This window comes from Falco rusticolus, chromosome 4, assembly GCF_015220075.1.
Source record: "Falco rusticolus isolate bFalRus1 chromosome 4, bFalRus1.pri, whole genome shotgun sequence".
NCBI classification, from domain to species: Eukaryota; Metazoa; Chordata; class Aves; order Falconiformes; family Falconidae; genus Falco; species Falco rusticolus.
In genome coordinates this window covers 2,717,909-2,862,087 of record NC_051190.1, presented here as the reverse complement: position 1 = coordinate 2,862,087, position 144,179 = coordinate 2,717,909, and the positions used below count along the sequence as shown (strand labels likewise).

Genomic DNA, 144,179 nt, shown 5'->3' with positions numbered 1-144,179 from the left:
TTATATCACAGCTGCATAGTGAGGATTTACTTATGTTACAAATAATCTGAAACTAGTGATCTGTAAATACCAAACACAGTCTGTATGACTGTACACATGGAAAAATCTGAAGGGAGGATTCTGTGAAAATTTTATATTTCTTTGACCACCTTCTTAGTTGTACTGCTACGTGTTGAACATCAGCTTGGCTGAAGCCTGTATTTGCTCCTGATCTTGACCAGTGGTGTGGGAACAAAATTTTGTTTCCTTTATATATAAAATCAGAAGCATTGACTAAGGATATTTGGAAAATTGGTGTGAATGTAACAATCTATTTCAAAAAATCCCACCATTAATTATAGAATGAACAAATTAAAAGCCTTCTTTAAGAGGTGAAGACACAGCAATGCAAAAGGGCATTTCAATAAAAGTTTTGCCACCCTAAAAATAGATTCTTTAACTGTAAAAGTGGTTGCAACTCATGATACATTGTTCATTATCAAATGCTATTGTTTGTATCATTCACACCACATCAAGTGTTTATTTCTGATACATATTTTCAAAATTATTCCACTATGTGAACTTATTTTATGGAGATGGGAGAATTCGTCTTGGGAACAGCTAAATGAAGCAAATTCCCAAGAGCAACCAAAGCATTGTGTCTAATAATGAGCCTGACACAGAAAAGTACTGGCGATGTAATTTGACTATCAATCACTGTCATCTCTGGAGCGTGTGAAGCTTATGGCAGCTGCAAGAACAGCTGTAACCCAGGTCTATTGTACTTGTGACCATCCCATGTATTTCTGAAGCCTATTAATGGCATTTTTAGGGCTTGAAAACTGGATGGTAGTAATATAAATCTGAATATTCTAAATGACACTGGCTCATTAGGCAGTGCTTTCTACAATAATATCTAATTTCTGAGAGTTCACTTGGCAAAAGAAAAGACATTTGAAATGGTACAAGTGTTACAGCTTTACAAATGCAAGCAGCATTTTCCCATTTAGCACAAAGAGAGAGGAAAACACTCAACAGATGTATCTAATTGCTCCTTCTACTCCGTGTACTTTATTCCTTCCAAATGCCTGAGGGAAGACTTTGCCTTTACGTGCGGGTAAGGCACATAGAATCCTGCCTGGCACAGAGATCAAGGCCTGAGCGGATCCAGATGGGCCAGTATATTCCAGCAAGATAAGGAAGGTGTATAATTTTCTGACTACTTACCTGCTTCCACTAGTAGCCATATGCGATGAACAAGATCTCTGTTGTATAGGTTAGTCTTGCAGCCCTAGAGTTTCTGAATTTAGGATCCACTTTCTTCTTGGTTGAGTTTTGCTGTTTACTAATTATTTTTTTTTTTAAACAGTTTTGTACCTTGTCAATTTTGAAGTCTTCAGAAAAAGAATTAGGCTTTTCCAAGGGACATGAAAACTAGACTAGTGGCTATGTTGCATATGGATTTTTTGTTTAATAAAAAAGTTAAAATAAATAAATAAAGAAAAGGGTGTTGGAGACTTTTGAAAAGGAAGGTTCATGGGAAAAAAACATTTTCAGTTCCTGGGTTACTAACTCTTCTAATATAAGCTTCATAGTTTCAGGAGGCTTTGCCCTGGTTTGCTTCCTTGCTCTTGGTTAGGTGAAGAGATTTAATATATTTTACCATCTTTTCTTTCATGTGTAAGCAACTGCTAAAGCTTCTGTAGGGTTTTTTGTGCTGCATATTGAGCATAAAATTTCATAGGCAATATTCATTTTCCAAGGTTCTAGTCATTTTGGTTGAAAATTTATAGTGGTTTTGACGAATATATTTTGCTTGTCAGTTGTAGGAATATTGAGCCATATGGAGCTCTGCTGAAAGCTGAGGCAAGCTGAAGACTTGTAGTGCTATTTAAAAAAAATAATAAAAAAATCTAACACAGCTTCTATTTCTACTAGGGAACTGGAGGGAATCCTCTAACTAGTTTCATGTATGCCACTGAACCCCAAAGATATGTGACAGTTGTGGTGGAGAACTGTATTTAAAAATATGATGGAGCACTCCATTACTGGTTCCTCTGGTCAAAGATTGCTCCAGCTCTTGCTGTAATTGCATGCAAGGTTTGGTGTTGTAATTCAAGCACTGACAGAATTATTTGCTTTTTTATTTTATATATATGTATTATTACAATTATACAATGTGGAGAGCATTAGTTAACTGCTTTTTGTAAATCTATTTCCTCCTTCCTTTTTTTTTTTTTCCAAAAAATTAAAGATTTCTGGCTCTGAAAAATTTGAGAACCTGCCGAATATCAAAGGTTCATTACTAGCATGTAGCTCCTTTTACATTTATCTGTTCCACCACACAGTTCTTACACACGCAAAATGCTTTCTTATAAAATAATATACCGTTTGGTTGTAACTGAGGTAAAGTAAAAAACCCAAGTGATGCCTTGGGATTTCCTGTCATTAACTTTTTGCTGTCTCCTGCTGCATAATTTTCTTTGGTAGAATCTTTCTGTAAACTGAGCAGAGATGAATGGCATATCTGACTGATTTATATAATCAAATCATGAGAAAATTATGGTTATTTAGGGCTTGCATCTACTGAAAGACACAAGTAAGCCAGTCATATTCAGGTAAGCTCACCTATGTGATGAAGTTATTTATATGATTCCAGTACAAGACTCCTGTTGTGTAATGTTTGAGTTGTATTTTATAGATAGATCAAAACAACAATTGTCATGTGTCCTCTAATGCTATGGATATTAAAATGCAACATAATATTTTTGGTCTTCCACAGTGATTCTAGCCTATGAAATGAAGTAATTACAACTAGGATTCAGAGTTACGGGTTATTACTTAGTCTCCTAAATGCAGTATTTCATTTTGAGCAGGAAAATGAATTTTTAAGTAGGCTAGCTTTCAAAACTAAGATATTCAACTTCACGTGATAGCAACCAAGTAACTCTAGTAAAGATCTACTAAAATCTGAAAATAAATTTATGTGTATATCTAGTAAGAGAGACGTAGGATATACATGATACAGCCCAGCTGAGCACTAGTCTAGACAAAGGTAATCCTAAAGGTGACATGAGGGTAGCTACAGTTGGGTTTAGTATTTCAGAGGATGGTTAGTCCTCTAAGGCATGGCATATGGAGCAGTTGACATATATACTGCAATCATTGAATAGTAGTGGAACAGGGGTATAAGTGGATTATTGTGTAAGGTATTTCCATCTATCATAATTATTATAAATTGTGAGAAGAGAATTCATGAGGCAATACATAAAAGGCTATAAAGGTGTTCCAGGACTGGAAGAGTTAAGGTGAAGTCATCTGAGAGTCCTGGCAAATCTCCAAATTCTTGAAGGAACTCATAAAACCATAAAGAGGACCTAATTCCAACATACGTATATATATTTTAATGTTTGGACATGTTAGGCCTTAAGTAATAGGGAACTGTTAGTGTTACCAGACACCTGTGAGAGGGAGGGAATATATAAGAATGTGTATAGGCACAGGCTGTGTGGGTAATTCTGCTGATGAAGCAATATCTGTAATGCTTATATGACTTTCATATTGTAAGTGACAATGAAAATGGCTGGGCTGCAGGAGAGCTGGTTTCTATTTTTATCTCTGTTGTAATGCTTGTCTCAGTTTTCTTATTTATAAACAAAAGGAACGACATTTGGCTGTCTTGTGGACTGCTTGAACATGGACATCTGAAGAATATTACAGAAGATAAACACTTCCCCCTCACTTATTTTCAGTCGTATGTATGCCTTCTGCTGCATGGCATTCTGTACCTCCCTTCTTCCTCATCCCTAAAAGCTTGCATTCCTTTTTTTTTTTTTTTTTTTTTCCCTTTTTTTCTTACGACAGAAAGTGTTGAACAAAGTCCAAATGGTCTGCAGTATATAGCAGTATAGAGTGGTGCTCTTTTTTTCCTATTTAACTGGGGGTTTTTTTGTAATTATTTTCCTCCACATGCAATGTTTTAAAAATGAGCACTGTGAGAGGCACCTACACGGGCTCACTCTTTCCTTCCCCTGCGCCCCACCGCCTCTGCTGCTCTATCCTATGAGCCACCGTTCAGATCTGGCCCAATGCTCCGTTGCAAGCTCTGTTTTCACCCATCACAACAGCTCTACAGTCCCTGGGGCTGCAGCTGGCGTGATGCCATGGTGCTGAGCACACTGCTGTGGTGCTGAGCGTGCCACCAGAGCCGCTGCTCGGGGCAGCTGAAGTTGGCTCTGCGGCACTGCCGAGCTGCATGCGGGCTTGTTGGCTCGCCCTGTAGATGGCCACGGGTGTTGACTGCAGCTCTTGACCAAGGCCTTCTGGCATATCTCAAAGGCTGTCTAGAGCGCTGACTCTGGAATTAAGTAATTTTTGTGAGTTTCCTGAAAGGAGGATGGCCGAGGACAATGTAATCCTTTGGCTCCACTGTAGGAAGCTGTTATCTATGAACAGATGAAATGTTCACATTGGCTTGTGCTTCATCGTTTCTGCTTGGACTTGTGCTGAATTTGAGTGTGCAGTACAGAACTGTCTTTATGTGGGCAAAAGCACAATGTCAAATGTGCGTTTTCTTTCGATGAAACTGTTCCGATCCAAAGGTCTGAACTATCCCCGTGCGTTATCGTGGTACGACCACAGTGTTGTCTAGAAATGGTGTATAATCAAGCTGATTGTCACCTACCTTTCAGTTTAATTTCACCCTGAATTTGAGATTAAGAGAGATTATACACATTAATTATACACATTAAAGTAATAAACATTAGTACTTCTTAATTAAGTTATCATAAGTAGAATCATAAAAATATCCAGTCTATATTTACCAGACTGCTTTACCTAGAATAAAGCCTTTATTTACCAAAAATCCTCTAAAACCCACAAGTTCATGCTGAAAGACACCCAACAATTAGATTAATTTACTTTCATGAAATAGATTTACTTCTAAATCCACTGCTATTGCTTAATTTTCAGATCTACTTCTTGGTCACTTAATTCTTCTTGATTAAAATATATCCTGATTAATTCTGAACTGAAGGGCTTTGGCTGTGCAAGAACTGACATCACAAATAATCTCTCAACTTCCAAAATTGCCTGGAGGCGATCTGCTCCTTCAGATTTTTATTTTTTATTTCCTGTGGTAGCTTGATTGTAATATCCAAACGTCCACATCTTTCCTCATGCACATGCTTTCTTGCTCACTTAAAAAAAAAAAAAATAGAGCAATTTATTCAGCAAGACGCAAAACCCAGAAATTTTTACATTTCATGCAAGATCATGGAAAATGTATGTTCTGCTTCTATCACTAAAGAATTCCACGGCTCTGACCCCACCAAAATCTGTGTACCTTGTATTACAAACTCAGCTTTGCCTGTTGAAGCAGCCAGGATCACCTGGAGTGCCTTAACTTGAAGCATGCATGTAGAATAACAGCCCCCCCCCCCAACATCTGGATTTCAGTGCTAATCCTGTAATTTACACTGACATCAAACGCTGCACAGCAAGGAATTTACAATGGTGTCAAGGAGACAATATTAGGACTCTTTACTGAAGAAATGTGTAAGTCAGTGGATAGAAACTGAACCCAGATAAATATAATTAGTTATCAGGTATGCAAATTACAGGGTTCTACATGGATATAACTGGTTAATGTGTATAGCCTTTGCTACACTGGAGGTCAGGCAAGGTCCTAAACTGTGTGTGTCTTTCATAGAATAAGTGAATAAATCATGTCTATTTAACAGAAGATGTTTGGGAATGTTTCTCTTGGCAATCATGCTCTGTGTTGCAAACCAATATGTTAAAATATCTGGCATATCTTCCTGTTTTAGGGGAAGGATTTTAATTTTTCTTGGTTGATTACTTCCTTTAAAAAAAGTAAATTATGCTAATATCACAACAATATTATTAAGACCAATTAGATTTACAACATTTCCAATTATTGAACTTTACGGGATGAGTAAAGCAGCAGGAAATTTTATTCCAGTAACTGGCCTCTAACAGTTTTGCATTAGAACTTAATTAACCGATCCTCTTTCTGAACCTGCTCTGTGTGCTTCAGAGGAGGCTAATGTTGAATCAAAACTGAGTTCCACCAGCAGTTCCTGCCTCCTCCTGGTTTTTTTGAGGGGGCTTTGATCTTGAAAGTATTTGGGGAAGGTCATTATTGTTGAGAAAGGGACATAACTTTATGGACTTAGTGGAGCTCTGTTAGAATATGTGGCCTGAGAATCTGCACTTTTATATTTAAATATGATAGTGATGTTTAAATCTGTTTGAACAGCAAGGCTTTTGCTTATCTTAAAGAAGGTTTGCTTCACTCTGCTTTTATTGTCACTTACTGCGAAACCAGTAACGTGCCACCTCCCATGGGAGGAAAACTTGGGCTGTTAGTTATGAGCGGGCAGAGCGGTGTGGCTGATTGCGGCTTTGGAACAGTGACCCTGCCGATGCTGAGAGTCGCAGTGAGTTTATATCCTTCCTTTGTCTCGTGCTAAATGGAGACTTTCCCAACTTTCAGCTGGCAGTATAGTCCTACTTGTAGGCCCACTTGGAAGGGAAGGGGATAATATCGTGGGAATTCTGCAGCCCTGGGTCAAAATCTCTGGTGGCTGGCTGGTGGGATGAATGACGAGATGCTGCAAAGGGGTTTATGAAGGGTGCCTTGATGTGATGGTACACGTTCTGTGCAACATAAATCACATGTTGAATGAACTTCTGGGGTATCCATTTTGGTGGAAGAGAGAGGTGTCAGTGCTACTTCACTAATTGTGTTGTGGCTGCCTGTTCCAAGCTATTGTTCCGTGCAATGTGGCACTTGGCAGCCAAGCCGGTGGTAGGAGGCAGTTACTTTGATTGCTGTCCCCTATGCTGCTCACAGTGCTGTTGACATAGCTGTTTGTAAGGTTGGCTTACGAGGGATATGATTGCCATTAAAGAGCAAATAACTGAGTTATCTGATTAGGTTTGTTATTTTGGGGTTTTGGGTTTTGTTTTGTAGGGTGGGTTTTTTGTTTCTTTTGTTTTTAATTGCCTGGTTAATAATTTCCCCAAGGAAACCTGAATTTGAACTGCAATTGAATCATATCTGGGTGTCGCAGTTTGCAAAGGCAAGTCTCTTATCTTTCCTTCCAGATTCCTGAAATTTTGTTTGGCTGCGGAGTATGTGAGGGGGGAGCGGTATGAGAAGGAGGAAGAAACAGGGATTTTGTACACCTACCTCATTGTTATAAATTATGTGATCTTGAGTTATATTACCTCACGTGCCTCTTCTGCAAGTTAATAGTGGTAACTCAGAACAAAATGTGACCTTCTGTATCCAAGAACTGAAAAAGTGTTTTAATGGAAAGTTTCAGCAGTTAAATTTGGCTGTGGTGGCATCGTCTGAGCTGTTTCTGGAACTTGCCACTAATTTATTCACAAAATTACCCCATTATCAGTCAAACTGATACCTCTTAGCAGGTGCAGAAGTACTTCTAAAAATTGGAAGCATACATGAAGATACATGAAATATATCTTCCAGATTACTGGGTTTGTTTAATAAACTGGAATAAAAAGACATCAGTTTCATGCAGTCTGTCTAGTGGGTGATATCGCTAGGGAATGATACTGATGTCTAAGGATAAGTAAGTGCCTACGTTTAAAGAAACGTACTCTTACTGAAAAATAAGAATTATTTTTAAAAGTTTTAAGAAAATTAATGATTGGAAAATAAGGTCTAATGTCGAGACTTTCTATTTGCTGGATAGCAAAAGGTTAGCAATACAAGTAATATATTAGTATGACCTTACCATATGCATGTAGTCCTGACGGTCTGATTGTGCTGTTTCATATGGCCCCGTGTGCAAATAGTGGTGTAAATGCTGTTACTTAATTGCATTCTCAGTGGGATCATCATTTGTTACACCACACGTGTATGTGAGTCCTAGCTGATAACCCAATGTTAGCATCTAGCAAAGAAGTGATCGTTAGCTTGCTTGACTATATATATACATATACACACACACCAGAACTTATGATGTTTCAATTAATCTATGTTCCTTTCAAATTAATGAGTGTTTTTGAAGACCTGACATTAATGTGTGTGCAGGTTACTCTTCTTTGCATCTCAATGTGAGGGTGAAGTGTATTTTGGTCGCCAATCTTTTAGTCCCTTTCTCCTCCCCAGCCCCCCTATCAACCGAGGAGTGTTATCCTTAGGGTTGACAACTGCTGCACAACCTTGCCGTAAAACATCTCTGATGTTCTGAAAAATCACTTAATTCTCTCTTGTTCACTGGGAGAAAGATGAAGAGACCTTGTCTTCCCTGGGTTGCTTTGGAGCAGCATGAAGTGTCCTGTAGGCAGTACTGCAGAAGGTGCCGAGTGATGCACTTAATGCTGTTCTAAACAGGGAAGCCTGCTCTCCTCCCAGGGCTGTCCTGCAGAAACCTGGGTTCTGCCATTGCCTCTCCCATTTCAAAATGGAGCAAATATTTCATTAGCTTTTTTAAATACAAAATTTCCTGCAGAGGGAGTATCAAATGCTGCTGCTGTGACTTGCCTGTAGCTTATAGTCTTGCCCGATAGCCGTGCCTGCTGGCAGCTGGGGCTGGGGCAGGGTGCTGGGACAGCACTGTGCGTCTCGCCGCCTCTGCCCTGCCCCACAAAGCCACCAGCGGGGAGATGGGGCAGAGCCCGACCCCTAGCACACCGCCAGCCCCTCTGTTAGCAGGGGGCTTGGTGGCGGCTTGAAGTGCCTTTCTTCTGTTTATGTAAGTCACTTTATAAAGCTATCTAAGGGCCAAAGAAAGGTAGGCCTATTGTTGGTATAGTCCATCCCCATGGGGTGATTCCTGCCTTTAAATTAATGCTTTTATGAGTTAACATGTCATCTGGGAATGCTTTGGTGTTGCATACTCTGGGCTGAGTGCAATTCCAACTTACCAGCAGTGTTGGCCGTCAGCTATAAGCATAGTGTGTGAATAGTTGATGATTTTAATATATATATATATATTTGTCAGTTCAGGGCTGAACTGAAAATATTGGGGGGGGAGGAAGTTGATTCCTTAAAAAATGAAACACTCAAATGAACGTTTCTGTTTAAATCTGAGGAGGAATACAGAAAGGAAATGGACAAGGCAGATTTCAGTATAATTTACAGAACTGAGTAGCAGCTCTCCATCTCTGATTCTTTTTCCTTATTTTTGGACTAATCTGGCTCTTGACTCTTCTTTCCTGTAATATGGAGACCTCAGTTCAGCTCTTACTTCTGTCTGAGGGACGTGTTGTGGTTTAACCCCAGCAGGCAACCAAGCCCTATGCAGCCACTCGCCCCCCTCTGGTGGGATAGGGGCGAGAATGGGCTTATCCACGGAAACACGGGCTTATCCATGGAAACACGGGCTTATCCACGGAAACATGGGCTTATCCACGGAAACACGGGCTTATCCACGGAAACATGGGCTTATCCATGGAAACATGGGCTTATCCACGGAAACATGGGCTTATCCACGGAAACATGGGCTTATCCATGGAAACATGGGCTTATCCACGGAAACATGGGCTTATCCATGGAAACACGGGCTTATCCACGGAAACATGGGCTTATCCACGGAAACACGGGCTTATCCACGGAAACATGGGCTTATCCATGGAAACATGGGCTTATCCACGGAAACATGGGCTTATCCACGGGAACACGGGCTTATCCACGGAAACATGGGCTTATCCACGGAAACACGGGCTTATCCACGGAAACATGGGCTTATCCATGGAAACATGGGCTTATCCACGGAAACATGGGCTTATCCACGGAAACATGGGCTTATCCATGGAAACATGGGCTTATCCACGGAAACATGGGCTTATCCATGGAAACACGGGCTTATCCACGGAAACATGGGCTTATCCACGGAAACACGGGCTTATCCACGGAAACATGGGCTTATCCATGGAAACATGGGCTTATCCACGGAAACACGGGCTTATCCACGGGAACACGGGCTTATCCACGGAAACATGGGCTTATCCACGGAAACATGGGCTTATCCATGGAAACATGGGCTTATCCACGGAAACACGGGCTTATCCACGGAAACACGGGCTTATCCACGGAAACATGGGCTTATCCATGGAAACATGGGCTTATCCACGGAAACACGGGCTTATCCACGGAAACATGGGCTTATCCACGGAAACACGGGCTTATCCACGGAAACATGGGCTTATCCACGGAAACATGGGCTTATCCACGGAAACATGGGCTTATCCATGGAAACACGGGCTTATCCACGGAAACATGGGCTTATCCATGGAAACACAGGCTTATCCAAGGCCACACGCTTTGAGGTGCTCTGGTGTGACCTCATGCACAGCCACTGATGCTTCCAGCTGTACCTTCTCCAGCATGGACTTATCCTTGGGCCATGATGCCTTCAGAGGTGTACCTGCTGTGGCACAGAGTAAACACGGCCACAGATGCTTCAAGATGTACTTGCTCTGGTGTGGCTTACCCACAGCCCCAGGGGCTTTGGGGTGCCCTGCTTCCACGTGGACTCACCCACGGGTCACAGTCCCTTCGACTCGAGCTCACCCTGGAGTCCCAGCCTGCCCAGTGCAGCAGCACAGACACAGTAGCGATGCCCTGGCCACCTGCCAGCCCTGGCACATCGCCATTGCTGTTACTAGAATGTTCCCAGGCACAGCAGAGTCAGATGATCAGCAGCGAAAGCAGAAAGCAGCCACTAACGAGCACTAGACTCCAATATACAGTAGGGCAAGCGAGCCCCATGGCAAGCACAGCAGCCTGGCAATTAATAGCTAAACAGCAATAACAGCTATAAATTCGATCTGGCACTTCCCAATCAAAAATGTTGTTATCTCAAACCCTTTAAGCCCCATGTTGGGTGCCAAAAAGGACTGCCACGGTGTAAACCCAGCTGGTGGCTCAGCCCCGCACAGCCGCTCGCTCACTGCCCTGCCGTGGGATGGGGGAGAGGATCAGAAGGCTAAAAGTGAGAAAACTCACGGGTGGAGATCAAGGCAGTCTAATCAGTAAAGCAAAAGCCACACATAAGCAAAGCAAATCAAGGAATGCATTCAACACTCCCACGGGCAGGCAGGTGTGCAGCCACCTCCAGGAAAACAGGGCTCCGCCACACGTAACGGTGACTTGGGAAGACAAATGCCATCACCCCAAGCATCCCCCCTTCCTCCCCCAGCTTTATATGCTGAGCATGATGTCCTATGGTATGGAATGTCCTTTGGGTCAGTTGGGGTCAGCTGTCCCGCCTGTGCCCCCCCCCCCCCCCAGCTTCATGTGCCCCCCAGCCTGCTCGCTGGTGGCGTGGCGTGGCGTGAGCAGCAAAGACCTTGGCTGTGTGTAAGCACTGCTCAGCAGTAACTAAATCATCCCTGAATTAACACTGTTTTCAGCACAGATCCAAAACACAGCCCCATACTAGATACTATGAAGAATATTAACTGTACTCCAGCCCAAACCAGCACAACATGTCAATGAGTATCTCTTAACCTTCCAAGGAGATGCCTTAGCTGACAGACTGTTCTTTTGTTAACACTGTTCCGCTTTGTATAAACTATATAACCATTAATCACAGAGACCCTTGGGGCTAGGATACTCCTTTGGCAGACTGTGGCTTCAGGGATTTGATTTTGATCATCTTGGTGTTGAAAAGTGCCTTTGCAGAGGTGTGGGGGGAAGGTGCTGGCATTTCATTTTCCTCTTCCTTCCTTGTGCTTGACTTCCTGAGTCTGTCTCAGTAAGTGCTACTGAAGCCCTTACTTCATAGGCAAAGGTGGGTACTGGGTTTGATCAGATAATTGTAGAACCCATCAGCCGCACATAACTTGACTGAATTTTGCCTGAATTTTAGCTGTGATGGGCTTGCTTTTTTTCTGTGGGGATGGATGCTTCGCAAGGAGCAGCTGATAGGCTCTACTTGAGAATCAAGTCTAGTGGCGAACAGTAATTGGCTGGAGGAGCTGCCTGCTGCTTGGTTGGGTAAGCATTGCTTTCACCGTCTGGAGGGGACTAGGACTGAAAGTAGCAATTAAATAATAATTATGAAACATTACCTTTTTCAATGGTGTCTGCATGGCATGCTTCCAAAAATACGTGGTTCCTGTAGGTACATTCGCTGTGTACGGTGTGATCCTTTGGGGACTATGGATCCAAATAAAACTGGGGCATACAAACATAAAAATGGGCAAAAGAGTGAATGCTAGTCCAAAAATAATTTTGAAGTGAGTTCCAAGTCCCTGTAGGACAGTGCATAAGCATTTGGGAACTGATTTGTCAACAGTACCTGAAATTCATGGATATTTTGTGTTTGCTCTGAAGGAGCCACTAGCTGGTGTACAACAGCAGAACAAGAAGCCCCTGCTCCCTAGAAGCTGGACCCCAAGTTAGAAAGGGCTTTATTTTCCAGAGGCCTCGGTTCCCAATCAGAAGATACCTGCTGAAGGGGCAGAGATTCCCAAAGCACTTGGTACCTAATAGTGTCTTGCCAATTTGTTTTGGTACCCAGGGTGCAGTCTTGTCTTGGAGTCCCTGCTGGGATCTTCCCTCCAGCCTCCCCCATCGCTGCCTTCATTATCATTCACTGCTGCTTCCAGCTGCAGAGCTAAAATCCCTTATAAGAAGCAACAGCAGCAGCACCTGAGCTTGAGCACCTTCCTTAATGCATCTACACTTTCTTTCGCTGCCTTTGCTAGGGCGACCCTCAAAAACAAAAGAACAGCCAAACACCTTTGAAAATCAATGCCCTGTTATTTGTACTGAAGAAAGTGCTGGGGGGACTCTGCTGTGGTTTTCACATTGCTCTTTTCATTTGTGAAGACTTGATGGTAAATGACTGCACAGCTTCCATCCATAAAACCTGGGCTTTTTTTCAAGTGTAATATTTCTCCAGCCCATTCATTTCTCTTTAACTGCACCACGGTGGATTACATTGCTCTTTGCAGGTAACTGCACAAACAGTGTGAGGCAGCTCTGCCAGTGTGGCTGAGTCCTGACCTACCAGGGGGACTTCCCTGAGTGGGAAATGCTTCCCCCACAGAGCAATTTTCTCTGGCACGTATCTGTTTAGCTTTCCACCGGGAACAACTGTACATACTGTTTCTGGAGACTTTTAACAGGGTGTATTTTTAAATGGGTTGAAAGCACAATCTGTGTTCACAAAGGATGACAAAACAATCCCTGCTTGGCTTTTTTTCAGGTGAGCCCTTGAGCCCCTGAGGGTTGAGACAGAGACAGCTTTTGGTTGCAGGGCACTTACTGCTGGTGGGAATGTAGACCTGAAAAAAACTCCCCCCCCCCCCCCCCCCGGTATCCGAATAAGCGTCGCACTTATGCATAACTACTTTTGAGCTCTGCAAGTCATGTATAGCTTTTTAAAATCTCATATCCTCTCAAATCTCAAAAATTGGTGCTGTTGGGCAAGAGTTGCTGTAGAGGAGGGGAGAAATGTGACCCAGAAAACAACCAGGAAAAAGACTTAAAGAAAGGATTATTCTTGCAACTAATTTTGTCCTTCAGATACATTTTTCTTAATTTTCATCTCCAATTAATAGTTACAAATAAAGACAGAATTTTCATTCTTGCATACTAACTTAAACCTTCATCTGGATAATACATTTTTAGCTTCCCTTTTTTTTTTTTTTTTTTTTTTTTTTTTCTGATGGAGATCCATGATTCGGTTGCTTTGAAGAATCTTGCTGTACTGTATATGCTCGGTTTATATGTTTTATGTTTGCAGAGTCTGCAATTTCCTTTGGATAACAGGTACCTGTTTCAATCCATCTGGGCAGTGAACATTTGATTCTGAAGAGAATCTGTTCCAGCAGACTCTGCACTAAGCCCACAGCATCATGCAGAAATCACGGGGCATTCTTTGGTGGGGTGTTCTAATTGTCAGGCACTAGAAATGTAGACATCATCCAGCACATCTGTGTCATATATTGTAGTTGTTCGGATGTCCTGTGGGGTCTTGAATGAGGCATAAACTAAACAACCTGTCTGTGATTTACCAGTCGCCAAACCCAAGTATACCTTCTCTGTTAATCAGCCTCTTCCAAAGTGCTTTATCTCAGTGTCTGACACAGCACTGACAGTCTGCTACCCTTTGTGGAGCTAATGGGCTCTGTTTAGACACTAATAACTTAAGTAATTAGCAAAGTTATTTACATAGATGTAAGCACTGCATAAATGATGACTTGAATTTTTAAAGACTAAGAAGTGGAATCAGGCAGAAAACCAAGAAGAAAATGACAAATATTTCTGTCTTTTTGCTTCCTGGAGCAACATGTTTCTTAATTGAGAGAAAGGAATAAGTTCCTCACTATTCCTGTCTTGCTGTTGCTTATGGACCAGAGCTAATGCAAATGTCATCCCTGCATCAGTACTCTCAGAAGGAGAGTTCCTGAAATGTAATTTCTAAGGGTTCATGTCAGAATTTGAAGTTCTTGGAAGACTGTTTTTCCTTAGGGCAAAGCTTTTGGGAATGACTCATCAAATCAAGGTATTTTTGGAATACATAAAGGCAGGTGCAGCTGAAGGCAAAGTCATATTTGCCTGGGCTTAGAGGTCTCCTATATTACAAATATGCTCTAGGGTTGTGTTCATTCAGCCCCACCTTTAAAACAGAAGAATCCCAGCCCCAGCACTTGCTACCCTATGTGCGATTTGCACATGATAGAAATTATAAGTCTAATTCAGAGGGCTCAAACTCTTGATAGGATCAGTTTTGATTTAGTTATGACACAACAGCCGCATGATGGATGGCTAAAGGAGCCACTAGAAAATGGCTTGTCCATTGTTGTTAATGTGAGCCATCTCCTTGATGTTCCTTCAATCTCTGACAGAATGTTGGATTTGAAACACATCTATGTTGGCCCTGCAGCTGTGTCCTGATTCAGTGCCTTTTTGGTACATTTCTTATTTGTGCAGATACTAAGCGTACAAAACCATGGCTGTGCAATGTGACATATTACATTAGTATGAGTTATGCATGCAAAAGAAAGAGCAGAGCTGGTGAAATGATGATAATAAATTGGGAAGGTATAGGACAATGATGGGTATACCACTCTAGGGAAATGTTCTGACTTGAATGTTGCAACAGATATGCTGTGCTGTATTTCAGAAAAAAAACCACCAGAGAATTCATGTCTTTGGTACTGCCTTAATTGGAAGAGGTAGAAGTCGTTGCAGAATTGCTGAAATGTGGAAAAGCATCTATACTAAAGTATTGGCTTAATGGTGTGTAGAAAAGAGTAGCAGCATTTTAGTTGGGACTTCAGTCAGCTCCTTTAGATGTAGGATGAGCAAGTGATTGCCTCAATCTAGCTACTTAGAAAATGTGCAGGAGCAAGGAGGAGAGTCACCAGCACAACAGTGATCAGTCTAAAGCTGTTAAGGTACTAGGTAACCTCTTCAGCCACTTGCTCTTTCTTTTCTGAGTATGTGAACCCTAGGGTGAGAGGAAGGCTCCGTATCCCACCAAGAAGCATTAAATAGGATAGTCTGTCTTAAATGTGAAATTCAGAAATACTGGAAACAAAACTGATGTCTTTGCTTGACAACCATCAACATCCATTGGTAGTCTGTTTAGCCATCATGGCAAAGCTCAACACCAAGAACGTCCTGGGTAGGTGCATTCATGACGCTGTGCACAGCAGAGTGCAGTTAATGGTGATACACCCAAGCCTTGAGTTTTTGCGTGGAATGAATCATAGAATCCTTCAGGTTAGAAGGGAGCCATAAGGATCCTTGCGTCCAACGCCCTGCTCCTTGCAGGACACCTAACGCTAAACCATATGACTAAGAGCATTGTCCAGACGCTCCTTGAGCTCTGACAGGCTTGGTGCCATGGCCACTTCCCTGGGGAGCCTGTTCCAGCGACTGACTTCTGTCTGATTCTTCTTCCAGTGAAGAATCTTTTCGTAATGTCCAGTCTGCACTTCCCCTGGCATTCCATTCCCTTGTGTCTGGTCACCAGAGAGAGCTCAGCACCTCCCTGTCCACTGCCCCCCTTGAGGGAGGTGTCGGCTGCAACGGGGTCACCCCTCAGCCCTCTCTTTCCCAAGGTGAACAACCAAGGGACCTCATCCACCTTGTCCTTGAGACCCTTCACCACCTTGGTCACCCTCCTCTGGACACAGTCTAACAGTCTGATGTCCTTCTTGTACTGAGGCGCCCAGAACCCAAGGTAGGGCCACACCAGCATGGTGTGGAGTGGGTCAGTCCCCTCCCTTGACCAGCTGGCTGTGCTGGATGAACCCCAGGGCACAGCTGGCCCTTTTGGCTGCCAGGGCACGCTGGTGACTCGTACCCAGCTTGCCATCAGCCCAGCCCCCCAGGTCTCTTTCCGCAGGGCTGCTCTCCAGCCTCTTGTGCATACAGCCAAGTTTGTCTGTGTAACCAGGGTGACCTCATCCCAGGGGGAGAATCTGGCACTTGCTCTTGTAAATTTCATACAGCTGGTGATTGCCCAGCTCGTCAGTCTGTCCAGATCTCTCTGTAAGGCCTCTTCGAGACCCCACAGCTCCTTCTATTTTAGTATCATTGACAAACTTAAGTACATTCTTACTAATGTGCTTTAGATTCCTGTGGCCAGATCATTTATAACAATGTTAAAGACCACTGGCCCTAAGACAGCCCTGGGGAGCCCCACTGGTGACTGGCTGCCAGCCTGATGTAACCTCCTTTACTACCACGCTTTGAGCCTGACCTGCCAGCCGGTTGCTCCCCCCAGTATGTTATCAACTTTTCTAGACATTCCTGGACGTTTTGTCCAGAAGGATACTGTGATGGAGCTTTGGTAAAACAAAATAAAAAAACCCAAAACACTACAAACCCCAAAACATCTATTGGCTTCCCTCAGTCAACTAGATGGCTGACGTTGGCATGAGAGGAGATTAAGCTGGTTAAGTGGTACTTTTTCCTTCTGGACCCATGCTGGCTATGACCAACGACTGCGATGTCTCTCAAGTGTTTTTCAATAACTCCCAGAATAATATGCTCCATAATTTTACCAGGCACCAAAGTGAGACTGACAGGTCTGTCATTACCAGAGTTCTCCTTCTAACGCTTCTTGAAAACTGGGACATTTCATGGCTTCCAGTCAGGTGGGACCTCTCCATATGAACCGTATGAAATAGTGCTGTGCTCTTGAACCGGTTTCCTTTGCGGGAGAGAGGCCATCTCAGGGGGATTTCTCCAACCTGTGTATTCCACTGCATGTAATTCCTTTATTGCCAGTTAGGGCAGTTTTTAATTACCTTGTGAGTCCTGAATAGGACAAAATGAGGTCCCTAACTGTCTAAATATTGGCATGAGAAGCCAGTTGCAAGGAAGGAGGAAGATGTTTTCCTTTGTATGAAGTTTTAACTCTAATTTCTATTGTACTCACCTAATATTTGGAGAGATAAAATATAAGCGTGCCAGCATGATGCCAAAAGGCACAACTGAAAGCTAAGAAAGAAGTTATTTTTTGTACTTGATAGTACAGGGGAAAAATAATCCAAAATTAAGAGCTGGGCTGTAGACAACAAGGGGAACAAGACAGCTTATCAGTAGCTGTCAGGAGTACTGATAAGAGAAATGTTAATTTCTTCAGTTGAATTCCTGATGAGGTTGTGGCTGCCATTCCTGTTCAAGGGCAGGCAACCAGGATGAGCAAGTTCTACTCTCTGACTATGACAGATGAGAGACATGCCAGCATGGAAAACATCACTGTTGGTAATCAGCAAAATGATGCAGAAAACTAGACCCCATTGCTAAAAAGAATAAAAAGTAATACCTATAGGATGCGTTATTTGCAATATAGAACGTGCAAAGCCTTTGGAATGCATCATGTTCCATCTGTTGCATCCAAATTCTTTGCTGGCATCCTGCGATGTCTGTGTGGCATCTCCTTTCTTATAACAAATACTTTAGTTGTGGGGAAAATTAATAGAGCACCTTACTAAGGACCTGCAGAGACAGGCTGTTTTAAGGTTTTCTTTCTCTCTTAAAAAGCCAGTAGTGGACAAACTGACTTAGACTTACAGGTTGTGGAACTTCTGTACATGAGGTAAGATTTTTTTTTTTTTTCTCATAGGATTAGTTTATGGTGGGTTCGTGTACTAGGGACACAGGCTACGGACTGATAATATTAATTTTATTCATGCATAGTTTATGCATTATTCATTACTAACCTAGTTGCTTCTGTGGCTTGTTAAAGTAGATGTGTCTTAGGACTCAGAAGAGCTGTATAGGACAGCAGCCTATCTGTTCTGAGTCATAGGCAAGCATTTTGACCACTGCTTATCTTCCCCTTAGACAGCTGGAGCTGTTTAAGCCCAACTCAAAAATCTGTAACGTCATGTTTTCAAAGCCCAGCACTTCCCACTGCAAAGCTGAGCCGTTGCACTATTGTAGGAAAAAAAAAAAAGGCAGCTAGCAGAGAATCTAAGAGTCCCTCTTCCCTACATCCTTTCCAAAATCTCTGACTGCCACAGAACAAGCCATGCCTTTTGTAGTTTTAAACATCTGAAGCGCTCCTTTTGCTGGTTCTTTAGGTAAAAGAGGATGGGTAGTGTTCCTTTCTTCTCATATAAAATGTCACAAGAGCTACAATAGTGTAAAAAGCAGGAAATCAAACATGCAACCTGGAAATAATTGGAACACACAATTATTTAAACTATAAATTGAAATCAAGTGGCTGCAAGCTGCAGTTGGTTATTTTTAGATTGCTTTGATGGTTTGATGATTTAAAGTCCCATCACTGCCTCCAGTATTTATCACAGCAATCTATTTTAAATTTGATCAGAGACTGTAGAATCCTCCAGAGTTTGTTCTTATTCTTATGTTATTTAGGAGTTGACTGGCGAGGCAAGAGACTGCCCATATTTTCAGTCTTGCAGCAGCAGTGTGTGTGCGGTGCCAGTAGTATTTTTGGATAAATTCCGCGCTGATACTGGTTTCTACCTGTTTCAATATGCGATGGATACTTGTGAGAGCAGAAAACCTTCCAGTGATGTGATAGGAAAAGCAGTAAGGCTGCTTCGTCTACATGCAAAATCTAAGGCTGCAAGATGTAATGAATAGGAAAAGGTAGGGGAGGAAAACAATCGGAGCATCAGAGAACTCATGAAGCTGTGAGAAGGTGTGCCAGACCTTCAGTGGTGAGGTCAGGTCTCGGCAGCAATAAGCACAGTGATGTAGAAGGTAATGGAGATGAATTGGTGAGAGAGCCACAGAACAGAGAGCAGTAAATCAGCAGTTAAGCAGGCAGCTCAGGTAGGCAGTGGAGTCGGGAACGAGGAGATGCCATCAGCAGGAGGCCAAGCCCAAGATCTACGCTGTCAGCATCCTTCGTTTTCCTGAGATTTATGAAGAGCCAGAACTGTTAGTATGAGCTAATTGCCCGAAGGTACAGTAGTTAACCATAAAAGTATTAGGTCTTTGAAAGGTGCTTTTCGGGGCTCATTCAGGTTTCCTTTCTGTAATGTTTTGAGCTAGACACCAGGGATATATTGTCGTGGTTTAACCCCGGCCGGCAACCCAGCCCCACGCAGCCGCTCGCTCACTGCCCCTCACCCAGAGGGATGGGGAGCAGGATCGGAAAGGAATGTAAAACTCAGGGGTTGAGATGAGAACAATTTAATAGGTAAAGCAAAAGCCACACACACAAGCAAAGCAAAGCTGGGAATTCATTCCCCAATCCCACGGGCAGGCGGGTGTTGGGCCATCCCCAGGGCAGCTGGGCTCCATCACGGAACGGGTACTCGGGAGGACAAACGCCGTGATGCCAGATGTCCCCTCCTTCCTCCTTCTTCCCCCAGTTTATATACTCGGCATGATGTCCTATGGAATGGAATAGTCCTTTGGCTAGTTTGGGTCACCTGTCCTGGCTGTGTCCCCTCCCAATTCCCCATGTCCCTCCAGCTCTCTCGCTGGCAAGGCCCAAGGAACTGAAAAGTCCCTGATTTGGTATAAACATACCCAGCAACCACTAAAACCATCAGTGCAGTTATCAACATTGTTCTCACACCAGAGCCAAAACACAGCACTGTACTAACTACTAAGAAAAAAATTAACTCTATCCCAGCTGAAACCAGGACATATATAAATTATTCCTTTATATTCATATGAATAGTATCTAGAAAATAGTTTCATAGTTTCCAACTCCAAGTTTTAATAACATGATCTGAGAACCAACCCTGAGATTCTTATTAGAATGATAATATTGTTTTACTTATTCCAGTGTTTAAGCCATCAAGATACGCTCAGATTAAATTTTCAAGCTTGTGCCACATCGCTGGCTTGAAGCTAAACTTTGTTTCAAGTTCGATTTGACTTCATTAAAATCCTAAGTTCAGAAGCCTGAACGTTCTGAAAACCAGCAGATACCACGTTAGCCACCACAGAACTGTTGGTATTGGCAACACTATCTGTTCCCCCTGAGAATAGGCTATGTACGGTCAAATTGCCTGTTGTGGGTTTTTTTCTCTGAAAACGTACTTCATTTTTTTTGGTGTGCAATCCCCTGTATTAGATCAGATTTTTTTTTTTTTTTAAGCTTTAAAAGAAATTGTTAAACAGGTACTTTTACAATAGGTTAAAGTGAAACATGCAAATGATGCATATTTGATATTATGACATTATGATAGTTTTATGTCTTCTGTTGGCATCGCACTTCATACTAAGGGCACTTCTTTGACAGAAGTTAGACAAGTTGGTGAAGATGGTCATGTGTTATCATGATGACTTAAAGTGGTATAAGAAACTTGAGGTTTCACTTTTGCAAGTTAAACTAACACATTGTACTCCAATTACATCATTCAAGAATGACATTCAGTCACATCTGAAGGAAACACAGCAATAACGTGGTATTTATTTCAGATGTGAAGCCAAAAGATGCGAGAAGCTGCCTTTAAATGAGATGAATGAGATTGTAATTTGCATTAACATCCTAATTCAGGGGTCCTCAAACTTTTTAACCAGGGGGCCAGCGCATGGATGAAGTGGCAGGCAGTCAGCTGCGGCTGCTTGGTTTCCCCCCACCCAACCCCCGGCGGGGGGGTGGGGGGGGTGGGGGGATTCTGTAAATACTGGGGGCCGTATTGAGGACCCTGGGGGGCTGTATCTGGCCCGCGGGCCGTAGTTTGAGGATCCCTGTCCTAATTCTTCCTGAAGGTATCCTAAAGGCTTTGTGCCCATGGGTGTTAAGAACCTTGGTCATAAGCCTCTTGGGTTCCACTCACCATGAGCATGAGAAGAGGAAACACTTGAAACAACGCCATCTGAGTGCAGCCACCAAAACTTTGTCTTTGTTAGGAACTCCTGATTTTCTCAGATTCTCTTTGGAACACAATAGTGGCTTTCATTGACTTTCAAAGAGTTCAAAGTTAAAGTATTGGGCTTTCTGATAGTCCTTGCTTCGCTCTTTAGAAGGGTGAGAGACATTTAGGGTTCTTTAGTCCCGAGTGGATATGTTATTGCAAATCAAAGCTTGCATTCATTGCAGCTTACTGTAAATAATTTCACAATTACTAGGTTTGGTTTTCTTATGCTGTGTGTTTCTTATTTCATGCAGTATAACCTTCTAAAAACATTGTCATGAGTGGCAAAGTTCCAGGGAGTGACTTCGATCTGATAAACTTATTTTAAAGGTGAAATAGCACACTGTTAAAGAGAAAACAAGCAAGTATTCCTGTTGTAGAGACCTTTGCGTTCCAGTTTGATCCCTCAAAGGTGTGAAGGGACAGGCTGTGGTGAATGGTGTTTCCTGCAGATGGTGAATCAGTGCACAGAACTTCCTTTTATTCAAGCCAACGTGAAGTAGCTTTTCAACTAAAAACTTAGGATTCATTATTAAGTTCTTCTATATATGTATAAAAAACAACTGAGCTGTATAAATTGTCCTGTTCATCAACAGGTTTTCTTTGGTTTGTTTTGGGTGCTTTTTTCCAAGTCTTATATTATGTTTGTTGCTCATGATTCCATTTTTCTCTGTTTATTTTTTTTATTTTTCATATTATTTGTTTTGGTATTTTGTAGGGACACAAGTTCTACAAAATGTTTTGTTGTTATAAATTAAACACATTGATCTCGGCGTGTTCATAGCACTTGCAGTACACCAGTGTGTTCAGCATTGTTGGTGCACCAGGGCTTGAGCTGGTTAGCCTTTAGAATTCAAGAAACTAACATTTCCCCAGTTTATCTTGCAGATGTACCCTGGAGAAATGGATGAAAATTTTCCTCTCCTTTGATGTGTAAGGGAAGATGAGGAGTGGGGTGTACCATCGCTATGGATCCCCTCTCTGCATGTCTGGCTGGAGGACCTTGCATTTCATGAAGGAGACAGGCTATGAAATTCTCTTGAAAGTTTGCATCTAACTTACTGTGTTCATAAATATAATTGAAGGGTAAAATTATAGCATATGAGAAATAAATGTTGCATGAGAAACAGAGAAAAGTAGACTTGATGCATAAGGAGGTAAACAGTTTATTATCTACCTTGTCCAAGCTTCCTTCTCAATAGAACTCTAATATCTGCCATGCAAATCTGAGTGAGTCATGGCCTAATTATTTCACTCCAGCTGCTGTTTCTTTCTTTGAGGTCATAATTTATTAGTTTAAGAAGATTATTCCTTTAATTACCATATGCATTCTTAGAGCTTGTCAGGAGGAAAACGTGCTCTTTGCCCATAAGTGGCATTAGAGCATCTACAGTGCATATTCAAGCTGGCATAAAATGGTGATGTTTTGTTTTGGTGGTGATTTTTTTTTTTTTTTTTAAATTTTCTGCCATACCAGATGATCTGTTTGCAGATCTCTGCATGAATGGTGTTGACTCTGATGCTAAGGTCACGATTTGTGTGACATCAGTGTAGTGTTGCTAAGCAACAGCAACTTACATCCCACATTTAGTTCCTTTGATTTTGTATTTCATATCTATCCTGACGTGTTCATGTTCAAAATCTGGGAATGCTGGTTAGTCGTTGTGCCTGTTTCTCACACGTGGACACCAGAAATAGTTGAACCTGTTGGGCCCAGCCCTCTGGAACATGGTGGACTTGAGCAAAGCTTGCTGAGCGGGTCAAGCAGATACACCAAGACAGACCGTGGGGAAAAGAAACAGAAAATGAAGTGGTATGGAAAGAGAAGATGGAGAAATAAAGTTATAAGAAAGAGTAGAGAGGGCAGCTGTATTCTCTTTTGGATATCGTGCCAGCTGGTCTCACAGATACCTGTTTTAAAAACTCCTATTTAACTAAAGCTACATGGTATTTGTCCTCTTCTACACAAATGGCAGGCTAAAAATGTACTTTAAATTGTACCACACATAAGGGGAAAATGAGATTCATGTCTATATGCTCTACATTTTACATTCAGCTGTGTTTTGAATTGTATGTTCTCCTCAATATTAGTTCTTCTGCTGTTTAATTCTACATGAATATTAGGCAGTAGTTTATAAATGTTAATTAAACTTTACTAGTCACCAGTGGGTAGGGATTATTCTTGTTTGATAGGCAGGGAACATGAAGGTAGGAATGGAGCAGTAAAACCTGTGTAGATGAGAGACCAGTGAACAGCATACAGTTGTCCTGATTTTTATTTTGTTTTGAATCACCCCTGGCAAGTCAAGGAGTGGTGGAGATCTGCTTCCCACAGCGCCCGCGCACTCCCTGAGCAGGAGCATGTCACGTTAACCCTGCAGAACAGCTCCAGTCAGGGCAACCTCCCTTTCCCAGCTGAAGCCCCAAATTACTAATTAATCTGCCCGGTGTTGATATGTTAATTTCAAGCACATACAGTGGTGGTTGTCTATCACTGATAAACGTGTCAGGCAACAATTTCTTCGCCACAGATATCCAATCTAAGAAAGCAATAGCATACTATTAGCTCTGTAGTGTGTGCTGCGACAAGATGCATCAGTGTTGTCAGATGTCAGCCAGGGTATTTTTTGTGTCTCCACAATACCTCAGGATCAGCATGAAGTCATCACTAACCAGATCTCATCTATCTTCTTCAGCTAAGCCATTCAAGCCTCAAGCCTCCTCTTGTTACGCCCCACAGGAGCAGTATCAGTTGAATTTTTCATGTATAAATACTGCAAAATACAGTTGTTTGAGAGAACTACCCATCGTGAAGTACTACTGGTTTGGTTTTCTTCTTACACTGTAGCCCCGCTGTGCGGTAGCTGGTTCACCAGTAAGGTAGGTGAACCTTTTTATTTTGCAAAGGAGCATTCTGCATGCATTTTTGTACTGATACAGTGCACAACAAACATTCCTTTTAGATACTAATTTGCTTTTTGTTCCCATTTGGAACCAAGAAGTATGCATTTAAGTGCAGTACAAGTATACTCAAAGTGGTTTCCTCCTCTGTTACCCAAAAGTAGGCACTGAATCAGTACTACTGCATCACTCCATAGCTCCTTTAGTTAGTGAAAAATAATACTGCGTCCTTTGGTAACTTCATTAATTTAGCAATTTTATTCCAAGAAACAGATGCGGCAGTGACAAGTTTTCCCTATCAAAGCAAATCAGGTTTTATCAGTCAGCTAGAACATAGTATTTTGTTCTTGGGTTACATGGAATGGTTCTGAGATGATGTTAAAATCTAGGAGGGCAATATCATCTTTCTTTTAGCCTTCTGATTATCCCTTTCTCATAGAAGTTTTCTCATTATTATTATATTCCATCTTTGCTTCAAGCAGATGTCTTGCTCTTTTCACATGTTCTGCGTTTTTAGTTGAAGTCTAAGTATTGCATTCTCTCTCTCTCCAAATGCCTCCATACTTTGTTGACAAGCACACATTCCTCTTATCCCAGGAGTGACCTGCACACAGCTTTAATTCTGTTGCTTCACAGAGTGTTAAGTTCAGTCTTTACAGCTAATGATATAAAAGAGGATGTAGGCAAAACAAAACTACCTAGGTTTCATAAAGTTAATGCATCCATTTGCACAAAGACCTGAAAGATCGCAGTACAGCTGTTGTCCAATGGTATTGAGTTTTTCCTACTAAAATAAGGGCTAGATAAAAAAAAATAATCCTGAGGACTTGGTAACTGCTAGTGTGAAGCTGATGGTTAGATTTTCAGAAGCTCAGGACTCAGGTATGCATGGCTTTTTTGAACTTCTGGCTGCTTACATTCTATGCCTAATTAGGAGCTTGGGGGCTTTTTGAAAATGAAGGCCATAGAGTTCAGTCTGCCTCCAAAGCAGAAAAAAAGAGCTGAAATAGGATGCTGAGAACAGACCTACCAGTTTTGATTGGATGCATCTTAAAAGCTACATATGTCTTAAAGGGCCGCACGAAAGGAGCAAGGTCAAGGGGGAACACCGAAGGAGAACAAAGTCTGCCTTTCGCTGGAAGAGAGACTGGGGCTGGGCTACCGGGAATGTTCTCTAAACAGAATCTGAAAATAATACAGGACTAAAAGGAGATTACCAGAGAAAATACGTTGATCAGAGCTCAAGCATGATTTACAGAAACCCTAGATGAGGAACAGGCTACCTCCATGCTGTTAACTGGGCAGTTGTTCACAATGCTTGTCCTGAAAGGCATATCGAGCTGGATTTCTTGAGAGAAAAGGCAGTTTTCAAAGATTTAATCTGAGTTTTCTTTTTCTCCTCCATCTTCCAAGAAAGAGATAAAACAGTAAAGAAAAAAAGTTCTTTCCTTCAGATGCTGGAGTGCTGAACTTGTGATCATCAGTGGGACTGAGGACCACAGAAGAGAAAAATTTGAGGAACCCAGTAGCTCTGGAAGCCTAAAATTGCATGTGGTGGTGGTTTGCCCATGCGAAATATCTGAATGTCTTCTTACTGGAGATCTGAAAACTGTTGTAATGTGCACAGAGATTTCTGGGGGAAGAATACATATACATGTAATTACGCAATGTTGTCATTTCTGTTTAAAGTCTAACAGGGCAGATCTACCTCAAGACCTTACCTCAAACTGACTCTTGTGTCTTAGCAGAGGAGGTATGTCCTCACTCCTGAGGTTTTCTTGGTGTGCAAGAAGGGTTGTCTACATATTCTGCTTTTAGTCATGGAATGGGCTTGGCAGAGTTTCCTGGGATTCTCTCCATTAGAACCTTTTGAGGATGAAGAGATTTCCTCTGGCACAGCAGGAGTGTAATTAAGAGTCATTGTTTTAAATAGGGAATTGAAAAATAATAAAGCTGAACGTAGCGCAGACATAATGCAAAAGTCAGTGGGCAAAGAAACTAGAGAAAGAGTATTCTTGTTTCTTGTACCTTAGAAAGAATAACAGGGAAGGTCAGAGCACGTCACAAGCTGTCGTATACTGTTTCAATTTACAAGCACTTTCAGTTTTTCACTTAAAACATCCTCCTCCTAGGTAGTTACTGGTAATTACCAGTTGAAAGATTGTTGGGTACATTGTAATGCAATTACAAATCAAGCAAATATTAGAGGCGTATAATTAGAAAAAAATAGTCAAACTTTGTCCAGAGTATTTTGCCCATTTGAAACTGAATGTATTCTATCCTTTGCATAGTTGTCAAATTAATTCTTCTCTTGCAGAGAAGAATTTGGTTTCGGTTTTAGTGAAGTGTTTCAATAATGATTGTTTTTTACATAAATATATTATGCTTTTGTTTTATAGTAAGAGTGGATTGGATTTGTGGTTGCTATAGGAGTGTGTAGGTATACATTTGCTGCTTTAACTCTGATAACTACATGTGCAGCCATAAGTATGAAGAAGTTTATGGAGCAGAGAGAACTATGAGCTGTAGATCCTCATAGGAGGATCATGTAGATCTGTGGCAGGAGTAAAAATAGACATCAGGTTTCCTGAACTCTGGTTTTGTACCGTTATCAAGAAATCATATGTCTCACCTACTTTCTTAGTCTTGTTTCAGGAATTTGTTGGTTGGAGATGCTGAACACCAAACACCTGCATAATCTCTGCAGGGAAATCTTTTGTTTGCTTGTTATCTGCAATTAAAAAGTTATTCTTGAATTAAGTTTATGTCACTTTGGGAATAGTATATATAAAATGTGTTATAAGCAAACCTACCTCTCAAATAAGTATCTGTATGAGAAAGTAAGATGATACCAGGTGAAGGTAAATGATAAATAATATGGTTTGGGGAGGGGAAATTTCATGCAGCAAAGTATATACTGTGATCTACTAATTGTATGGTAATCATTTAGTCTTACAAATTATTATGTATTTACTTCTTTGAGTGATTGAAAGTAATATAACAAATGTATTGCTTTTGTGTTTAATTGGGTAATTATGACTAGGTGATGTTTTGTAGTGTCTTGTCATTTGTCAAAAAAAGAATTGTGTACACCATGAAAACTGGCAGAGTGTGGTAGCTGGTAGCAGATGATAGGGAAGCCTTCAGTGGGGAGGGGAGGGGAAAAAAAGTCAGCCAGGCGAAACTAAGGGAACGAAACAGGCTGGGATTCAGTCCACAGTGTTTGTAGAACTTTTTTTTTTTTAAATTTTATTTTTCCCTTTTCAGAAGCAAAATCAAACCTTTATGAATGACAAAAGGAGTCTTCTCATTAACTTTGTAGACATCAAGGAGTTTTGACAATATCCCCTGCCATTAATTCTGGAACATTCTGATAGCGAATGACAACAAAATTGGTTTTCATGAGGGTTGTATATAAAGGGGCAGATTTCACAGTTAACACACATATTCGGTCTGTATTTATATTAGCACAGACATTGGTGTGAAACACCAGATACATTCTCTCACCTCTCTTGGCATCGACATTGCCTTAATTTTGTATATCCAGTCTATACTTCACACGACTCAGATGAGGCTTGCTAGGAGACAGATTTTTAGGACGAGATAGTTCTTAATGTCGCAGCTTAAACAACATACAGTGAGCAGCAGTATTATTTAACATTTGAGAAATTATAATCACTTGTGGGGGGAAAAAAAATCTGTTCAGAGCTCTAAAGCCTCAACTGTAGCAGTACTTTACAAAGTTCTTTACAGCATGGGAGGACAATCAATTAACAGAGTTCTGCTTGGCAGAAGCAGAAACTCAGGAGTAATGTATGCAATTCCCAAAACAATTCAGCAGCCAAATAGAATCTGGTCACTGAAAATCTGCAAGTTAAGGGCAGGCTCAACTTTATTGTTCCCTGACAGCAGCTCATATGTATTTCTACCTTAATAAGCTAAGAATTCACCAAAGAGCAGGCAGACATCTGAATGCCTTTGGAAGTAATTGCTTCAGGAAAACTTCCAATATTGCAGGAAATAAATTTATTATATACACTAGGACTTGTCAGAGTCCAAAGCTATCCAGAAAAAAAGATGAAAATAGTCTGAGACATGTTTAGAATGATGTGGAAGTTGGAAGAGCATGTAAAAGTAGTTGATTGAAAGAATCTATCCATTAAATATCACTAAGAGAAGAAAAACTCATTGAACTTGTACAGCGTACCTAGGACTGAGCAGCAGAGTGACATGGTGCAGACTTCAGCCCTTTAGGCTTCCAGAAGTGCAGTAGTTCCAGAAGAATTCACGTAAATGAGATTTGGTTTTCTTCCTAGCTTTCTGAAGAACAGTAGAGGAGAAACTTTCTTTGGTGGATCCTGGAAAAATTGATTATCATTTGTTTGAAGATCTAGCAGAGACCAACGAATAACCCCAACCCTCCTTCAGCAGCTGCATCACATGCACCTTACCTTCTTTTCAGTAGGAAAATAAGGGGGGTGTTTTATAAGAGTGAATTGTTTTGGCTGTTCAGCAAGCATTCTCAATTTGTATTTGATTTTGAAGACTTCTTCTATTCCAGTCTTAAAGAAGGCTTTAGATGTACAGAATGAGCATTTTTTCTTTATCCCTACTCTATTGGTCTAAAATCAAACAAAAAAGTATATTTAGTACCTCTCCCTAAAATCCTTGCTTCCCTTAGATGCTAAATCATCATGGGTTAAACAACTTTATTATATCAGCATTATGGGCTTTCTAAGAAGGAGATCACGTGCTATCAGTCTCATTTTGAGTAGTTGCGGTGTCTAAACCAAACCAAATCTTTATTTATTTAACTACTGGGGAGCTTTGCACTTTGGTTTTCCAGCGTCAAGGAAAACTTATTGACTGAGCATCATCTGAGAATGAAGTTGAGTTTTAAAGTTTTTTACCTGAACTACCAATTCTGGCATCAGCTAATACTTCCAAGTTTCTCTAAGTTAAAGATTTTACACTTTAGCGATCTGTACCTGTACATGAGCAGTCAAATAGATAATTATTTCCCAAAACTGATTTCCAGGCCATTTAGTGTCTTTTTCTTGTTTGACATGTCAGTTCAATCCATGCCTTTTGATATGTAGAGAGGGAGAGAGAGGGACACTAATTAATATGTAATTAGGGAACTTAGTTTGGCTAGTTACCCGGAAAAAACTGGGTCCAATTTTTATCTTGTTCTGACTCTCCATCTTACTAGGGTTTTCAGCCACTTAATTAGAACTGCCTTCCCCTATGGTTCAACAGTGGTTTCCCTTCTCTTCTTAGTATTCACACCAAGAGCTGATAACATGGTGGTAAGCAAGAAGCTGTCTGTGCGTGATAGAAAGAGGTCAACTGAGTATGTAAATTAAGTGTGGTCTGCCAAAAACATAATATAGGCATTAAGAGAAGATTAGGTTAATAAGACCATTAGTGCCTTTGTTGTTCAGAGTAAATTTAGAGAAAGAACAATTATGATGCTGCAATTACCTTTCACAGTTCATAAATCATTCCCCTGCTCCTGAGCGTAAATGGTGATTATCACGGCTATCGGGCTGTAGAAGCCTGTTGTATAGTAAAGCCAAGAGTGGTTTAGGATGCTGGTACTGCTCCAGCGCAGACATACATGTTACCCAGCGGGGGCTGCAGTGGCCCCTCCAGAAGGACAAGGGCGCGACGGTTGCGTGGTGGGTTGGTGTTTTGTGCAAACTGCGGCCAGCTCCAATGGCCCTGGAAGGACACTGCCTGTTTTCCCATAGCCATGCTGCCAGGAAAAACCCTATTGCAAGTAGCCGCTTACATCAGCCCCCAAACATTTTTATATCATGGGAGCAAGACAAATCAACCCAAGTTGTTCATTCAGAACAACAGTGTAGCCTGTGAGAGCAAAAGTCCATGTGACGTTAGAGGAAAACTGCTGTTGCCCATTCGAATAGCAAAAGTATTTGAGGCACGATCCTTATCAGTGTGCATAGCACTCAGTAATCAACGGTACTAATGATTAAATTCTTTTACATATGAGGAATGGACTTAATTATTGAAGTGTCTCCCCTGAGATCAAGAAGATCCAGTCTTGCAACGCTGGATCTATTACAGTGCTGCTTCTTAAGCTCAAAGGTTCCCAGTTGAGAAAATCTAAAAGGAGCTGTTGCGGTCCTGTAAGGGGACTCGAAATTCCTTTCTGTTAAACCCTGCAAAGGGAATTGAGCAGAGAGTCCTCTGGAGAACTAAACTTTCTGGAGATTCCTGTTCCTAGAACTCCTGCAATGCCCCCCCCCCTTAAAACTGCTCTTTCAGGATCTGTTCTGTAGGGTGCCCCCCTTGAAACCTTCTTAAAGTTTGCTGAATTGCCTGCAGGGAATTACTTGGTATGCTCTGCATAACGGTGATGTACTTCCTGCCCTCCCTTCCCACCGTTTAGCAAAGTGTAGAAGATGGTGCCTAAGTTATTGCTTCCACGTAATTAGCGAAGACTGTGTTAACTGCTTCATTCAGCATGTGCTGGTGGACTTGCTGTAGTGGAGAATGACTGGGCTGATAGAACATGCATCAGCAGGACCTGCCCCTGCTCCCCACAGCATCAGGATCAGTGTATGAAGGAACTGCATGTCCTGTTTGGTAGCCATGCAGCCTTCTCTGCCTGCCCTCCTGCCAGATGGGACCTGTCCCGCTAGCTTTGTGAAACCACATCTCGAAAGAATGGAGCAATGCCTGAACCCTCTGGTCCGTATTGTCTGGCACAACACTCCTGTAACTCCTGGAAGGCAGCGTTGATAGACATTAACTACCAGGATGGCTTTTATTCACTGGTTCAGAAACAAATCCACTGGTAAAATCACTTGATGTTGTTTTATTGTGGTGGGTTTTTTGTTTGTTTTTGTTTTGTTTGTTTTGTTGTGGGTTTTGTTTGTTTGTTTGTTTGTTTGTTTGTTTTTGAGAGGAACTGCTCCGTTATCAGCATTCAACAGTACCACTTGGAAGTGGCTGCTTTGTAGCTCAACCTCCTGCACACATGTTGGTGACATGTACCTCTAGGTTGCTTTTCTAGGGTCAAGGAAGGAGGTCATACCATCTATTTGAAGAAAAGAATTTAAACTTTCATAGTTTCTCTGAAAGAATTAAACCATCCCTTAGAAAAGTCAGGTTGAAATTGTATTTTAGAATGGATTAATTGTTAGTGAATATAACGCTCTGACCTGTAAAGTCTACTTTTCCATGGAGGAAGCTTAGGGAAGTAAAGTGATTTGTGAGGAGTAATGCTGACTTTAGCAGCTATCAAACTCGAGCAGCCCATCAAATTTTACTTCGGTCTGTTATCTGGTACTTCCCTTGCCCAAAGCCTTGTTTCTCATTGCAATAAACGGTCAGTTTCTAGCACTGAGCTGAGCCAGAGCAGTGCAGAAGAGAGTTCAAAGATGGGGTAACACACAAACCAGAAGAATCCAGACGAGCATTGATATTTAGAAGACATTTATTTTAAGTATAGATACATATAAAATCAATACATATGAGTAAATCTGTCCTAGCTTTTAAAATCATCTCCCTACAGCTTGCAACTGGCATGTCATTGTGGGGACATCAGTCAGCTTGAACGTCATGTGTATGTACCAGCATCAGACTGCGTCAGGTGTCAAAGATTTTCCTGAAACCTGAGAAACTGCAACAAAAATGATTTCTTAACCATGAGCTGAGGACCGTGGTGGTGGCAGCCTTTCGCAATGCACTGTACTCATGGGTCATGCAAACTGAAGCCTTTGTAAATGAGCACTGCTTCAAATGAAATAACTGAGACTGTAAAGAACACAGAGTTTGTGTTGTACAGGAAGATCGTGCAGCAGTTTATTTTGTAATGAAGACACTGATCAGGATTATTGTTACCAGGGAAGACTGAGCCTGAATGGAAGAAAAATTCAACTAAGCCTTCAGGGGAAGCTAGTGGAAGCTAGCGTAGCAATGGAAAATGTGCTTTATTTTTCACTGATACTGCATTAGCCTACTGCACAGCAAACGAAACAGCTGTGGCTGTAGTTTCTGGACGTGGCCAAACACAAGGGAAAATGCTTCTGTCACATTTACTTGATTTGCAAGTGATTTTCTGCCAAATGAAATTAGCGCTGTAATGTAGCAGATAGGGCTCGTTTTCACCTGTTGGTGCAGCTGCCACCTCACCGACAGAATGCCTTTCCAGAGCGGAATAGGCCATTTGTTTGCTTGTGTTTTTTTCCCTTTCAGTGCCTGGATAAGTGTCATTGCCAGGGGAGGGCAGAACAGAGAGGTCAGGAGAAATGAAGTGCTGTCAAGTCTCCCTTTCCTGAAGCTGCCGCGCTGCTTCTTGCCGTTTGCTGAATTCCCAGCCCTTCTGCCAGAGTCTCCCGTCACAGTGCCACATGCCACTTCCTTTATGTCTGGTTGAGCTGGTGTGGAACTGCAGAGCCCTTCTTTTGCTGCCTTGACGGGTTCAAACCAGGGCATATTTAGACCCAAAAAAATATCTGCTTATGAATTTTATTTTCCTAGGGAACGCTTAGCCTCAGCACACTGCTTTGTTTCTCTAGTGCTGAAGTTTCTCTAGTACAAAATGAAGTAACATACCACTTTATTTTTCTCAGTACCTAGTCTTTTGAAAAGTTCTAGAATTTCATGAGTACAATAAAACTTTTCAAAAGACTAGGTACTGAGAAAAATAAAGTGGTATGTTACTTCATTTTCTATGGGAATAGAAATGGTCACCTGCGTCATAAGAAACAATCCTTTACAGTGGGTTGCTTTTTCAACTCTAAATGTGTTTGCTACTTGATGAACTTGGCAATGTATGGAACAGTCCTGTTAGCCAAGCTTTCTAAGTAATTAGTAAGCTTAATGCTTGTTTGCTGTGTGTCTGTTTTAGTTTTGTAAACGGTAGTGGTCCTTAACTATTTCTGAAAGGGGTTCAGCAGTGATAAAAAGGCAGCTGATTCAGGCAGGACATGTGGGATGGAGATGACACCATTTCTGGGTGTCACTCTGAACAGGACAGTGGTGTCTGGATTCTTGGTTATGCACTGAAATGCCAGAGGTGGTGCAAGCCTACCCCAATTCATTGCTGCCCCTGAGGAGGGAAACCTGTCACAATTGCACTCCCTGCTGTTTTCTGTGTCGTCTTTGGATGCCTGCGCTGAGGGCTGGGGTAGGGGTGGAAAGCAAGCTTCGTAGTGATGCTTTGGGAGGTAGATATGGCTAGCTGTGCTAACGGGCAACTTTGCCATAAATCACCGTGGCAGCAGCCCTGCAGTGCCAATACATTTACCAACAGAAACGTATGAAGTAAACTGCAAATTAGCGCAATCAACACTTAGGTGCCTTATTTTGCTTTAGGGAGCTCTTAGTTTTCCAGTTGCTCTGTAAATATTAACCCCCACACACAACTTACTGGCTTTATTGTTTAATCCATTCGATGTACAAAATCATCTTTTCTTAGGGAGACCTCACCAGAGAGAAGCCAAGCGAGAAACTGAGGTTAGTTAATCAGTGAATGGGGATGAGCTGAGAAAAAAACACTGCTGTGGAGCTCACAGAAGAATATGGAAAGTATCAAAAGAGGTATTCATGATACTTACTGACAAATGAAATAACTAAAAATAAAAAACCCTTGGTGGATATTTATGTGCATGAAAGGGTTGAGTTGTATTTCTGTTCTACAGTTCTCTGATTTGCGTATTAAGATGTACTTGGTACTCATGATGGATTATGCTTTGTTAAAGGGTAATTTCAACCATTTTCTAGTATTTCAGGTTGTTGTTTGAAAGGCAGCATTCCACCGAGGGAACAAGACTAATGCAGTGGGGTTTTAAATGACCAGCTGAACTACACATAAACGAGGAGATGAAAAGAACACAGAGTACACAACCTTTTGTCTGGGAATTAGTCATCTAAACAATTTTTGGATCAATATAGCAAACAAAATCAGGAGCCATTCGACAACACTTTTCATAAGAAGAAACCATTGTAACCAGCAGTGCCAAGCAACACTCAGCCTGACCTTCATACACAGGTCATCTGGACCTGCTCTGGAAATACAAGATATGCTGTAGTTGCAAATGCCTATTTACCAGAAAAAGCAATGAAAGAAAGGAGAAAATGCTGTCAGAATACTCTCATCTGTGACTGAGTCCTGGCGGCCGGGTGCTCCTGGTGCCTCCATGCTGCTGTTGATTTCAGACATGCGAGACTGGGTACATCAGTCTGCCTGTACTTGGCAGAATGACGCTGCACTTGGAGCAAGCTGGCTGGAAGTAGTAGGATATTAGTGTTGCTTAAGGGTTGAGCCTGTCCTCATATATACAAGTTGCAGTAATGGAATCTGACCTTTTTATGACACCCTTGATAGAAAATGCCATCATGTATTAATAGCTGGTATTAAATAAAGTGTCATCAGTGAATGAAAGGGCAACCGTTGCCCATTAGGTACTACACCAGCATCGCCTTGACTGGGCTCTGACATCTCTTAGGCGGACAATGAAAGCTCTAATTTAAAATACTGTCTTGAGAGGAAAAGATATTAACGCTTGGAGCTTGCATTAATGTTACCCGATTCTGTTCCAAAGGTTTTTCTTCATTGTCTTTGTGCCTCAGTCAGTCCTGCCTGGTTGTAGGCCAAGACTGACATGCACATACTGAAAAGCTGCGTGGCAGCCTCCGCTACTTTTTAATTTTCTTTACACTGGAATGTGAGTACAGGGAAGGTATGAAGGTGAGAGCTAAAAAGTCTCAAAAACTCTGGCCAGGATGTCAAAGACCAGTGGGTATTTTGGCTGCTAATTTTCTTGGTCAGACTTCCAAGTCTTGATTATTTTTAAAGAATTTTCATCTTCCACGTTATATCTGGACATTATCTGTTAGCAACTTTTTTTGTGAGATTTTTGCTTTGTCTACATTCCTTGCTTGATAGTCCATAGGAGACTATATATGTCTTTTTCATACACACACACACTGCCATTCACTCTGTCCCTGTGTAGTACAGTAAATCCATTAATAGATACAACAGTATAATAGAATAAGATAAAGATTAAAGGCTTAAAGGAGCCAGAGGAGAACGCTCCCGAACTGAAATGTCCACTTGGTTTTGTGCAAGTCAATGGAACAGTTGCATGGGAGTACAGAATGCAGAGACCTTTACGTGATTTTCTTGATTATATAATACCAATAAGGTTATAGACATATATTTAGAGAGAGTTAGCCTCAAGTTTCTCGGTGATATAAAAGAAATAAAATACATCCCTACTACAGCTGCACTAAAACTGTCTGAGAATAATAATTATTTTAGCTCATTAAAGGCCTTAAACCTTCAGGTCCTGACAATTCTGATCTTAACGCCCAGTGTTCTTAGGTAATGGGCATTGCCTGACTGCATATTACGTATGGGTGCGGAGACGTGCTGCGTCCCAGGCAGGGTGTTTGGCGTGTCTGATGGCTGATGGGAGCTTGGCTTTGGAAGCAGAACTGGTTACAGCTAGGACAGGCTGGGAGGCTGGCACCCAAACCGCACCCAGATCTCTGCACACTGCGTGGTGAGCTTTGACCTGGTGCTGCTTTACTTCCCTGCTAAGAAAGCGGAGGTTTTTTAGATACCTTCTCTGTCTCTGGTCTTCTAGTGCTGCTTGCAAGTGCTGTAGCAACAGAAACGCTTGCTAATGAGAGGGTCAGTTGCTGCTGCTGCAAGCACACCTCCTTGCACCCCTGCATGCAGGAGTGCCTGCTGCGCCCCTGAAGACTCGCTGTTGTGTTCTCTGCTGCTGCTTACAGAAGGGAAAATGCAGGCGTGGGGGTTGGAAGCCTTGCTTGGTACTAGTTTTCTTCTGTTATTTTTTGGCTTACTGGCTTGTACCCAACAGCTATCGACTGTTGGGAACAAGGACTTTTGCCTTCAATGAAATATCACAGATTTCGAGCACAATAGATGCTTTATGGTTAAAATGGGCTGTGCCATAAAATTAAGGAGAAAGAAGGCAATTTCATAGGTAAGTGAAGGTGGCTTCCTTCAATGTTTTTTGGTATGCCATGCAAGATAGAAGATACCTTCTGGTTGACTTCTTTGGTATGTAAAATGACTGTCTTGTGATGTGGATGATGTCAGCAGACCTGCTTGTCTCCTTTTGGATAATTTGTTTCTGATATGGTTCTTACAAAACATGTACCCTTATACAAAAGTCTTGTAGAGTTCAGGTGCTGTAGGAGTGGCTTTACCTAAAGAATTGAGCAATGAGAAGTTGTTTTCCCTTCTAAGTTTTTTTTTCATTGCTAGTGAGGGGTCTGTGTGAGGAAGAGGTCTCAAAGAATTTGTAGAATACTTCAGAAAATTATCACTTTTTGTTATGCTCATACAGGTGATAGTTCTAAGATATACTTTTACCCCCTCAAAATCTGAATTTTGTATTTCACAGTTCCGTCAACCTAAACCTGCTAATCCTCTAATCACCTGAAATTAGCTCGAAAGGTCTTGTTTCTCTACCAAGCTCTTTTGATGCTTTTAAAGAGCACTGTTACAAGAGTACACAAAGCACTCCTATTTGAAAGACTGGGTGGGAAAACACATTTTCCCTACAAGCATCAATTTTAACCAGAAGACTGTCAGAACTGAACTGCCCTCTTAGGCAAGATTTATGTTAGTCTCTCACTGAACGAGCAGGTGAAACAGAATAGTGTTGTACTGAAGAACAACGACTATTATATAGCTAAATGTTTCCCTGGGCCTGCAGGCTGAGACCACTGTCTGGAGGTGAAAACAAAATATATTACTTTTATGACTGTGGGCAAAAAACCCTGAATTTTTTTCTGTTTCTGTTTTCCCCATTGTTCATAATACACAGAAAATCAAGTGTCTGCTATGATTCAGTCTCGTTTGTGCATTTTCTGCACATTATTTCCTGTTACTTAGATTTTTATATTTTTTTCAAATACTGTGAATCAACGCAAGGTTATATTTACTCTGTTTTGATGTGATGATGCCTCCATGTTACAAGATATGAACCTGTCTTGTCATAGAGAAATGGTTATGGACAGACTAGCTGAAGTCTCTTGGAGCACAGTGATAGCTAAAGGTCTTGTGAACTGTAAATCCATTTGTCTAGTAGGTAGTGCATGCAGAGCGTGGGATCAGATACCTGGATTTGGGGCTTCTTTTTGAGGAACTGAAGGCTCAAGGAACTGAAGGCTGAAGAAGACTGTGAGGCAGAGTGAATTGGGAAGAGGCGAGCTCCGGACAGCTTCAGCTGACAAGGGCTGTAGGATCCCTACTCACATCTCACTATGGTGGGTCCCAGGTCCCTGATGATTTTTTGCATTTTACAGAGAAGGTGTGTACTGATGACTACTGGAGAGACATCCTTTCCCTTCATAATCTTATTAGGGTCTTCCCTTACTTCAGGAATGGAGACATCTTACAACTAGTTGCAGGAAGAGAGAAGGGTGATAGGAAGTGTACCATGGTTATGCTAGGCCATAAGGAAGGGCTCAGCGTGTGGGATGTGTTTTGTTTTGAATTCTGCATTAGTAATTTTGTCTAATCGTGGTAGTATCACACCCATCCAGATGGTGAAACCACTGCGGTATCAGTATATCAACTGCCATTGCTGTGCTGTACCCTCTTCTACTCCTTCAGAAAGTAATTTACAGCCAAACAAAACGTTTCGTTCAGCCATGAAAGCCTCAGCCTTGAATTGTCAGAAGATCTGAAAATCTTTTTGTTTAATCAGAAAATTACAGATTGGATTAGATAAATCTGTTTTTGATGCTCTGTTTCAGAAGTATGCTTAGTTGGTTTCAATCTAAAATGTTGGGGTCTTTTGGATCTTGATTTGATCTGTTTGATAGATAGTTTGGATGGCAAATCTGTATTATCTGTCAGAAATGTAGCAGTCGTAGTAGCAAAATTCGTCCTCTGTGGTGAACACTGTGTATTTAAATAAATAAAGCAGGGAAGCAAAGGACTTCATCTGTTTTACTGATGGTAAACTGCAGCTCAGAACCAGACCCATGTTCCAATCTATTTCCAAACTGGGATTAGTTTACCACTGTTGGTCTACAAGGGAAGGAAAAGTGTTCTGCAGAACGGATCAGTACTGTACACTAAGGTACCAACTCCAGTACAGCACTATATTGCATTTTATGGAATATTTAATGAAAGGTTGACACCATGGTGGCTCACGGGAAATGCTGAGGGTTGAGTAAGCTGTAGCCCAAAAAGGATTGGAATCAGTATTGATAAAGGAAAGCAGAACATCGCAGCTGACCTGCCAGCGGGAAGGGCTTTGCTCTGAACAACATATCTCTACATACAAGGTTGTAAACTTACGTTTTTTTCAAAATGTAGTCCTGAGAGTCCTCTCAAGTAATTGGGTTGCATAGGAATAGTGTAGCATACAAATTTTTTTTATTATTTTTTTCAATTATTTTTCAAATTTGCTGAATAGCTTAAGTGAACCTTATTTTTATTATTTCTTTAAAATGTTCATGGTCTGTGTGGGTGGATAACAGAAGAAAAAAAATGAGTTCAGGCAGCACTGAGACCTTGCATTAGAAATAAATTGCAGCCTGGAGGAGTTATGCTTTATGGTCAAATTTTAAAGGCTTTGATAATAAGAAAAGTAAAGAAAATGGATTTTACGTTGCTGCAGAATACATAATGTTCTGTGTCTATAACCTGTCCTAGATTACTGTGGCATGTGCAGGATTTAAACATTTGTAACAGCAACAGTCCTCTGGGAGTCTTGCTATTTGTTCCGAGGAAATCTCAATACTTTTCATCAGAAAAGAATATGGTTCGTGAACTGATCTCCTTTCTTCTGCCTTTTTTTTCTTTTAATAGCCATCCTGGGAGTATGCTCCGGTTAACCCAGGATTGCGCTGCTTGCTTTAGTGGAGAACGGTGAGATGAGATTTAATGTAGTGTGAAAGACGTTGAGCATGGGAGAAAAGGGAGGGAGGAGAGGAAAAAGTTTATGCTCCCTACTTGTCAGCATAATTTTGCCCCTGCAGGATCTTTTTTTTCCCTTTTTTCCCTGCGCACTGGGATGTAGAGCATGTGAGACAAGCATGTTGCTTAGCAACTGGAGGTGAACAACCTGTGCAGAGAAATAACAGCAGGGGAAGAGGAGGGAGCATGAATATATATGGCCCTTATTTCGGTTGCTCATTTTAGAAATGAGACAGGAAATCTTTTGCTGAAGCTCTTTTCTTCTGCATTTCTTTCCCCAGACAACTGCCTTCTCTGCCTTTCTCACCAAGCAGGATGCACCTAGCTGAGGGGTTACTGTGGTAAAGGAGTTTGATCATCTGGGAATCATCAACATCTAGGATCCCCAGAGTGAATACAATACAAAAATACGCTGGAGGAAATTTTGGTTGCCGGAATGCAAAAGGTTAAGTTGCTCCGGCTGAACTCTGCAGGGTTCATGATGGGGGAAGGAGATCCCTCCCATGGCAAAGTGGGATGATGTACTTTGGGACAAGTCCTTTTAGTGGCGGCAGATGTTAGAGAAGATGGAGCTGTTAACGAAGTCCCATACTAAAAGTCTGGTCTCAGAATCTGGTTTTCATGAAATTATCTTTATCAATCTGTTCCTTTTTATGTTAAGAACCAAGAAGAGGGATGGTGTGTTACTCTGCCAGATTCTCTGGGCAGAGGAAAAAGATTTGGCTGACCCCTTACACGTTTTAGGAGGAAAGCCAGGGAAGACATCTCTTCCAGGCTTTTTATCATCAGGTAACTTTAACTGTAAAATCACATCTAAGACCATCCAAAACAGACTCAAACCAGCAGATTCCACCTAACTGCATTTTTTTTTTCTACAGGTGCAAGCAGAAATGCTAGATTTAAGTTGGCTTCTGATTTCACAGAATGCCACTGACTGTATGACAAACTCTACAGAAATAGCTGTAAAATGGATTCCTACCAACGGGCTATGTGGCCGCTGCAGCCCCTGAAGCACAGCCCCTGCAGTGCTCTTTGAAACTTCAAATGTCCATTTTTAAATGCATACCCTGAAATACGGGTCCTCTACCTCGATGTACAGAAATGGGAGATAGAAGAAGAGGCTGCAAATAGTATTTGTATGCAAAACACTTAGTGCCGGCAGAGCTCGTGATAGAGCACTGAGCAGATTAACAATTAGCTCTGGCTATGCATATCGTGGATGTAAAGCAAGATGACCTAATACCGAGATCAAAATACTTAACCAGCCCATGGCATTAGTCCCATTACTTTCTTGCCTGCTAGAAAATATCAGAATAAATGCTTGCCTGCTTCTAGTGAGTCTGGAAGATGTAACAAGTTTGAGCAATATGAGATGTCAGGTGTGCATGCTCCTGAGCTGAGGTATTCCAGCCTTGGCTCCCCAAAGTCCTTGCTGAACTCCACAAGCTCAGGTGGGATCTGGGGAGCTGCTGGTTCCTAAAGTAGATTCCTATGGTGGCTTTGTAAATCAGTTTTGAGGTGAACTGCCACCAAAACATTATATCAGATACAGAGCACAGTTGTAATTTGCTAGTGCCAGGAATTTTATTTTATCCAGGGATCACTGCCAAGTAAGCAGCCAGATGAATTTTTCTCCCACTGGATTCCTAAGATCTAGATCCACAAAAACAGGTAGATTCCCAATTCTCCTTGACTCCAGTAGAGATTGGGCACCTAGACCTAATTCTGGTGACCTGAGCCAAAGAACCTTCTGCTGCCAGCTCTGCAAAGGGCACGTGGAAACCTTGCCTTTGTTATTTGTCGCTGGGGGAATTTGGGGACTTTCGGTACTTTCAATGCCCAGTAGATAGTCTCACAGTTCCTTCTAAACCGTGCTCAGCGTGTGTGTTGTACGGCTGCCGGTGACTGTGGTTGAACAGGCTCTGCCATTCAGGAAGAGCTGAGAGTGCCTTTCACCCTGCATCATTAAAATATACAGTGTCATCTGTGTCTGCGGCCGCTGACTCGGAGGGGAATGGCCAGAACTACAGTTCCTGAGGGACTCTAGAAGCCAGTGAGTTTCTAATTCTCTCTCACTCTCGGAAGTGTTAGTCACCAGTGGGGCAGCGTAGCAGCACCTGGGTGCGCGTGAGCTAATGATGGCTGGTGGCAAGCTATGTGTATAAATACTGTATGAGTCTAGGTGTAACAAAGCCGTGTCCAATGCTAGGCAGAAAGACTGAATTCTCCTTATTTATTTTGGAGGAATAGTCCTGCAGTTATGAAGATGAGCTGCATATTATTTTAAAGTCATCTTTGTGTGTGGAAACTTTTGTGCTAGCTTTCATGAGAAGCTTAGAAAGGTTTCTGCACAGAGAGGCTACTGCCTGTGTTCTGGTGGATGACCCCAAAATGAGGCAAAATCCACACCAAAATATTTCAAAGAATATAATTTTGTACTAAGATCCATGCCCTGAGAAGACAACTACTGGAGCTGTTTGCATTATACTTTTTTGCAGGGGAGGGAGGGGAGAGGAATTCCAGACATTGTAAATAAAGTGTAACAACTATAGGGAAGGGAAGATGTGGATGATACTGTGCTAAACGCTAAATCTAGGCTTTATTGAGGCAGCTACCTCTGCTTTGGTGCTGGAAGGCTGGACAGGAAAACGGTGGGATAAAAGATGCTCCTTCCACTTGTAAAGCTTCCATCCTGGGAGAGCTGTGGCGGAGCGCTGGAACGGCCGCTCAGCCCCATGTCCGTACCGAGCCCGTTTGCCCTCTTCCCCTCCCCCTCTCTCCCCCTCTCTCTCCCCCTCTCTCTGTTTTTTCCTACAGACCGATTTTTGAAACCCTGTTGGCACCAGGAAATTTCTCGCTGGTGGGAACAGTTTGATTTGTTAGAGGGAAAATTCAAAGACCACGGTATTTATTTTTTGTTGTAGGATTTAAGGCATTTCTGTATAATTTCAGGACTTCAAAGGAGACTGCCGTGCTTGCACGTTTGCGCGTGAGGGATGGCGGAGGTGCGAGGGGCGGAAGGGGACCCGTGGGCACCAGCCATTTGATTTGCACCTTTGAGTCACTGTCTGCCTTGGAGCTCCCGGCTGAGGCAGCGTTAGAGCTTTGAAAAGCTGTAAGCAGTTTAACCACCGAGTGCAAGAACGGCTGTTTGTACCTGACTACCATTTCTCGAGAGATTACCTGAATATTTAGCTTTGTCGTTTGTGGGATTTGTTTGGGTTTTTTTAAAATCCTGTTATCTCGACACAAGACCACAAAGCAGCCCATGCATAAAAGCACAGAGTCATTGACTCTGGGCTATCGAAAAGCTGTGACGTGATATCAAATTTCATTAACATCTAATGTTGCAAATGTTTGTTGCCAAGATAATTTTTCCAGATTTACATTTAAACAATTTAGATTTAACTTCAACCGGTGTATTTTCAGAAATACTTTCAACATACCAGCTTAATCCCCAGTAAGTTCTGTTTAAAAAGATAGGGTTTTTTTTTAAGGTTGAAGCCGATGTTATTAAAAGATGTAGATGAATGATGTCATGCTGTGCTTTAACTAATCTGCTTTTTTAATTTTAAATAATTAGGTATCAAAATTTTTTTTCTCAGAGGGAATACTGCATCTGATAATATCCAGATATATTTTCTTTTTCTTCAGGTTTTAGAATTGTTTGTCTACAGTCACATTTTTTTAAAAGAGCGCATCTCACTGGTACTATTTTGTCAGGGTTTTTTCTTTCTTTTGACCTTGGTGTGTCCTTCAGCTTTGCTGGCAGTGCTGTTGAATTGCTGGAAGGCTAGTCTCAGCAAAGAACCCCATGTATGTACGATGTCAGCGCCCTGCCAGAAGGCTTGTAAGGTGAAGAACACTTACTGTATTTTGCTCTGAAAGACTTTCTGAAAAATGTTCATTTTGTGATAAGAAAAAAATCTGTTGCTGGGTTTTGGATTTTTTTGAGGTTTTTTTTAGAGAGGAAGGAGGAAATCAGTGGCAAAACGGGAACAGTGAGAGAAAAGATTGGTGAGGAAGGATTTGAAATTACTCTTCAATGTGTTTATGATTTTCTTAGCAGAAGAGGGTATAAAACACAAAAAGCTTGTGATTAAAAATAAAACAAAGATGAAAAGAGATGCAGTAAGAAGCTGCCAGCGTTATTATTTGAGATTAAGTTGACTGATCAAATGATGAGAGCTAAAAAGTGTGATCTGCTCTGTTCATAAACCTATCTTGGATTAATTAAATTTGTCATTTATTTAAATGTGTGTCATATTAATGTTTCTACCTAAAACAAAAGGGTTGTCAGGAAAGATAAAATAATTTGGTTTAAAATCAAAAGCATGAACATAAGCCGTAAGTCAGTAGGTTTTATAAATTCCACAAGAAGGCTGCCTGTGGTCTACACTCAGGTGCAATTTACTATCCCTTAGAGATCAACTATATGGGCAGTATCCTTCTTGCCCTTAACACTTTCTAGGATTTTTTTTAGGACATTTCATTGTAGTTTAGCTGAAGGTTGGGCTTATTAACGCTTGACTCCACAGTATCAGTTCTGCTGAGCTTCTACTAAAGAACCAAATTGCTTTCCTTTCAACATCCAGGTTCTGACATTGTGAAAACCTTAATTTGTGATGAACTGTGCGGAGTTACCTCTTCATGAGCAAGACCACAAATGACAGTGAGAAACAGTTCTTGTGTTGGAATTTTGCAGAGCTGGCAAGACCAGCAAACTGAACAGAAAACAAGTTTTTTTACAACATGCACTTTTTCTGCCCTGGATACCAGCGTAAGCAAATACGGTCTGTTTAATTGGTGTAATTCCAGGGCAGTTGCAAAAAGAAGGGATACTCGGGGCACAGTGTGCGTATTTACAGAGAAACTCAGAGCATGTATGATTTAAAGTCATCTTTATTATATATTGCTTGAACATGCTGCTCACGTGCAGAGCAATGATGCGATGCAGATCCCCCCAGTTCGGTGTGTTTGCTGTGAGAGTTGCAGCTGAAGCAGAAACCCATACAGCACGGGGAGGAAGGGAAGGGGCCTCTCAAACTGAGGCCCTGGGACCTGAGGTGTGGGTGCCAGATGATGCTTTGTGAAGTCATTTTCCATGAAATTAATTCTAAAGTCTAGTTTCCGCTGACTGCAATGGCAATGCACTTTGTAATGGGGAAAACCGGTTTTAAATGTATCGTGTAAATGGACCATATTCTGGTAAGATAGTGCCTCAGTCTGTGCTGCAAAATAGCTTTGGTGAGGACTGTGTAATTAGGAACACCAGACCAAAGTCCAAAAGCTTTAAATGAATAATGAAACATAAGATAAAACCTGTCCTGGTACATGCTTGAGAGCTCATCAGTCTTCACACTGCGAGTGGTAACCAGCACTGGAGCTGGCCATCCGCTGGTGTGACATCTCCATCCTGGGACATTTTTGAAACTGGCTAAGACTCCAGGTAACGATCTAACTAGTCAGCCCTGCCTTGAGAAGGTTGGACAAACTGTCCTTTAGAGGTCCTCTCCAGCTTAAATTTTTCTGTGATGCTGTGAGTTTTCTGAGTAGGCAGTGGTGTGCCATTATCCCTAGTGGACCTTAGAAAGGTGATGGGTCTTCCATGTTCTGAATTATGTGTCCGTTCACTTTATTCCTGTATTGGTGCACTGCAAGCATTTCTCTATAGGATAACACAGTGGGTAATTATTGTGATCTTAGTCATCTTTTCTGAAAGTATTGAGTTAATGTTTTAAAAGACATAGGAAAATATTGTTGAAATAAGTGAATGTTAACAAGTATCTCAAAACATTAGTAGAATTTGGACAATGTCTGAAGAGTCAGGTAGCTGCAGTACCCTTGTATCAGGTCACCATAAGCTGAGTTGCATAAAAATATGCTACCTGCTATGTGAAATAGCATGAGGGAGCCAGGGAGATCTTAGATTTCCCTTTTAGACTTGCTTGTTTTGTGTTTTGTTAAGAGTTTAAAATTTTCAGATTTTAATAGGGTTCATGACCTTTTCAAAGTAATCTGTGCTTTCCTGTATATGAATGCTAATTTCAAACCTGAATTTTATTTCCAATGGAGTGAAATTAATGAAGTTTTATGGATTCAGCATAAAACATAATGCCAAGTGGTTGTTTCTGCTTCCTCAGTGTCAAGCCTAGCAAGTAAAAATCACTGAAGAGAAGCAAAAAGAATTTCCAAGAGAAGTGGCATCCCAGGTCCTCGTGACCACGCTGTAGTGAGAAGAGGGAGGTGCTTTAAACAAGCAGTAAAGAAAATATTTCTCTAAAGCAAAATTAATTGCCGCTGCTTAGCTTTACTGATGGCCTCATTTCGTATTTGCTTTCAGAACCTCATACAAAACACCCATTCACACCGATGGAAATCTTGCTTGTACATCTAGATTTAAAAGTTGATCTTCAAGCATCTCTGTGGTTTTGACCTTTCTCAGAAAATTTGTTCTATGTTTCGTATTTGTATTGCCTATTGCTCAGCTTTATAAATATAAAATGCAATGCAACACAGCAAAGCACTGTTATCTATCTGGAAAACTGCAGCAGCACTAGGAAAAAAGACTACCTAATTTAGATGAAAAACATACGACAGCTTTTGATAGGGAGGAAGATAGAACCAAGGTAGTCAATGAGTAGATGTATTAGAGGTACTACAGCATCTTGTTTGAACACTGAGCAAGCTTCTGTTGTAGAAATCTGTAAAACAATTTCATCGCTTAACGTGAATTAGTTGCTACTACTAAAATACTGTTGAACAGATGCATAGGAAAAAGTGCTCAGTGTCATCTACAACAGGACTCCCACTCTGCTCTTTAAATAGATTATGACTTTTATCTTCTGCATCTGAGAAAGATTGCCACAAAATGTTATTGTGGAAAATACCTTCATATCTCTCAAATTCTGAAGTCCAGCTGTACTGCTGGAAGTGATTATAATACCTTACTCGGCAGGTATCTTAACTCCTGCCTCTCACCTTTGATCCAAGGCAGAAAGGACTGGGGGGAACCGTTACATGACTGACTGGGATTCCAGAAAATATCTGACGGTCAAAGCACAATTCTCTGTTCCCCTCAGGAACATGGGATGAATGCAACTGCGTATAGGAACCATCTGCAGCAGGCTGGGAGAAATTATGAGGACATGGAAATTCTTCACCCTTTGGACTTTTTTTAAACCCCAGGACAAAATTGATGGAGGCACATCCTCTAAGAAACCTTTGTAGTGTTTGGTTTTCAACTCCAGCTGGTTCCCGAGACCTCAGATTTGTTCCAGCTGCAAAGCTCATATGACATGGTTATTAGCTTGATTGGTAGGCAAAACAAGATGACTCTAAGACAGATTAATGAAGTAAATTATGATGTTGCAGGGGCTAGTTTAACATACTTTGTGGGAAATGGATTCACTCAGCATCTGGAGAGGACTGTGACATGAAAAGCTCTATACTTCCCTTAAATTCCTACTCCTCAACTCCCACCAGTCATTTGGGACTTTAACCCTATTGAAACCTCTGATACATTTTGAAATAACAAAATCCAGGCACCCTGCATTTTTCATGAGGAAGGGTGAACATGAAAAGGAATATCTTGTTCCTTTGTCTGCTCACTGCAGTTTGAGGAAAGGAATTTTTCATCCGTGTCCTTCAGGCGGTGTTGTGGTGGTGACCATGCTTTAGCGTGAACCGAGAAGGGGTCACAAAGCATCATGTGAAGCTCAGGGAAGTCAGCGCCTCTGAAATACTGGCCTTGGTTCACAGTTTTGCAGTGGTGAGAGGCAACTGTGGCACTGTCAATCTTGCTTACGGGCAAACAGGACACATACCTTCTATACAAGGCCACAAATGTGCTGTTAAGATAATTGAAATCTTAATGATCTAATTCAAGATTCACTAGTAGTCTAGACAGAGTTGATTGATCTTGATGATTTCTTCCTCATTCTAGGATTCATTTCTGGTCATTTTTTATATGTTTGCTGATATGCTTTTATGTTTCTGTTTTCTTTCTTTCTTTACTGGTCTGCAGTTCCCCATTACATCTGAATTTACTATGTATGGTGCCTTTCACATATTTTGAATTGTATTCTTTGTTCTTGGTTTCCCTTAAAACCAATTTTGTTCATCTCTAGGTCTGCATTTCTTTAACTTGCAATAGATGAGCTGTTTATAGCCTTGGGGTCTCTTGTGCCCCAAATATCACCATCCCATGTTTGTATTCCTGCATGCCTTGTCCTATGTCTCCAGTTTTCAAGGCCTCCACTGTTGTACCAAGCCTGTATTTCTCTACATTATATCATCACGTTTCAGTCATTAAAAATCCCATTTTATGTAGAATTACTGCATGCTACTGCTGCCTCTATAAAACTATAGTTATAGCATACAAAGATAACAAAAGTAAAACATTATCCATAGATAACGGGTCATTTAAAGAAATTGCTGTCACAGCTAAACCAAGTAAAACAGAGCTGTGAGTAGGTCAGGAGAAGCTCAGACGGAGCAGCCCTGCCAGACTGCAGCTCTGAGGTCTTGCAAACACTGTACAAAATGTACGGCCTGTTACTAGCACAGCTAACTACCCCAAAAACTTACTAGTACAAAAGTTACTAGCACAGCTAACTACCCCAAAACCCCTGTTCTTAAGCCCTCTTCCTTCTGGTGAAGCCGACAATTTACCCAGGCAAAACTGCCGGTGCGTTTTCACAAGTTCCTTTTAAATCGGGTCTAGAAGAGGCTTTTTGTACATATGCAGTCTGCATGCACACATTCCTCATATTCCTCGTATGCACATTGCAGCTGAACATATGTTTTAGGGTTGTTCAGCTTGAACAAGACGCAGCAAACGGGACAGTTTTCCTAATGGGAAATCCCTGGCTCCTAAAGATGCCTGACTTGGGATCACTAGGAGCATCTTAGTCAAGCCCTACACAAAAACCGTGCACCCTTGCCCTGACGACCGGCAGGACACACTGATACCTTGCAGCACTACGTTCCACTTTCTCAAACATTAAAATATGTTTGACCAGATGAGCCCTTGCCAAGGTGCCCATTTAGGACTCAGTTCAACCAGAGCTCAGTGATGTCACATGTGTGGTCTCACCATTAATGATCAAAATCGGGACATGGCTACTGCCTACGTATCTGAGCAAGCACCATCCTGCCATACGCCCAGAGGAGCGAGGGACTTCAAAGATGTAGTCGGTCAACATTGCTTCTGGTGTGAACTGAAACCAAACATAAACAAAACTGTTTCTTTCAAAATTTAGAGAAAAGATGGATCAAGGACAAAAATTCAAAGCCATTTTCTGTAATTAGATGCAATGCAACCTAAAGAAACCTGTAACAGTATTTATGGTCTCTAGGTACAAGATTGTTTAAATGAATGAATAACATTTCTTCAGTGTTATTGCTAGACAGGAGAATCCTTGAATAGATTTTCCACCTACTTCATCGCTTTCTTGTTTTCCAAGTGGCTTTTTAAGATATGATGCTCCCCTGTGTTTGTGTTTAGCTGTCATCACCTGCCCACACGACGGATTTTTTCCCCTAGCAGAGAAAAAACTCTTACCCCAAACGGGGTAATTTTTGGATGAGGGCCCATTTGAATTGCTTCTCCTTGCTCTACCCTCAGAAGCTCTGTATAGCACAGGTGAAAATTTCCACATTTCAGCTTTGTGAAGAGAAAAGTAGCTAAAAATTTCTAAACTAAGCCCTGTCTCTTCCTCTCCACTCCAAAACTGCATTGTTCCTATAACCTCTTTTCTTTGAACACCACGTTTTGTACCCTCAGAGGGATACAACGTTCTATTAGATAGTGCATGGAGTTAAGAATGCGCTTTTTAATTAACAGTTTCATAACGCTCCTAATTTCTAAGTGGAGAGGAAAATCCCACCACTCTATCACATCTGAAGACCACCAGACCTTTTTTGACCCCAACACACATTCACAGTCTAATAGAGATAAAAATACTCTTGCAATCAGCACTGATGCACTGGAGGGAAGGGGTGACACCCAGAGGGACCCTGGCAGGCTGGAGAGCTGGGCCTGTTCGAGCCTCATGGTGTTCAACAAGGCCAAGCACAAGGTCCTGCATGTGGGCCAGGGCAATCCCAAGCACAGGTATAGGCTGGGTAGAGAATGGATTGGAAGCAGCCCTGAGGAGGGCTGGGGGGTGTTGGTGGATGAGAAGCTCAACATGACCCACCAATGTGCCCTGGGTGGCACCAGAAGCAGCGTGGCCAGCAGGGTGGGGGAGGGGAACCTGCCTCTCTGCTCTGGGGTGATGAGACCCCACCTGGAGCACCGCATCCAGCTCAGGAGCCCCAGCATGAGAAGGGCATGGACCTGTTGGAGTGACTCAGTGAGTCCAGAGGAGGCCACAGAGGTGACCAGAGGGCTGGAGTACCCCTCCTATGAAGACAGCCTGAGAGAGTTGGGGTTGTCCAGGCTGGAGAAGAGGAGGCTCTGGGGAGACCTAAAGGGGCCAACAAGAAGGCTGGAGAGGGGCTTTTTACAAGGGCAGGTGGCGATAGGGTAAGGCTAATGGTGTTAAACTGGAAGAGGGCAGAATTAGGTGAGCTATTGGGAAGAAATCCTTCCCTGTGCGGGCTGCGCAGGGCAGCGGTGGGTGCCCCGTCCCTGGGGTGCTCAGGCCGGGCTGATGTGCTGCCCCACAGCCCCAGCTGGGAGCCAAGGTACCATCTAGGTCTGCGCCAGGGGGTGGTAGTAAACCCAACACCTACTAGAACATATTATACACTTGGAATAATTGTTTACAATTGTGTTTTCTCACACACACATGGGTAATTCCCATGGGTTCTTATGAGCCTTATCTCCATTTAAAGGTTCAGTATCCTTTTTTTTTCACCTGGCATCTTCTGTGGGGAGGGCATTTTGTTAGTAGGGGGCTTTCTTTGCTTGAGGGTAGACCTTTTATTATGCTGATTAGGATAGTTCATACATAATCCAAGTAAATTTCTGTTCGGTCTCATTAACCATTTTGCTCTCCTCAGTTTATCTTGTAAAGCCCCAGCCTGAGATATTTACGGTGTCTATTCCATCTCAAAGGCCACGCCTTGTTAACCAGCTGTAACATCCTCTGGTTTTCAAATTCTTGTTTTTAATAATAGATATTTACATACTTTGTCTAAGGCTCAGTTTTGATCTAATGCTGAGCCTGTGGAATACAGATGTGACTTTGAGCAGCCTGGGCTGGTGGGAGGTGTCCCAGCCCATGGCAGGGGGGTGCAACTGGGTGACCCTGAAGGACCCTTCCCACCCAGACCAGCCTGTGAGCCTATGGGGGGTGTGGGGGTGTGGTGGGGTGTGGTGGGGTGTGTGGGTGTGGGTGTGTCTGTCTGTCTGTGTGTCTGTGTGTGTGTCTGTGTCTGTGTGTCTGTGTGTGTCCGTGTGCGTGTGTGCATGTGCATGTGTGTGTGTGCACTCCACACTGCAAATGCCGCTGACTGCAGCTGGCTGACATGGAAGAGCCAAGCGCTTTGGCTCAGCTCACGACTGAGCGCTGGAAGACTACGCTCCATCAGCTCCTTGGAGGCGAGTGTGGTGGGAGGCTCTGCTGGGCTGCTGGCCACGGTGGTTGTGTCCGCTCCCCTGGCAGGAACGGCTGTGCCCATCAGAGCCATGGAGGTCGTGACAAGAACAGGCTGTGTCTTGTTGATGATGGGCTTTAATTTCTTTAAAAGCTGTAAACAAAAACATCCATCACTAGATCTGATGTGCGAGTGGTTCACGCTGTGCAGAGCAGAGATCCTTGCAAAGCGTTAGCAGGTTCTCAAAAAAATTTTAAAAAAATGCATAAAGTCCTAAATGGTTTTATTTTATTAAAGGAAAAGTGGCTTAACATTAACACCTACAGTCGCCTGAGAGCACAGTCTTTGCTCCTCTCACACACCTCTCAAAGAAGGGAAACAGCAAAGCCTGGTCGCAGGCCATTTCACGCTTGTGCGTTGAGCGGTCAGGCTGCCTTGTACCTGAGGTCGTTTTTAACTTTGCAATGAGTTCCAGTGGATCAAGAGCATGTTTTACTTGGGTTCTTCAAGAGAAAAGAAAATAAACTTTTTTAAACATGAATACATTTTAAGTATGTCATGTACAATAATTTATTCACAATATTTTCATTCTAAATGAGTTCTAAAGTGTTAGGAAATATTTGCGTAAGAAAATCTTTGTAGATTTGATCTCCTTAAAAATAAAATCACTCATTCATGATGTAATAATTAGTAAGAAGTACAAAGTGATCTAATACCCGTTCTTCTGTATCAAATTGGCTTTCATTTTTAATCATAAATGCTGCCATTCCTAGCACTTGAATAATTGCAGTTTACATCAAGCTGTCTAGGGGATGTACTCAGCCTTGGGAGAAGGAAAACAGACCACTACTTGGTTTTCTTTTCAAAGGCCAGACCAAAACTTTTGCACCCATAGCAGGAAAGGTGTTGAGAACCTCATCACAAAAATGCAGCAGTGCTTCTTCCTATGTCTTTGGCACTGCTGCTTTGCATCCTTCTGTGGCAAATGAAAGCTGTGGGCAAGTATTATGGGGTGCTCATTAACAGAAGAAATGAAGGGGATTTTTCAGCCTCCTTGCCAGACCACTGGCATGCAGGGCATGCAGGCAAATAAAGAAGTCAAACAGCATGTGGGCAGGAGCCAGAAACGCATGCAATGACTTCCGCGGTATTTGCCTTGCAAGATTTTCAAGGCGGGTGAAGTAGCAGTGTAGTTCAGCATCACTATTCCGCTCAGTCTAGTGAGGAAGGAGCACCAGCGGTTACTCGGAAGTTGATCTTAATCATCAAATTGTTACCAGTTTTAGTAGCACTAGGTTTTAGAACTAAGAGGTAAGTATGGTTAACAAGATGGAAAAAAGACAGGGGTTGGCCGTTTTCCTCTTGCCCTGAGTATGAAAGGCCACATACTTCAAAGTCCAGAAGTTGTCCCTGGTGTGTTCAGTTCTTCAGGTGAACATTATTCCTTAGGCAACAGGAACATGTGCTGTAAGTCTGTATTGTTAGCTACACAAATAGTAAATGCTTATTACTCTTAAAGATGCACGAGCTCGTTACGTTATCGTGTGTTCAGGAGGTGCGTACCGGTTGGACATCTCCACAGTTGATCTGCAGCTATTGCTGACAACACCCATCTGCTGGTGACCACACGCTAGAGAATACGTGTCTGCCAGAATAAGTTTATCTGCTGGTGATGTTTGAGAGCTGCGTTTCTTATCCATGACACCCAAACCCGTTCCACCCTGTTCTGCTCGTGAGCACTTACTGAGGCATGAGGCAAAAAGGAAAATGTGAAGGAAACAAGCGTTCCAAGTTCACCTTAATTACTTTTAGCTGCAAATGTAAACCATCATGTTAACGGTGCATACGCTTTTCCTGGAAAGGGCAGCTGAGCTTGTAACACAATTATAATTATTTTATTTTTTACTTTTTTTTCTTTAACTTTTAACGTGCTATTAACACCCTGTGAGAGGTGATGGTTCTGCACATCATAGATGTGGGAGCTACTATTTGGCTGGGTGAATTAGTCCTTGTGAGGCTTCACTTTTTCCAGCTTTAGTGTTTTCAGATAAGATCTTATCTGAAGAGAGCTTGGTGCCTATAAGTTGCAGATAAACAGGAAATCTGTACCTTACAATTTTTAACTTTTTTCAGGTTGTGAGCTGCACAGAGTCCATTTCTATAAAAATACTCCCTTCCAGACCTGCTCCAAACCTTACCTGCTGTTTAAAAAGTATGTCCTTTCATCAGTCCCATGTTCTTTTTAAAGGCTGTTCCGTACTTTGCTCCAGGGTTTGCAAGTGTTCTGTGTCCTTAGGAAATTGTTCATCCAGTTATGACCAGTTGTGGTGATACAGAGAGATATTGGGGTAGAGACAGTAAAAGACAGAACTGGAAGCCTCAGCCAGCAAAATTAAAAATATGTATTTTGTTGTGACTTAATAACCTTTCTACACTGAGCCATTTTCTGTTCATGTAGGCATTTTACATTTGAGTCTTATACCTCTCTAGAGGCTCACAAATGTTAGGGAGCATAACTGATGTTTGGAGATATACTATGTGATGTCTGCCTTTCTTCACTGACTGCTCTTTCAAGAGCTTCTTGTACATATGTGTCTTAGCTAATACAGATCTAAAGTCCCATGTGTCATGTGCCTTTACTGTTAGCTTCATATGGAAGTTTATACCAGCTGAATTTTGTGCCTCACACTTGTTGATTAAAAGCTGGCCAAGCACTTATTAAAAAAAAAAAATAAATTAAAAGTATCATGGCAAATCTGGCACTGACGGACAAGAGAAAAGCAATGGAGGAGCTCTAATTCCCAAACTAGGAGCTGTGCTACAGAAACGAAGGGCAGCTCTCCAGGGAAGACACAGCTCCTGAGGAAGGACGCACTGTTCGCTCAGGTACAGCTCCCGTTGAAGGGAAAACCCCTCCAGCAGTGCGGAGACATGCACTTACCGGTCTCGACAGAGCTGAGCTTTTGCTTTATGCCGTTCGATTCCATGCTGTCTCGCAGCCCTGAATCAGCTTTTTCTTGAATCAGAATCATGTCAAGTGGGCAACCGCTCGTGCATGGTGGCATCGCTCGTGGCTACAGCCACTTCAGCTCCCGTTGGGTGCGTTGCAGCTCAGCGGTGCAGGTGTCTGCTGGGGAAGCGCCCGCACAACTTACTGCCATGAGAGTCTCGCAAGACAAAAATCCTCACGTGCCTTCTGCATTGCAGTTGTGGTGGTTTTTCAGTGTGAATCAGTAGGTGGTTGTCTCATCAGCCTGTGGGCTACGGACAAAAACAGTTTAAGGGCCCGTCTGCCTCAGGTACCACCGAGCGTGGCCCAGTGAGGCACTGGTTAATGGCTGGGGCTCCCAGCGCTCTCGCAGGGCGCACAGAGCATCCAGGCTGAATTCCTTGTTTTCCTCATATTTTTACATAGGAAAATACTTCATAGTAACTTTGCTTTTGAAAAAAAAAACCAACAAATGTAATCTGAATAGATTATTTCTAATGTACTTTTACTGTTAAGCAGAGTTCCTCTCCAAATGCAAATGATCTTGGGCTCTGAGAAGGGAGCCCAGCTCTAGAAGGGCTGTCCTCAGCCCGTTAACTTTTGAGGTGACCACCTAACGCTTCTTTAAACATAATCTCTCTTGTGTCCCAAGGCAATCGTGCTTAATGTTCAGCAGCAAAGTAGATTTAACATGTTAAAATCATGGCCTAATCAGGTGTACCTGGCATGTGGCAGATGGGAGACAGGGCAAAACATACTAAAATTCTTAGTAGTGTTTTTAGCATGTAATAATACTTAGTGAGTTTTAGTTGGGTGTTTGATGGGAGAACAGTGTGCTCCTAAATTACTTATCGTAGGTTTGTTGATGATTTCTGGTATGGATTCTTTCTTTCCCTGTTTCTCAGCTTCTCCATAAACAAAGCTCGGTCTTAAAAATTAAGATGTCTTTGGATGCTACCAAACCTCTTCATGTTGTATTTTTCAGAGATGGAAAGAATGATTACACTAGGCTTTGATGTTGAGAGAAGTATTTTAGCTGTTATCGAATCAATAAGACCACTTACAAATCGTCTTTGCTGGAGGAGACTAACATTATTCAAACAGACATGCCATTTCCTTTAGCAGAATGCCTATTGCAGTTTCTAAAGCAAATTCTTTTTTTGTTTGTTTGTTTGTTTGGGGTTTTTGGGGCTTTTTGGGGTTTTTTTTTTGCATGTTGTGTGTAAAATAATAGGGCTGTAGAGTCCCTATTAATTGCTGAGTTTAGGGACCAGATGTTGGTACCTTTTTGGTAAATTCTGCTAGGCAGCCTTAGCGGATAAATAGCTGCTTTTGCAGAAGAAGCTGGTGCTCCTTTCAGAATGGTTGTAGGAAGGAAAAAGGAGCTGATTCAAGTTAAGTTGTCACGGGTGTACTTCAGAGATGTCCGCAGAAAGGACGTGTGGCCTTGAATGTTGGAGGTGTGCGGTGATACCGAGTGTTTACCGCATACGGCTGGCATAAAGCCTACGGGTTTTACAAGACCTATCAGGGGTGTGGGCCTGAAGATGATTCCTTGTCTGCTAATTGCAAGATGCAAAGTTATGGGGAAATTTCCTGTAACAACAGAACTGGAAGCTGGACCTGGTGGGGCCCCTTCGAATGGATGCTGAGCACCTCCTGTGGTAAGGATATCCTTTGCTTTTCCAGTTAGGATGCAGCATCCTGGGAGGTGAGTCCGGGGCCTGGTTCCCACCTCTGCTCTCCTTGCCACGTCTGCAGTTTGGAGAAGGTCGTCCTGGAGTCAAATCTCAGGAGGTAGGTGATAGTAGATAGTGATTTAATTACTGGCCTACACAGAATGTTTATTTCAAGCGTGGGTTTGGTTTCAAGGTGCATTTTCTTGGGGAAGACGGTGCATCCCTCGTGCTCGGTAAGGGGCTGCGCTGCCTGCTGGGTCTGAGATGGGAACCACGTCAGCGCCGCAGTTTGCAGACAGATGACGGAGCTGGGGGGTGAGCTGCCGCCTGGGGTCCTGGCTGCAGCTGTGCACCCCACAACTGGGCTCTTCAGTCCCTCTCCTTTGCCAGCCGAGCTGCTGGTTGGAGTGCTTCCTGACATGCCTTCAGCAAAACATGGCAGGATGCATTAAAAACTTTAGATCGGATTTATCAATGAGCTGCTCGAGCAGTCCACCAGCACCTCGTGAGCTGGGAAAGGGTGGCTGTGCCCGGTCAGTGGCTGTTGCCTTGGCTGTTGCAAGGACATTGCTCAATCCCCGCCAGTGCTGTAGAGGAGCTGTAGGTGGTGAGGTGAGTTCTCATCTGGTTTGCATCACAGCTTTGGGACAGGTCCCCTGAGTTACAGCAGCCACTGAGTAACAGGGGGGTCTCCCAGCACTGAGGCTGGTTTGAGGGGCTGTAGGTTAGAGGCGTGTGAGGAATTACTGGAAGCCGGTAAGGAGCAACCTGCAGAGAGGCTCATACAGTTAAATGTCACTTTAACCTCTCCTGCCACGGACAGGGGTGCCACGCTGCCATCAGCATCCAGTGCTCGCTGCCGTACTTGGGGTTTGGATTGGTTATTCACAGCAGCAGCAAGGAAATAAATAGAGATTGGGGAATGAACCTTTTGCCCTGCCTCGAAAGCTAAGCTAATACCAACAGTGCTGCTTTTGGCTTTGGGTTTGTGCGGTGTTCATACTAATGAGGTTTTGGTCTGGCTAAGACCCTCGGGGCTGCGAAGCACCAGTGAGAAATGCTGATAAACTGCATCGGGCAGGTACAAGAAATGGTTGCAAAGTTAAAATAGGCACAACGGATGGAGCTTGAATACAATCTCACAAGCTAAAATTTCCCCCTCTTTGAAATGCAGAGCCTGCTGCTGTGGCTGCGAGGGCAGCACAGCCCCAAGGGGTGAGGGTGGGGGTTGGGTGGGAAACAGCATCCACCAGAGCGGAGCTGGGACACTGACCCCCCTCACCGCAGAGGCGAGCTGGCCCCAGGTGTGAGCTACGGGCTGCGGGCCACCCCACCTCCCAGTTCTGTGTTTATTAGTGATTTTAAGGCAAATGAATTTTCCTCCTCTTTTGTCTCCCCCTACTTACATCAGTCACTAAAAAAATGTACATGGCTGGTTTGAAGACTTAGCCAGTTTTGGCATTTGTACTTACACTGACAAAATGCTGGTCTGTGCAGAGCATCGGAGGAACATCGTTCTGACAGCCCATTGAGTTTTACATCTCCAAACTTTCGTGGTTAATGTACCATGGGCTGCGGGCTGCTCTCCCCTCCTCTCCACTCCCTGCGCTGACGCCAGGGCCCTCGGAGCCGCTGGCTGCCGGCACATGTACCCAGGGACGGCTCCTGGCAGGCGGCAGCACCCCGGCACCCCGGCACCCCGGCACCCTGACACCCCGGCACCCCAGCACCCCAGCACCCCAGCACTCCGGCACCCCAGCACCCCAGCAGCCCGGCACCCCAGCACCCCGGCACCCCGGCACGCTGGCACCCCAGCACCCCGGCACCCCAGCACCCCAGCACCCCAGCACCCCAGCACCCCGGCACCCCGGCACCCCAGCACCCCAGCACCCCGGCACCCCAGCAGCCCGGCACCCCAGCACCCCAGCAGCCCGGCACCCCGGCACCCCGGCACCCCGACACCCCGGCACCCCAGCACCCCAGCACCCCAGCACTCCGGCACCCCAGCACCCCAGCAGCCCGGCACCCCAGCACCCCGGCACCCCGGCACGCTGGCACCCCAGCACCCCGGCACCCCAGCACCCCAGCACCCCAGCACCCCGGCACCCCGGCACCCCAGCACCCCAGCACCCCAGCACCCCGGCACCCCAGCACCCCAGCACCCGGCCCAATGACGCCCGCGGCAGCAGCGCAGCACAGGGCTTTGGCTATTTCTGGCTCCGCTTCGCCAGGGGAAAATGGGCATGTGGCAGCACACAGGGTTAGAGAAGAAGCAGCAGCTTTTGCACAAATGACGCTACCGAGCGATGCTGAAAGAGAGGGACAATACAAAGCCAGACGGGGCAGGCCACGTGCATGTGTGCTCTTGGTGCAAAAAAGGTCCCCTCAAAGGGATAACATTTCGACAGCATTGTGACGGTGCCGTAGCATTCTTTTGATTTGCATTTTCATGTTCACATAAGCTGATCATGAGGCTTATCCTATAGCAATAAATAAATAAATAATTTTTAAATTAAATGTTTCCTGAAAAGCCAGCAGTAAATAAAAATAAACCCCATCCACTAGTTCTCTTTTCATAATATTGGAGACTTTTATTTCATAAAAGAAAGAAATTCAAAGCAGAATGTGGAAATACAAAACAAGCATGCCAGAAACCCTTGGAGAAGCCTGTGATTTACAAGGGAAAAGGATGAGCTGAAAGCATAACATATAAAATATTGAATATTCAATAATAAATATGTATGTAAAGAACTAAGAAAAAAAAACTTTTCTGAGCATATTTGTGGAAGCTTTTTGGAAAAGTGAGAAGCTTAAAAGCAACAGAATCACAGAATGTGGTTGTGTTGAGTACAGGCACAACATTTCATGCTGGCAGTGGAATCAACTTGGAATGATGGAACTGAGCAGTTACCACCCTCCAACAGCAATAGCTGGTAGATTGGTACCTTAATGTTCCCTGAACTTTATTATACCATTTGCTTATAAGCTTGCATTTTATTATTTAATCATAGACATTCAATCTATGTCTTTTTTCTCCCCAAATTCCCAACCAACAGTCCCACAGAATAGTGCTTTAGGGCCCCAATCCGTGTCACAGTGCACTCCAGTTTTCTTTGCCTTACCTTGACCAGACCAAAAAAGGAAGAAAGAAAAGACAAGTATAGTAGATTAATATAGATGCTGCAGATTTGTAGTAAAACTTTAACTCATTTTTTAGCTGATTGACACCTTTCCCCTTTACTTTCTCATTTTAAAAGGACCATTTGCTGGCATTTCCCTTACTGCCTGCGTTTTCCAGCATGTTGTTCACTCTTTTATTTGACTGGTGTTGGAAACTGTGAATTCTCTTTTCTAATACATCATTCTTGAAATGAAAAATTGTTCAGGACTGAATAGAGCTCATTTGATCAGATAAAGCATCAAGTTAACACCGCGGAGTGTTAGAGCATCAGTGTTTCAGGCTGGTTGTGGTGGGTCAGTGTATTTACGTTTGCTGCAGCAGCTGCTGAGCTCGGTGCCGTCCCGAGAGCACCTGGCAAGCTTGAGACGCTGGAAGAATTAAAATCTCATGCGTGTTGTTGGCACATCTTAATCACGGGCAATCTTTCTTACCTTACTGTGCCCACCGTGCAATATAGTATTTACTGTTAAAGCCGTACCTCGGGCAGTTATTCTGTAAGTGAGTAATAGAAGTGAAACAATTCAACATCTGTAGCGCAGGAATGCCCCGCTGAGCCCCAATTCAGCTGTTTCTCTGTGTGCACCGACTCTTCGGTGACCCCCCGCAGACCTCACCCACAGGTCAGCTGTAACAGTGAGTGTTCAGCAGATCTTTCCTCTCTGGCTCGTTCCCAGCTTGTGCTTTTGTGTTTCAGATGGGAAGTTGGAGCTGACCCACCACTGGGATCAGCTGCTGGAAGCCCGATGTCCTTCCTGGCCAGTGGAATGGAACGAAGGACTCTAAGTAGCAGGGGAGGATTGAGGTAGAGTGGGTTTTAACCAAACTCCCATCTAATTTTGTAATTCTGAAGCAGTCAAAATTACTGATGGAGACGTTCTGTCACGATGCAGCTTACTAACAGCAGGAGCAAGTGCGCTGAGGGAGGTCACCCTTACCCTCCACGGGCTGGGGGAAGTCATCCTTACCCCCCTGGGTTGGAGGGGGTCACCGTTGTGCCCCCAGACCGGGGACAGGGCAGCGGTAAAGGTTGTGTGCAGCTGCTGTAGGACAGGTGGTAAAGAGCAGGTTAAAAACGGCCGAGCCCTGTCCCATCTAGGGCAAAGTCAGATGCCTACAGTGTGAGCTGGTGTTTCTCTCCAGTGCTTTGATTAATTATTTTGGTCATCCATTCAGTGAAGTATTTGCAGTGCAGTGCAGTGAACTGAAATGACCTAGAAATAATTCCCTAACACAACCTGACGCTCTGGCTTATATTCAGAGAGAAATCTATTGTTTTACTCACAGAAGATCTTCATCAAAATGCTCCTCAGTCATTCCAGGGTAGCTGTTTCCATTCCTGCAATACCAAAGAGCTTTATATCCACAAGGTGATATTTAGGGGCTTCTGCTTCAGGAGTTGGGTGTGTTGGGGCAGAAATGTTGCTCGTGGTGCTCCAGAGGAGACCCACAGGACACTGCCCCTGGTACAGCCCCAGCCATGGGAATTGCAGCATTTTCCAGGAATGAGCCCTGGTGTTCCTGCCGCTGTCGCCATGCCAGGCCAGGGGGCTGAGCAGGGGCGCAAAGGCCAGACTGTGCTGGCTGTAATTGTAATTTTAATTGATTGCGTGCAGGGATAGCTGTTCATCTGCAGGGAGGACTGGGATGGAAAAGCAGTTGTATGTTTGCATGTGGTAAACGATAGTGCCAGCGATGCCTGGAAAATTTTTTTGTAGACTAAACCTAGCCTTTTAAACTTTTTTTACGTTAAACTTGTTTAGATGTTCCCAGGTTGCTTTAGAATAATTATAATGAACAGAAATTGCATTGATGTAATGTAATAAGGCAGTGACTTGTTCCATTCCATTTTATTCCCCTTCCAGCACTAAGTGGGTATCCACTTCAGTAACGTGTAGAAGAGACTACAGACACAAATTTAACGTTGTACATTTTGGCTATTTTCTACCCACTGTTACTTTAAAATGTTTATAAAACCCTCTCAACTACTTATATCCAACTTACACCCCCCACGTGTAAGGCAGCTATTCCTATATGACTAAAGCACCATCGCTGGCAAAACACATTAATTCTTGTCCTTGTGAGAATGCCTGATCCATCCTGTCCTTCTCTTAGGCAGCACTGGACACATTTAGCACCATCATGTACTTATGACTCAGAAATAACTCACAGGATTGCTTCAGCCTGTTTGGTATTCAAAAATAATAACTGACTATTTGCAACTGGTTTTTATGTGAGACCTTTTACCATCCTGGAGAAATAAAGAATCAGATGTTAAGTTGCAAAATGGCATAAGTAAGTTTCCCCCCACCAATTTGTAAATTTTAATTTAGAGGCAAGTCTTGAGTGAGTGCACTGGTAAAATGTGAGCGTGTGTGTGTGTGCACGTGTGCAGCCGTGTCTGCCCACGTGCGCAGGGTCTGGCAGTTGGGGGTCACTGTCCCCTGGGCTGTAACCTGCCTGCTGCAGGACAGCGCCGTGAGCTCCTGAGCTGACGGAGTCAATGGCTTACACGTTTGCTCAGAAGAATAGAACAATACAGCTCTGTAGCCCTAAATATTAATTTCTGTGGAAATAGAGGAAAATTGCTCACTGTCTAGCAATTGTTAGCAGGTAAGAGTGGCAGGATTATTGACTGGCCTCAACTTGTAGAGGCAGGAGTGAGAAGTGGCAACACCTACCTCAGCTTCATAAGGCTCAGCTTTGTGGAGGGACTGATATGTTTCATTTTACTGCATTTGATTCCCCTTGTGCTCTGTTTTTTATTATTTTTTTTTTTTTTTATAGGAAGAAGAGAGGAAATAAGGCAGATTCAGACCAGAAAAAAAAACCAGGAAAAATTGTAGGTGGGTAAACCCCTTCCACCCACTTCATTCTTACTTGTTTTATTTTTAAATACCTTCCTAATCAGTCAGCATTTGTCATGAAGATAATTGACTGCTGTTGTTCTTCCTTGTCATTGCCTCGTATCCATGTGCTGAACAGCTGCCCAGGCTGCCCGGAGGAGGAGTGACTTACACCTGCCCCTATCTGCACAGCCGTGGTGCCTGCCAGGGCTGGGTGGGAAGAAGTAGTGAAGATAAGGGCAATGAGCAGAAGGTAGAGCAGAAGTTGCCGCAGCATCTTCAGGGCCATCTCTAGACACTAGGAATAACTGGCCGTATATTTATTTATACAGCATGTAGGGGGGGCTTTGTTTCTTTTTTTTTGTTTGTTTGTTTTGGGTTTTTTTGGCACAGGTTTTTGGTGTTTTTTTTTCTCATCCCTCCAATTTATGATCCTGAGCACTGTATGAAACTTGGAAAGAAAGAAGGGAATAAAAAGAACTTTTAGAATATAAAGCCTGATGCCTGCCTCCTTACTCTGATGAGTGAGCAGTAAAACTTGTTAATTTGTCGTAGTTTGGCAGATTTACGTACACAAAGGTAGGAGCAGCAACTACAGCTGGTAGGCAGCTGCTGCAGCTCACGCTTAGCTTTGAGTTGATCACGTCGGGTTCCTGGGCAATCAGGCTTTTGTGTTGGTGCTTTCCTCATCATGCCTGGCTGTGTGTGTTTGGAGGTTGCCATACAATGGATTTCTGACTCCTCTTCATTGGGAATCCAACTGGAGGTGGAAAGGACCAAGAGGGGACTGTCCGAACGCTTTACACGACCGATTTTTGCTGCTCCCTGCTGGGTTCAGCAGCAGCTGCCAGATGTGGTCGTGACTACGAAGGGATGCTGGCGGGCAGGAGATGCTATCTGGTACTTACTCCCAGGCTGCGGTAGGCATGAGTGCCTCTGCACCTGAATGCATAGCCATGCCTTTGGGTTATAACCCAGCCCCCTGTGAACCAGCCAACAGCGGGAGCTGAGTAATTTTAATAGTTAATTGTAATGCTATTGTGGCCTGAGCAGAGCAAACCAGAAATAATCAGGCTTAAAACAAACAAAAAAAAACCCCAAAAGCAACATTGTGTTATTTTAGAATAAAAGCACATGTAGCTGAACTAACACTCCTGACGAGCAAGGACATGGATTTCTCTCAGGGCATCCTGCGTTCCTGCAGGGAATAAGTGACCTTATTTGCATTTTTCTTGTTGAATTGCTGCTGGGATTTCTGCAGCATGGCAAGAGAAAATTCCTCCAGCAGAACATGGAAATATCACAGCACTAACGCAATATCCTTCAAGTAGGTTCCTTTTCCTCAGCCCCCCCTCGCTCCGGCACTGCCGCCTGGCCAGCCCCCCAGCACTGAGCGGTGCCCGCTCCCTCAGCCCCCGCGCTCAGCCTTGCTCTTGCAGCGCGGTGTGAGAGCGGCGGGCCGTGAACGCAGCACACAACGCCCGTGAAGCGAGCACTGAAGGTGCCGTACATTTCCCTCATTTCAAAAGCATCGCAGTGGCTCCTTCCCTCCTCTCCAGAACCATCCGTGACCTTCCCTGCGTGCTCCTGCCTTTTCCAAAAGCAGGCGCTGCCCCCGCCTTGGACTCGCACGGATGCTCCTTTCTAAGGCCAGCGGTTTGAATTTGAAATCGAAGAATTTTAGCTACTTTTACAGGAGCATTTTCAATTCTAGTCATGTTCTCTACATTGTTTAGACCCTTTCCCAGGGTGGTGTCCTGTTCCAGTTTGATAGGTAGATAATCACACTCAAGAGCGTAGCAGCGCTCAGCTCCTCAGCAGTATCGCATAGGTGCAGTGTAAGGCAGTGCTGTGCACCCTACTTGCCAGCTTCTCACACTTGAATGGCAGCTGATACAGAGAACAAGGATGGTTTTGGTGGAAATACATTATCTGCCCGGTCAGCGTAGGGCTACTGTCCCACCAGCCCATCGGCTCCAGCCCGGGATGGTCGGTGCCTCACTAAGGGCTTCGGAATTGGTGACTCCGGGGGCTGCGGTTCTCACCCCAGCGTATCGGCAGCAATCGCAGAACGCACCGAAGGGACATTTATTTTAAAATCCAGGCTTGTTACTAGAGCTGCTCGGAGGGCCTGGTCTGCCAGCTTCCCCCAGGAGCATCAGAGCAGCAGGAACCTTTCACGCTTTCTGTATAATGTATGCACATACTAGCTAAAATTACAGATAGAGCAGCACATATTAATTATACGCATCACAAGTGTGACACAGCATTTTGATATTTGAAGGACATACTTTTTATATATATATATCTATATCTGAAAGATTTAGAACTTGCCTCATAGAAAATAACGCACATTGGTTTTGTCCAATGAAAGACTGCGAAATTCTGAATTTAATGTATAATATAACCTTTATTTTTTTTCCTCTAAACTCTTGGAAACTTACATAACAATCGTGCTTTAATTATGACACCGTTTATAGACATTTAAAATGCATCTTAATTTATAAATATTTTACATTTGGTCCATAGAACAGGTTGCAATTTACTAAATAATACTGTACTCTTTTAAACAGGCTCTGTATATATTTTTGAATATGTATATATTACATATATATTTTTATATAGAGATAGATTTGCTTGGTGTTCAGATATTTCCTTATTGCAAAAAGCATATATGATCATACAATAATCTTCTTTTCAGGGCAAGTACTACAAAAAAGATACAGCTATTCACAGTTTACACACAGTAGTTCTACAACACTATTTTGTGCTATATGATAACGTTTGTACAGCTTTTTTCTAAAGAGCAGGTCTGTCAAACATCTGTCATAATTGTTTACAATCAAACATTAAATACTGCATTTTTCTTAGAACAACATGGGACTTGATTACATTAAACAATAAAGAGAAAGTTGGAACTTTTATCCTTAGTCTAATGAAATTCACAATTATAATGCGTATGCGTCATGTATAATGTTTGTGTAGGATGTACAGGTTTCCTCTAAATCCCAAAGACTTACAGGACTTTTGCATTTCAGCTATAGCCGTTTAGGATGTAGCTTAGATCTCATAATATTTTACAATTGATCTATGTATGAAACAGTTTAGAATCTACCAAACATACTCTGAGATTTTATGATGTAGTTTGAAATACATGTGTATTATATATATATTATTTCTACAATAATGTGCTTGACATTCTGAGAATAATACCTTATTGCAAGAACATGTTTGTCACCTTCAGACAAAAACAACAAAAAACCCAACATTCACAGTTAACATGTTTTTCACGTAGTAGTTCTACATAAATTGTGCTATCTAACATTGTACGTTGCACAAAAAATTGCTGAAAAGCATGTTTCATTGCACAGTTCTGTCACAGTCATTTACAATCAAATATCAACTGCTGCATTTTCCATACTCCTTTGTGCCTGTCATATAGCTGCCAAACGAGAAATACCGTGCAGGGCCAACCGCTGTGCTCGCCACCTGCGGTGGGGGCTTTCGAGCTGTGTGGCAAATGCAGGCTGAGCCCAAAGTGGAGACTTTTGCATTATTGAAATAGCTTTCTCTCATGCCTTCATCACCACAAATAATATGTAAATAAAACCAAAACTGTTTTCAAAGTGCTAATGATCCATATTTTTTTAATTCACTTATTAGAAACTGTTAAAGTCCTTTAACAGATTAAAAATAACGGTTGTGACTTAAACCCTACTTTAGAACTCCAAGGACAAACATCAATCTTTAAGCCATCGGTTTGGTTTCTATTTTGGTGGCAACGCAATAACAGTAAAATAATAACAGCATAGTAAAAGCTCACGCTCTCTGAGCTTGAATTGCAAATAATTTGTATTTCTTTTACTCCTGGGAATCTTTAAAAGCTCTTGGATATTACTTCTCATTTTGCTAAAAAAGGTAGAAGTAATATTTTTGCCTCTAACGTCTGCGATTCATGTCGTATTGGTTCCCAAAGATACGTTCTTTTTCTAAGAAACGGTATATGTATTTTTAAAGACATTTCTGATGCTATTTGAAAGTTATCCTGAAAGGCTAAGTACAGCCAGTGTTTGCAGCTGTGCTACGCTGTACCGCCACAAATAGCCACGTGACTTAATTTGCACTCGGAATGTTTATAAAGGCTGTGTCTACTGGTAATTGAAGGAAGTCTCCTCCCCCTCAAATAGCCACAACTGGAACAAGGTTTAAGGGCAGACTTTTTCACTGGAAATCACTTGTTTACAAAATACTTCATTCTTTTGTACAAAACAATTCCAAACTTAATTTTACTCCTGCAAAGTCAGAAATAACAGTCTTGGGATTCAGCGGTAAGAAATATTGATAAACTACTAAAAATCAGCAGCACAAAACCTCAAATAGTCGTGCTAAAAGGTAGATTAAAAAGGTCTTGGCACATCAATTTACAAATTCCAAGATATGCAACTATTATTGTGAAAGGATAAAAACATTAACAGTCTGTGGATTGCCAGAGAACACAAAACACTGTCAACATCTGAGCTCGCACAATGGTTGGATCATACCCATGGCGATTCCCTTATAGTGGAGATGACCTTTTTTCTTTTTTTCTTTTTTTTTTCTTTTTTTTTTTTTGCCACTAGAGGTAGGTAATTATATTCTCAGACATAAATTTGTGGTCATATTCAACCATTTTTTTTTGTTTTTCTGGAGTAGTGTTGGTACTTTTACAATACAGAAGTTTAGATGTAGGCTTCTTTGTTTGCTGAGTTGCTCTGTTGGGCCTGGTCTGGCCCATTTTCAGGATGAGTGATGTCTTCACTCGGCTGAATCATTACTTGGATGCGCTGTTTAAAGAACAGCAACAAATGTGAGACAGGAAAAAAAAAAAATTTCTAACCATTCTTTTTTTAAAATGCAATCCTAAAATCTTCTGTCTAATTGTTAGAGCTAAGATGAAAAATTCTGTCAGTCTCCTGCAGGACCAAAAAGGCAGTAAGTCACGTGTAGTAAAACCCAGTTTCAGCTGTGTTCTGAACTTGACACCAAGGGTCGAAAGGACACATGGAGATGGTAGGTGCCATTTTACAGTAAGAACTGAGCATGCCTAGAGGCAAGAACCGAGGAGAGCCTGCCGCTGGGACAGGCCCGGAGAGACGCTGCCAGCCCACAGGTCAAGCCCAGGGGCTGCAAGTTTGCGGTGGGCAGCAGGGACTCAAGGCTGGACCTTAGAAGTGACCGCGACGTCCCCAGGGAGAAGACGGGATTAGAGGGTACTGGCTGCAGCTTCTGGGAGTTACTACATCCAAGGATACAACAGGTAAAGTAGACTTGTATTTAGCATTGTTTTATTTCTAATCCATCTTTCCTAGTCCTTTTGTGTTCCCCGTTAAGGAAGCTTATCTGCCTGGCTCCCATCCGTATCAAGGAGAGCCCGGTTGTGATCATCGAAGCCTGGGAGTGGTGTAGGCTCCTCCTAGCATCAAATGATCACTTGTCAATGCTTTAAAAAAAGACCTTAATCCACAGCAAGACTGAGCTGAGGCACTTTTACTGTGGTCTTATACAACTCTGCCCAAGGAGGAGCTGTATTTTAGAGCAACAATTCTCCATTTCCCTGTAAATGTTTCCATAAGATTAAGGGAAAGATATTCAAATCATAGGAGCTAAGAAGAAGCAGCGGAACCCCCCCCCCCCCCCCCCATACATCTTTTTGTAGATGTCTTTGGAGGATAACAGAGTCTTTTAAAATTTGTTGAAGACAAATATTTGGATCAAGATCTGAGCAATTCATCGGTTCTGCCTAAGATCATCTGTCCCTTTGCAAAGATGGCTCTGTCAGCAAATTTTAGAATATTCCAGAAGTTCTGACAAATTCATTTTGACAGTCTTTGGTTCCCAGAAGCACAGAGGACAGAGATGCATGTTTCAATACTTGCACTGAAGAAGTGTCTGTTATGCACGCAATACTACCGGCTGGAGAGGGAAAACTGAGGATGTACCGAGATTTAAATAAAATCAGGTATGGCAATGGTATGGGATTAAGCAGTGTATGGGTCAACAACCTTATTAACATCTCACACTCCTGTAGCAGCATTTCCCTGAGGACCTTAAACCAGATTTAAGCCACGCAACACCTCTCTCGTGGGAGGTGTCACCTCCTTTTAACAAACAGAATAAGGAATTGGGGAGAGGCTCGGAGCACACTGCAATGAGAAAAAGGCGTCTAATGTTCTTCATGAAGTAACTGTTGACAGAAATCCCTCAAATAAAGACTAAAGGGAAGTGCAGCATAATCATAAAATGCGTTCCAAAGATGTTAGATGCACTTGCTCTCAGCTTCAGTGGAACAAGGCAGACGGTGTAACTTAGGTGTAAAGCAGAACAGGGACTCGGATCTTTGATCACATTGCAAGGAGATGCTAAATAGGGTCAGCGCGAGCAGACTCAAAGCAGGAGTTATGTGGGTTTAGTCCTAACAGTTTGATCCCGATTCCTTACAGCATCACCTGTCTTGATACATGACAGCATGTCCTGTGTTAATAAGGACAAATTTACATATTTTGTAAACTGCTACTTTGTTTTCTAGGTGTAAGGAACTGGGATGCAAAGTGTCTGGAACTGTCAAAGCCCAGAGATAAGGACCACATTTAACACAGTGAATTATGTTTAACAACAGATGGTACAAACACTGTCTTGTCTTTTGTCTGGTTGGTACTTATTTTGCATTGAGCTGAAAAACATAAAAACAGCTGGGCTAAGCAAGTGAGGTCACAGAAAATATATAGTAGGGAGTAATGGCCCAACAATCTTTTATCACTGCACAGGTCTTGCAAGATGAAATCATGCTGTCAGGCTAAAGAGAGACTTACCTGTTTTAAGGAGCCTTTCAGAGTTAGAAACATATATGCCATATAGCCTGGTATCAGCACCATAGAAGACAGAGCCATGAACCAGCCAACCCCTTGGCCCCATTTTGGGAAAACGTAACTTCCCATTGTGAGTGGAGTCATTTGGACAGCACTGAAGATAAATACTCCCTGCAAAATACAGCGGAAAAGGAGATTTGGATGAGATTTCCAGAGTGATCTGTATTCAAGAGTTTTTCTGGATTGACTTGAACCTCAAGCCTGCATTTACATCCAGGCAAGGAGAAATGGGTTCCTTTGGTCCTTGGTGGTGGCCACCAGGCACTGGCTTGTAGATCGGGCCTGCAGTCAGTCTTCTGGATGGAGGTTGCAGAAAATAGGCAAACGTCAGCCCACTGCACTGACCGGTTCCCCACGAGCTTATCTCTAGTGTGGGAATGTGGAAATAATGGAACAGTAATTTTGAAACTGTGAAGTCATTTGTTTGCTTGTTTCCACTAGCTTTCTTACTGGAATAATAGTACCAGTACAGCTTTACTCTACTGGTCAGCAACAGACTCTTAGAGGCTCTGAATAAGCAATGAAGTGTTCTTTAAAGCCACACTGTGCACTGACCCCTCGAATATCATCACCTAAAAGTGCTTGGTGCAGAGGCTTTGATATTTTTGAGATCCTCTGAACAAACTCGTGATGGAAAATGAGGCCAGTCAGAATGGAATCGGTGGTTCAGTAAGCGGCTACAGATCTACGTGTATAACAGACCGTATCCTATGACATTCAAAAACCACTCTGAATTTTTCAATAACAAGAGATGAGGAGACAGCTTCCCAAGAAGCTTCTTACCAAAACTAATCATCATGTTTCGAGTTAACACTGTATTTTCACATACATAACCTGCATCTCAGATTATCCAGGTATGCTGGTACGGGGAATCCACTGGTACTAGCAGAGTCCTCAGATAACCTGCACAAAATCAGAGGGAAGGGGCTATTGGGAAAGATGGGGGTCCTGGGGAAAAAAATACCTGCATATGCATGTATACTGTACCATTGATCTGCAGCACTTGGGTTGCTTTTGTGTTGGTTTCAGACAGATGACCTGCAAACATGGTATTTTTTCCTTTGAGTTCCCAAGGGAGACTCCTATCCTGGCCTGTTTCAAATGTCTAAAACGAACTGTACCAGGGAGACCTGCTAAACTGGCCAGCAAAGCAAGCAGCTCATTGTGATCCCAGGTTTGGGCCTTGTGCAGAACATGTTCCCAGAGAGGAGAATGCAGAGAGGCAGATTTTATTAGCACATCAACACCACCTCTGAACTTGCACTGGACAAGAAATTCTGCTGAAGACTTTACAAGACAGAAGAAATCTGGTAAATTTTACATACAGTGTTGGTCATCTTCCTACTATACCATTAAAATAAACAAAATGCACTCTTTTATGCCTTCTTGAACGCTTGTTTTCAGAAAAATGAAAAGACCTCTTCACCTGGGTAGAGATGAATCAAGGAACCCTCAATATAAGCACATATCTGTGCCTCTCTTTAGTGCCCCTTTTTGCTTTTCTATGGGAAATATGGAAATATGGGAATATCAGTGAGCGAGAAGTATTGTGTCATGTGTAAACAGTGTCTACTTGATCACAGGTTTTATGTGTAGTAAATTTACATTTCTTTGCTTATTATTGCAAAGTGTACTGCATGAGCTTAACTGGATAAAGTCTAGAATGAGGAAAAGACTGTACTATGGTTTCCGGTGTACAAAATCCTTGCAAGGTTTGCCAGGAAAAAACAGGAGCAACATAGTATAAACTGGGTAATATATGCCGCAGAATCCCATGAAAGAAGAACATCATCTTATAAACCTAGTCTGTTACTGGAGTAGTGCCTGTGACAGTTTACAAAATGAATGTGTTCTTGTGTATATGGAAAACTTTGGAGGGATTGCCAAATTTTATATAAGAATACAAGAAATGGAGAATACAAGAAATGGTCAAAATTTGCTTCTTACAGTTTCCTATGTCTGCCAATGAAACTCTTGACTAGTTACCATTTCCTGAGGACTAAAACAAATCTTGAAATTGTGCAAGGCTTCTTTCTTTTGGTCACAGGCTTCCTCTAACGACACTGGGTTTTGCCTATTGCCTTCAATGGAATTGCTCAAATCCTTAAAAAAGGAATGGGGTCAGAGTTAACATGAACCTGCGGGGGTGGAAATGACAATGCTGTCGCACATAGGCCACCTCATTCACCTCCTTTAAATCATATAATAAAAGTTTGTTCCTTACTGCCACAATGATAGGAGTGAAAAACGACCAGCAGAGTTTCCACCAGATGCAGGGTCTGTATCCCACCATCTCTTGGATGTTGTCATAAAATCTATTAACACCTAAATATTGAAATAAGAAAAAGCATAGAATATATTAGATAACTGATTCAAATGAAAGCTCAGTGGTTTTGAGAGACACTGTCATAAATGAGGAGGTGTATTTGGAAGCTCTATACAGACCCCGACATAACTTTTCACTTATCTGCATAGGAAAGAAATGTGCAAACTCAGAAGCACCAAGAAGCATTTTTCTCATTCCTCCGCATCATAATTAATTAATTAGTGACAGCAAACTTATTCCCATGCAAAGGCTAAAGAAGTGTCCTGGTTTCAGCTTTGATAGAGTTAATTTTCTTCCTAGTAGCTGGTACTGTGCTGTGTTTTGGATTGATGATGACAATAATGATGATAACACACAAGTTTCAGTTGTTGCGAGGCAGCATTTACACTGAGTCAAGGACTTTTCAGCTTCTCATCCCACATCACCAGTGAGCAGGCTGGGGGGAACAAGAAGCTGGGAGGGGGCACAGCCGGGACAGCTGACCCCACCTGACTCAAGAGCTGCTCCATACCACAGGACATCATGGTCAGCATGTAAACTGGAGGGAAAGCTGCCTGAGGCCACCGCTTGGGAACTGGCTGGGCATCGGTCGGCCAGTAGCGAGCAATTGTGTTGTGCATCACTTGTTTCGTATATTCTATTATTATTATTATTAACCTTCCTTTTCTGTCCCGTTAAACTGTCTTTACCTCAACCCACAAATTTTACTTTTTTTGTCCCCCCAATTCCCTCCTGCATCCCACTGGGGTGGTGTGGGGAGTGAGCAAGTGGCTGTGTGGTGATAACTGCCTTCCGGGTTAAACCACGACAGTAAGTCTGTACCATCTGAAGGTCAGATGTGACAAATGCCCTTGGTTAATTTCAACTCCAAGTCTTATTAGTATGAGAGATTTAGAATAATAGTTTACATATTAAATTGAAAAACCACACAAAACATCCCAGAGTTAACTAGCTTGACTCTGCGTGTGTATGTGCACACCATATACATGCAGAATTGCATACGGAATCAAAGAGTAGCCCTTCTGCTGCTGCTCTTACCTCCTAGCACTCCATCATCTTCTAAAAGATACATCTATCTTACTATTTAGACCTTTGATTTCTTTGTTATTTAGCTGGTGTATTTTTCCATTTGCATTTGCTGGATTCATATTCAGTATCTCTCCTCTATAAAATACTGTTCCAGCCTCTTAAGCCCATTCAAAGACAGCAGAAAGACTCCAGTTATCTAGCTTGGACTTAATTTTGTTAAAAGCTGAAGTACCTCAGTAATCATGGGAGTAGGTTTTTGGACTAGCTAACGGAGAACTAAGCTCAATTGTACAAATACTCTGCAAGAATATGATACGTATTCATTAATCTTTATACCCAGAGCTTGCCAGTCCAGACTTCTGGATATTTTAGGCCAATTATGTTAGATAAAACTGAGCAAGAAGCCTGGCTCTCACTGGCTATGACTGCAAGATCCTAGAGTGACAGAGTAATTTCTGGAAACGAAACATTCCAAAGTCCAAAAGACCTAAGTGATGCTGAGAACAGCAGTACCTACCACCTCTGAAGATCCAGGCCTTTCCAAGGAATGGGACGGGAAAAAAAAAAAAGAGGGAGATGTCACCTATTTAGTGTTCCTGAAACGCTTAGCACCTAATGACTTCCAGTGTTATACAGGGGGTGGTTTAAACAGGCAGAAGCACCTTCCAGAAGCCAACTTTGAGCCCTCGGTGGAAATAGTATGCATATAAACCAAGGCCAAGTTCAGTTTCACCCTCAGTGTGTGCACACACAAAAGAAAAAAAAATCAGTAAATGAAGTATCCTTACGATGTGCAAAACTTACAGGAAAAATAGAAACATATTGTTTACCGTAGCACCAGGATATCGAGATGCACTCAAAGAATACAAGGAACAAAAGACTCATTCCACTGGCAGAGTAGTAGTCAAAAAGCTTAAACACATAGATTCCACCCTAAAACATAAAAGAAGTGTTAAAATAAATAGTAAGGACTCGAATTTCAAGACAGATTAAAATCCAAGCTAGAAAGTAACAGTGGTGAATAGGTTAGGGACATATTAATGTAAATTAATTAAAGTTAAGTAGTCTTACAACGCTTGAGGTCAATACTGACAAAAATTAGATTACTGCTAGATTTCAATTAACCAGTTTAATTTCACTTTATTCCTTTTTGTTCAATACTTTAACCATTTCCCTAAAATCGTTCCCCAGCTAGGAGACCACAGGAAGCCGTGGAGAACACCCCTGGACACCACTTCTTGGCCTGTAAGACAGACTGTAGCCATGTGCAGGTTACTGCCACCCGAACCATGAAGCAGGACAAACTGCACACACGGCGAACAGGCATTTTACTCTTGTAAGTTAAAGTCTGCTTCCTGAAGTCTGCAGATAGTGTTGACAACAGATCCCTGCCACTTCAATGGCTGGCAGTGATTCCTGGTTGGAGCAGGGGAAGGGAGAAATAAAACGGATGCTGTATGTCAGACGTTCCTCTACAGAACATACCTGAGTAATGTTGGACAGCCCTATCAGATAGGAAACAATGCATACAGCAGCAATGAAGAGTTCTCTTCGATTGCGCAATAACTTCGGAAATTCATCCACCAAAGCTGTTATGAATCCTTCCACAGTGCAGAACTGCAAGTCAAGTTAGAAATAAAATACAACGCAATGCAATACAACAGCAGGATTACATTTAGAGGAGGAGTTTTCAGTAGCACCCATCACTGGCCTACACTGCATCCGTTAAATGATAAATGAAAATTCGCATGGCTTCAGTGGAAGCAGTGCTTCTGAATATACTTGTTTCTGTCTAAAAAGATCTGTGCATGAAGGCTTCCAGCTAGAAAAACTCTCAAGATTCCAAACTATGAACTATAGCATGGGCTTTATGAACATAAAGTGCTCGTTCTTGTGATAGAAAAAGATACACATACAGCTGAAGGCTCTGACCCCTAGATCCTTCAAAACCTTACACTTCTCCTTTCTGTGATGTACTCACGTACGTGAAAGCCAATAGACACAGAAGTCTAATCAGATTGATGCTTTGGGGTGAAGGTTAAAGACACAAGATAGATTCTCATATGTAATAATCAAATAATTTTTGTATCCCCAGAAAAGTTTGTTGCTGATTATGTGGTCCTCCAAATGGAAAGCATGGCTATACTTCAGATTTTTTCTGTATTTATATATTCAAATTAAATGTTATCGTTACGATGGCTGAAATAATGAAAAACAGAAGGTATGTAAAGTACTAATTTCTAGCCGTGCAATCAGAATTTAACCAATAGTTACAGTTCCTATAAATTCTAGTGTATGAAATGTTTCACTGATAGACAGAAAATTAAGAAAGCATGACAGCCTGTAGATGTATATTCTTTTTAATAATATTAGACTACCTTCCTCAGCTGTTAGTTGCCTAGAGACAAGTTCTTTCAAGAATATTTTTGACCCAATTAATTTCACAGTAGTTTCCCCCCAGACTAAGCAATAGGTTTTAATGTCAAGCCTGAAGCTTATTGGAAACCAAAGAAATGGAAAACATGCATTTCCAGCTTCCTTGCATGTTGCAGGATGAAATGCCCTCTTGGTCTTTTTGTATTTTGGTTCACAAGCTGAAGTCAACTCGTATTTGTAAAAAATGATGGATCTTTGCTACTGAAAGACTAGTACAGTATTAAGCTAGCAATTCTTACATTTTTTTACGTGCTATGAAGACTGTGCAAATAACTGTAAGGTGCTGGCTTGACAGCTGTAACTATTTGCAAGCAGATTAACACATCTGCCTATGACTGGTCAAACATGAATGACCAAACATTTCAGCAGGCAGAAGGGACGTCCCTGAAGAAGTCCTCAAGGTATGCTTTGCAAAATAAGACAGAGTGCTTTCTTTAGTGCTTACAATATAGTTGCTATCTGTATTAAAATTATTATTGATCAATGAATGCTTTTGTTGGATACAGTCCTTTCTAGCATCTAAAGTGCTTTTTCTTGTTCTGTGTGTTTTCTTGTTCATTTTGAAATAGACAGTTTTTAAGTGATTGCATGATGTGATTATTTAATTATTTAATCTAGACGGTAACTCCGGAGAATACCTTTCTTGGATTTGCAGAACCTCTAGGTTGTGCCTTCCCATTAATTTCCAGTTGCCAGATACCATCTATAACTCTTAACTAAGGCCTGAACTAATAAAGATTTGATCCTTACCATTAGGGAGTGATTTCAGAACACAGTAAGATGCTGAAAGTCCTCATGAACAAGCCTACTGCCTCCTGAATTTGCTCCTGACGTTTGTATGTTTAGAATGGAAAGTGTGCTGCAACTTTTTACTCCATGTGGTGAATTCTGAAGTTGCCTTTCAAAAATATTTGTGGCATCTAAATATTGTAAAACATATCCCAGTGTCTCCTACATTGATGAACATTGCAGAGGTATTTTTAATACTGTGATCAGTTAAGATTTCAAAGAAAGTTCCTTTTGTCTGCAGAATAAATTTTCTGCACATTTTGTATATGCTTCCAACAGTTTGTAAAAAAGCAAAAGTGTCTTAGTATCAGTTTTTTACTATTCCAGACTCCTTGTTTTTTCCTCTCCTTAGTACCTCCTATTATTTATTTGATTATTCCAGAAACCATTCCGCTCCACTAACAGCTGGCAGTGCAGAATGCACAGAGAGAGGCCAACCTTGTATCATGCAGTTGCAGAAAATTTACCTTCATCGTTAATTTTTACACGTTTTACCTGACTGTCAATTCCGAGCATAAGCAACATGGAGAAGAACAGTATTGCCCACAAAGGAGAAATTGGTAATTGTGTCACTGCTTCTGGATAAGCTAGAAATGCCAGTCCAGGGCCTGGTAGGAGAAACAGGAGAGAAAATGTCAATGTGATTGATTGGGTGTTGTAGTTATCTGCTCCTGTTGCTGTGTAGGCTTTAGGTTCACTTGAATGACTCAACCATGGGTGCAGCATCTGACCAGGGATTTCAGCCTAATCGGTGTTCACTGACCAAGAGCTCAGTGCATTTATCTTGCTTTTAAAACGAACCAACCAAAACGATGACAAAAAAACCCCCAAACAAAACCAACCAAGCAAGCAAAATACTAGATGCAGTTCAGAAGCTGCTCCTGAGAGACCCCTTTACGTAGCAAAGAGAAGGAACGTTATCCTCGGCCAGGGTTACATCTCCAGGTACCCATCAGCTTTCTCTCCCTCTCAAGTAGTTACTGATAGCTGTAATCTGCTGTGCACCAAGTCATTCAGAAGAGAAACAAAGACAGCTCAGAAATGGAGAAGGCACTTCCCAGCATTTATAGTATTCCTATTTGCTATTCCATTCCATTAACTATCTTAAAATACACATTTTAATAAACTATGTAGTTGTGAACAGCGAAACCTTTTCATCTGTGCTCCTACTAACTGCTGATGGGGGCAGAGTGCTAGAAGGAGACTATAAATTTTTACTAAAAGAAGAGGAGCTCATTTTGTTGTCATAGCATATCTGGAAGTCAGCTGATGTCAGGTTAAGAGGGAAACTTGTAGCAAACTAAGTACTCACAGAAATAAAATGAGTATGCCCAACCTAAGAGGGGGTGGGGGTGGGTGGGTATCTGAATTTTCAGTTTTCATTAAAAGTAAGTGTGTCTGTGACAACTGGTTGGACATACGTAGTTTTCAAACCAGTGAAGTTTTAACATTAGACCCCTGAATCGTCAAAGTAAACGCAATGCAGCTTTTCAAACAATTACTTGCTAGCAATACCAGATATGATCAGAATGCCTTCCAAATGGCAGCAGTAAAAGCAAAATAAACTTAAGATAAACATGTTTTTAATTTCACTCTGTTATACATTCCACCAAAATGCAGCTACAACTTTTAATATTGTTTGTTTTCTAAAGCTGCATAAAAGATCACAAAACAACATGTCCCATGGTACTAAAATAAAGCATCAGGTTCTGAGCTTGCTAGGAGAAATGGAAGCCCTTAATTAAAAGGTCAAATTTCCAAATAGCCTTTGCAATTAGTGGCCACAGGAGATCATGTGCATCTTTCAGAAGTCCATTATCTTAGGTGCCTTAAAACGTATTTAGGAGCTTACGATATAAAAATATTGTTCTGTTTGCAGATGTCATCTTTATATAGTTATATCTATGTCAAAGACATAAATCCAAGGAGCTTATTTCACACACCACTGACTTTCCAGAGCATTTTTGGATAACCGTGCATGCCATCATAATTTTTTTCTTAATTTCTTTCTATGTGTAGTTTATTGAAGGTTATTTTTAGGGCTTAAATTCTGTACTTCTCTAATGAAGGAAATATTTCATCAATGGGATATGTTTACTAGTATAGTAAGATGTATTTTGTCCACCAGTGACTTCCAACCAAGCCTTCAGTTATCAGATCCCTCCCTGTGGCCAGAACTGCTAAATGAGTGTCTGGTACACCAGCTGGGTTAGGGAAACCATCTGCTCTGCTACTTTAAGCTTTTTCATCTGGAAGAAAGACAAGCAACTGCAAACAATAGCAGAATTCTTCCATGGACATCTTACTGCCCTAAGTAAAATGACTTTGATAATAAAGGGTCCCCTAAATTTGGCTGATAGCCGTAGGTCTGAACAGGTGAGAAATGGAGCTGCCTCAAAGGGTTTAACCTCAAGAAACAGTAAAGGGAATTTTAAAACCTAACTGAATTTGAAAATGGTGGTGCCAAAACCATAATAACCACCATTGCTCCTTTCAGTTTGTTTTTAAGAATTTCAGTAGCAAGAGGCTCATAATCTGATGTCACAGCTAAGCACTGAAGCACCACACTGTGCTGCCACCTCTTGTAAAGGCATCCCCTGGAAGCTGTGTTCATCAGTAGTCACTGCGTCAGCCTGAGGTGAGTCTCTGGCTGACCACTCCGCACACCAGAGGTCTGAGAGCACGAGGCAGGCAGGCAGACCTTCTGCTCGACAGGAAATGATTTCGCTGCTGCTGCCTTGAGAGGTTGGAAACAATGCTTGCCCTTTCGCAATCAGTAACAGGGAGGTGAGGAATGTTTTGAGGGAGGGATTTTGTACAATTAGATGACGCAGCTGGATACAACGTACAAATGAAAAATAACTGATGCCACTGAACAACTCAGAGAAAAATATATTGGATACCTGATGCTGCAACATCTGCAATAGGCCTCTTTGTGACATTAGCCATGAATCCAACAATGGAGAAGATGACAAAGCCAGCAAACATGCTTGTGCATGAGTTTATGCAGCACACTATGATGGAGTCCCTGAAATAAAGGTAAGGTGCTTTAAGCAGTAGGTAAAGCAATGCTACTATCCATCAGCATATTAACCTTTTTTCCTGTGAAAAGATTTCATGAGTTAGGATTCCACAGTTTGGGTTCCATTTCACTCTGGACAAGTCACACTGTCTCTCCTATTAGTGTAAATGCAGTTATACATCTCATTCCTAGTTAGATTTAACAATATTCAGATAAGAGACTACACTTTTATTTCAATGATACAGTAGACAGAAAGAATCCAGCTCCAGCTGAGACAGGAAAGTGCCATTGTAATATGTGCAGTCATCTGCTTACCTGTAAACATTATTGTGGAAAGGGTTGTAACTCCCAAGGGCAATCAGTGAACCAAGACCCAAACCATAGGAGAAGAAAATCTGTGTAGCAGCATCCAGCCAAACCTGATTGCAGGAAATAATTTTTTTTAAAATCTGTTTCTGCACTTGAAGAGCAGGTCATATGTCTGAAAGGTGAACAGTTAGTAGTGAAACTTTTGTTTACAATGGTGGAATATTTACCTCAGAGTCTGAAAGCTTACTGAAGTTGGGAGTTATATAGAATAAAATGCCTTCCTTTGCTCCAGGCAGTGTTACACCACGGAAGAACAAGATAAGCAGCATAACATAGGGATAAGTAGCAGAGAAATATACCACCTGATGTGAAGAAACAAGACATTGTAAGTGTCGAAGGAAGAATGATCTGTGCTTATTAACACTTCAGAAAATATTTGCTCCCTAAAAATACTGTAGCAGCAATTGAGGCTGACTTTTAAAACTGAAGCAGTTATCCATGGAAAAGCTTGGTGTGGAAACGGGAGTGCCCACTGCAGAGTTCCCTAAACACCATGTCTACAAGGCAGGTGGCTGTTGGGGATTTTCCTGAAGGTGGAATATAGTGGACTAGGATATTTTTGCACAAGGGGCTCATGCTTTTCTTTTTTTGTATTCAAGAAGGGGAGCTCCCAAAAGCACAAGGTTCATGGCACCAGTACCCTGCTTGTAGAACAACATCTGTTAGTTTATTTCTCCATCTCTCAGACACCTGGTCATGTATTTTTCACACTCTCTCCTCATCTGTGTAATGATATACAGGGTCCTACTCTCTTGCCTTTTCAAAAGCCCTCGAAAAAAAGACACTATCAAGTCAGATTCCAAAGAAACAAAGCCAGCCCTCCTTTTGCCACCTTCTCTGCAGACAGGAGAACTGAAATGGTTTGGTCTGAGCTCAGCTAGGTTGTGTTCAACATGCAGCTTGAAGTGGGGGTCACAGTTACAACCCTCTTGTCAAAAGTTAACAATTCATTCTTTCAGTGTGAAAAAAACCCTAGTCCTCTACAGCAGACCTGAGGTCTTACAACCCAAGCCTTCAGTTGCCACCAAGCCTGATGGCTGCAGCTTTTCGCTTCCCTAAGATTTCTCCCTCTCTCCAATGTGGCAGGAAAAGGTATATGCCAATGTTGGATGCTGCTGCTCTCATTCCTGGAGAAAGGTCTGTCAATAATATAATTTCTGCTAGTTTGTTAGTAAATTCCATTTTGCACTCAGAAACCAGCCAGACTCCAAGAAGTACAGCATGCAAGTGTGACTGTGGAAAGAACCACCTGCGGCTTTCATTCAGTACAAGGAAAGGAGGGGGTAGCTCTTCCATGAAGTACAGCTTCAACACTTACATATCTGAGCCCAGCAAGAGCTGTGCAATAAATGCATGCTTCTCACCGAAGCCAAAACACTGCATCCTCTCTCTGTCGCTATCCAGACTAGCTAGAATATTCATCCCAGGGACAAGCAGACATATTTTTAGGTCACTTTATACCTGGCAAAGCCAAGAAGTCTATTAAGTGAACATATCATCTAAGACTGTGGTCAGATCTAGCTACACAGCAGTCAGCCCTTTGAAAAACACGGCGCTGTATCAATTCAAGAAAGATAGAAATTAAGTACTTCACAGAGCTTTTCCAGCAAAACTATCCCCAGTGCTTCTTACCTCAAGAATTTTCAGAATATTTGAGTAAAATGGGAATTTTTAATTGAAAAGTATTCACAGTACTTTTTAATCTTACCTTTCCAGTCCAGCCTACCCCCTTCCAGATACAAAAATACACCAGAATCCAGGCAATTGCTAGAGTAATTGCTAGCGGCCATCGGATTTGCCCTGGTTTTTCCAATCCATCAGTCATCTGGTGCATGTTGCGTCTAGAATAAGCCAAGAGAATGGTGTATTTGGCAACTAATTCAGAAGATAGCATATGAATGATAACAAGTTGATCCTTGCATATGCATAGGAATGATATAGAGAAAAATTATCAGCTTACTCCCAGAATTCGACCACAGCACTTGTCATGTTGGTGGTGTTTGCTAAGGTATAATTGGAGAAGCAGTGGTCAGTGTTCCATGGGTTCTCACAGTGTTTCCAAGGAAGAGTCTATTTAAGAAAGAGAGAGAAACCTATACAGTAAAATACTTTAAAAGTAAGCATTACCTTAGATATATCTCTCTCTACTAGAAATGACAGTTGAGTGGAGAACTAATAGACTTTGAGTTCTGCACTGCACTGATATCCCTGGGGTGCATGTCTGCCACATAAGTTATTTAACTTCATATCAACTGTGTGAATCAGATGTGAAAATATTTCTTCCTTTCTTTAATATATCAGCCCAAATGCTTTGGAATCTGATACGCCTCTCAGCATGTGAGAATATATTGAGCGCTACAAGAAACAAGGGCAGCAGAAAGGACCTCCTGGAGGTCTTGTTACTTCTTGTTGCACTAGAGGTAATAAAGGTGTGATGGTTATTGATCAGAGATTTCCATTTTCCCCTCACATCAGGGGACAATTAGAAAAGTGTAAACCTTCTATTTTCTACATGAGTTTTCTACATGTGTTCATTACATTAAGTTATCTTTCAAGAAGTTCTGAGAAGCAGAGGTTGTTTCAACATGATATCCATTAGAACAAATCTCATTTAGATACAACTCAAATATTCTTCTGATGGCCAATCTTGGAAAATCCTCTCACAGAAAATGTTGGATCAGGATACTGCATATTTTACATACAAGGATAAGAGGCTTCAAGGGAAGTCAATATTCATCTAATATGGGCCAGTGCACCACTTCCAGGCTGACTGACCTTTCACATCAATAACATACCTCACGATAACAAAAAAAGAAATGGTCATGTCACTCCCAGATATTAATTAATGCAAAGCTGTTCAAGGGGCAATTCTTGAAAGCCCAGAAAAAGCAAGCATAAACAAAATTTTTGGAAGAGAGAATTGAACAATAATGCATTAATTACTGAGACTTATGTAAGAATGCTTCCTCAGATGGCCAAAACCCACAAATCAGACATCAGACGTACTCAGCCGATGAATCACCCTTGAGGGGGGGAAAATGCAGCTAAAAATAAAGTTAGAAGGAAAGAAAACAAACAAAAATAGCAACAATGAATGGAAGTTCAGAGCTAATCAAGTCACGGACCTTCCATTCCATGGAGATTTATTTAATAAACCCCTCCACTATTGAAACATATTGCAATGATACTATTTCCCCAAGAACTAACATTTGTGTGGCTGCTGTAGAAGAAAAAAAATAATCAGTTATACACTAGAATTTTTCTCAGGGGACTGCAGGCTCAAAGGCAAAGGGGTACTAGTACTGTTGTTAGCATTGCCAGGGCGAGGAGTCTGAAGCCTGAGCATGACTTCCTAAGCAAAGAAGCAAGCAGGCATGCTTGCAATTAAAGGGCAGAGACAATTAATAAGTGAAACTAAAAGGGTGCAGATGAAAGAGCTGTGGCTTTAAAGATTAAGATGAGGAAATTTAAACAAATCGTTAACAAAGAGAAGCCTGTGGCTGCAAAATAACCTATGACCGTTTTGCCACTGGCATTCCTGGAACGGAATATTTTCCTCACAGTTTTCTATTGTACATTAAGGAATGTAGAGAAATTTCTTGTGGAGAAAAAAATTTTAAAAACACGTTTTTACCAAATAGTTTTCCTTTAGTAAGGAATGGCTTACCCTACTAATTTATATGCATTTTGTGTCAAACTCACATCTTTACAGTGAGACAGATTAATCAACCATCTCTATGTCACTTTGCTTTACATCCAAAAAACAATTCCAACCCCCCCCACCCCCCCCCAACACACACACTTACAGTGGTAAAGGAATTATACAGGTAGTATATGGCCCATGAAATAATCACAATGTAGTAAATATTTAGCCAAAAGGAAAGGACTGCAGCAGCTAGTCCCACACCTGTAAAAAAAAAAATAAAAAGAATCAAAAGAAGGTAACCTTTAGTAACATTTGTACAAGTGTCAAATGAAGAGCTGCAGTTCAGAAGGACAAATACAACATAGGGGGCAGATACCATTTACTAAATTTTGTAGAAGCTAAGTGAAAATTTTAGAAGTACCATTATAAAGAGGTCATTAATTTGGGTGATAGTTCAGTCATCCATAAATTTAATCTCAGTGTCCCGTTCTCTGTGTGTTGCAATAAGGAGTGACATTTGCCGCTGCTGAGATTTTACAGGCATTTTTTACTCCTAGAGAAAAGAGCTGTATCAGCTTATTCTCTGAAACAGGAGTCCCACAGAAACTTCTGGCAGATGCATGCAAATTGAGTATGGGTCATTAAGACCGGCTAGCTGTTTAGTACACTGATCAAAATGCTGGATGCTTAGTATAATGCTATTACATCACCTCAGACTAAAGGAATGTCAGGGGTTCCACAATGAGGATGCCTTGTCTTTTACCCCACATGGAGATGTCAGGGGTATTTTAAAATATTCAAGCTGGTGGCAGTTGCCACATGACGTTAAACGGGAGGAAGTGCTCAAAATAATAAGTATAATGCAAAGCAAAGCCTGTACTTCACATTGTGCCCCCTACCAACAGCAGTGACCCAAGCAAAGTGAAAATACTTACTTGTGAGAAATATTATTGTCTCTCTGGGTTTTCCCACACAAAATTTTCTAGAACAAAATTACTCTAAACACACTTCTAGCTCACCCTATGCTGTCAGTTCCACTGTGTGAAGTAATTTATAACTCAGTGCGTAACTTGGTCCTCTGCTATTCCAGAAGTCAGCTCAGGAGCTCTTAAGTGTCACGGAATTTGGGACTAGAGGGTGAAAAGCACCATTTGTAAGGTTTGTAGGTCTACACAGAACCTAAATTAAAACCTTTAGGTTCTAGCAACGAGAAACTTCACACTAGCTAAAAATTTAAGTGTGGAATGAGCCTGTCCTAAGGAATTCAGCATGAAATGGCCATATTTGAAGTGTCTGGCTTTTGATTTTCAATAAAGAACAACAGGAGATACAAACGTCTGTGCCCTCAACTAGAAACAATGTTTAGCAAATTGCTGTGAACAGAGTTCCATACTTGCTCAGACAAATATTGCTAGATTTAATATGCTATTTTGAACTGTCTTTACATGTTCCTAACAAAACATAAAAGTTTTTTAAGTTCAGAAATAAGTTTGTTGAGATTTTAATGCTCAAGTCTCGCTACTTTTAATGGGGAATGAATAATACCCTAGCGTGTTTCGAAATTGTCAGTTACACCTCAGAAAAAGAGGGGGTTTTGTAGAAAATTATGGTTTAAGTAAAAATATGAAGGCATAAAGAAACACCCTTGCCCTGTCACTTTGTGCAACTTCTACAACTTGGAAACAAATGGAAAGTAATCTCATTTCATACTGTACCTTTGAACATTGGAGCAAGCTTCCACACTCCGAGGCCTCCTATAGATGTATACTGACCAAGGGAACACTCCAAAAGAAACAGTGGCACTCCAGCAAAAATTAAAGTAAGGAAATAGGGAATCAGGAATGCACCTAATAAGAATAAAAAAAAAAGTTTGTTACAGTGGTGAGGAACAGAGGTGAGTTTCCACTGTTTCCGTCCCTATTGTATATGAAAACAAACCCACATTTTTTTCCTCCTAAGTGTAACTTTTTTGAAAAGTTAGTGGAAAGTACACTTCTGAACTAGTATCTCAAGAAGTGCAAATAAGGGGAAAAATATACCTACTAATCATTTAAATACTTTCTGTTTAAGTAAAAAGCTAAAATCCAGAAGGACTGTGTATTTTGTTGCTTTCATCTATCACAGGAGCACGCAGAGAGCATAAAGGCTTTAACCAGAACTGGCTGCTTTCCAGCTGGAGTTAGCCTTTTGTGGGAAGCTCGGAGACAGTATTACAAGCTGTATGCAATCCTCTCAAAAACTCAGTCCAAAAGACAGAGTGCTCCGAAGGGTTGGAGGGCAATGTGCTTTAGTTCTGCTCTAATGCCTCAAGGGCTTTCAAGAGCACCTGCCAACCAGAAGTTCGAATAAACTCCAGAGTGGACAGCAGAGCATCACACTGCAAAATGGCTCCAACCTTCCATATGCAAAGCATAAAACCAAGCAAACAAACAAACAAGCCACCAAACCCGAAATACAGATGAAAAAGCTATTAAAAGCAAGTTCTACTTCAGTAATAATTTTTTATGGTGAATTCTAATATACGAATATATCAGAGGTTGTAAGAATGAAACAGCAAACGTACCTCCACCATTCTTGCCACAAAGGTATGGAAATCGCCACACATTCCCTAAGCCAATGGCATAACCTACACAGGACATAAGAAAGTCAAATTTTCCTTTCCATGTATCTCTGTCCGGAAGATCCGTCTTCTTCTTCTGCACTTTTACTACCAAGGTTTTAGGCTTGTCATTGGTGATCGAAGCATCCACCTCCGTGGAGATCTGCCCATCCGCCACTTTGGTTCCGTTCGTTGCCATGTCTCGGGCCTTGGCTGACGAGGCTCTGGCAGCAGCCGGGCGGGCGATTTCGGCTCCGGTCCACGTGGACAGCAGCTTTGCGGCTGGTAGTCACCCCCGGGCGCGGCGGCGGGACAGGCGCAGCACCCCCAGCCCCCGCCGGGAGCCCCCTGGGTGGGCCACGACCCGGCACCAGCTGCTGGATCCCTCTGTAACAGACAAGAGCACAGGAGTCAGATCTGCTCCAGCAGCATGCCAGGCACCATGGCGAGGGCAGTCACCAGAGAAAGCTCTGTGACGCGGGCGTCCCACCGAAGGGCTCGGCTCTGCCCGTTGGATTGTTTCTTATTGACTCAGCAGAAGGCAGGGCAGAGCTAACACAGTCCCCCCCAAACAAACTCCGAGTCACAGTTATCTGTTTTTTCCCCCCTATAGATCCCTTAGGAGTATACAGCAAACAACAATTCTAAAGCGCAGCACTGTATGGTACATAGCGTACAGCCCAGATGGCATATATGTACATGTAAGACGAGTCAGTAATGAGGTTTCTATGGAATAGTCCAGTACACAGTATAGATATAACAGCCCGGCTTGGGGCTACTATTCCATTTAACCATTCCGTGTTTTAAAAAGTAAAGAGGAATTCCCATGATTGCAAAGCTCCTTTACTCACAAGATGTTGTGGTTATCAAGAAGTAGCACTTTCCACCTTTAACAGTGAATTTTAAAAGTTATGAACAGCGCACATTTACCCAAAACACCTTTCTCTAAAATACTCCCAAAGGAATTAAACAATAAACCAGAACAAGCAACAGGGCTTAATCCTGGGTAACGATGTTAAGTTTTGCATGTTGTTATAATTAGCTGCTAATATAAGACAAACATTTCACTAAGCTTAAATTATTAGCACTGTTAAACAACAGGCTGCAATAATCACTCCTCAGTTTCTGCTTCCTACCGTGGGTGACATTCTTGCACCTTTTCAAAACCCATTACTGGTACTGTATCAATTTTAAAAATCTAAATAAAGAAAGGAAAAATCAAGAAAGCAAATATGTGTGATGAAAAGCGACCTGGGATATTTCAGTCAACTCTGAAGCGCACATGACTCCTGCAAACAGCTCCACAGCTCCACTTCAGCTGGACAGTGAGCTAGTGTCCTTGGCATGCCTACTGTATGTATATTCATGATCTATACATTGTCTAGTTCCTCTTACTAAGTACCCCATGCCATCACCACTCCTCAAAACCAGAGATTGCAACAAACGAACACCTGCCCATGTGAAGCCACAACTTGTGGCGACGTTGGCAACACTGGCCACGAGGTCATGCAATGATCAGCAATAATTTTATTTACAGATTTGTGTAAAGGAAGATTGGTATTACTAGTCATTCACTTCCGATTGTAAGTTATGTTAAGAAACATAAAAATCATGTAAAGACTCTGTTGCAAACAGTACTTTTCTCCCAATTTCAGATCACTGTGTGATTGTAATGCTTACAATAAGGCCACATCTAACAATTTTAAAAAGAAAAGTTTTCCAGTTGGAAGCTGAAGAAAAACCAGCTGTACATATGCTGGGGTGAGGAGAGAAACAAAGACCAAGCCTGTCATCTTCCTCTCAGTCCTAATTCAAGGTGGGACTCAAAGGGGGACACCACCTACGCACTTTCACATCCCCACGAGTCCTTCCGCGTGCAGACATCTCCCCTTCATAAAACCGTGCACTTAGTTTTCCGTATTTCAGTGCAAGCCTGTCCAACTTTGTGCGCCAGTGCGCACCATTCCTGGCTGTAGGCAGAGGCGTGAGCAGCTCGGGTAAGGCATCTCCTTAGGGACGAGGAAATACGGAGCACTGCTGGCCAAGCGGAGCTCCTGCTCTGAGGCTGGGCTCGGGGTGAAGTCCTGCCCTCCGCAGCTGCACCTCTGTTACTCCGTGGTGCAGAGGCTCCACCAGTGCACTGACAAACGTGCAGTTTGCCAGCACCACCTGCTGATGAAGATACAGAACTGGAAATGTTTCTTTTTTAGCCAACACAGGCTGTACGAAGTACAGGATCATCAGACTGTTCCACTACTTTTACAAACGGGTCCTGTACTAGACTAGATTTTTGTTGTTGTTGCAATTTACATTTGGGCTGTGCTTTATCACCAGCAGGAGCATCCTCGTACTGAAAGAGGCTGAGTGTGTTGAGAACGAGTGGAAAAGGCAACCCAAAACAACATTAAAAAAACCAAATAAACCAACACTGCGTGGAGAGATACATGTATGCCTATCTCTCGTTTGGCTCATAATGAGGGAGAAACTCATCCTCAGGCAGCACTCCAGGAAAGGATCCATGCTGAATCTCAGAACCGAACCACCAAGCCAACAGGACCATGGGTTCACCCCCTCACATCCACAGACAGGCTGTGCCGGCCAGTGCAGGGCATAGTCTGCCCTCGCTGTTCCAGCCCTACCTGACCCCGCAGAGTCTGGGGTACGCATTTATTTCTTCCCTGTGAGGGTGGCGAGACACCAGCACGGGCTGCCCAGAGCAGCTGTGGGTGCCCCATCCCTGGCAGGGCTCAGGGCCAGGCTGGACGGGGCTGGGAGCAGCCTGGGCTGGGGGGAGGTGGCCCTGCCCATGTCAGAGGGGTGGAACTAGATGATCTTTAAGGTCCCTTCCAGCCTAAACCATTCTATGATTCTACAATTAAAGCCTCTGTTGAATAAAGTGAGTAATTTAGTCTAGTGTAAGAGTCCACAATAAAGACAAACCAGAGGGTTAGTTAGAAAATCCTCACGAACAAAGCAAAGAACGTGGGACTTTGTGAGTTCTCCGGGAGGAAGGCACCCAAACCCGTTTCAATACTACTGTAATACTGCATGTAAGGCTGAAACTTCACAAGACTCCCCAGCAAGTGTGCACATCTATTTTGGCGGGCAGCCTGGTGCTTTTTAATACTAAAAGAGACTGAAAGCAGTAGTCTCAATCACACATGGAGGTGTGTTTAACTCTGTCGTACAGCACAACCTTTGGCAAACACCCCATTGCACGCACTTCAAGTACCCAGCAACCTCAGGCAGTGGCAAGCCCAAAGGACTCAGCAGAAGCTTGTTTTGAGACGGTGGAGGTGTGAACTGGCCAGTCTGCATCTGTCCTGCCCTCCCACCGCCGATGCCATTACTCCATTTGGATACCACGCTGGAGATTTCACCAACAGCGGTCTCAGTGCATGGACGTTTGTGCGTATATGGTGGTACAGCACATGAGCATCAGACAATGAAAAAATGCTTTCATTCCATAGGCTTGAAATGAGTTTTTTTCCCATGCTACAAAAAAAAATTTTCCCCCAAGCCTAATAATAATAATAAATTATAACAATAGGCGTAACTAACCTCCAATCCACACTCCTCATATACAGTAATACTTCAAAAACTATGTTTTAGGTACAACAGTCTAGAAGAACTGGCGATACAGCAGTAAAGATACTTGGTACATGCACTCTAATCTGATTAGGCAATATCCCACAGCACTGGGATTTAAATTTAAAATTGGTCTGACACGGGATGGGACACAAAGACACTTATGTAAGCTCTGTGGGTTGGCTTGGGCAAAATGAAATACAAATTTTAGTTGTCAGCCAGCAAGAGCAGGTACGACACTCACTATGCAGTGCTATGCTTTGTGGGAAGAAGATGGAGAGATCTTTTAAATAAGCTGGTCTTTGCTCCCCCGGTTCCTTCATGCCAACACTGAGTGTGCTAGGAAGGGCACAGCAGCTTCCCACCACATTCCTCAGTGCACAATAGAGCTTCCTTGACTTCAGTTACTAGGGTTGCTCAGCCAAGAGGAGAAAGCCCTCTAAAACAGGGTTTTGGATACCATCTGGTTGTCCCGCATCACCACCACATTAGAGAAGAATGACCTGAGAGCGCCAAGCACACATAGCAGCCAAGGTAATAAGCACAACCAGGGCAACTGGAACAAAAAGAGTGCCACTTCATTAATAAAAGCATTTTTCTCTCTCCTGGTCTGCATAAAAGTGAATTTGCAGAGTTTAGAACTGGCGGCATAAAATGAAAGTGAACAGCAATATTACTATAATCTTTCACAAGTGATATCAAAAGGCAATAAAGAAAGTTCAGAAGCACGCAAAATCAGCAGGAAACCCCAGCTCCTTTAAATGATAAACCTGTTACGTTCAAAGTTCATTACTCTCTCCCCTCCAATCCACTGTGTTCCTCCCTCCCCAGACTGCAGGAGCTCCAAGGGCTCTACACAAGGCAAGACTATAGCAGCTCCATTCAAGAAACGCTGGAGAAATGCTGTTAGATAGGATGCCACGTTGGCTTCATAAAACTTTGACGGTATTATTCCTCTAACCTGAGTGGGACTCCATTTGAGCCCACTGTGGCCACAGGTTATTTACACTTACAATTACATTTGCATTGGGCAATCATAGAATCGTTTAGGTTAGAAAAAAGCCTTTAAGATCAAGGCCAACTGTTAACCTAGCACTGCCAAGTCCACCAGTAACCATGTCCCTTAGTACCACATCAAACACCTCCAGGGATGGTGACTCAACCACTCCCCTGGGCAGCCTGTTCCAATGTTTGACAACCCCTTCAGTGAAGAAATGCTTCCTAATATCCAATCTAAACCTCCCCTGGCGCAACCTGAGGCCATTTCCTCTTGTCCTGTCACTTGTCACCTGGGAGAAGAGACCGACCCCCCCTGCCCACAGCCCCTGTCAGGTCGTTGCAGGGAGCGATAAGGTCCCCCCTGAGCCCCCTCCTCTCCCGGCTGAACACCCCCCGTTCCCTCAGCTGCTCCTCACAGGACTTGTGCCCCAGCCCCTTCCCCAGCTCCGCTGCCCGTCTCTGGACACGCTCCAGCCCCTCAGTGTCTGTCTTGCAGTGAGGGGCCCAAAACCGAACACAGGATTCGAGGGGCGGCCGCACCAGCGCCGAGCGCAGGGGGACGGTCACTGCCCTGGTCCTGCTGGCCACACTGTTTCAGATACCCGCCAGGATGCTGTTGGCCTCCTTGGCCACCCGGCACACTGCTGGCTCATGTTCAGGTGGCTGTTGACCAAAACCCCCAGGTTCCTTTCCACCAGGCAGCTTTCTTTCAGGCTCTAAGATATGACATGAAAACTCATTTGCTTGCTCCCAGTTCTAGCTAGCATTAAAGGAACACATTTTCTCTCTAGCTACACAGGAGAGCCTGCATGTGAAGGAAAGAAATAAAAGAGTCTCCTAAAAAAATTCTGTCTTGCCTCTCTGTAAGTTGTGCTAGCATTTCTATAGCACTTATCTGTCTCTGATGGAATGCACAAGTTGTCATAAGAATCCAAAGCAGTGATACGGATGGCTTGAAGACAGTCACACCACCACCAAGAAGGAAAACCACCAACTTTTCAATTTTCCAACCTTCACAAGCAGAATTAATTCAGCACTCTAGAAAGAAATAGGGAAAACAAAAGCCAAACAGTATCACCAGAACTGCTCACATTTCTGAGGCACGGATTCCTGCTGAGATACCTGCATGACGTTAAGCCCAAATCACAAGCGTTTACTCCCGAAGCCCAGCTTCAGCTCAGCAATGAGGCTTACATACATCTTCTGTAGTACGCACAGCTCTCCAGGAGTGAGAGTCACTGTTGAAGTACAAGAAATGCAGGTCTAACCTGCAGAAAGAGCTTCTCCTGCAAAAAGTATTGCTCTCAGGACATACTATGGTCAGACCCTTAAATAAATACTTATCACTTAACCCTCCACAATAACATTTTATATTTCTTTTTAAAGATCTTACTAGCAATGGTATAGCTTTGCAATTATAAGGGATTCTGTAATTCCAGAAAAATCCACAGTAAAATACAAAAAAAGAGAAACAAACAAGAAGCGCAAGATCCAGGTCATGAAAAGTGCTAAGTGCTGGCCATATAGCCCATAGCAAGGTTATTTTTGAAAGGCAATGAATTTTGTCCTTCTGGTTAACTTCAGAGTAGAGATGCAGCAAAACACACTTGCACCACAAGTGCAAAATTATCCTGACAAACTTGGGAGTCAGTCTGAACCCTGTTACAAAATTGCAATATTTTTTCATAAGCCAGTAATGATTTTCCCACCTGGACCTTGTATAATTTTTATTTAAAATACACAATTTATCACGGAGGGATATGCAAGGAAACAGAAGATTTTTCCACTCATCACAGAATTATACCAGAACCAAGTAACTGATAATCAGTCTTTTACAAGATTTTAATATTGACTAACATTATTTCCCAATCAATCCTGGTAATTATAGCAAGGCTGTGGGCAGTTATACATTATTTGAGTATATTATTGCTCAGCTCACATTAGTGCAATCTGCCCCTAGTACTCTATATTTACACATCAAAAAACATTCTGGGCTAAACTTTAAATAGAATTCTAGCAATTTACAACAGAAGCAAATGGCTCTGACAGTGTGGGGTACCTCCTTGCCTACAGACTTTGGTTATTTCCTGCCTTACTGAATGGTGTTTTCTTTGTGGTTTCGTTGTTGTATTTCTTTGCAATAAAGTCTTTATCACAATTTATTAGCTTCTAGATTGACTACTGCAACAAAATACAATAATTTCCATCTACTGCAACCACACGTTCACTTCTAGCTTCACCACAGTCAACTATTCAATAAGACTTGCTCTAGAGAAGCTGTCTAGCTACAGACAGCATTCCCATACTTACTTGGACTCTTATCTTCTGGTTGTACCCCCAACCATCTGAAGTTTTATAGAGCAGGGTAATAATCTAAGTTACTGCTGTATAAAAACAGTTTTGCTCGTTGCTGTTCCCGTTAGTTTGGTATCATTCTTTAACCCTAATTGGTATTAATAAGCATCTGTGTTGTGCAGACCCAAAAGCCTTCCCTCAGAGCACACGCTGGTTGACAGTGTAGAAAATGCAACTGCTAGGGAACATGGAGAGGTTGAAAAAAGGTCATGACTGGTGACAGTCAGCATCCTAGTTGATGCTAAGACAAGTTCCAGTATCCCCTTGCCGACACCCAGGAATCAACCCAACACACCAGATCCTCCTTGGCCACAGAAGCAAGCCAAATACAAGTTTAGCGGAGCAGTGGATTTACTGTCCTGCTCTGAACTTCAGAAATCAAAGAAAGTTCTGTCTTACAGGTACTGGCAATCCCCTGGTTTGCTTCCCTACATACACCTTTCCCCCATCCACCTCTCTCCCCTTTGCCTGGGAGGCCAGGAAGGTGGTAAACTACCTGCCCATCTGGTTTTTCTCCACTGGCCCCCGTTTTGCACCCTTACTTGGTCCTTGTGATGCAGCTGCCCGCACAGTTTGTGCCCTGGCCAGCGCAGCCCCAGGAGCAGCCACAGGCAGGAGCTGGGCAGTTCTGCCTTCCTGCCTTAAAGGCATTGAGCTGGCTCAGGGAGCGCACAAAGGCGAGACCTTGGAGACACACCAATGCAGGAAGCCAGGACAGAAAAAGGGAGCAGCAAGTACAACAGAAAGGCAAAGCAATTTGCCCAAGCAGTAGGCTGGCACAGAATTTAGAGCAGAGTTTCTTTGAGTGCCAGTGCAATCCCCTAACCTTCAATAATAATATTGCTACACTTTTCTAATAGCCTCTTTTTATTTCCAGCACATACAAACAATTAGGTATGAAAGACTGTTTGCCTTATGAAGGCAAAATAAGGCACATAAAGGCTCCAGCAAAGATCAGTCTCCCTCTGCACACAAAAAATAAAAAAAAAAAAGGTCTCAGTGTAAGCAGCTGGAGGTAGTGGGTTTTTTTTATTTAACTTTTACCAATCTGGTAAGTTGCAGGTTATTTCTCTTCCCAAAGAAGATGTGCTGATATGCTATAGCCACATTTGCCGGTAGGTAGCTTTCCACTAGGGAAAAAGAGATGGGGGAGGTGGTCCTGCAGCGTTGCTGGAAGGGTGTCACTGTGCGAGCTGCACTGGAACAGGGCAGCACCCCTCCTAGTGAGGCTAGAGAGCTGCTCAAACTGCTCCTTTAAAGATGACTAAGGGTCTGCAGTTTGCACAGACTGGTAGACACAGGAGAGAAGAACTACCTGTAGGAAACAGGTCTGCCAGGCCCGTGCCCCTTAGCTCAGGCCAAGTCTGCCATAGCCATTCCTGGGGCCGCTGTCACACTGGGGTTACTAATGTTGTTAGAAGCCTATGAAAACACTGCCTAATTCATTGGGAGCTGTGATGTCCCCAACGACCTACATATTTCCTTTGCTGAAAACATGATATAAAACACTCTGCCACCCCTCAGTATGTGCTGATCAGGTCTCCTGTGATTTTGCTTTGTTTGAGCATCTGCCATCTGTCCCTGTGTAAAAGATCTTAGGTTTCCGTTGTTTGGTTGGTTTGGTTTTTTTTTTTTTTGTTTGGGTTTTTTTTGGGGGTTTTTTGAGGTGTCATTGTTTTGAGCAAGAGTAGTTAGAAACATGTCGCTCCACATGCCAGGACACATCGGAAAGAACATCATTCTAGTTTGAAGTTTCCCAGATTTAACGCGGGCACTGACTATTGATCACCAGCCTGTGAACATCTCCTGGTTTATGTCAATGCTCAGTGTAGCGCTGCTACAAGAAGCCCACTGTTGAAGGGGGAAGTGCAGCAATGGCATAGCCATCCACTGCGAGCTGTATGCCCCAACCAAGCCTTCAAAGCCAACAATCACAGAATCTGATCCAAACACCCAAAATGTCATTAAATGCACAGCGTTCCTCAGCCTGTAATTTCCCATGTAACCCAGTACCCAATCAGGCCAAATTTAGACCAGAAACTGTCTTAAAGCAGATCTCTATTCTGAAAAGGCTGCTGTTAACTCTTACCAGTTGAAAAGACATATCTTCACCATTGGTGGGGGGAAGCAGGGAAGAGAGAGGAAAAAAAAACAACCAACCCTAGTGTTTACAATATTTTTTTTATTAGCCATAAAAATGCAAAAGTTTTAATTTCATGCTTCATTATGAAGCCAAAAGGACCACAAAGACAATTTCTGTAAAATGATGATGAAGAAAAGCTTCAAAAGCTGTAGTTTAATAAAACCAACAGAGTTTGGGCAACAAAAATACAGCATGTTTGTGCTGGATGTTTCCCTTGGTTTAATGTATTCCTTCTCCCACCTCCAGCTTCTAAATTTGGGGATATTTGGGTTTGTCTTAAATCTGAAAACACTGTCTAAAAGTGCCATGGCCAAGTTATTCTTCACAGGATGATATCTTGGCATATCTGAGATGATATCTTCTCTGTGTGACTGGGCAAGTCGCTTTGGATGTCTTCCATGGTGGGATGTTGTCTAAAGCTTAGAGACCCACCCAACAGACAGGATCCAAAAAGCTCCCTGCATCAGATTCAGGGCTAGAAACAGGTTTTGACAAGCAGAGAGCTAATGGTGCACGTTTTTAGAGGCTGGGTATACAGTCCTCATGCAAGTCAAGCTTCCTTCAGTTTGTATCAGTTTATTGCAATTCATTTCTTCTGCCTCACGACTTCCACAAGACCCCTTACCCAACAGGTAATACAGGGTTGTTTTTTTTTTAAAAAAAAAACAATCATAGATAACAGGCCTGAAATTCCCCACGCCTGGTGGAGAGGAGGTAGCTATGGCAGATGCTCCGTTTCCTAGTTTACAAGCCTATTGACTGACAATAGCAGCTGCCAACACTGCTAATTCCAAACAATTCTAATTTTGATGCTGCCTCTACATTTTAGATCACGGCTTATTTTAAATAGCCATATTTTCTGAATAAGAGAACACTTTACATTTGTGACTCTTCTATGCAGTTATCATATACTGCAAACCAAACCAAACAGAAAGAGGCTGCAGGCACATGCACGTGTTAAAGCAGTTAAGATTGTTGCAGGAGAAACTAGAAGAAGCATATCCTTTTGGAGGGGGGTGCAGAAGAGAGAGAAGGAAAAGCTCTGAATCTGGAGGTTACCCTTTTCAGATACAGCTCCAAGCTAAAACCATATTTTCTTTCTGTTCTGTTTTCTTTGATCCTCAAACTTCAATCCAAACCTTTAAGTTTAAATGGGATTTCATTCTGAACTAAAAGCAGTTTAAATGGAAACAAGAAATTCTCAACCCTCTCCCCTCCTGCCAAATCATGAATTTGAAGCTACAATATTGAGATGCCTGGCAAATCTATAACACTTTCTGGCTTGAAGCGATAAGAACAAACAATCAGGAAACTCACTCTGAAGGTAGGAGATAAATAGAACAATTTGCTTTCATTTCACTTTTTTTAAAAAAGCTTAAGATAAATTTGAGAATTTTGCAAGTGGTCACTGCCTGAAAACCAGTCATTGTTAGTTTTAACTGGTGGCTCAATTGCATTACAATACCAACAGGGCAAGGTTTTGTTCCTCTCCGGCATTATTTTAAGCCTACATTGAAAGCCTGTCTCAAGACAGGCACTGGGGACAGATTCTGCTATAGAAGGTTGGCAACGCTCTGAACAAAACACAAGTGCACTTTGTGTATTTTGCAGCTAGGTATCCAAGCCCTAGTTCCCTTAACAACAATTCAGCAGCACCTCAGACTCAACTTTCTGTAACTAAATATCCTTCAAGACATGAAAATCTTCTCTTATATTCTTTTCTACAAGCAAGTCTCCTACACATGACCATGGGCTCTGGGTGCAGCCCTTACTCATATATGCTTTTTCTGCATCTGGCTGGCATGTCAGCTGCAGGCCTGAGCTGAGAGAACCTGAGATCCCTTGGTCTAGGGCAGTCATATCTGCGTGGTGTGGTGGTTTATTTATAAAGGTAATAGTGTACCTGGGCATTTTTGACCTTTTGACTACAGTGATGATTCTAGACAGCTTTTAGCCTAGGATTATTTTGAATACATTGAAACATAGTACAAAGTTTTCCAGTATGGAGGATGTATCTTGTAAACCAATCACCCTAATTTTGGTTTCACATGTCTCTAGCTTTCTTGCTACTAAGAACCTTCAAAGCTTTGCTGCTTTGGTTAAAAGAAACAGATTTAACAGTTTCCTTAGGCATTCCCTGTATACCCATTAATAACTTTTTTTTGTTTGGGACCATTAAGAATTGATAGCTCTCACAAAATCATTAATTTTAAATATAAGACAAAATATCCACTTTACTTACTGCGGTATAAACAGACTAAGAATTTTCTACCTCATGAAGGATTTTATTTCTGTTTTGGGTTTTGGGGGTTTTTTTGGGGTTGGTTTTTTTTTTTTTTGGTTTGGTGGTTTTGGTGTTTTGGGGTTTTTTTATTATTATTTACAATAAACTTACCAGAAGATATCCATGTACCAATGTACCAACACTGGATTACTCATAGCTGAAAGCCAGCTGCTAGGGCCATGAAGCCAGACAACATCAAACGTTGGTCTCTGTCATGAGTCAAAGCCTGCCTAGTTTTATCAAACAGAAAGATAAGACACCATCTGGTGAACATCAACTCATCAAGGAGAACACAAGACAACATGGAACCAAAGTCCATGCTGCAACCTGAAAACCACGGTCAATATATGGGACAATTTTCCCCTCAAAGTCTACGCCCCAGAACTAGTGCTTGCCAGTTCTGGAAGACCTCCAGCAGTGACGCTAATGCCACATGGGCCCAGTACTTAACTGGGATAATTAAGTTGATCAGGAGTCCAGACCAACAAGCAGGAGAAAACCTGCAAGTTCCAGAAAAAATAATGCCGTCTGGGTAAGTTAAGTGCCAGGTTTCTTGTTCACAAGGGCCAGGCAAACAGACTCTTTAGAGAGACAGTGGAGGTGCTTGAGAAACCTCGTTAGTAGTACATCAGGCTTCGTCAAAAGCGAGTGTTACATCTTCAGTTTCAACCCACTGGCCATCTATGTTCTAGGACAACAGCTGTTGATAGAAAGGCAGAAATCTAATTATTTAGTATCAGTCACTATAAGACACTGTCTTCCTTGATCTTAAGGGACATATTTTTCAGCATAAAGTCCACGCTGAAGTCCTAGAAGGCAAACACCTCTCTCAAGGAGGCAAAGGAGAAGGTTATCTTTTTTCCCCCCAATTTGTTTGAATAGCAAGCCACCTAAGCAAAAGTATCATACATAGGAGATATTATTTTGCTGATTTTTCCCTAAAAGAAGATCAAGTCAAGCTTGCCATTTTCTACAGGTACACAATTCATCAACAAGTTTAGAAAGGAGAAATGTGGGTTTGTATCAGGTAAGAGCACACATGTAGCTTACCTCGCTTTCAAAACGGATGAGCCTGCACCAATCTGCAAGACTGACAGCTTTGTTTCCATCTGACTGACCTAAACAATAGCACATCAGAAAACATTTTTCCAGATCCACACTTTGGGATTTGAGCATTCATACCAGTACCACTTTAATCCGGTTTGACTGCCTAGAAAAAAAAAAACCCGAGTTATGTGTATTTAGTTATATCAGACTAAACCTTACTTGCTGCAGCAAATAACTTGGTATGGTTTTTTTCCCCTCTTTGGAAACTGCTTTTTCTCCCCCTCAGACTTTTACAGCCTTTCAATTGCAAGGTTTATGGCACTTGCCAAGGGTGAAGGAATGCAATTTGCTAATTCAATCATCATTTGCAAACTAATGACTGTAAGCATGTATAAAAACGACATTAAAATATCTGAAACGCAAGCTATGTTGATGAATACATTCTCAAAGTAAATAAAAGCACCTTTCAGATGAAGCACTTAAAGCCTGTGCATATTTCTGGTTTGAAAATTTAGTTTCTTCCTGGACAACACCTCTATTACTAATGAAATTAACAGTGATAAAAACACAGCTCACCCCTTCGCCCCCAGCTGGACTGCTCCAAGAACTCTAGCTGAAGACTCATTTTTGGTTGAAGGCAGCAATGACTCAAGCCCCCCCCACTTTACAACAGGAGGAGTAACAAGCCATCTGCTTCTCAGTCAGTGAGTCTGCTTCACATTCACACAAGAAACCACATTTTTTTAGTGTGCTCTTTAAAATTACTCAAGCCCTCTGAATTCCAACAGAGATAAAAGCACAGATGTGGATAAGACATGTGTTTGTAAGGGAAATAATCAAAAAATCCCAATACGACCCAACATTCTGTAGTATTCAGTTCTGTGTTTTAACATTGCTTTGGGTCAGCTCTGTAATTGATATTTAAGCCAATAACCCTCCAAAATCAGCAAAAATTCAGTTTCCAGTGTGATCCTTAAAAACATCTGGAAATCCTGCTCCTAACCACCTGTAAAACACGTCTGGTCACCAGGCTCTGTTCTTAGCTGGCAGAGAGGATCTTCACTGGAAAAGGTCACACATACATACACTACAGAGTGTATTTCTGGCATTCAAGTATTAACAAATGACCCCTATTTTCAGCATGTCCAAATTAGATTATTGTGCCAGAATTTCTCAAGTGGAGATCTGAGAAAAGTGTCTGCAGGCAATCACAGATGCAATAATACTCTCTCCTAATTTATTTGAGAAAACAGCCTGGAAATTGGGACAGTCATATTTTCTTGCCAATCAAGAAAATCTGTATTCTCAGCTGCTTATGGATAATAGATGAGCAATGTTATTCATCAGCAGGCTTCCAGCCTCCCGGTGTTATTTAGGCTGGATTAGCATCTATTCCTCTGCTGCCACACCATAGTATATGTTTTACTCCATGCTTTTCCCTTCAAAGATTTCACTTAATCCTACTGCAGGGGCTCTTCAGGATCAATACACTGTACTTCAATTAGTATCTTAGTACTGCCCAGAGAACCCTTCAAAGCAGGAGCAGAATTCTAGGTAAACACACAGAATGGATCTTAGAAAAATATGTATTTTCACATGGAATAAATTAGGGAAATATTGATTTTGCACAATGCCTGTGAGCTCTCTCACCAGCAATAATTCCTTGCTGTTAGAACATTACGTGTAACAGATTTTAGACATTAAAAATCAATATAAGATAACTTGTCTATTTTACAGCAAAAATAAACTGAGACCCAGAAGGGTGAAATGGGCACAACCATTTAACAGGAACTGATTAACCTGGAGTTAGAACCTAGTCCTCTTCATGCAGGCCATCTCACTCCATAGCACAAGGATTCCCACATCATTCAAAACACACGTTCTCTAGAACCAGAGGATCGGATGGCTGAGTGGCTGTAAACATTTCGAAGTGCAACCTCTTCCCACACAGAGGTCAGTATGGCATTCAATGATGGATAACGTTCAAGTTTTCAAAGGTCACTAATTTTGTTGACTGTGAACTCAAAAAGCATAGCTTACGTAACGCCTGCCCTTTTCTCTCTCAAAATCAGAGTGCAATTTACAGTATCCAAAAGACTTGTCTCACAAATTCCCACATATTTGAATGGGCACTTTAGTAGTAGTTGGGTATCCAGATCCTTGGGGAGCTTTTAGCATCTGAAGTTTGACTGTCTCTGCTGTAAACGACTTCCCTCTTCATCTGTGGAGCTTGATTGCAAGAGGGGCAGGATAGTAGAAAGCCAAAACTCAAAACACTACATATAGTAAAACCATTGCATAGAATAAATGTGAAAGAATCCTGAAGGACAAAGTCAGCCTATCCCAGCTCCAGAATGGGTTCCAAATGCAAAGCAGAAAGAGCCTCCATTTACTCGTTATTTCTCATTTTCTAACATTTATTTAATGTAGCTAACTGAAAGTAGTTCAGAGTAGACCGACGTCAGGATGGTACCACTCCAGGCTACTCCACTGTCGTTAAGCACAGACAACGAAAATTCAGAGCGCTAGTGATAAAGATTCCACGTATCACATAACAAACCAGCACAAGCTACAGAAAGTGTTTATCTACACTAAGCAATGCAGCCCAGCACCAAGATAGTTAAAATGGCTCTGAAAAAGCTAGCTCAGCTACTGCATGCAGCCCAGTTGAATAAGCTCATCAACTTACCCACTGTAGCATTTCTAGTACCCAAGCTAATTTGCTGAGTTAGGTTTCTTTGCCTGACTATGTTGGCATGTAATTTCAACACTATTTGCATCACTGCAGTATGTGGCTTCTGTTGACCTCAATTAATATTTGTCAGTTTATCATCACAGTGCCACAATTTAGCATACTTTAGCAACACAATTGAGTGGTAAGCAGCTGAAAACAGTGCAGAGCACTACATTAATGCACTGAGCTAAAGGAAAAGTAAACTTCCCAACCTGTAGTCATGGAGTAGGTAAAGACCCAGCATTTGACCTTGGCTCAGAGAGTTCTGACCTTGTGCATTATGACATTATTGTGCCCATTCACACATTCCTGACTACCGGTTTATTTCATCACTTCTGCATTTCCATTTTGACTAGCTCCTGCCCTACTGAGAAGTGACTGCCACAGTTGTGAGGGAGAAAGGGGGCAGGGAAGGGTTGACTGCTGAAAACAAAGTAAAAAACCCCCTGTAGTCTGACAGGCTATGATTACATACCATGCTTTTTATCTAAAGTCCCTGTATTCAGGTAAAAAAAAAAAAAAAAAAAAAAAAAAAAAAAGAGTATTTTCTTCTCCCTTCTATCCCTTATGCCATATTACTGGATGCAAGGCTATGACATGATTACTGAACCAGCTCCTAGAGGACCAAAGATTACAGTGACCACCACAAAGTATCACTGGTATCAACTACTAAGATATAATGTTTGGGGGGGTTTAAAAAAAACTAAACCCAAAATCCAGCCTATTCTTAATCATTGAGCAGATCTGCATGATTTTTGTTGCAGTACTTAGTTCCTGGTTTGGTTTTGTCAGTACTACATAACCCTGACAAGTATGCCACACAATTTTTCTCACTGTAGGTCATAGATCTTACAGTTCTTTAGGCCAGACATTGCAAAATTTCTCATTTAAGACCACCCACTGTATTAAGTCTGACCCACTTGATTGGAAAGTTCTACCAAGACCCATAAGCAGGAACCCTGTGTTGGCATCTGACAAGATAGCACCTAGCCATGGCTAACAACCTTAGTTTTTCAATTGCATTATAAAATTAAACAAGCAATGCTGTAAAGCTGAGTCAGATTTCTGTTAAGAATGGGCTTTGTATTTAACCAACAGTTATATTAGCTGTGTCATAAAAGTGGATGTACTACTGTAATTATGCACACAGGAAAAGGCTACTTAAAATTTGAAATGAATGCATCTCCTTGCTGCCTCATTGCTTTAGATTATATCCTTTTAAAAACGACAACTGTCTTCAAACCAAGGAAAATGTTGAAGGTGGCAGGATCTCACCAAGTCCCATAAACCCCTCAAAAACCTGCACCAAGCCAAGAGCAGCTTAATTGCCTGCAATTGCAATTCCAGCCACTGCAAATCATATACAGCTCTCCCATGAAAGCATTAAAGACCTAAGACTTAATTAGCATCCCTGATTAAATAGCAATTCATACAGCTATTATATCTTCCAGCTAGGGAGCACAGCTCTCTGAAGCAGCAGCAAAGGAAAAAACCAAACACAGACACCTCCTCCCCTCAATCCAAAAACTCACCACCACCTACTTTCTTTAAAGTTTACTGTAGCCAATGTTCATTATTTATGACGGAAAGGCTACTGCCAGACATACTTTGATCACTCCTAGGCAAAGTTTCCATTTACAAGCTTGACCCATCTGTGAGATTACAGCCCCATACAAATCATGGTAATTGTAACAACATAAAGCAGTTCACAGAGACCAGCATCAGTACCAAGCATGAAAACACTCCCACAGGCAGTCATGTTTCAACAGCCTGCAGCACTAGGAGAGGAAAAGGGGGCAAAGGAAACCCCCAATAAACCGCAACAGAAAACCCCTACATTGTTGATCAAAGTCTAAAGAACAAGCATTTCTGAAACTCAGCTCAGCTGCTATTCCTCCCTCCTTCCTCTTCACGCTTCTGAAGCGCATCACAGTAAGGGATGATCAATTGCTTCTTGGGATATCTGGGATTGCAATTCTTCAGCCCCCTTGCCATCCAAGAATCCTGAAGTGATGGAAAAAAGCGAGCAAGAGCAATACGAAGAGGCAGAATATTATCTATACAGGCATCTTCTCCATGTTTGGATAGGACAACCATGGCAGCAGCCAGAGATGTCTATATGCTGCAATAAGAGTTGGCATTTTGAGGTGTAGGAAATCCCTTACTTTCTGAATTTCTAGCACCTGCACTATTCACCTATTGATTCTGTTCAAAAGGTGCTAGCTTGTCCCTGTTTCTTGTTGGATTTGTGAAGATCTCCAGACAAAAGGAGCAGCATCTGAGCGTGGTAGTAAATAACGCAACAGACACAACTACCTATCTCCAGACTGCTTACACTGGCTGTGCTCTCCCCAGGCTGGAAGGATCATGTCAGCCACCATGATGCTCAAGAACATGCTCATTTTATGGTACCATGCCAAGTGGGAAAAGTTACCAAGAATCAGTGATGAGACAACAACAAATTATGGAAAGCCAACAAAAGTTACTTAGGAGTTTATGTGCAACAACAATTAAAGAAGAATGATACTTTAACAGGATTAAAGGCATACAGGTGCCAGAATTAGCAAGATTGATCCTCTACTATAAGCATAGACTATCAGTTTTCAAATCCTAAAGACAGATGATTTTTGACTTTTAAGGATAAGGCACAGAGTCAAGAACTCATTTATAAGTGAGGTCCTGGATACTACCCTAACTGCTCTAGTGGAGCACATTGAGATTCTCAAAGCTCCTCTCTTAGTAGATTAAAAAAAAAATAAAAATAAAAGAATCCATCCCACTGCAGCAATATTCCTTCGCTCATCCAAAGCGGAAATCTTAGATAAGCAAAATAAGTCTGTGATGAGGATAAATACACTGTCATATGACAAGACTCCAGCAAATTAGCTAGACAGACAGGACAATGACAGATGGGATACAAGAGAGGAGTGAGTTACTGTATGTAGTGTTTGAAATGTCATTTGGATACTGTTCAGTGCTAATGTGCCTTCTGGGGTTTGCAAAGTCCTGTTCCATTGGCCTTCAGAAAGCCAGAGGTCAAATTTACATACAAAAATCTGAATCCTCATTCATATTTGAGTAATCCCTACTTACCGGTAAAAAGCACTTTATTCTTACTACACTTGCTGGCAAAGATCTGTTCTTTGCAGCACAGCTCAACAGTTCACCTCTTATGCACTACACACACTCTTGTGCTGCTTCTAGCATTCCTCCTTTCTGCCTCTCGTTCCATTTCATACTTTTTTCTTTACAGAGGCCTTGGAGTAGCATATATCCTATAGAACTGAAGGAAGCTGCTTTTTCCATCACAATCTTCTCTAAGTTACCACCTACTAAATAATATATAGGTATTTGATATCAACATACAAAGTATTGCTTGCTTCATGATGCTCGACAGCCTCACAAGGGGAGTTCGTCTATCGTTTCTCTTAGTCAATGCCACTGGTTCTATCCGAGAAAGTGAACCACCAAGATTTTTGGACAAAGGCCTTCACAGTCCCAAAGAACTCAAGGCTATCACTGAGCATGCAAAATAAACTTACTGATTAGTCTGAAGCAGTTTCGGTTATTTGTGCTGTAGTACATGACTGCTCAGTTGAAGAAAGAAGCTTGGAACAACATATGGTACCAATTACCTACATCCTCCTTTAACCAATACTTTTTCTTTTCAGATACAGTTTATCTGTACTGCTTGGCAGCTCAGCTGTCTCTCTCTCTTCTCTTGAGGAATACTACTGGGTGCAGATGCTATTTATATGCTAGGCAAATTATTTCTGCAACCATTTCTTCACAATAAGCCTATCCTTGTCCCATCCAAAGGTAAGTGTCACAATTTGACTGTGAAAGATGCCTTGGCACTTTTCAAAAAGTAAATCCAGAGTCTTGGCAAAACTTCAGCTTTGGTAATTGCATTCTGTCTATCTGTTGTTCTTTTCTAACAAACAGCTGACGTGTAACCCAGATGTGACTGGTACCGTATCCGAGGTTCCAGGAAGCTGTTAAATCAAAGAACAAATTAATAATGAGCAACATAATTATAATCCTTATTTCTCATGTATCTGCTCTACAGGTATTTTTTTTGCTCTTTTTCAGCTCCCAGAATCCCATCACAATAGCTGGACCCAACAGAAATCAGAGGAGTAAATCTCTGAGGACACTTTCTCTTTGAAATGATGGTCAGAAACCCAGATTGAACACCAATGACACATTAAAGCTCAGTTTCTTCAGCCTACAGCAGCAACTTGGTAGCGCTTAGTTACATCCCATTTGAAAGTTTCAACCCCTTAGCTGAGAAGAAAGTCCCACGGCCACATGGGTAATAATGCCAAATACTATCTTCTGACAAACAAATCTAAAGGGAAGCAGAACTCCTAAGTATTTTGGAATAATGAACTTGGCATGATTTCCCTTTGCACTGTTTCTATAAGGCCCATTGTCATATTTAAGAGCAAAAGTAAAACAAATAAAAAAATTGCAAAAACCAATTACAGAACAGCTTCCTTTGAAGGAAAAAAAAAAGAAAAAGAAAAAGAAAAAAAAACCCCAACACACATGGAAGTGCTACAAAAAGCCTCCCAAATGACATAAACATTTTTCTATCCTTGGGTTATGTCTCAGGGTCCATTAACTTCAAACAATTTGGGAAGAAGCACAACATGCTATGAGAAGGACGTCTTTAAAAACAGAAAAACAAAGACAGCAGTATTCTGAGGTACCATGCTTTTTGTATACCAATGGAACACCCCTACTCAGATTATAAATTTCCAAAAAAGCCCCAAACACGAATTTTGTAGTGGCAGCTCTGCAAGCTCACCGCAGATCGGAAAGGAAAGAGGTGCTCTGGATAGCTCATCACTTGTCACCCCCAGGCTGGACACTTGGTACAGTGTCACGTATTGCCAGGTAGTCAGCAATTTGTTACAAAGGAGAATGCTGGGTGTTCAATAGCCCTCCTGAGCTAATTTTTCTTACTTTTTGAAAACAATTTTCTAGACCATCTAGCTGGGAATGTCACCTTCCAAATGTGAAGCAAATAACTGCTGCCTCCTCAAGCTCTAAGAGAATGCAGCTTTCTGTAGTAGAACATTACTTTTCCTTTTATTAAACATATACAGCAGTGATGGCACAAGCAGAATATAGTATTTTTCCATAACTTAAATCAGTATTTCATGAGAAATGCATATTTTCCCTCTTTAAATCTTGTTCTGCAGTTTTTTGGGTTTTTTTCCTTACTAAAATGGATAAGATTTTGCTTTAAACTAATAAGATTTAAACACATGCTTGAAATTCAGGTGAGACCCAAGAAGTTTAACGTAGCTGAATCGGGGCCATATATGAGACAAAGCTGCTCTGGCCAGTAAGACTGAGTGTCAGGAGATGTGGGCTGGATGTCATCTCTGCTGTGTGCTGTGGTTAGAGATGACAAAATGCCCTTCAGTTTTTCAGTTTTGTTATTTGCTGTCTTGCCGCAGCAATCAAACAGCTGTGTACTTGAGCAAGACCCCACTGGAGAAAAAAAAAAAAAAAAAAAAAAAAAAAAGGTGAGCATGCCTTCACCCTCCTCCACAGTTTTACTCTTCACAGCTATCTTACTTACATGATATAGCTGAAAATAATATTAGCTGGGGGCTGTTCTGTATTGTTTGTTTTACTTGGGTCTGCAGACAAATTGCTTAACCATTCTGTTGTTCATGGGCAAGCCAAAAATAGCTCCGCTTCTTCTCTCAAATGTCTATCTATGCTGAGGCAATACCAGAAGGAAAGTGTTCACGAAAGCAAAGAGGCATGATTCCAAGAGAGATCGGCAAGGGAGGAGATGTCTCCATTTGTTGGGGAGGGCTAGACGTCCTTTTTTTGCCTCACTACAACTACTTCAATTAAAAAACAGCAAACAAACAACACAGATCTTAACCACTGGTTCAAGGCTTCACAGCAATTAAGTGAGAGAACTCTAGTAAGCACTTAACTGTTCTGGTTTCTGTGACTAAAACACTAACAGAAATACTCAAAAGATTATCTTACTTCAATTAATTTTAAAACAGAGCCTAATGCAAGACCAGCAACACACCCTCATTGCAGGGCTCCTAGATAATAGCTACAGGCACTGGGAATAGAGCAGAGAAATCCCTCCACCGTCCCTGGTACCTGGACGGCCAGAGGAGGACAGGGAGAAGCAGACAACAGGCGGGACATCTCCTCACCTGCCACCGAGGATCCCAAGGCAGCTCGTCATCCACAAGTGACTGTTACAACTTTCTGATGAAACCACCACTCTACCTCATGAACAATGATTTTGTAGAATTCAGTATTGATGTGGTTTTTTTAAATTGCTTTTCTATTTACTGATTAAAAGGTAACTACATGGACGATTTTCCAGTGGCTCCTGTTCACCTGCTTAGAGACAAAGCTGTCTGCATTTCACCGTAGTGGCATTTGTCTTCAGGAAGGTTCCGTAACCACTTTGTTTCCAGATTTCATGCTGGGAACACTGTGGTCCTACAGAGCGGCAGTATTTCTAAAGGAACTAAAACTGTCCCTCGGGCTTCAATGCAAGTGCATTCATCCATCCATCTTGTGAGCCCTTCTCCTCATACCAAGAGCTTGACTGAAACTCCCAAAGTTTGGAAGTAAAATACTGCTCCCATTATACTGGCCTCAAAAGTCCAAACCAAAGGAAGATGGTATTGGTCACAATACAGTTCTTTTTGGGAATACAGCGTCAACCTTGGAAGGGAAGGCATTCAAAAGACAGAGAACTGTCCCAAAATAAATACTGACCTATATAATGTAATAGGTTTTGTTTACTGAGGCATTAGCAGATACTACTTCACTGATTTAAGTGAATAGGCTCAGCGCCAAAGCTATCAATGGAATTGTATCTGCTTATGCTGCTGGGAAGTTCTGCTCTTTGCACAGCATTCAGTGAGGTGTAAAATGAGGACTTAATGTTACTTGCTTGGACTCATTTCAAAAGCAATTGCTGCACCTGCTTGCTCATACCAACACACACAGAGTTAAGTTCTTTTCCAGACCCCAATACCATAAAACTTAGATTGAAATAAAGCTATGTTTATATTCCTACACATTTTGTCATTCTTTACTAATCACCTCCCTCTTAAAATGCATTCATTTTCCTAAGGAGAAAAAAATAATCCATTTCTGCCTATTAGACAAGAAGCAATTCCTTGGATCTTCTCTCCACAAAAAAAGAAATCTTCTGTATTGCACGATACTGAATATGAGCAACATATCCTGGCTCCTCTGAAGACTCATCTTCCAGGTATTAACCAGAAAATGGGGAACTCCTAAGAATAATGCACAGAAGTTAATTGTATACCCCTTTGGGCATAATAAAAAAACAAGTGGCAAAAAAGTCAGATTGCTTTACAGACAAATATTAGTTCTTATCTGCATAGCACAGACTGAGCGTTCTCTCCCGTGATTTAGCTTTAAGCCAATCTAAGGCTGTCATAATGGCCTTACTCCAAACATACTGCCAGACTGCAGGGATTGTGGAACCGGAGGGTTTCGTTCTGTTAAGCAGTGAATATCCTCATCTTCCACTGGGAGCTCATGTTACTTTGAGGGAAAAGGGCATTTGGCTAAAAGGAGAAAATTTTAACAAGCCTAAACAAACAAATAGCATACCATGCTATAAATTTATTGCAGAAAGGAGAGAAATATTCATCCCCCTATAGCTATGAAATCTTCCTTTCAATGATCAACTTGGAAGAAGCAGAGAAAACGAGAACCTGAGTGACGTACGTATAATTTCTTGTTTTGTTAACATTTTTCTATAAGCTGTTCAAATGTGGACAAATAACAAAGTCAGCTCACATAGCGTACATGCATGGACGTGATGACTTCCAGAGGTTCTTCCCAGTTTAAATTTTTTACGGTTGTGTACCATGAGTTTTCACAGCGCCCACCACATCCCTAAAGGTGGCACGCTGCTTGCAAATCATGGGAGAAGCATGTCAGGCCCACGGACTGCAGCTTCATTTGCTTAATTGTTTATACCAAGACAGCTGCTGTGAATAAGGCTTTCCATCAAGGAAGGCAGAATAAATTCTCCTGCCCCACTTCCCTTTTTGTTCTATGCAGGAGAGCAAATAAACTCCAAATATTGTTTCCTACTTGTGCAAACATTCACTGAAGTGCCTCCAACCCACGGAGGATAGGCTATGTGAAGATACCACCAGTTTTAGATTTCCATCATTCCTACCTTGAAACCTTATGACCTTTCACATGGCTAGCTGTTAAAAGGGACGTACCGACTGCGTATCAAACCCCCGTAATAACCCCACAGGATAACTACATTCAGGGCAAGCTGGGCACATTTTTTAAGGCAGCACAATTTTCACTTGCTTGTCACGCTTTAGAGGGGCCAATGCTACTTGGCACATTGTGATAGCCTGTTTATGTTTTTTTCAGGTTTGATCAGAAAAAGAGTGCTTGTGCAATGGCTATCAGCAAGTCACCGCTTACCTCAATGAAGACAAGGGGAAACTGAGGAAAGTTTGTTTCTGTTATGCTATGGAAGCATTTGTGGGATTCAAGTGGTGCAATTAAAGACAGAAAAGAGTAAAACTTGCATATTTCTTACAACTAATAGATAAGAAAAAAAACCTATGGTAGTGTTATTTTTTTAAAAAAATATGACATTTCCAATTCATTTACAATATTTTCAACAGGAATGTCAAAGATTTATGTGTAAGAGGGCGTGAATAAAAGATCACCACTGGATTATATTAAACAATGTGGCTGAATTTTTCCAAAGATCCAAAAATACATATGTGTGTATTTCAGTGGGATTAAGGTGTCTATCTTTCTTAGACTTCCAAAAAAAGGAAGAAAAAGAAAGTACCACCCTGAATGATTAATGTCTACTTTGGTTCTCAAATACTAGATTTAATTATGTTTTGGTCTAATGGCAGGCACAGACCAGGAAAGGAAATATGTAGATGAGAGCAGGAAAGGGATTACATCTGCCAATCATATCCACAAATAGCACTACCATTTTTAAGATCCATTGGACCAAATCTTGAAGCCTTTTATTAGCAAAGAAATTCCCATTAACTGAGAACGTTCCACACAAGACAGCACTCCATACCTTGCACAATTCAGCTATTGAATACAAACTACGGTTTCTAACTCTTCCAGTATTCCTATTTTTATTATGCATAATATTCTCCAGTGCATACAACAGCTCTTTTTAGGGCTTATCACTGCAAGATGACAAAGTGTCAGCTTTAAGCTACCCTTGAACATACCCCCCTCCCTACTAAAATGCCAATCTGAGATTCCACAAGCAAAGGCATATTCATGTTCTATCACGTCAGCAGCTATAGACAACAGCCTGAAGGGTGCTTCCCCTCCCCCCCCAGTAAACAAAGGAAGTCTTTATTCCTGTAGTAGGAGATATTTCATGAAAACTGTGAATCCTGACTGCTACATGGCAGAGATAACTCATGCTCCTGCTAAATAAAGTTCCCTAGAAATAAACCATGATGTTGGAGACATTTATTTGCAAGACAATTTAGACATCCTCCAATACAACTCATTCAATGGTATACTATGTATTTCAGACTCCTCTGCACATCCAACCAGTGATGGAATTTCACCTCTGATTTTAAGGAGGAGGTCATCATTATTCAAATAAAATATAGAGCTTTGTTTTAAATTGAATGGAGATTATTTCAGTTTGCTGTTATAGAACTTTTAAATATTTTGTGGAAGCAACAGTGACATTAGGTAGCTGGCACTGAATTAATCCTATATTAAAAAAAAAAAAAAATATATATATATATATGAACGGAAGCAGCATTCTTTTACAATACCCATCCTCCAGACGGAAAAGTAACCGATCCAGCTTTCCTGGTGATCCCTTCCCTCCCCTGCAAAATGTCACAGCAGTCCAGCTGTCATCCAGTCAACATTTTATACTTCCCATAACCATGTCTAAATGCAGAGAACCACGTTGTCCACTACTGTGAACGTATCAAGGTCAGTGGAGATGGCTTTCTGCAAAGGCCCCTGGGCTTTCCCATTTACACTTTCAACCTCTCTTCCAGCTCCCTAATTTCCACTACAAGAGCCTCCTGCTGGAAAAGCAACACTCATTTCTAGCAGCTGCCTGTAAATCCTCTGTCTTGAAGGTAGGAGCATCATGGAGAAAAACTGCTGTACAACTAATATTCATAGCCAAGACTACAGAATAAGTCTTGTTACAAACACTTGCAGAAGGTAAACAACTACACAATTACTTCACACACAAACACTGCAAATGCCTTTAGAAAAGAATTATAAACAAAGTAGTGTGATCTTAACTAGCCCAGCCAAAAAGTGAATAAATCTACAGAGAGGTTCACTATGTGTTTCACGCAGAAACCATGTCAGCATAATAATTGATAGTATAAATATAGCAGAACGTATGGTACCCATGTAAATCTCCCTACACCAGCTGTTCCCTGAAGTGCCTGAATGCAGCATTGATGAATAAAACTTTCTGGAGACAGCCATACATTTTGCTTTCAGACACAACTTAGGCTGACACACATGCCAGATGCTAAGTGTAATAATCACTTATGTTCCCCATTCTGACCCAATGTTAGTTCTTAAACAAAAATTCTTTGGGCTTTTGTTGTTGGTTTGGGGGCTTTTGCTGTTGTTGTTTTTTAATGGATACAGCACTCCTCAGAATTTTTTGCTTGTTTATGCTCCTAATCCAGAAGCAAGCAAGAAACAGTGACAAGTCTGAGATACTGCAGTTTGAGGATGTTACCTGCTGCTATTCAAAGCTCTTCAGCTGCAAGCTCTTCTCTCAGACCTAACTTCTTCAAGGGGCCCAGTGCCAAATCCCACACCTGCTGCAGAAAGCTGGGTTACTTAAGAGCAGACCCACTTGTTAACATCCAGCTCAAAAAACTAGCAGACCACGTGGAATAAAATGGAAGGACAAGAACTGCCTACAGTTGTGTTCCTTGGCCATTCTTAAACCCCAAGGGTCCAAGCAGAAGCAACAACTCTCGCAGTACCAGGCAGCAATCATTTCAACACTGCTTCTGCCACTGCTGCCAAAAGTCTCCTACCTGCAGTAAGGCAGGCAGGGAGCTGGGCCCCGACAGGTTTCATCTGCCTTCCAAAAAGGACACCAGAGGATAATGCTAGACTCTTTCCATTGTGGCCATTCCTTTGTAGTGTTAATTATTTCCATGTCTTTCTATCCACAGGGGAAGTACAACTGATACATCTTTGAGCAATTACAGCTAGTTTTCCTCATTCTGTGCTTCAACAATAGGAGTACCTTTGAGGACAGCTAAGCTGTCCTCAATCTGTACACCTTTGTCACCCCTTAGGAAGAAAACTGCCCATAAATCTGCACAGGTTTTTTGTTTGATTTACTATATACTCAGTGTTACCCATCATCAATGTGATTTTTAGATTGTCTGCAAGGAGCGAGGAAGAAGCTGATCTTGACTGTAAATACCTGGAGGTGATTAATTCCCCCAATATGCTGTAGCAAAAAGTAAGCTGCAATAGCTTTAGAGAGAGCCTGAATACAATGCATTTCAAGACAACATCTATATGACCTTTAAAGAAGGAACATTATTCCCCTGCCCCTCCATCTCACCTCTAACATCAGTACATCTATAAATGAAAAGAATTCATCTCTAGCTGCAATACACATGTCTTAACTAGCAGGTACATGGGCATTCGCCTATTTAGCTGCCGTATCTTAGGCACCTCTCAGCAATTCTTTTCTTTAACTACTTGAAGCAAAACACAACATAAGCAGCTCTGCCCTTGTAATGCAATTCTGTTGCAATTTCCTACAACTTCAAAAATAGCAGCAAAAGGAAAATATAGTGGTCTCATGAAAGAAACCCAGCATCTTACAGGATTCACTCAGAAAGCATTTGTTCCTCAGAAATAAAATAGCTTTTGTGTTACTCAGAAGAAAAGGCAGCAAGTTCTCATATAAAGAACAATAGAGCAAACTAAATAGGGTTGCCTTTCTAAGACTGTCAGTGTTGGCACAGACGTGATCTGCAAATAATAGCGTGTCTTTTTTTTTTAATACTTAGAAAATATTAGCTAGGAAGTTTACGACATTTTTCAAAGGTCCATCTAAGCATTTCCCAAGCCCATATTTGACCATTACTAAACCACTTTGGCTGAGACATACATACTCTTTTGAAATAAAAAAAAAAAATATCTTTGAAAATTTTCATTTAAACCTTCCCCAGCCCAAAGATTTTTCCTATGTAAGATACTCATTTATCTTTATGTAATCTGCAAAAGGAAAGGCAGAAGTGGAATATAATGCTGAAGCTCAATTTTCAATATAAAAAAAGTGTAAAGCTATAATAAATAAATTCCACCACAGTTCAACTCCCTTTTGTGGGAGGAATTATACTGAGACAAATCAAAATGTTCCATGGCCTCTCTAAATTGCTTTTGAACATTGTCCTTGAGCACCTCCAATTCTTTATTATTTATATCAAACCCAATTTCCATTGGGAGTACAGTAGTAGTATGTCATCCGTCTGTAAATCTGTCAAGTCCCTAGGAGACCCTTGGCAACCGCTTTTGTAAATCTAGCGCCTCCTTAGAAATTCTTGTTGTGTAAAATCAAAATCATCCTTGTGCTCAGTGGAAATGGATAAACTTAGAATAGCTGAATGCAAATTTGAGAAAACAATCTTCCTCACAGTCCTCTGAGCGTCTCTGTGAAGCAGAACCATCAATCTCCTTTTCCAGGAGCCACGAAGATAAAATTCTACCACTTGTAACTATGCACCATCAGGTATCGCTGCTTCTTCTTGAAGACTTAAATGTGGCTTTAAGCACTTGGAAAGGGAGTTCTGAATGATAAACCATAGACAGTCTTGATTTGCTTGCATTCACAAAACCAGAATAACCCTTGCTCTACTCCTTAGGGGGCCTAGATGCCAGGGCCAGATTCACAATTAGTACAAATTACTGCTGATACGTTAAAGTCACTGACCTTTCCAAGGTAAGCATTTGGCTCACTTCCCTACTGTTTTCTTCAGAAATACTCATTGTCTTCTCAACTACACATGCCGATGATTGGAACATTATTATATTCAATCCAGCAACCATCTTACATGCCAGAGTTTTTGTGGGTTTTGGAGCTTTTGGCAGGATAGGGGAGGGGGCGGCAGCTGCATTTCTTACCAGACCTGCACTCCTAAAATCTATTGAGCTATAAGGTGTTAATCATTACTTTATAATCACTCAATTCCTACAGCTTTAGTACAGTAAACAGGGAAGATTTATAGAATGTTGTACACTAGGTGCTATGCAAGACCTTAACAATCAGCAGCAGCTTCAGACTCCGTGGAGTTCAACCAAGGAAAGTGACTTAAGGGATAACATGGAAGTTGACACATTTGGTAACCTACATAGTTTTCCATCGAATGACAGCAGTAGATGCCCTGTCTTTCACATGGGTTTTTTATCGAGCCCCTAAAACTCTGTTGTAAAAAAAGTGTCAGTTGAAGAGATATCCTGCTATAAACTCAGTCCCTGCCTTTATCAAATTTAGCACCATTTTGACATTAAAAATTCCTGGGGACAAAGCGACAGACTTATAGACATCAACACCATGAAACACCACAGAAAGGACACACATTCCCTGGCATTCTTCATGGCCACCTTGAGCCAGGCTGCTGTAGGCATTTACAGGCATTCATACCTGTTCCCACACTTAAGAGAGCTGAGTATTTATTTAAAATCACGATAGTACCAGGACAGTACCAGAGAGTCCAAGGACAGACGAGTGACAATCGATAACTGTGCCTCAGCTACATGTTCATTCAGAACCATATGACCGCCCTGTTATGGTGACAAGCCACTTCCAGCTGGTGCACAGCTTGGGCCAAAACAAAAGTTACAGGTGACATTCAGTTCCTGCCTGTTCACTTTTATCCTAACTGAAGAGCTTTCTAATCCAAGCGATCATCTTAAACATCATTAAGTGACAGCAGGAGCATCGCTGAGAGCAGGAAAAGATAAGAACTGCAGAGTATATACAGAGAGAGGGGGAGATATACAGAAAAACACATGGTTAATGGGTGTGTATTTATGTGTATATTTACACACACGTATAGAAACCTAACCAGCTAATCCCTGGACACCTGGCAGAAGGTCCCAGGCTTCATTTCTGTGAGAGCTGCACACAAAGGCCCTCAGGGCACGAATGGCACTGCTCAGACCAGGTGTGGCAGGAGGGCTCAGCCAAGCAGGTGGGCGCCTCACACCACTCAGGCAAGAGCCTTGCTCCTATCCGAGGTGACGTTGAACATCCAAGTTCACCAATGGGTTCATTTACTAAATTGAACATACACTTCGTTTCAAAAAAGGCTAAGGATTTTACACATGAATTATTACACAATCCCAAAAAGTGTCAAAGGGTTACAAAAGAAATGAAAATCCAATGGCTTTAAACATAGAGTGCAGTGCCACTAGTCCCTTACCATGTTTAAGTGGCCTAAAACGTTAGCTGTCTATACGTTACAAAGCAGTCACCTCTATTATAAACAGACATCTTGGATGATATCTCAGTTTGGTTTGGCTGTACAAAAAAAATCTCAGAACTCCTCCGAGAAGCTGATCCTGTATAATCAGTTTTTTGAACTGGCAATAAAACTAGGTACTCTGATGGGCTGTGGTGGTAGCATCTAAAACTAGGGATAGTAGTAAAGAAAAAGCAGAAATAGTAGTCAAGAATAAACTGAATGGATATCTGAGCACCACATTTGAGATGACCCGTACTGATGAACAAAGTCACACAACCCTGCAAATAACGCCCCAAGGGCACAACAGCCTAACGTTTCTAAAAATGTCCTCTTAGACACATTTCTGACAAATAATACCTCAGATAGATTTAAGTTACCCATCTCTCCTTCAAGATAAGTATCTCATTAGAGCAGACACAGAAAACCTCACTAACGCAGTTCTTCAAGGTCTGATACTTTTGAGGTAGAGTCAGACAACACCCAGAGATTCAAATAGCACCAGTGAAGTATGAAACTATCTACATCATCTCCAAAAACCTTGTAAGATCAATGATTACACAGTATCTTCTCTAACTGCAGGTTTTCCAGGAATTAAGAGACGAAATAAAAAAAGCAGAGACCTTCCAATAAATCTCAGTTACCAGCCTTGTTGGGTTTTATTAATAGTTGCCAGAAGTTCATGTACTGACACAAACTCCTCATAGGGAAAAAAAGATTGGGAAAGCAGATCTAAGGAAAAATGTAAAGGTTATGTATCCCCACATGTAACTTGGGAGGAGGGGAGTGGCAGGTTTGATTCAGTAACACTGGCACTGGGACAGTTACAATGTTTACCTTTAGAGAGAGGACAAGTGGCCAATTGCCAGCAGTCCTGCTGAAGGCAAGCAAAAGCTTCTGGCATCACCCTTCCCAGAGGGGTAACATTAGAAGGACAGTTTTCATTTGCATTATCTCATCTGCACAATCATCTTGAGCACTAGTGGACCTGACTGCCTTTCACCGAGGAGTGAACGTGGCCTAGAGATCCCATCCGAGTCCAGGAAGCAGGATGCTGAAGCAGGATACGAGCCCCTGGGGAGGTCACACGCCAGGGCTTACCTGCAGTGAAGGAGCACTTCACCAAGATGACCACTTATAGACCTCTGCTGGTTTATGCCAGTGAGGAACTGGGCTACTGATAACAAATAATAAACAATAACTAGAGTTTCTATGTTGTTATTCCAGGACACAGAAAACGTAGGCTGCAGAATTATAGCGAAACCAGTCCTGTTTCATTTGGGTTTATGCAATATTGCGGACAACTTTAGCAGCCTACTAGTACTACACTAACCTGGTAGATGCTGCCACTCTGAAAGGTGTGATTTTCATACATTTAAAGACAAGCAAAGCCCAGCCTTACTGAGAAACAAACCCAAGTGTGGTCCTGCTCACACAGAAGTCCTCCATATTAAAACCTGCATGTTTCGTCTTCCCGCAGCTTGCTGAAATGACCAATACTGCACTCATCCTCTTGGCTGTCAATGAGTGTGATATTTCTTAATCACAGTATTTTGCACAGCTATGCTACTAATTATATTCATCCCTGACAAACTGGAACAAAAATGAACTTTTCAGCAGCATACCAACAAAAGCATAGAGGTACACTGGGGAACTGTAATACTGTGCAGGTGTCCAGGTGACAAGCCACCATATGAAACATCTAGGGGAAAGTTCAGTTTCCTACGGCCTTCTATTGCCCCTTTAACTCAGGGCACTCACCCGTAGTGCCTTAGTTCCAATACTTCATTAACTCTGATTTAACACAACAGTTAGGACACTGTCAACTCAACAAGGAAAGGCTGTGAACCCAACAATACTCTTGAGTGGTTCTGACCCGTTCCTTCTCTCCTCACATGTAAAAGTCAACTTTTTTCAAATTAACAAAATCTCTCTGAATTTAGTCCAGCTGATAAGCTTCTCTCACTTGCTAGGTGGAACACACAGCATAAGATTTATAAGGAATTCCAAGAAATCTTGCAATCAATATGCAGCACAGATCTCTGCACTACAGCAGTTACATTATCTTGTGTGGCACATGCACTGTTCCCATGGCAACCAGCATCCTTCATCCAACTCCATTATTATGGCTGTTTGAGGTTTTCAGAATCTCTGGTGTCCAAGCTATGGCTCAGAGCTACTTTGTGCTAATAAGCCTCAAAAATAGAGACAAGAAGAAAAGAAGAAAATAAGCAAACTCTTTTGCTAATCTATAAGCAACATGGAAAGCAAGAAATGGCATGGGAAATACAATTCAATCAGTGAAGGGGAAGCAACTCTTATATAACTGCCTTCACTAAGCAAGATGAACATAGTGCAAATTCACTATAGCCTTTTAATTCCAGAAAAATTAAGTACAGTCATCTCAGTAAGTCTGTTGATCAAGAATGGCTTTGTAATAGGTATGAGAAAATGAAAATCTTACTTACATTTACTGCAATATTAATTACCCTATCACTGAGATAAAATATATCTTTATTTTTTAAAAAGGACTGAATTTGCAACTATCTGCAGAACACTTGAAGAAAACAATTTGATTTTGACCTTTTTATGATGTCCAATATAGAAGTTCAAAAGGGCTATTGCCAAAATCTATAATCTTCCTAGTATAATCTATATTTGGTTTATATAAATTGTCCCTAGATACCTGAAGTAAGCTTTCTCTATCAATAACACCACTTTTTTTTTTTTTTTTTGACATTTAAGCATTTCCACATCAAAGCATTACAACAACCCCATTATGCTTTGCACAGCTTAATACAAAGTTTCTCTTAGTCACCAACCAGGGAATTTCAGGCAGAAAATAAATAACCTAATTTATTAAAGCGACCCTTGAGTAATCATCCTCAAGTTGCTAGCTAGAGGTTTTATCCATGTGAAATACACATGGGTCAGTAGGAACAGAAATGCTTTGAAGTTGGAGGGTTTGAAGGCTTTTAAAAAGAAATGTTAAAATAAATAAGGAAGGCACTACACTAGAAAATGCCCTTATAATTGACAAAGGAAACTGGCAGCTGCTGATCTTTAGCTACACTTAAGCTTAAACGCGCTCAGCACCTGTTCAGGAAGAACAGTGGTTCTTTAAGTGTCCTGAACACCATCTATCCTCAGCTGCGCAGGCCACATTCGCTGTCAGCTCAGGGGTATCTGTTGCTGTTGAAGGTAAGCAAGGTCAAAAGCAAGGTCAGTCTTCAGCACAAGCCCCCTAGGGAGGTGAACGAAACCAGCTGGTGCTTCTCACAACCCCCATATCCATTCATGGGGCATCCAGGCACCAAGGTCAGCAACGCCCGGGTTCACGTGGCCTCGATGAGCCGCTGGAAGAGCGGGTCTCCCGGAGCTTTCCGAGGCAGGGGTCTTTCTCCCTTCCACTGCTGCCACCCTGCAGCCCTGGAGCAAACCCAGCAGCCCACACCAGAGCCCCGGAGGGCCCCGGCAGGTCCTGCTGTTTCTGGCTGGAGAGCGGTAGTTCAGGGAGACTAACCGACATTATACTTGAGGTATGATTTTCAAGCATTAATATTTAAATATTTGGTTCTACAGAAAATAAGAAAAACACCCCAACTTCTACTACTGGTAAATGAACATGCTAAGTGTTGAGGAAAAGTAAGTAAAACATTATTTGTGTGCATAGTGATGACAGCAGCTGTGGATGTGGTGCTGTTTGCACCCTGAAAGCCTCCTGCCCTGCCCGTGCCCTCACCTGCTAGTTCATGCAGCTAGCTGGGGCAACCCAGCGTTTTATCAGCTCGGTGCCTGACATCAGTCTCCAGGCTGATGCTGCGTGTCCACATAGAGGAACTCACTTCAGAAAAGCGAAGAATGCACGATTACTGTCTGAGAATGTACCTTCCATAAGATTTAAGTGTCTTTATAATTGAGGCTGAAGGTATGCTGCTATTCAACTCTGGGCCAGATTTTGAATTCTGCTCATGTTTGACACCTAGTGAAATCAATGGAATTAAATTCAAGTCATTTGTACCACTTAAACCCACAAAGAAGCTTAACATACTTAATCATATAGCTTTCTGCTATCAAATAGTTTGCAAGTGGAAAAGGCATGGAATTTTCCAGCTGCACCTTCCCTTTGGAACCCACATGGCAAGGTTGCACAACTCTAGTTTTCTTGCTCCCGAGATGGAAGAAACCCTGTTTTCACACTGAGAGATGATCCAGGAACGCTTAAACTGCTCTTCCTTTTTTTGTGCTTCAACCCAGGGATGGCTGCTTACTTCCAGTTGAAACGCAGGCTCTGCGTCACCCTGCTGTGCGTGACCAGCAAGGGATGGGACTGCTCGGTGAAGCAAACCAGTAGATGCAGCTGAGTAAGATGACATTGTGTTACCCTGAAACCCACCTGCTAAACTAGAGAGGATCTAACACATAAGAGCAGCAAGATCCTTCAGGAATTATATTATTTCAGAAATATTAAGACCCTGTTCAAATAATCCCAGTTAATTTTAGTTTCGGAAGGTTAGATAGTCCTCATAATTTTTCCTAATTGCATATTCCTCAGAATAGACTCCTCTGGCTGCTCTGTAATCAAATCATAATTAAAGCATCTGTGTCATTTTATCAATCCCTTCCTGCTATCTGTAGCATCTACAGAAGGCAACAAAGATGCAGCATGCAAAATTTCCAGTACCAAGGCTCATCATCAGAGCAATAATAGGGATTTGTGCTAGTGTGACTGTCTGAGTGTCTCCTTAGGCTTTCATTAGCCTTTAAAAACAACTGAGGAAGAGAAGAATACTAAACAGTGCCCTCCTTGTTCTCTCCACAACTGGAAGCCATGTTTTATTCCTGTGATACTTGTTTTTAAAACAGCTGCCTCATTTCATCGCATCTTCACTGAGGAAACAGTCATACAGTGGGGAAACAGTTGTCGTCGCCTGAAACGAAGAGAGATGTTAAACAGCAGCATCACCTTGATAAAGTATTTTCTCTTTGAGCACTGTGTCAGTTGTCAGACTGAGTCTCCACTACATTCCAGCCAGAATAAACACCCAAACAAAAACTAACCAACAAGCAAATTGACTCCCCTGAGCTATATCCCAGAACCCCCAAATTAACTAATTCTAGGGTTCAGATTGGCGAAGAGTTGGTGGTGCGTGCCCTTTCCCTTCAAGGGCATGCTGCAAGTCACATCTTGGAAGAAGTGTGATTGCACAGACTGTGCAAACTCTCCCCCTCCCCTCCAACACCCACGACTCAGAAGTGATGAAAACACTGAGGAAACTTCTCTGGGAAAGCAGTCTGCACCTTGAGCTTAGTTTTATCCATTTTAATTCAGAGGGAGGAAAAAGAAAAAATCATCAGAATTTCTCGCACAAGCAGAATTCAAGATCAGACTGTGACTTAAGAATTTTTAGTTTGTATTGAAAGGAATACATCACTTGGTAACTGAAAGCATGTATCTTTGAAAATTTTGTGATGTATTTATTCACCACTGACATAACTTTTTTCTTCCTTTCTTCTGCCCTGTAGCTTAGTCTTGTTAAATGATTTTATAAAGTTACAGTGTGATCCTCAGCTGTGTAGGTATTGCTTGATACACATAGGAATACAATTGCTATCAAAAGTACTGATTTTTCATTGTATGCATTTCATTATAACATGATTATAAGTAAACATTAAATAAGTGTTACCTTACACAGTAAAGATTCAGTTTACAAAAAGATTATTCTAAGACAGCGCTCGAAACTAAAATCAGCATTAAGTTTGCTAACAACATATCACATCTTTTAAAATATAAGGATCAAAGCTGGAATAAAATCAAAATTTTCCAGCTTAACAAATCTCTCTGGTTTTCCGAAATAACTTCCATTTCCAAATGATTAATTCTTTTGGAACTTATTTTGAGTGGAAAGGTGATTTTGGAACAATTGATACCTAAATATGTTTAATTTAAGTCTTAAACAGAAAGCCTTTTCATATCTAATAGCTAATGGTAGCCACCAGCATGTAAGGCCCACACCTGTATTTTATTTTATTTCTTTTAGGGTTTTTTGGTTGTTGTTGGGTTGGTTTTTTTTGTGGTTGTGTTTTGTTGTTGTTTGGTGATATTTATTCTTCTTTTAAACAGACAACAGTGGCACATCAGAATTCCTGCAGAGTAAGACAAACATGGGACTTCTGAGACACCAGAGTGATTACTTTGATTGATACAGAACACTATCAATTACCATTGAAGTCAGAGGACTCGTAGCTGTTATACCTTGTGGGTTTTCTGTAACCCACAGGGTTCTTTTGTAACAGAGCTGTCGTTAACCCAGTACAAAGCACAATTACTGTTCAAAGAGTGGCATTTTCTGCACATTTGAGTCTGATCAGAGTAGCAGCATGGAAATATCAGAATGTTAATGTAAACGGTTTGGGTCTATTTCCTTGGGGCAAAGCCAAAGCATGACCTCTCAAGCTAATGTTCCAGCTACACTAGTGCAACTGACAGCAGCGTTTAGTCCTTGGTTTGCAGATGACATCAGCCCTACTGTGGACGTGGTCAGCATCTTCTACGTTCACAAGCTTGCATGTTGGCCAGATCTTGAACAATTAAAATTATTGCAAAATACATTTGAAAAAGAAAAAAAAAAAGCAGCCAAGGGGTTTCTTGGAGAGTAACAATTTGTTGTTCATGTTACACTGCATGACATTCCTTCTTCAAACTCCTAACAGAAAGGAGGATAGAGTACATATACAAAAATATATTTTAAAATTATTTTATTTGCCTGTATATAAGGGACTAAATCCTTTCTGCATTCTGTAAATAGTGCTTTTTATGGAGCTGGCAGATTGTTTTTCCATCAGTAAAGAAGATCCAGGTGTAGATTAATTTACTTGCCAGGTTACCTTGCAATCTGACTGAACGGAACTCACTTCAAATACCAACTGCCAGTGTTGCCCTTATAAAAGGCTCACACAAGTGGCCTGAGAAAGTCTCAGATTTTATAGACACTATTTTCCCCTTAAAAATCTAAAACTAAAGGAAGAAAAAAAAAAGTAAATCTAGTAATCCACCTGGCATTTTATTCTATTCTCATGCAGAGCTTATGACAAAAGCAGAAACTGGGACTGAATCGCTGCCTACCCTCACACTGACAGTCAAAGGGCATGCTTCTGGAAGCAGGGGAGCAAAGCACCTCAATCGCTAGAAGTTCTGAAGCATATCATTTGTGGGGTTTTTTAAGCCAGATAACAGATAATTCACCCGTGATCTGCATGCAGGTTAGACTTACAGTAGATAACAAAAAACTAAAGACAGCATTTCTTATTACTATTCATACAACAAAAGACTTTGTTGCCTTCTCCATTGTTTTACTGAGCCACTGCAAGAACTGACCTTGTCTTTTAAGTGAGATCTGTCACAACTGTGAAAGCATTCACTGTCTTTCTCTATTTGGCCACGTCTGTGCTGTCATCGCCTGTTCAAAGGGGTCAGGACTGCAGCATCAACCTTCCATTACAAGCATTCAGAAAGGCTTTGAGGTGCACTGCTTTCTGCATTTTATGTAACCAAATGTGTCACCATATTAAAAGCACAACCATGCAAATGTCACAGATGACCATCTAACATGCAGTTGAAAGGCACAGATATATCCCCAAGTCCAAATTCATTTTTTGTTTCCAACATTAAAGGCAGGCATGAGTTAGAAAAAATCATGGTAAGTAGAAAATCCTAAGATAACTTGAAAAGAAATTGTCACCAAGGATTCTCTTCAGAGATAATTTTTTTTCCCCTTTTTTTCACGAATCATTTGTTTGTAGTTGAGTCATCCCAAAAAGCATCTAAAGCTTGCGGAAATTTGTCACTGCATATAGGATGATGAGTGCAGAATTCTTACAGATTATTTAGAAATTTCCTTTTTGCTTCTGTAGCTTACATTGCACTTACATGGTGAATAGATTCAAATATGCAGTCAAAAGCCATCTTCCCCCACCACCTCCCTACTTGTTCCCAGTCCTCATGTTCAATTACTACTCTGTTATACTTAATAGTGACATCAGCACTGCAGTACTTTAGCGATAATAGAAGCATCACATCAGCAGGCAGTATCTTCAGTAAATACATTAACCACTAACTCGTTCGTGCTAACAAATCATTGTTTACTTTTGAAATGCATTTTAGCAAGCTGCGATATTCATGAATCAAGTGAGATTGGTGTAAGCAGCCTCTGAATTTTATGAGACAGACACAGCTTTTAACTTTACCAAACTACATGTTCCATTAAAGCGGACATGAAAATTGCTTCATTTCTCCCTTTTCCACATCATATGACATAGTAGGATTTGCACACACAAAATACACATGGCTCTGTCCTGAGTATCTCGAACTCACTGGGTACGAAGAAATTCATGATTGCAAACCAACAGTTTATCATGAAAACAATTGCCTAAAATCTATGTCAACCCATGCTCATACGAACACACACATGATAAAAACTAGCAGTCCACACTGATCATCAGCAAATGACATCACTTGTACCTTTAACCTCAGAAGAAACAAAAAACCATCAATTTCTTACACATTCTGCAAACTCTAAAGACTTAGAACTCTCTTACAGGAAGCCCCCTATGATGCCGGTGTTGATACTAAAATCAGTGGTAAAAAGGAGAAAGAAATTGAGCTGTCAATTCTTAACACACTATTAACATGGGAATTTCTGACAGATTTCATCCACTTACAATTAGGACCGAATATTTTTTTTGGCAGCTGAAGGAAGACACCAGTTTATGGTTTTTCTGTTCCCCCTGCCTCACCTAAAGCATTAGATTTACACGCATTGACTTGATCCTCAACAGTGATGAAGCGGCTCTGAAATTCAAGACGCTTTCACACCTGCATGCAAATTTAGTAACGCCAAGTTTTAAGTCACTGCCCTTCATATCTAGATCTCCACACTTAAAACATAAGCTGCCAAGTTCCTCAGATTTTGAAGAGGCCAGGATCAGCCCCTGTCCCTTTAATGTTCCACCTTGTCTCCAAAAGCAATGTCTTTTTACTAGAGCTCAGTGTGATTCACTGGAATTTGCCAGGCAGGTCAGGAAATCCCCTGAAGCAGAGGAAGAATATTAAAGAGATGGGACATGTATATCAAATCTCATTACTGTTCTCTTATGAGAATCAATCAAGTGAAAGGACATGATGATGTCATTATGACATCATTTACTTTGGGATTAGAAATTCATAGCTACTTAGCAACCAAAACTGTCCAATACAGAAGTAAGAGATTCAGTGGAAGATGTTATCATCTGACCCATTTACTGCAAGATAAGTATTTGTCGATTCGTGTTTCAAAACTTCATAAGACATGCAATAACTTAACAACCCCGTTGTTTCAAGTACTGAGTATTAGAAATAAAACATTCTCTCTGAACCTCTTTTATCATTATCCAAATAATTATTTTTTTAACCCTGTAATAGCTAATACGCACGTTTCCTCACAGGTCTTTTCATCTTCTCACAGATCTAAACCCTAAAAATGCAAAAAGGAAAAGAGCTTGTGCTCAACAACCCGATCAGAAACTCAAACCTTGTACAGTCAAGGGAGATGAATGCAATTGCATAGGAACGCAAGCCCAGAAAGCGCGTAGGTTTCAATAAACTAAGCCGAAAATATCCAGTTGATGAGCTCCAGTATCCGTCAGAAATTCCAACGGAAATAAGAAGCTCTGTGCATGAAAGAAGAATTGGTCACGCTACTTCTGTGGCTATTTCTGGGACCTGAAAAGGGTTTGATGCCCGGAATCTATGCCTGACCTGATTTTCTTTAAAGTTCACTCATCTCTGCTGAAAATACAGTTTAAACGAGTTCTAAAGCAACGGAGAAAAAAAATGCATGGACCGAGATTATAACTAAACCTTTAAACCCGTAATCACCACGCTCGAAACGGAGCACTGGACTGACACCTCGTATTTCCAAACCCATGCTCTGCTGCCGACTAACGGAGTTGGAACCCGCTCAGCATTAAACGAGAGGAAACAAACCCCTGCACCTCCCGGGAGCCACTGTGGCTGGGACGAGGCCAGTTCGGATTCCCGCCGCGGCAGCCAGGCAGGCCGGCCGGCCCGCCGCCCCGCTCCTCACGCCGAGGCTCGGCAGCGCCTTCGGGGGAAACCCGGCGCCGGCGCCACCGCCACCCTCCCCGGCCACCGCCACCGGCGCGGCGGCAACAGGCGACCGCCCGCCGCCGCCTCCCGGGCGATTTACCTCAGCGGCGCCCGCGGCTCCTCGGTGGGGACGCTCCTCCGCCCGCAGCGCTCCGCCGCCTGTGAGGGCACGCCGCCGCCTCAGCCTCCTTCCCCCGAGGGCGGCCGCATCCCCCGCCGCCGGCAGCCGCCGTCCGCCCGGGGAAGAGCGCGGGGCGTTGCGGTGCCGGCCGCAGGGCAGGGGAGCGCCACCCGCCCCGCCTCAGAGCGCCGCGGCGGCCGCGAACCGGGAGCTGCGAAGGACCGAAGTTCGCGTTCAAACGCGCACACCCTACCTGCCGCCGCGGCGGAGGAGGAAGAGCTGCTGTTGCCGCCGCCGCCGCCGCCAATCGGCCCGAGCCACCGGCGCTGCCCTCCCCGAGCGATAGTAATGTTCATTTAAAGCTCGGCGCCCGCCGCTCCGCCGCGCCCTCCCCACGCAGCAGCGGCCGCGCAGTAGCGGGGCCGGGCGCGCCCCGCCCCGCCCCGCCCCCGCCCCGCCCCTGAGGAGGGGGACGGGGACCGGGATCGGCATCGGGATCGGGATCGGGATCGGCCCCGACCCCGGCCGTGAGGACAGACCAGCCGTGCGGCCCCGGCCCCGGCCACCCCCTGAGGAGCGGGACCGGCCGTGCGGCCACGGCCACGGCTCGGCCCTGAGGAGAGGTGCCAGCCGTGCGGCCCCGGCCCCAGCCTCAGCCCCGGCCCCATCCCGCCCCTCAGGAGAGGCACCGGCCATGCGGCCCCGACCCCGGCCCCGGCCCCGCGGCAGCCCCCGCCCCGCCCCGCCCGGCCGCAGGCCCAGACCCCATCCCCTGCCTGGGGCAACACCCGTCACCACCTCACCTCGACCGGCTCCAGCGAGGCTCCAGGGCCGTACTGTGCTGAGCCGGGCCCGAGAGAGGTTCCCTTGGGCAGCTGGGGGATTGCTGGGCTCCCCTTGGCCCGAGTTCACAAAAGCTGAACAAAGGACTTAGGAACGGCACGTCTGGTGAGCTGCCAGGAAAACCAGTGGTTCTCTGACAGAGTTTGGGTGATGGGTGTTTCCAAGTGGAAAGTTATTTCCAACAGGAAAGCTTAGAGCTCTGTTTTGAAAGTGCTGAAACATTGATACATTTTCAAACTTCCTCAAAAATGTCCACGTGTAGGAAAAGAAACAAGTGGAATTGCCCCGGCCCTGGGATCTTTTCCAGTCTGATGTTTTCCCAGTGTAAGATTTCCAGTCAGAAACCCCTGGCCATCTCTCTTGGGCATCTTCCGAGCAGGGACAAAAGCAGGTGAGCTCGCCACAGCAGGTGGTCACACTACTTCTGTGGCTGCATGTAGGAGCAAGGCTGCCTTGTCCCAGGGACCGCAGAGCAGGCGCTCCTCGGTGTCACACGGTGTTCCACCAAGGGCAGCTGCACCCCAGGTACCTGACGGACGTTAACAGCTAGAAGCAAAAACATGGGTACTTTTGACTCCCAGATGACTCTCTATAAGCAGTGAATGGCGGTGACAATTGGCCAGAGGATTGAACCAAAAGAACACCACCTAGGGAGTTTTTTGAGGTAAACTGGTTTCTCTTGCGATAGGATTAAAGTAGCCATGGCTGTTCTATAAGAGTCAATCCCATGTCTTGTCCTGTATGTTTCGCTGCGCTAAACAGCCTCTGTTGTTTAGAAGATGAAGTAACATTTACAATCTCTACTAACCGTCTTACAATACACAAAACTGATAACAAAACCAGCAACATACATTGCACTGTGACACACTTGTTGAGTCAGGAAGACCTCGCCTCCTCCTTTTCCTCCTGAGCAAGTCTGGAAGTGTGTTTGCTTATAATTTACCCCATCAGTGGATTATGAACCCACCCTAAATGTTTGTCTATCTTCTTAATGTCTACATTGCTCTATGTGAATTTAAGGATGATGTGTAAACTAACGTTTAATACATGATAGTCATACAGCAATGGAAGTATAAACACTGATGGTTATCGCTAGGACATGCAGATAGAGAGGATACATCTCATGAAATTGGCTAATTACCAATTTGAAACCCTACTATTTGTGCAGGGATTGCCAGATTGCTCAAAATCTTCAGTGAGTTGCTTGTGAGTTTTAATGTAGAAAATGTTAGCAGTTTAACACTGCTGTCCATTAATTACAAGTATTTATGCAGAGACTAATAATTGGATTGTCCTGTAATCCACCATAATAATCAGGAATTTTGTTTGCCCGTGTGGTTTGAAAAGGTGATAGCTAATGATATTCTAGCTGTCTGATTTATACAAGTGGCAACAAATAACTACCGCTCTAGTGTCTCTACTATTACTTCAGGGTTATAGATTTTGCTACTGATTAGCACTTGTCTTCATCATAGTCCCATTGTCCTTGTGTTTTGTCTAAGTATTTTGGTTCTGATTGCTTAGCTTTTTTAAAATATAGCATATATTCAGTTGTTTAGACCTGCTCCCTGAGTAGTACCAAGTGACTATTCAGTTCACTTGAGGTTGGATGTTAAAACAGGAGAGGTGCCTTTCTCTGGGCTTGGATGTACCAATAGTACAGAAGAGACCACAGCCCTCCCCATGCTGTTGGCATAGTCTGGTAAGACATCTGTGGGTTACCTGCCATGTTGTAGCCATGTGACTGTCTGGATTTCCTCCGCACTGGTTACAGCCCAGTGGGGCTGGCTGCCTTTTGCCTCTGTGGCAGTTTGCATTGGTAAGGTCAAAACTACCACCTAAAACATAGCTACGTAAACCAGCCATCTGCAGCTCTGGGTAGATTTTGTACCACTTCTCACACTGTCAATTGTGGTGCTTTAGCCTAGATGTGTTTCTTTTTTACTTGAAAGCTCCAATTTTGCAGAATAGCTTGATGTTAAGGGAATAAATTCTGTGGCAGATTACATTAACAGCCAGCAATATACAGAACAAAACCCCAGCACAGTGGTTCCCAAATTGTTGCTCATGAGCTGCTGGCCAGTGTGTGTGATCTGCATTTCAGCAGTGCACCTGTTTTAAGACACTAGATTTCAAGATCACCTCAATTCAATTTGGTCTGATTATGATCCACAAGAGACTTGGAACTTTAAAATTACCCTACTGATCCAATATTAGAGAACAAGTTCTACAATGAGCAGCTGAGGGAACTGGGGTGATTTAGTCTGATGAAAAAGGAGGCTGAGGGGAGACCTTATGGCTTTCTGCAGCTACCTGAAAGGAGGTCGTAACAAGGTGGGAGTCTGTCTCTTCTCCCAAGTAACAAGCAATAGGAGAAGAGCAAATGGCCTCAAGTTGTGACAGGGGATGCTTAGCTTGGATATTAGGAAAAAATTCTTCACCAAAAGTGTTATCAAGCATTGGAACGGGCTGCCCAGGAAAGTGGTGGAGTCACCATCCCTGGAGGTGTTTAAAAGATGTGTAGATGTGGTACTTAGGGATATAGTTTATTGGTGGACTTGGCAGTGTTAGTTTTATGGCTGGACTCTATGATCTTAAGGGTTTTTTCCAACTTAAGTGATTCTATATGCTTGGGAATTGGTGCTATAGTATCACAGAGCCAAAATGCTAATCCTTCCTTCCTTCTTCCCTTCCTTCCTTCCTTCCTGCCTCCCTGCCTTCCTGCCTTCCAAGCCTTCCTACATACAGCTTTTTCCTCACTGCATCCCTTGAAAGGAAGAAGTCTTGTTTTGGAGGCAGTGTTATAATCTCTAACTATTTAAGCTTTAACTGCTAGGAGAGGTGTGACATAGTCCACTGGAGAGTCCTGTTTAAAGTTGGATGTTATGTTACATATCGTTCATTAACTTGAACAAGATCTTCTACTGTTCCATCATAACTCAGAGATTTTGGGGGGCTGCGGTTATATTGACTTACAAGGCATGCAGACATGTCCAAGCTAACTTTCAACTAAAAGCCGTGAGAATACAGCAGGGATTTCAGCACAGGCTGCCCAAGCTTGTGGTGCTCTTGACAGTTCTACCGCTCTTGGTACCTACACATGAAGATCCATGTCTGTCCATTGAACTTACTGAGTATCTAATTTGTAGTGCTGTTTTATGCTGCAGAATTCCTTAAAAACAACTAAGAGAAGGGAGCTCCTGTTTAAAGAAGTTCCTGTGAAGGAAGAAAACTACGGTTTTCCACAAGTTTCCCACAGATTATTTATAAATGTGCTAGGCTTCGCCTGCTGTATTGGCAAGATGATGACTCAGAAGCACGTATCTAGGGGAATCTGTTGAATGTATGGTTCCTGGATGCACAGACCTGTCTCCCTAGGGGCGTGACTGTGCGCTAACACCCCTAAATATAAGACATACTGCGTGGTCATGGGCTCAGCTGCATGTGCTAATGCAGGCATCCCTGGGAGAAAGAAGGATGTAAGTCTGGAGTGTCCCACTGTCTAGTTGGTTCTGTGAAGAGAACTAAGATTTCCACGTGGGATAAACTTGCCAATAGGACTGAACTGTAACTTCCAGGAATTTAGTGTAACCTGGCTAATCTGGAGAGTCTAGCAGTGTGCATTTGGCAAGAAATGTTACTGAGGCACGGTTTTAACAGATTAAGAGTGATACTAGGGGTTTGAAGGCTGAAACTGGTAGTTCAGCTGAGGAAACTGAAAATGCGTGTAAACTGGAAGCGGTTATCTGCGGGCGTGAAGGAAGAAGACAGCTGCCTTTGTAAGTACAAAGCAACTCAGTACTTGTTTTGGCAGGTTTAAAAACTACAAGCTACAGTGCTGTATCTTTAATGCTGTTCTAGATGACACAATAAACTGACTGTTGTTCTGATCATTCTATTTGTCAACCACTTAAACAATTCCAGAGTGTAATCTTTCCAAAAGGTAACTGCTTTTTGACAAAATGAAAATATATCCCCACGGTCAGCGTTGGTTGATTTTTGTTTTTTGCTTTTTGTTCTTTTGATATTGCATCTTTTGATGGTTAGATACCAGATAGGAATTAAATTACAGAAAATAAAGGTCATGCACTGAGTAATGTACTGTATTCAAGCACCATATCGTGCAGTAGCAATTAGCCTTTGTTGCCAATAATTTGCTAGATTGTCAGTGCTTGTGGTCATTACCCTTTTGGTTATAAGTCACCAGACCTCAAAAGCTCAGCAAGGTTACGGCTAGCCAGGACTTGGATAAGAAATGTAATCACACAGGTGCTGCACAGTGTGACATTACTTGCTGAGCAGAAAGGTGCTTTATGGAGTGTTGGAAATGGATCAGCTGAATCTTAAGACTCTGACTAGCATTTTTCATGCCAGATGCTGTAGCATTCTCTCTGTGCTAGCTAAAGTAAAACTAACATTTGCCTCACCCAGTGCCTATCTGTGTAATAATTGCAAAGTATTCCCCAGTGTTTCAGTTGACTTTTTCAGAATCTGTATTTCTTGCCCTTTCCCATTGCAGGGAGCAGTGTGTTCTAATGAGCAGGTGCTGTTCCTTCTTGGAAGTGGCCACATTGCAGAGGTTAAAGAGCATCCACCCTCGTTTGAACTCAATTGCATGAGTATAATTAAGCACAGCATTTGGCCAACATTTTATCAAGAGCTCTTGGAGCCTTTGGGATGAAATACGCTATTATGGTTATGATTTGCTATTAATTATCTTTTGATTAAAACCAGCAGGAATGTGTGTCACTACTAAAGCTACCCATATCTCCCTTTTTACAGGGTCAGCAGCAATGAAAACTTTATATTGCTTTGGCAAACCTGGTTTTGATTTGGAAGTGTTTAGCCGTTAAAATTTAACTTGCGCTCCTTGTGCCTTATCTTATTCAAGCATGAAGTGCAGAAGCTGGGAAACTAAAAGGTCTTGCTGCCGTTTTTCAGTAAGTTTCTGTGCAAGCTGCAATGGGTTTCTGACCTGCCAAGTCAATATAGGCCAATTACTAGCCACTGTCAATCTGAAGGATCCTCAAGCATGAATGACAATATTAAGACTGATCAGCATCACCTCAACTTTAAGTGATACAGCAACCAGAGGTAACAAGGGAAGGACTTAGCTATTTTTTAAAGCTGGTTGGCCACACTGCCCTAGGCAGTGCTGTGGAGATCAGTATCCTGAAGTACCTCCACCAACAGCAACCTCTGTGTTGTGAGTGTTGGCTCAGGGAGGACCAAAGGCAGCTTCTGCAAGCTTAGACAGTTTTCAGCCTGATTCAAAGTACCCTGAACTCAGTGGGAAAAAGTTTCTCATTGACTTTGACAATGGTCTTTGGAGCAGGTCCCTGATAATAATTGCATTGGAGCCTAGCCATGGTGATTGCTATTAGAACTAAGATTTGGCCTTGACAGATGATGATAAATAATCTAATGGTTATTATAGCACTCATTTTTTGCATTTCTGTGGCATTAAAAGGCATTCATAATGTTTCGTTATATTTTTACATCTCAAAGAAAGAAAGTTGGCTTGAATTGTATTTTAAAAAATAGCTTACATCTGGCTTGGCTCTCAAGAGCAGTTGTTGGACTTCAATAACATCTGGAAGGGAAAGAAAACTATTACAAATACTAAGTATAGCAGGGACAAAAGATTTAAGCTTCTCATCAGAGCATTCAACTAAAGGAGAAATGAGGCTATAGAGGGCCTTGTATGGCTGAGGAAGTAGCAAAAGCCAGTTTCATCAGGGACAATAGCTGTGAAGATGGTGGCAGTGCCAACATTTCCTGTCATCCAAAAAAGTTTTCAAAATTTCCTTCTTCAACATACTGTGCTTCAAACCAACAGGGATCCTAGCATTAACACTGATCTTTACAATTTATGGATATTAACTAAAGAGATTATTTTTAAATTGCAATTAACATTCTTTTTGTACTGCAAACCATGCCAAATTGATCTGGCATTAGCCACAGTTTTTCTTCTACCAGAACAGCGTGTTGGGTGCTTTTCTGGAAAGAACAGCACCTTGCTGTCTAGGAAGACAACTTCTCCCACAGAAATATGTTAACTCACATAGCCTTGCTACACAGCGCTATTTCCCATGGCCCCAGTACCACTGTGCTGCCACAGTACAAACCCTAGGGAGAGAAGCTAGTTCACAGGCTGTACGGATGGAGCACAGGGTGAACTTCTGTATGCCGTGGGAAGAAGGAAGCAGTGCCTCATAGGGTTGTTTTCACCTTTAAACTGCTTCTTAAGTTATCAGTGAACAGCACAAAGGAATTAGTGAGACCTTATACCTTTCTTCTCTGTAGGTGCACACAAAACACATTGCCTGAAATACATCATTCTGATTGCAGGGCACATGTGCCAGGAATTGGGCTTGTGCATACCATTCTAGTCTATAACAAATACATTTTTCTCTTTTCCAAAAAAATTTTGGAATTGATTCTTTCAGATTTTCAGAACCTGAAAAATACAAAGGACTTTGTACTCAATTCATTGATCATCACACTCTTGGGGGTTATGGAAATGTGCTTAGAAATGCACTAGGTCAATTGAGTGAGTTCTTTTATACCGCTCTAATTGAATCTCAACAGCATGTTTCTCCTGTTTGTGCAACTGATGCCTTGCTGTGTTGAGGCAGTGTGACGTGCTGAGCAGAATATTAAGCTTTGTGTGTGTAGATAGATATATATATATACATATATACACGTCTGTTGCTTGATGTGAATGAGGTTTGGTTTCTTGTTTATACAGAGGGGAATTAAACACTGGAAGGATGGTTGTATAAGCACAAGATCCATCCTTCACATGCTTTTGAACAGGTTTAAAGGGTGCAGGTAACAACATTATACTTCCCTTTGTCAAGAAGTATGTTCTTCCCTGTGAGAAGAAAATAAACCTTCTCTCATTCTTGTAACACCTCTGTATATCCAAGCTTGCAGTTTATAGTGCATTTTGAAGACGAACGTAGTGTTTGTCCAATGTATGACTGCTACCTGACAAACCTGCCTCCAGATTTCACACCTCAAGAAGTTAGACATCACTACAGAAAAGAAATCAAGTTCTCTCAATGCATCATCTTTTTTTCTTTTAAGATACAGTAAGGCAAGTGATGCCAAAGCTTATAATCTTATAATCTTTGCAGCTAAAGGTAAGAGTTTCTGTTTCAAACTGGTTTGCTGAAAGAAGGATAGCATCGCCAAGTACATGTGTGTGCACTGGACCTGATTTTCTGAGCCAAGGGGATTTTCTTGGGACTACATTCAAGGGAATGTACTACTATGGCACTGTTTGATGGAGCTGTGTGAATAAGAGAAGTGAGAAAGAGTATTTCTGTTACCCACTCAAAGAGGACATCCTAGAAAGTACAAGATAGCTCAAAGCAGAACAAGAAATGGAGTCTCTGTTGAGATCTGTGTTATTCAGAAAACAAAACTTCAATCCTTCTCTACAAAGAAAGACTGCTTCAAGATAATGCCATCTCCCACTTACCTCCTAACAAGCTACCAACTTAAATTAATAACTCGTATCAGAGTTTTAAAAAGAACTTCGAAAAGGTAGTCCTCAGATCTTTGAAAGGGCAATCTTTTTTTCACTGAAGAACACACTGTGTGAACTTGTTGAGGTGAAGAACTAACATTCTAAGCTATACTACACATTCATATTAATGATATAAATATTCACAGTTACAAAACAAACATACAAATATATCTGTTTTGAAAGAGATTAAAAACTGGCAGTGATTTAATTCAGGCTTTAAATTTGAACTATCAGGACAAAATCTTCCACAGTGGAAGTTCTGCCATCTTCTTCTGGCAATTTGGTATACTATTTCTGGAGTTGGGATACCCTCATCCATGTATCAGGCATCAACATCAGCTCAAAAAATACAATATTAATATCTTAACTGTGATTTTAGTATGCAGCACAATTTAATCAGCTTAGTGCCATTTTAGGAGCCTACCAGCATTTTGCATTTTCTCCTGGCACTGTTACTATATTCAGTAATGCCTGTTCAGAATAGTTAGGCAAATTAATTAGTTCTAGCTCAACAGTGCAATATTTTTAATATTTTGATGCTGATTTTTATTTCTCTTTCTCTAGTGTGCATTTTCATCCAGTAGGATGTTCAAATAACTTTTAAAATCACCTGAAGAATCTGGATTCCCAGCAGCCACCTGTTTCAATGGTGCTGTGCTTTGCAGTTTGACAGCATGTCATTTTAAATTACATAGATGGTTTTGGTTTTTGTCTCTGAATTGATTTGGCTCTTTCCTCGGTCTGCATACCTAAGGCAATAAACATCAAAAGAATGAGGACCAGTTCCTTAGGAGCAATACCAGCCTATGGCTACTACAGTGCTGGGAACAGTGCCATGGGAGATGCCGTGGTTCAGATAAAGCAAAACTAGAGACCCTGGCTGCTGCGGTGCAAGTATTTTTTGCTGTTCCTTACACAACAGTAAGAACATTAAGCCCCACTGTTCTGGCCATATTCCAACCTGGGAATACATTCTGCCTGCCCTATATTTTCCTTGCAGCTGTAATTGTTCTTCTTTTCCTGCTGTACTGGTTTTGGCTGAGGTAGAGTTAATTTTCTTCATAGGACATGACATGGTGCTGTTTTTTGGATTTTTGACCAGAACAGTTTTGATAATGTAGGGATGTTTTAGTTATTGGTGAAAGCACTTATACAGCATCAAGGCCTTTTCTGTTTCTCACACTTTTCTGTTTCTTATCCTGCCAGCGAGCAGCCTGGGGTTGCAGAAGAAGTTGGGAGGGGACAAGCCAGGACAGCTGACCTCAACTGACCAAAGGGATATTCCATACTATATGACATCATGCTCAGGAATAAAAGCTGGAGGAAAGGAGGAGGAGGCGTGGAAAAAAAAATTGGAGTTACAGCATTTGTCTTCCAAAGTAACTATTATTGCATGATGAAGACCCGCTTCCCTGGAAATGTCTAAACATCTGCCTACCAATGGGATATAATAAATTAATTCTTTATTTTACTTTGCTTGTGCACACAGCTGTTGCTTTACCTATGAAACTGTCTTTATCTCAATCCATAAATTTTCTCACTTTAGATTGGTAAACTCCATTGATTGCAGTTTGCGGGGTGGGAATATCACAGTAAAAGCCACAATTCTGAATAAGTAAGGACTGTATGTATTCCACTGTCACTTATGAAGTTTCTGCTTGATTTGTAGTAAATATTAGCTACAGGGGTTCTTATCTCGGGTTCGTGGGGTTTTTTTTCTCTCCCATATGGGTGATCTCTGTATAAGGAAGTCCCATCAAGCAGGGCTACAGAAAGCACCACAGAGATAAGAGCAAGTACTGCCACTTCATGCAGTTTACAAGAACAGCTGTCCAGCTTAACATGACTTTGAGTCTGAGGTTTGATTTATGTGAGAAAAAAATCTACAAGGGAGGAAGTGAACTTCAGCAGCTGGAAATATATTTTGATTACACTCTGATTAATTTCCTGGGGAGAGGGTTAGACACTATCATTTTGCAAAAACGTGCTAAAGTATTTTTTGTGCTCTTCTGAAGTTTTCAAAGCTGTATCCTTGCAAAGACATTGAAGTCCTCCATGATTAATTCAGTGTCAGGTTTTTTTTGGGGGGACTGAACTCTAACCCCAATTGTGATATTTGTAGCCCACCAACAAAACATTTTATGAACTGCCTGACTGTTCTACTGATGTTGTTTTTCAGTTGGCCATGGGTGCCTGATAAATGGGAGACCCCTTGCAAAAGCAGTTCTAAAATCAATTTTAGCTGGCAGAACAGGAAGGGGGGGGGGGGGGGGGAAGCAATTAAGCAGCTATAAGAGAATTGATTTTCACTGCGAGAATAAGCAGGTATTATGTATTCCTGTTTTGACTTGGTTTCTACTAGTGGTGTTGGTTGTATGATCCTATTAGCACAGTGTCTTACATTTTGCTAGCTTATTAATGTCTATATAAAGTTATTAAAAAAAATTTCCTATGTCAAAAAACACCAAACCAAAACAAACACCATATGTGCACACACTCAGACACACATATCCCACTGAGAGTTAATGTTAAAAGCACATCGGAAACCAGCTCTGCTTTTCTAAGTGTGCTAAGAAAATAAAATTTTTAAAGCCTCTTCAATCCTTATCCTATAGTTTCCTGGTTGCCACACACTTCAGTCCTATAGCAGTGGCTGGAAAAGCAGCAGCAGCAGCAGCAATTTGAAGGAAATCTCTCATCCCTCTGCTACTTTGTCATCCTAACTCAAGAAAAAGAGCAAGCAAGTGTCCAGTCAGAAGTGTAAATAATTCTTACCTATTCTCGGGCAAGGGTACTTTTGAACGAAATTTGCAGACAGAAATGTGTGGGTCTGTGCCTGTAACAAATTGTGTGGAACAGGGACTGTTCTGACAGCCGTGTAACTGGCTTACACATACATAGTAATTCCGTCCAGTGCTTCTGGAAAGCACCAGTTGTTTTCCGAGCACACGTAGCAGTGGTGCAGTGCAATTCTGACACACATAGCTAGTGCTAGGAAACAGACTATGCCCACATGGATCTCTGCATACCCTCCAGATGTGTGAGGAGCTCAGGGTGAAGGGAATTTTACCAACTTTCTCCAATAATTCAGAAATCTCTTTCAAAAAGGGAGAGTTCTCAAATCCCAGACGAGGCAGCTTATTTGAGCAGAACAGACAAACATACCCAGGGGCCTCCAGTATTTGTCAGTCTGTTTTGGTACAGTGCTCATTGCTGAACTTTGCAGGCTTTGCCAGTCTGTGAGGAAAATGATGCAGTAAAGCTTAATGCATTTCCTCTTGCCCTTCCTTTAGTGAGTGAAAGTATTTCTTTAGCACTCACCAGCCTTTGTGTTTCTTCTGCAGACTGCCTAGGGGAGAGGTATAGTCTCATGATCTGGAGAAGGGTCTCTAACCTGCTTCCTCACAAACAAACAGTGGCTTCCCTTTCTTAATCCCTCCTTCATGGAGGCAGGTGTACCAAATCTTCAGTTGTCTTGCCTTTGCCAGGACAGTCAGTGCCACCCAGCAGCCACTGAGAAGCCTCATCACCTTAATCCAGTAGGCTTTTGGAAAGAAATAAAGATGTAAACCCCACCTTGTTTAAGCAGTCTTAAAATGCTTCCAAACTTATCCATAAGCATTTTGAGGATATCCTCTGACCTGGATTATATGCCCATAGTGCAACTACATCAGCCTCACCCACAATGGCCAAGCCACCTGTGTTAGAGTCCAGACTGTACACCACTAATACTCCGTATTTCATGCAGGTATCACAGCAGTGGAATGCATGGGGAAACCAATTGTCTTAAGGAATAAACAAGCCATGAAGATAGCTAGGGTGGTTAAAACACTGAATCATGACTGTCACCATAAACAACGTAAGAAGAGCCAGCTTTTCCCAGACCCATTTAATCTTTTTCTCATCACACACACATCATCTAGTACTAGCAGTCATGCTGTGGGTTATTATTTTACTGAGGCAGTGCTGGTTGACATTCTCTTCTGTTGTTATTAACAATCTTGCATTCGTTTGATAACTCCAAACTATGTTCCTGGAATACCAAGGAAATGGCTGAATATTTATTAATTACCATGCTGCAGGCTGGCCAGCTTTCCTGGTCCCGTGAGTTATCCAGCACAGTCTTTAAACGGGCAGCAGCCACACACAGCATACCTGATACCTTAAGAATCATGTGGAAGGAAACTCCAGGGCGTTGTCACAGGTGAAAGGTGGCATTGTTTTCCAGTAGTTTCACCATTACCACATGACTCTGGCTGGGTCTCAGGCAATCCAGTCAATGCCGTGTTAGCCGACTTCTCCAACAGCCAGATCAGCCAGCAGCCCTGCTGCTGATCATTTGAAATCCCTGTGACATGGGACACTGGGACTGCTGTCTTGCTTGGCAGCTTGGCCACTCGGTTACATTGCATTTAATCTAATTTTACCTTAAAACTCTATACTTACTCCTCTTTATAAACCACTAACCAATTTCAAACAGTTATGGGCATTTATTCTAATTCTTGCTAGAGAAGCATCAGAGGGACACTAGCTGTAATACAAATTGGGTTTATGAGTAAGATATAAACCAAGTTAAGATTATTAAAAGGGATTTGTGATTCCAAGTGTCTGTCCGCAACAAATCAGAAAAGGATTGCTTTCTGGTAAATGTTGAGCAGCATTGCTTCGAAAATCTATTCAGTCTCTCAAGTTGAGCACCCAAAATTACTATGTTCTTTTGAAAAGGTTTCCTGTGTTGTTTGAAAAAGAGAAAAAAAGGCTTGCAGTCTTTGTGACACATAGCTAAAGAGTATCCCTTTATGTCTTTCTTGAAGAAGGACATTTGTTTGATGACCTTCAAAAGTTCAGATTTAAGGCAGTTGTTAGGAATAATATGAGGAAGCCAGAGCACACCTTATTAAAAGTTAATTGTAGTAGAAAAATAGAAGTGTTTTCAGCCATACTAAAGAGATCACCAGTGTAAAGATCATTTCTGGTTTGCTCTGATAAGAATATTTAAAATAAATGTCCTGTAGGTAAGAGATAATTTGAAACCCAAGCTGATAACATTAGTTACCTAACCATGTAAAGAAAAAGAACACAGAACTTGAACACGAAAATATGTTTGAGATTGCAAACCATTTTCAAGTTTTGTCGAGATGGCATAAAATTCTCATGAGACTGGTTTATTTGAAGATTGGTAACTAAAATAAAAATAAACAATATGGTTCTGGTTTTGAAAGTCAAATAGTTTGGGGTTGATCCTATCCCTCATATATATATAAACATGTTATATATTATACTGTAATTGTTTTGTACCCTTACCAGTGGGCGGGAATACACAAAAGTCTTGTAAACCCAAACTTGTAACTCCAAAAGGTCTTGTAACTGCAATTACTTCTTTGGAAGGACGAGTGAAGGGAATGAAGGCAACATAACTCTTTCTGCTAATGCCTTCTTGCTTCATGTGGAGCATAGAACAGATTCAAAGTGGACATAAATTATGTTACACATTATGTGTCTAGCTTCTGCTATCTAGTAACATTTAGAGTTCAGAATAATTTTGGCTCTTCAAAAATCTTGTTTTGATGTTAACTTAATTTTTTAGTGACTTTCTTCCATTCTCCCACTTGTTGCGATCCTCATCAGTCATAAAAGTAAGACTTGGCAAATGTATGTGATCTCTGATAAGATTAAATATTGTTAAGGACCTGCTCCACTTGGTTATTTTTTGCTGGAGTTTATTACTGCTTTCTAAAAAGACTGTTCAGTGTGTTTCTGATGGATGATGTCTAACGCCAGCTGTCAAGAAGTCTAGTCCCATAATATAATTATGACAAATAATATTCGCCCTCCTCTAAAATCAAATAAGTGAACAAGCCTCCCCTTTTCCTGAGGCTAACCTGGGAACCTAACTTTGGTAGGAATTAGGATCAGAAGGAGACTAAAGACGTACTGTACTTCTTTATGCTTTGGACATGGATTCTTCACAGAGCACAAGTGCTAACTAGATTTCCACTTTAGTGTTCATTGACTTCAGAGGTGGCAGCATTAGACAAATACTGTTCAGAGTGCATGAGTGGCTATGGTGCTCCTGCCCTGTAGCCCTGTTGGGAGTGCATGTTCTGCTCAGAGACACAATTCAGGGTCCTGAGGTGGGTTTGTCACTCTTATGAACTGTAGCTAGCAGCTGTCTTAATTTTGCTTCTGGGCTTAGACTTACTAAGATGTCATTTAAGATAACATACCAGCTTCTGTACAGAAGGGCACACTTTCCTACCTGCCAGCATTATTCTCTGGAAAATGCCTGTCAAGACATAAGTGATGGCAGTTTCTTAAACAGATGTAGTAGCAGGTCATCATCTCATTTGTAAGAGGTGTCAGGGAGGGAGCTCTTAAACTGTTAGTGTTTTTTATATCACTAACTGTGAGCTCTGGACCTGGAGGTGAGGAAGGTGAGAGATGTAGGTGCCCTGGAAACCTTTGCAAACCTTTGCAAATATCAGCGAATACTGGTAGGCAGTCCGTATTTCTGCTCGTGGTTTAGACTTTTTCTTGGTGCTAGACTATTTCAAGTGTCAGACAGGATTTATGATAGGAAAATCAAAGTACTGTTTTAATTTAGTTTTACACACTCACACACACATATATATATATATATAAAAGAAATCCCGAGTTCACCCTGGATTAAGGAGTCATTTTGGATGACTGAAACCCTAAGTTTCATTAAAGAAACCATTTGATGAAAGAAGTCACTCGCTTTTAGCTAAGGCTGCTGAATGCCCTTCCCTAGGAAAACTGTCCTGAGGCTGGGTCCATCCAAGACCTCTGTCTGTGATACAGAATGGTGGTCCCTACGAAGTCAGCTGAGGAATTCACATTGTCCTGCTGCTTCCATTACCACTAAGCAGTGCAGTTGCAATGTTGATACTGCTTTATCTTCCTTTATTTTTCCATCATATAGATTGTCTGACTTCAGGAATTTGGAACTGCAGATATTTAGTTGTTAAAAAAATCTCTATTTCCCCTTCTCTGACCTCAGCAGCTGCACACACAAATGCACTCATACATGCATGTGTGATGGAAAAACAAATGTGAGAAGGTGGTAGTTTTAAAAAAACATTGTCAAGGTTGATAGTGTTTTTACTGGATGTCAGAAGTTTGTGAATTCCTCTCCAGGTGTCTTGGCACTTGGAGTCATGATATAAATAAGCTGGCAGGTAAGAAATGGTTTAAATAAAATAAATGGCTGGAACAGCACACTGCAAGGACAGTACCAGTAAAAAACAAGTAGGAAATGCTTACCTGAGGGCTCTAAGCAAAAGTACAGGAGTATTAAAGTACTTAGCATTAATGTAGTAAGAAAATATCATATGGAGGAGGAGATGCAAAATCACAAGACATAATAGTAAAGAGCAATTATAGAGTCCTGACAGGCACTGTCATTTGAGACATTACCAATCATAAATAAGCTTTACAACTGAAGATGTTTTATTAATGTAAAGGTCACATTGGTACACAAATACATTGTGTATCACATTTGTAAAGATGCTTTGGAAGCTGTCCTGACCATGGCACTTCAACAATATTCCTGAGGCAAAAGAGAAGAGCATGCAAGCACTTACCTATTCAGGAGGATGGTAAACTTCTGATTGCACTGAGTATTGGAAATGATGCTTCTTGTTCCGATCCTTCAGCATGGCATGGCCTCACTGAAGAGATCATTCCCTAGTTAGCATCTCCTGGGAAAACGTAGAGCAATGCAATTAGATAACACAAACAGGCTAGGGAAATACAGTTTCTAACAGTGGCATCTTTTAGAACTGGTGAAGACATTCTGATTTAGATTTGGTGAGATACATGAAATCATTTTTCACTAAAATAAATGCTAAATACTGAAATCAAAATTGGAGTTTTTCAAAGCTATCTTAGAAGGCCAGATAGCCATCTACTATTCAAATTAATGGAATTATTTAAAGCAGATTATGTAGCTTTCTCTCTTGGAAGTTTTCACTAGAAAAGATCACACAGAAAAAGTTAGCGGTGCTTCTACCCATCTCTTTAAATGTGCAATCTTAATAGTCTTAATAGTCTGCCTGTCATTTCAAACCCATTACAAAATCCCATTTTACATTTAAATAGCAAGGTACTCCTCAATATGTGGGCTGAATCCCTTTGAAAAAGGCGAATATCTATGCTTTATTTCAAGCCAGGCAAGTTTGGGAATATTTAGATTTCAAAAGGACACGCTCCCTAAGCACACTGTTTTTGAGCTGTCAATCTAAATAACTGTTTCTTTCTGGCCTCAAGAGGTCCATGCAAGCAAAATGTGGATTTTGTACACACCAGCAAGGTGTCAAGGTTCATCATGGGCACTGAGGGTACTGAGTGTGAATCTATACGGGGCTTAGACCAAGATGTAAGATTAAAGAACAAGTAACAGCAGATAGAATAATACAGAACTAGTCAAAACCCCACCTGCTCTGATTGGGTGTTCATCACCATTGTTTTTGATGTTTCAAAGAAAGGGAAGTTTACTGAAAAAATTCTCTCAAGGTTATTACTGATGAAAGGGTACCTTTCACTCTAGGTACTGACTGGAGCCCTTTAATATAAGACTTACAGTAGGAGGATTGGTTGTCTGTACATTACTATGAATGGAAATGTAGTTCTAAGCTGTAGGGAGTGAGATATTAGAAATCTTATGGTTAATCATTAAACAGAAATCCCACGGTACCATTGAACAGACAGCTGATACAGTCACTAAGAAAACTGCAGTGGTTAACCCGTCTCCATGCTCACTTGCAACTGAAATAATCAGGAGCAAATCTGAGGGCTAAAACAATTTAAGCTCTGCAATCTGAAGGAAAAGCAGGTGGAATTCCTCACAGCCTATCAGACATAGGGTGATGCATGTTAATCAGAGAGAGAAGAAAAAGGTACTTTCATGTTATTCTTGTGAATATACAAAATATATGCAGAATATATGTGAATATACAAAAGCAGAACAGAGGTCCTCTGCCAGTGGAAATGGATGCAGAAATTTGGCAGAAATTTGCTTAGAGATGGAACTAATTTTCCTGCAGGAAGATTGGTTCTGAGTCTGTGTCCTTCTAACATACATAATAGCATTTTCTTTAGTCAGATACACAAGATACCGCTCCACCCCAATTTTCCAACATCGAAGCAGCCAAGCATACTCATAGAATGGTTTAGGCTGGAAGGGATCTTAAAGAACATCTAGTTCCAACCCCTTGCCGTGCGAATGGACACCATCTACTAGACCAGGTTGCTCCAAGCCCCATCCAGACTGGCCTTGGGCACTGCCAGGGATGGGGCATCCACAGCTTCTCTGAGCAACCTGTGCCAGTGCCTCACCATCCTCATTGTGAGGAATTTCTTCCTCATATCTAATCTAAATCTATCCTCTTTCAGCTTAAAACCATTCCCCCTTGTCCTATAACTACATGCCCCTGTAAAAAGTCCTTCCCCAGCTTTCTTGGAGGTGCTCCAGCCCTGTCATCATCTTCATGGCCCTCTTCTGGATTCGCTCCAACAGTTCCACGTTCTTCTTATGTTGGGGGCCCCAGAGCTGGAAGCACTGCTCCAGATGGGGTCCCATGAGAGTGGAGCAGAAGGGGAGAATCACCTCCCTCAACTTGCTGGCTGCACTTCTTTCAGTGCAGCCCAGGATATGGTTGGCTTTCTGGGCTGCGAGCACACAGTCAGGCCATGCTGAGCTTTTTGTCCACCAGCACCCCCAAGTCCTTCTCATCAGGGCTGCTTGCAATCCATTCTCCACCCAGCCTGTATTTCTGCTTGGGGGTGCCCCAACAGACATGCAGGACCTTGCACTTGGCCTTGTCGAACCTCATGATGTTAGCATGGGCCTACCTGTCAAGGTGTCTCTGGGTAGCATCCGTTCCCTCCAGCGTGTCTACTGCACCATACAGCTTGATGTTGTCAGCACACTTGCTGAGGGTGCACTCAAACCCACTGTCCATGTCGCTGATGAAGATGTTAAACAGCGCCAGCCCCAGTACCGACCCCTGAGGAGTGCTGTTTGTCATTGGTCTCCACTTGGACATTGAGCAGTTGACTGCAACTTTTTGAGTGCAGCCATCCAGCCAATTCCTTATCCACCAAGTGGTCCATCCATTAGATCCACATCTCTCCAATTAAAAGGCAAGGATGTCATGTGAGCCAGTGTCAAATAATTTGCACTCCAGGTAGATGACATGCATAGTCCAGGTAGATGACATGCACAGTCCAGGTAGATGATGTCAGTTGCTCTTCCCTCATCCATCAGCGCTGTAACTGTGTCATAGAAGGTCACCAGATTTGTCAGGTATGATTTGCCCTTAATGAAGTCATGTTGGCTGTCACCAATCACCTTATTTTCCATGTGCCTTAGCATAGTTTGCAGGAGGATCTGCTCTATGATCTTGCCAGGCAGAGGTGAGACTGACTGGCCTGTATTTCCCTGGGTCTTCCTTATTTCCCTTTTTTAAACACGGGGATTATGGTTCCCTTTTTTCAGTGAGTGGGAACTTCCCCAGACTGCCATGACTTCTCAAATATGATGGCTAGTGTCTTAGCCACTTCATCCACCAGTTCCCTCAGGACCCACAGATGTATTTCATCAGGTCCTGTGGGCTTGCACACCTTCTTAGATGGTCTTGAACCTGATCTTCTCCTACAGCGGGCAGTTCTTCATTCTCCTAGCCTTTGGCTTCTGTGATACGGGCAGTGTTACAGGAGCACTTGCTGGTGGAGGCCTAGGCAAAAACCTGAGGTACTCGATGAGTACCTCAGCCTTCTCCATGTCCTGAGTGACCAGGTCTCCCGTTTCCTTCTGGAGAGGGCCCACATTTTGGCTAGTTTTCCTTTAATCACCAACATACATATAGAAGCTTTTCTTGTTGCCCTTGATGTTCCTGGCCAGATGTAATTCCATCAGGGCTTTAGCTTTCCTAGCCTAGTCCCTGGCTGCTTGGTCTATTTCTCTGTGTTGCTCCCAGGCCACCTGTCCTTGCTTCCACCCTCTGTAGGCTTCCTTTTTGTGTTTGAGATGGTCCAGGAGCTCCTTGTTTATCCATGCAGGCCTCCTGGTGGTTTTGCTTGACTTCCTCTTTGTTGGGATGGGTGGTTCCTGAGACTGGAGGAGGTGATCCTTTAATATTCCTCAGCTCTCTTGGGCCCCTCTTCCCTCCAGGGCTTTATCCCTTGGTACTCTACCAAGCAGATCCCTGAAGAGGCTGAAGTCTGCTCTCCTCAATTCCAGGGTAATGTGCACCCTCCTCACTGCCCTAAGGGTCCTGAACTCCGCCACTTCATGGTCACTGCATCCAAGGCTG

At 42.1% G+C, this 144,179-nt stretch overlaps 1 protein-coding gene across 3 annotated transcripts; it reads right to left on the bottom strand.

The window, feature by feature from the left end:
* Positions 1 to 63,774: 63,774 nt before the first annotated feature.
* On the bottom strand, positions 63,775 to 124,884 carry SLC6A1 (solute carrier family 6 member 1). 3 transcript variants are annotated; one of them, XM_037386046.1, is made up of 16 exons: positions 124,717 to 124,883; positions 84,618 to 84,892; positions 84,470 to 84,532; positions 83,622 to 83,753; positions 82,067 to 82,167; positions 80,221 to 80,330; positions 79,969 to 80,101; positions 78,428 to 78,562; positions 78,207 to 78,310; positions 77,773 to 77,897; positions 75,365 to 75,477; positions 73,130 to 73,261; positions 72,475 to 72,577; positions 70,514 to 70,614; positions 68,233 to 68,400; positions 63,775 to 66,207 (listed from the first exon to the last, which is right to left on the bottom strand). In XM_037386046.1, exons 4-16 carry the CDS (start codon positions 83,629 to 83,631, stop codon positions 66,103 to 66,105), a joined length of 1,440 nt encoding a protein of 479 aa, XP_037241943.1. In that variant the 5' UTR covers positions 83,632 to 83,753; positions 84,470 to 84,532; positions 84,618 to 84,892; positions 124,717 to 124,883; the 3' UTR covers positions 63,775 to 66,102. The 3 variants fall into 3 exon arrangements, with proteins under 3 accessions (XP_037241943.1, XP_037241941.1, XP_037241942.1); XM_037386044.1 differs by having other exon boundaries at positions 84,470 to 84,892; positions 124,717 to 124,884; XM_037386045.1 differs by lacking the exon at positions 124,717 to 124,883 and adding an exon at positions 124,443 to 124,526 and having other exon boundaries at positions 84,470 to 84,892.
* Between the last annotated feature and the right edge of the window lie 19,295 nt (positions 124,885 to 144,179).

Excerpts from the sequence above, each read along its gene's own strand:
- SLC6A1 (XM_037386044.1), bottom strand. The coding sequence starts at position 84,704 with ATGGCAACGAACGGAACCAAAGTGGCGGATGGGCAGATCTCCACGGAG. Across the intron at positions 77,898-78,206 it reads TTCCACAATAATGTTTACAG|GGACTCCATCATAGTGTGCT; the intron begins GTAAGCAGATGA and ends CCTTTATTTCAG. Across the intron at positions 70,615-72,474 it reads CTCGATATCCTGGTGCTACG|GTGTTAATAGATTTTATGAC; the intron begins GTAAACAATATG and ends TTCAATATTTAG.